The sequence below is a fragment of the Malania oleifera genome, chromosome 1, assembly GCF_029873635.1.
Source record: "Malania oleifera isolate guangnan ecotype guangnan chromosome 1, ASM2987363v1, whole genome shotgun sequence".
Lineage (NCBI taxonomy): Eukaryota > Viridiplantae > Streptophyta > Magnoliopsida > Santalales > Ximeniaceae > Malania > Malania oleifera.
In genome coordinates, this window is record NC_080417.1 from 81,498,627 (window position 1) to 81,615,484 (window position 116,858).

The following is a 116,858-nucleotide window of genomic DNA, read 5'->3' on the forward strand; positions in this document are numbered from 1 at the left end:
CTCTAATTTATTCAAAAACCATACTTGTAACTCATCTTCAAATACTATGCTTTACCGGTAAAATTCCTAAGTTAACTGGCATAACATATTTCCCTTACATGACTAATTGAGTTCGTCTACTGATTTCTAACACACGCCTACAGCGTTCATAATTCCAAACCCTAAAATTATAAATATATCTCCCTGTCAATCAACTGAATATCCAGAATAATTATCATACTCACATTTTTAAACTATAAACTATTTATCATTTACCTGCGTTCCTAAGATAACACCCGCTGGGATCCTCAACCCATGCCTGCGGTGTTTGGAAACCCAAACCCTGAAACCAAAACACCCTATTTTAATCATCCTAAACACCAGTATATCAATATCTAATACAAAATCTGAGTTCAGAAAAGCCTGATAACTATGAAAACCCTAAAATATCCTACTTACCCTAATTTTGGGATGATGCCTGAACTCCTAAAACCAAAATTCTGCTTCGACTAATTTGTAGAGAATCTCCCCAGGATCATCATGGTAGCTATGATCATCGAACTAGGGAGAAACGGGGCCAAAATCTTAAAGAGAAGGTGAGAGGGCCAGATTTTTAAAGAGAGAAATGATAAGAAAACAATTCTCTCGCTCAAAATGCAATTTCCGACTATATATAAGCAGTTGTCCACGTGGCTTCATCGATGAGCCACGTGTACTCGTTGACGAACCAAAGAAAAGAGTTTGTTGATGAAGGTGATGAGCTCATCGACGAACCAAAGGGTCTGAAATCACCCTTCTCGATATCTTTTCGTCGACGAAACACTGAAGTTCGTCCACGAACCTTATATGGGAGTTCGTCGACGAAGCCAGGGCATTCGTCGATGAACCTTGCTTTGTCCCTTTTTAATTTTCCTTTCTCTCTAATATTTATTTGCTATTATTTTTCGGGTCTTTACATTCTCCCCTCCTTATAAAATTTCATCCTCGAAATTTGCTGACTGTACTATACACCATTCTCTGAAGAAAATTTGCTACTTATTTTATTAATTACCCTCACTTATGGTGGAGGAATACCGTGGTTACAATTAAGGTTTTGGAAGGTTACAAATATATACATAAAAGAAAATTCTCCCATTACCAAAACACTACCTATCCTAAAACTCAACTTATACATCAACTACTTTGTATTATATAAACGATATCAAAACAAAACTTACTTTATCTGAACTATTGTTGTTTCTTCTTTGTCTAATACTGATCCCCACTGAACAGATGTGGGTATTTCTATCGTATCTCCTCCTCTAACTCCCATGAGGCTTCCTCTTCTGTGTGATTCCTCCACAAGACTTTTACTAATGGAATCTTCTTGGTGCGTAACTCCTGTTCTTTCCTACCCAGAATCTGGACTGGTGTTTCCTCACATACCAAAGTATCTCTAAGCTCTATCTCCTCATAGCTGATCACATGGGAGGGATTTGGGATGTATTTCCTCAGCATAGAAACATGAAATACATCATGAATCCTAGATAGAGTTGGTGGTAAAGCTAGCCTATAGGCGTCTGATCCCACTCTCTCAAGTATCCCCAATGGGCTAATAAACTTAGGGCTCAACTTACCCTTCTTCCCAAACCTCATAGCTCCTATCAGCGGCACTACTTTCAGGAACACATGGTCTTTTATCTCAATTTCCAATTCCTAGCGGCAAGTATCTGCGTAGCTTTTCTACCGACTCTAAACTACACTGATTTTGTCTTTAATAAGTCGGACTTTATCGTATGCTTGCTGCACTAACTTTGGTCCCAAAACTTTTCACTCATTTCATCCCAGTATAGTGGAGAATGGCACCTCCTACCATATAATGCCTCATAAGGTGCCATCCCGATGCTGGCCTGAAAGCTGTTATTATATGCGAATTCTACCAGGGGCATATACTGGGTCCAACTACCCCTGAAATCTTGCACACATGCTCGTAGCATATCCTCAAGTATCTGAATCATCCTCTTTGTCTGCCCATCAATCTAAGGATGAAAATTTGTGCTGAATGATAACTAAGACCCCAAAACTTCCTACAAACTTCTCCAAAATTGTGACATGAAATGTGGGTCTTGGTCTGAAACTATGGATACTGGCACACCATGGAATCGAACTATCTCCTGTATATATAGCTCTACCAACCTGTTCATAAAGTAGTTGACTTTAATAGAGAGAAAATGAGGGTTTTTGTCAACCGATTGATGATCACTCAAATAGCATTCTGTCCATGCAGCGTCGGTGGTAGACTTGTGACGAAATCCATGGATATATGATCCCATTTCCATTCAGGGATGTGGAGTGGCTGCAACTATCCTGCCGGTCTCTGGTGCTCAACCTTCACCTGTTGGCACGTCAAACACTACTTCACGAATTCAGCTATCTCCCTCCGTTGGCCTTACAAGGCTTAACATCCTTTTTTTATGCTAACAAACAAGTAGAACTTAACATGTTTTGTTTGTGTTGTCTTTTCAGGACTCAATGATGAATGTAGGGTTAAAGACTTCATACAATCTTGTACTTCAAAGTAAGATGATTATATCAGGCTTAAGGCATGGATTAAAACTTGAAGATCTTGAGAGCATTGATATTAAAGAAAAAGCTTCAAGAATGAAAGTTCAAGTGATCAACATGGAAAGTTCAAAGATCAATGAAGCTCAAAATCCAAAGTAATATTGAAAGATCAAGAGAGATAAATCTTGAAAGCTCACATCAAATTCAAGATCATTAAAGCTCAGTAATAAAAGAGAACTCAAAGCAAAGAAGAGGCAAATGAGTCTTTAGAACAAGCTTTGTAAGTACTTCAAGTATGAATTTTCATTTTGAAGCTCATTAGGCAAACGAGACTTAGAGACCTTAGTTTTAAGTTTTGGAACATATTTTTCAAGGAAAAACAAATTGATATTCCAAAGCTTAAATTAGCAAAGAAGAAAGAGAACAAAAATATTTTAAAACAAGAAACAATTGGTTGATAGGCAACTAACTGCACATGGACAGTCAACTGCCATGTTAAAGGGTATTAAATAAGCAGACAGAGACATGACAGTCAACTGTCTAGAACTGGACAGGTGACTATCAGTGCAACTTGAGATGACTGACTGTGTTTTGACAGTCATCTGTCACCCTTCTGGTCATATTTAAAAACCCAGTTGTTCAGTGACAGGCGCTTGCCTCTCCTGTTGACATGCGACTGCCACCCTACTACCCCTTTAAAAAAACTAGACAGACGACTATCCAAAAAGGGACAATCAACTATCACGCGATAGATTTTAAATTTCTATAACAGACAAATTTTTTAAATGAGATTGCTTTGGGCTCAAACTTTGAGAAAACTTGGGGAATACTCCAAGTCACTCGGGGATCAAGTTACATACTTTTTTAATTCTATAAATAAGCCTTAGAGAATTGAATTAATGAACCAAGAATTCAATTCAACATTCAAAAATTTTCTCAATTGTTCTTAAATTCTCAAAGCTCTTTCTTGCTCTCAAATTGCACGAAGCTTACTGAGTTCTTACTAATTATACTCACTGATATTATGCTACAACTACTAATTCTTTCATCCATTGAAAGAATCATACGGTGAAATACTTCTAGAGGTTCAATCTGAACTTCATATTGTGAATTACATTGAAGTATATAGTTTTGAACTATACTAATCAGCTCTTTTAGGAGCAATTCTTTGTACATCTATTTGATTTGTATCTTGTAGATATTTAAGGTTCAAGGTTATTTGGATCATTGGCTAAGCATGGAGATATCGCTTAGAGAGGTGGACTCTAGCCTAATTAAAGGAGTGACCGAATAAGGGTACATCGTTTGGAGAGGCGGGCTCTAGCCTACTGAAGGAGTGTGTAATCGGTGTTGCTCTGCCCAGTAAAGGAATTGATTTTAGTAATCCTTTGGTGGTTTTCCAAAGGCAAAGACGTAGGCTGGGTATAAGTCGAACCTCGTAAAAATCCCGGTCTCACTCTCTCTTTCCCTTACTCTTTAATTTCAACACATATAAATTGCGTGGATGATTTAATTTCTTAATCATATATACTACGTATATTCGGAAATCAAGTAAACTTAAAGTCTAATTTTGATTTGGGTTGCGGAAACCGAAAGGGAGTACGTTGGTTAAACCATACTTTGCGGAACATTACTTGACATCCCAAAAATAAATTAACTAAGAGTTTATTTGAATTCTAAATTTTGGGAAGAGCGTGAATGTTTTGTTTAATATTAAATTGAGAGACAAATTACATTCTCTACAGGGCTTGAATCAAACTTTCATACTTTCAAGGCTGCAAATAAACAAGAGCTGAAATCTTGTATCTTATATATCTTGGTTTGAATATCGTGTTTTGGATAATTGGTTTGGTTGATTGATTAGTTACTTGGTTGTTTAAATAGTTGTGTTGTTGATTGTATAAAAGAAGTTGAGTTCTTGTGTGATTGACAAATTAAGAATTGGTTAAAAGAAATAAAAGAAGTTAAGAAGTCTTACAAGGAATTAAGAGAAATTTTGAAAAATCCAATTCACCCCTCCCCCTCTTGGGACTACATCTTAGTTTTCACCCTCTTCATACCACTCCACCAGAATGACTCTCGAAGGTCCCGATACATCTTAGTGCCATCAGAATGAACTATGTAAAGGGATCTATAAGCCTCCTCTAGAATAGCCTTCTTAATCTCAGCATCTGCAGGTACACACAGCCTAGTAGAAGCCTCAGAGCTCAATTATCTGAAATATTGAACTCCTCCCCTATCCATCCTGCACTTTATCTATCAATTCTACCAATTCTGTGTCATTCCTCTAAGCAACTTTAATCCTCTCCTACAAGGTAGGTCGTAACACTAAGTTAGCAATAAATGCTTGGTGACCATCCTTTCAAAATCCATCTGAATCGGATGCTGAGTCTCCACTACTAACAATGCTGCTCCCACTAATTTTTAGCTCAATGCATTAGCCACCATGTTTGCTTTCCCTGGGTGGTAGTTGATAGTACAATCATAATCTTTAATGAGCTCTAGCCATCTTCTCTGCCTCATATTCAATTCTTTCTGGGTAAAGAAATACTTCAAACTCTTGTGGTCAATGAAGATCTCAAATCTCCCACCATAAAGATAGTGCCTCCATATATTTAAAGCATACACCACTGCAGCTAATTCTAAGTCATGCATCGGGTAATTCTTTTCATGTAATTCTTTTCATACTCCTTAAGCTGCCGGGAAGCATAATCAATAACCCTCCTATGCTGCATCAACACGCATCCGAGTCCTCTCAATGATGTGTCACTATACATAACAAATTCATCCTCTTCTGACAGAATAGATAACACCGGTGCAGAGACAAGCCACTGCTTCAACTCCTACAATCTCTATTCACACTCGTTGGTCCATTCAAATTTCACTTTTCTCCTCTTGAGTCATGCCAGTGGACCTGATAATTTGGAAAAGTCATCCACAAAATGCCTGTAGTACCCTTCTAGACTTAGAAAACTTCTAACCTCCTGAACATTCCCTTGTCTCACTCAATTCACCACTGCTTCTATCTTACTAGGGTCTATTGATATGCCATCCCTAGAGATCACATGCCCTAGGAAAGTGACATGCCTTAGCCAAAATTCGTATTTCTTGAATTTAGCAAATAGTTTCTTTTCCCTCAATACCTACAATACCAACCTCAGATGTTCTTCGTGCTCCTCAAAACTCTTTGAGTAGACTAGTATATCATCAATAAATACCACAACAAACTATTCTGAGTACTGATGGAACACCTGATTCATTAGATCCATGAACACTGTGGGTGCATTAGTCAGACCAAACGACATTACCAAGAACTCACAGTGCTCATACCTGGTTTGGAAAGCTGTCTTCAAGATGTCCTTTGCTCTAACTTTTACTTGGTGATATCTCGATTGCAAGTCAATCTTCAAGTAGACCTGGGTCCCCTGGAGTTGATCAAATAAATCATCGATTTTGGGAAGAGGATATTTATTTCTAACTGTCACTTTGTTTATTTCTCTATAATTAATACACATCCTCATAGTCTCATCTTTCTTATATATATATATATATATATATATCTCCTTGTCAATCAACTAAATATCCAGAATAATTATCATACTCACATTTCTAAACTATAAACTATTTATCATTTACCTGGTTCCTGAGATAACACCTGCTAGGATCCTCAACCCATGCCTGCGGTGATTGGAAACCCAAACTCTAAAACCACAATACCCTAGTTTAATCATCCCAAACACCAGTATATCAACATCTAATACAAAATTTGAGTTCAGAAAAGCCTGATAACTATGAAAACCCTAAAATATCCTACTTACCCTGATTTTGGGATGGTGCCTAAACTCCTAAAACCAAAATTTTGCTCTGGCTAATTTGTAGAGAATCTCTCTAGGATCATCATGGTAGCTTCTGATCGTCGAACTAGGGAGAAATGAGGCCGGAATCTTACAAAGAGGATGAGAGGGCCGGATTTTTAGAGAGAGAAACAATAAGAAAACAATTCTTTCGCTGAAAATGCAATTTTCGACTATATATAGGTAATTGTCCAAATGGCTTCATCGACGAGCCACGTGTACTCGTTGACGAACCAAAGAAGGGAGTTCATTGACGAAGGTGATGAACTCGTCGATGAACCAAAGGGTCTAAAATCACTCTTCTCGGTATCTTTTCATCAACGAAACACTGAAGTTTGTCCATGATATGGGAGTTCATCGACAAAGCCAGGGCATTCGTTGACGAACCCTACTTTCTCCCTTTTTAATTTTCTTTTCTCTCTATTATTTATTTGCTATTATTTTTTGGGTCTCTACAAGGAAACCCATTTTCTCTAGCAAAAATCTGATTTTTGGCTATATATAGACTGCTGGCCAGGTGTTTTCGTTGATGAGACACATGTACTCGTCAATGAACCACAGAAGGGCGTTCATCGACGAAGATAATGGGTTCATTGATGAACCCTTAATGGCCTAAAATTCTCTACTCTTGGTATCTCCTCATCGACGAAACACGTGTACTCATCAACGAAACCAGGAAGGACGTTTGTTGACAAAGATAATGGGTTCGTCGACGAGTCCGTACTGCTGCCCCTTTTAAATTTCTTTCTCTTTCCTTTCCCTTTTCCCTTTTTTCCCTTATCATTTTCATTTATTAAATTTTCGGGTCTCTATAGGTGAGCAAAGGTGTTCTGACTGTGATGAAGGGGAAAAGAGTACCAAGGAATATCTATACACTGTTGGGTACTACGGTTGTAGGTGGAGCTACAGTCACAGAGTATGAGTCTGATAGTACCGTTTTGTGGCATATGCAGTTAAGGAATATGGGTGAGTGTGGAATGAAGGAACCTCACAAGAGAAATCTTTTGAAGGGAGTCAAATCATGTAAGTTGGATTTTTGCAAGTACTGTGTGCTTGAGAAGTAGAATAGGGTTCAGTTCATGGCAGTCATGCGCAAGATGGAGGGAATACTTGACTACATTCACTCAGATGTTTAGGGGTCAGTGAGAGTGGCATCACGAGAGGGATATGTGTATTTCGTGAGTTTCATCGATGATTACTCACTGAAGGTATGGGTGTTCATACGGCACAATTCAAAGACGTTTGCCAAGTTTAAATTTTGGTGAGTTGAGGTGGAAAACCAATTTGGAGAAAGATTAAATGCCTTAGGTCAGACAACGACATTGAGTACACAAACTCGAGTTTCAAAGAGTTTTACAAGCATAATGGCATAAGGAGATATTTTACAATATGTCAGACACCACAACAAAATGATATGGCAGAAAGGATGAATCGAACCCTAACTGAAAGGGCTCAGTATCTAAGGTTGAATGTAAGTCTCACTATGAATTTATGGGTCGATACGGTTAGTATGACTTGTTTCTTGGTAAACAAATCACCAAGGGCATCACAAGATGGGAAAGTTACTGAGGAGGTGTGGACAGGTAATAAGGTAGACTACTTCGAATTGAGAGTATTTAAGTGTCCAACCTATGTGCACATTCTTGGTGAGGAGAGATTAGAGCTTGAGACAAAGTCTAGATGGTGCATCTTTTTGGGATATTAGAAAGGTGTGAAAGGGTTCAAGTTGTGGGATCCGGTGGCAAACAAGGTGGTGATCAGTAAGGACATGATTTTCGATGAGAAATCCATATTACGACGTACTCAAGAAGAAAATATATGCTAGAAAATTGTAGCAACAATGAGCGTGTTGTGCAAGTGGAGTTGGAGACTCAAGGTAGAAATATAGGGAGTTCTAGATTAAAAGATCAGCAGGTGGAGTCAGAAACTTAAGGTAGAGATGACGATGTTCCAAACACAGGGAGTTCTAACTTGGATGACTAGCAACCGCATCGTAGTATAGTTGTAAACAAACCCAAACGCATCGTAAGGCCACCCCCCAGGTACAGATTTGACGATCTGGTGTTTTATGCACTTATCACCGACAATAAGGATCCTACTTCCTTTAAGGAGGCCGTGCACAACCAGTAGAAAGGTGGTTGGATGGGCGCTATAGTGGAGGAGATGGAATCATTTCATAAGAACCAGACACGGGACTTGGTGGAGCTTCTAACTGGGAAGAGGGCAATTGGATGCAAGTGGGTGTACAGGAAGAAAGAAGCAGTTTTAAAAAGGGAAAAAGAGAAGTTCAAGGATCGATTGGTAGCAAAGGGATACTCGTAAAGAAAGGGAGTTGATTATGATGAGATATTCTCCCTTGTGGTTAGGCACACTTCCATGAGGGTAGTGTTGGCATTGGTGGTGCAATACTACATGCACCTGAATCAGATCGACGTAAAGACGACATTCCTTCATGGTGACTTGGAGGAGTTGATTTACATGACACATCCAAAAGGTTTTGTCCAACTTGGACAAGAGCACTTGGTTTGTAAACTAAAAAAGTCATTTTACGAGCTGAAGCAGTCTCCAAGGCAGTGGTACAAACGGTTTGATGCCTATATGATCAGTATCGGCTACAAGAGGTGTGAGTACGATTGCTATGTTTATGTAAGGAGTCTTGAAGACGGTTCTCTCATATTTTTGTTACTTTATGTCGATGACATGTTGATTGCTGCGAAAGACATAACTAAAGTGAATTAGTTGAATACTTTGTTGGGTCAAGAGTTCGACATAAAATACGTGGGTGCAACCAAGAGGATTCTTGGCATGGAGATTCGCTATGATAGAGCTGTAGAGAGATTATGGTTATCTTAGAGTAGCTATATGGAGAAGGAGTTGGAGAGATTTAACATGGCTAGTGCTAAATCGGTGAGTACACCATTACCGAGTCATTTTAGGTTGTCTACCACCGAGTGCCCAAAGATGAACGATGAGGTTCATGACATGTCGAAGGTTACCTATGCCAGTGCAGTGGGGTGTCTGATGTATGCCATGGTATATACAAGGCTAGACCTGGAACATGCTATCAGCGTGATGAGCATTCGGGTCGACAACATTAGGGTGTAGTCAAGTGGATTCTTAGGTACTTGAGGGGTACAACCGGGTATGATATTTTGTTCAGTACACAATAGAGTGATCCATCAGTGGTAGGGAATGTGAATGCTGATTATGCAGGAGACTTAGATGACAGAAGGTCTACAACAGGGTACGTAGTCACCCTTGTGGGAGGACCTATTTGTTGTAGGTCTATGGTGCAGTCACTCGTTACTTTATCTACTACTGAATTGAAGTACATAGCAGTGATTAAAGTTGCCAAGGAAGAGTTGTGGCTTACGGGATTAGTCAAGGAGCTGGGTGTCCAACAAGGTAGAGTTTGGTTGTAGTATGATAGTTAGAGCATCATCTATTTGGCGTAAAATCAAATGTATCATGTGAGAACAAAGCACATTGGTGTACGATTTCATAAGATCAGGGAACTAATTGCTTTAGGTGAACTTATACTTGAGAAGGTTCACACATCTGACAATGCGACTGATATGTTGACAAAGTCTGTCACAACAGACAAGTTCAAGCATTCTTGGACTTGATCAACGTCTCCAGGTGCTAGATGGGAGGCGGTCCCAATCTATTGTCCCAGTTAGAGCAACGGGTTATGCTTTCATATTTCTCCTAAGTGGTGAATATTCACCAAAGTGGAGATTGTTGGAAATGTGGCTCATATTGAGCCGAACACATGCGCTGGGAAAGAATGGTGATGCAAAAAACAAGGAAGCTGGTTGTAGGAAGAAACCTTTGATTGTTTGACAAGGAAACACTTGATATAAGTATGAAAAATAGAAGTTTGGCACCAATCCTCTTGTTCTTGAGTTGTCATCATGATACATCGCATACATTCACTGTTTCATTTTCTTTTTCTTCTATGGATAATTCATCCTCACTAGCTACTTCTTTAGGAATGTAGGGTGTTCTTCCCCTGATTCTTCTCCTTCTTCCTTTCTTTCAATGGCTAGGTTCCTAGTGGGGCATTGCTTGGCAAAATGGCCCCTTTTGTGACACTTATAACACACATCACTTCCAGACATTTGTTTGGAAGACCCATTCGTAGGAGCTTTCCCTTTATCTAAAGGCTACTAGATTGTGGGATTGCTACCTCTTGAGGTAACTTGACCAGCGTTGGTAGGTCCAATCCTCACATAAAATGTGGCCTTTCTTTGGTTGGTGACATTGGAGGGGGTTCCAAATTTTTAACCCAATTGAGCTTTAATCATCTGCTCATAATCATGTGCCAAATTAAAAGCATGCTCAAGGGATTCAATGTGGTAGGGAAACAACTCTTTTCTAAGTTTAGGTTGCAGGCCAATCCGAAACCTAGAAATTTGTTGGCTAATGCTCTCTTCTACCCCACATATAATGGATAGCTTATCAAATTTACTCATGTACTCAGTCACCTTATCTAAGGCTATAGAGTTGATCCATGAGACGTTCCCTATAAGAAATTTGGACATATTTTTCTGTTAGTCTATCCTTCATCAAGTCCCAATGTTCTATGGGTCTATGATCTAGGCAAGCTTCTTGTCTTTTAACATTTACCCAATGAAACTTAGCTTGCCTGGTTAGTCTCATTTTTGAAAACCTCACTCAGTGTGGATCATGCATCTTATACCAGTCAAAATATGAGTCCATTTTAGCTAACCAATCCTGAAAAATCTTTGGATCCATTTGATCGTCAAAGGTAGGGGCTTCAATTTTTACTCTCTTCATGACATCCATTTATGGGTCATGATTGTCCCTATGAAAAGGTCTCCTTTGCTAGAATTCCTAGTCATCATAATCCTCTTCATTCTAATGTGGAATATAAGGGTTATGACGTTGAAATCTTCTTGGAGCATGAGGTCTTGGTGGAGGAGGAATGGGAGGCCTCTCTAGGGGTGGTGTCCTTTCTCTTGGAGTATTGTTTGTTTCCCTAGAGTGGTAGGAAGCAAGTTCATTTTCAATCTCACGGGGCTGTCCGGAATTTTCAAGAGGTTGGTCAGGAACTAAATTAGTTTCCAACCTTTCTATCCTAACAAGGGCATGAGTTAAGTCTTGAGTTAAGACTTGAACTTGGGCTTGGAGTTCATCTAGAAGGGTACACGGTCCATGTCAATCCTACAACCTTGATAACGGTTCCTAGCTCTAGTTGCCATTAAATCATAACCACAAAGGCAGCTACTCACAACAAAAATTTGGGAAGGTCAATTCAATCAAAGGAGAATGGGAGGTTTAAGGCTTCTACCTAACTAAACCTAGGCTCTACCCTAGGCTCTAACCTAGGCTCTTATACCAAGATGATTAAGGATGGGGTAGGGTGACCTAGTCCTATGGGTTTTCAACCCTCAACCAACACATACATAAGAAACACTTTAAATTAAGAATTCAATCAATCCAAACTTACACAAAATAAATCATGCTTCATCACACACGTCTAAGGATTTTAAAAAGATACGTAGTTTGATTCGAAATTCAATCTCAAAGGTTCTTTCACAAAGGAATCAAGTAATATACTATGAAGAGGTTATTCAATCATTCAAGAACATAAGTCAATGTTTTCACAATAATATTCCCACAATTGACAAGCAAATATGTGTAAAAATGTTGAAAATTTAAGGTTCTGGGTGTCTATAGTAGATTGGGGCTCAAGGTCAATCACTTGTGGATTTTAATTTCAGTTTTCTAGGCTGGCATGACAAGGTCATTTGACTAATCTAGTAGGGTCAGTCGACTAACTAAGATTTATGGGAAATACCGAGAGTTGAAATAGGGTAGTCGACTAATCTCTTTAAGGTCAGTCGCCTGACCTGCGACGAGGTTGAGATATCAAGCTAATTTTGAGGGATTTTGTTTAGCTGGGGCTTAAGGAACTTTAAACAAAGGTTGTTAAGTAATTCAAGGGTGGTTTAGGAACAATATTACCATTGGAAAACGCCAGATAACTTACCAATGCTCGTCACGAATCCGAATCATAACCAAGAAATCCTTGAAATCGTATTTGAGCAAGTGAAAGTGTTGCTGTGTATGAACTTGCGTGGGAGGATAAGAGATGGTGAAGAAGTGTTGGATAAGTATTGGTATCACACCAACTGATCTCCGACGAGAATGATGTAGCCTCACGCCACTCAATCACTCAGATCGGACAAAGCTTAGAGCTTCAACAAGACAAAGTCTTTCAATATTTTATTTCTCAAAACTCTGCTGTGTTTCAGCCGTTGCAATGGAAATATATAACTTAGAACAAAGAGACAAGATATTGACTCACTTGCACTCCCCATACAAGCATGGGAGACAACTCACTTAACTCCCACAACTTACAAAATAAATACACAGCAAATTACTAGACACAATAAATATGCTCACAACTTACAAAATGGCACATGCAAGCAAGCTATCTTCCAAGGCTGCTAAATAAATATAACAAAGTGAAAAGGGAGGCCTAGCCTAAGTGGGGCCTAGAGGAGCTGTGTGGGGCCCAACGAGTCCGTGTGGGGCCCATAAGGGTCTTGAGCTCGGAATATCAAAATTACTGGGTCTTCTTCATGCTGAAAAAAATCTTCAAGTACTTCCATAAGTTTTTGCAATAGTTAACAAACATTGTGGACATCCGGGGGCCATCCACGTGTCACCATGTCAGCGAAAGAAAGGGGCAATGGCCGCTGATCCCCATTAATGACGTCTAGATTGATGTTTCTATAACATTTCGTGACACTGAATGTATTATTAATAACATTTAGTTGATGCCACCAAAAAGCCATTTTCTTGTAGTGAGCCTTCCTATCTAGGATCAATGCCATTAGTCTTCATTTCCCTTTTAGAGTTTGCATTGAAAATTGAAGGGTGGGTGTTATTGGATTGAAGTGGTAGACTTGATCTAAAGCATACCATCTTCTTGATCTTGATTGAACATGGAACTCTTTCAACAACCTTGTTGTAGGTTCTTAGGACATTTTGAGTTAGTTTTGCTGATATATTATCTTGGCTACCTCCTTAGCTATCTCTTATCTAATAGCACCTTATTCTTATATAACAACTTAAAGGAAACTTGGATTAAGAATCTTTATAGAAAATTAACTTATAAGCCATTTAGGGAACTACATCAATATATAAAATACATAAAAAAAATATTTGAGTACTTTGAACATCCAACATGAAGTGTGTGGCTATGTTTTGGCATTAGTGATGGTGGCAGAGAAGGATTTCGAATGTGCCTCATATAGTTTTCATCATATTTCATTATCTTTGTTAGAAAAGGAATGGGGCTGATGTAGTGGGCCTAAACATCATCTCACTAGTCATCCATTCCATGACCTTTGGTCTCAAGATGAAAAAGAATATGGTTTTCTACCACTTAATTTAGTCCATGGTCTTTTGAAGAATGCTCCTACTTTTCCAAGTGCAAAAATAACCAACCTCTTTCCTTGGGTTGTTTCTTGAGGATAAATAGTTCTTGAAAATTGTTGGTGCTAAACCCAAATTGATTCTCTATGCAGAGCAACAAGTAAAACTCAAAAAGGTCTACTAGTCATTTGGTAGAGCTAGGGTCAATTTATAGTATTAAAGAACGCTTCCTATGAATGATGGGGGAAAGAGAAGTTCAAGGACTAGTACAAAAGCATCATTGTACAAATAGATTTTTGCCATGGAGATACAATATGTAATCTAGTGGAATGTAAAGAAAAATTGAAATAGTAAGAGCAATGATATTTTATTCAATAGCTGAGCCGTGAACGCTACGTACTTTAAAGAGGACTCAAACATGGGTATTTATACACGATTACATGACATAGGAGACAATAAATGATAAATTATAAATCTCATGATTTGAGATAAAATTTGAATTGTTGTCATGTATCATCTTTTTTGAATTAATAGGCTCTGATTTGTTGACATATATGATCCCTCAGAAAATTGACTTTGAATTTTTGACGCTCCTTAATCATTATTGTGATAATTTGCCTTAGATCTTCGTCATTTAAATTTGTAGTGAACAAATGTAACAATTGACGGTTTAATGAAACCATTGACAATTTGATGTAATCGTCAACGATTTGGTGTAATCGTCGACGATTTTATTTCGGAATTGCTTTCTGAGTGTGTCGAACTATGACGCATTGTTAATACCCTCCCGCAAACTTTGCCGGGGTTGGGGGCAAAGTTTATTGTGAAAAAAAAATAATGAAGAGTCACCTTTGAGGGTACATATATGTTTGGCTGTTGTTTTGCGATCTTCTTTCCGAAGGTAGTTGATTTGTTGATGACTGTTGCATCTATAATAGAGAAATGATGCTGATGAATCTGATCCATCCTCGAAGAAGACAGTCAGACTTCCGCCATGTTAAGATTTAGCATTGATATTTATGGATAATAAAATGGTGAAAAAAAAATATGGATAATACCAAAGCAGAGTTTTTTTTTTTTTTGATATAGTGTTCACAATGGCTATGTTATCATAAAGAAAAAAATTGAAAGACGAAGAACAATGATATTTTTATTCAAATAACTGAGTCGTGAACACTACATACTTTAGAGAGGACACAAACATGGGTATTTATATACGATTACATGACATAGAAGACAATAAATGATAAATTATGAATCCCATGATTTGAGATAAAATATGAATTGTTGCCATATATCTTTTTTTTTTTAATTAATAGGCTCTGATTTGTTGACATATATGATCCTCGGACAATTGACTTTGGATCTTTAATGCTCCTTAGTTTTTATTGTGATAATTTGCCTCGGATCTTCGTCATTTAAATTTGCAGCGAACAAATGTGATCGTCCACGGTTTGATGTAATCGTTGACAGTTTGGTGTAACCATCGACGGTTTTGTTTCAGAATTGTTTTCTGAGTGTGCCGAGTTGTGATGCTTTGTTAATAGAACGAATATAAGAGGTGGATAGTAAAGACAAAAGGAATACAATACGCCTAACGAGCTTAAGGTCATTTGGAATTAGGGAAGAAGTGTAAGTTTGGGTAGTTGGAATGTTAAACGAACAATTTAATTATAGAGAAGATCCTAGGCTTGCAAATGGGTGTTTTATATTGTGTTAGCAAAATGAGAAATGAGAGACAATTCAACCTTATAACCAAACACCTAATAGACCCTCCCTTCAAGGTATTGGTACACTGCCAATGTGTGAGGAAGACAGTTGGGCAGCAACAGGCTCAACGTCCCTATGCATATCAAAGGAAACTACGATAGAGAAAGAATTGAATTGCTCTTTAATTTGGAGTCATTGGGTAGGATCAACTTTATCTGATGTACGAGCAAAAAAAAAGTCAAAAGAAAGAAGTGAGAAATGAACAAAGTAGAAGAAGAAATAAGCAAAGAACTTGAAAATTGTTTACACGGCAAAAGCAATTAATCAATTAAGGTGAACACTGGATCGAAAAGGAAGGAGGAAAGTTGTAGAGGAGCTTCAATAGCCTCGGAGAAATATTGGAAGAAGAAAGTGAAAAATCAATCATTAATCTGTGCCACTTAAACATGATACCGTTTAACAATTGAGATTAAATGAATATGAATGAATGAATGATTGATGCTCTCTCAATCACAACAACTTATTGAGGGACAATATCAAAGGACAACACATGGGGCATGCTCGTTGAAGACATTTGAGATGCAAAAAGGTGTAATAAATGCAAATGACAATTGTGCTCTTCAATCATCAACTTTTTAATAGGAGAATTGGAGAACCTAAGGTCAATCAAGGTTGCGATGGTCAACTTGTCAAAGAAGAAACACGAGTTGGACATTACTAGTATACCCCCGCAACTAAAGCTAATAGCCGCAATTATTACAAGAGCTAAGATTTGCAATATCAATATGCTAATCATGCTAAAATATAATTTACATAATAAGCTTAACAAATTGTTACATTTAAAAGAAAATATTATGCAACATGTCATTGAGTTTTAAAAAATTAGCTTTGAAGGTTTTATCCTCAATAGGGACTTGGTAAGTGAATCACTTGGGCCTAAGCTCTGAGTTTACTAAAATAGTAAGAACAAGCATTCGAAACTTTTAATTTAAATCGCGTCAATATGAGTAAAATTTAATAATTTTTTTGTTAAGATTTTATACAAATTCACACAAATTTAATTTGTGAGTAGAAATATTTAAAAACATGAAATTTAAAATTAAAATTAAAGTTTATATAAATTTTTTAAAAATTAATATTATTATATTTTGTAATTAACTTTGCAAAAATTCAAGAATTCAAACTCTCACACAACTCCCAATCCCAAATATCGGTAACCTCACCTCATTTGTTTTATTTACATTTGGGCTTCATCATTCGAGGGCCCGCAGTGCCACCGTGAAAACCGAAAACGGCGGCGTTTTCGAGATGGAAAAATTGCGCTTCCTTGTATGGAACGACAACGTTTTAACTGGATCGAACAAAATGGAAACCTTCGAACCTTCTATATCATCACACTACAGCCTTCAGGGCGGTCTCTTCCCCCCAACTCGATTCAGAGCGTCGCCGTCCGCTGCAAGAGCTCTCTCTCTCTCTCACCCCAACCTATCCGTTCCATTTTTCCTACAGGTAATAATGATTGCGAAATGGTAAACATGACAATTCATTTTTCAGGGTTGCCGCTTTTATATGTAGCATAGATAATGATGTTTTTGCATTGATATTTATTGCGGTTTGGCGAACGAATGTGCGGTGTTGAGTAGAAGATGTCGCTGCGAGTGCTTAACCCTAATGCTGAAGTGCTCAACAAATCAGCGGCCCTGCACATGAACATCAATGCTGCTAAGGGCTTGCAGGATGTGCTCAAGACTAACCTCGGTCCCAAAGGCACTATTAAAATGTAAGGTTTTTATAATTTTTTATGTTTTAAATTTTATTTGTGATTTTTTCTCGGTTGAATTTAGTTGTTTTCCTCCATTTTCTCTGATTTTCTCTCATTTTCTAGGCTTGTTGGTGGAGCTGGTGACATTAAGCTTACTAAGGATGGGAATACGCTCTTGAAGGAAATGGTTGGAGCACTTTCCTTCTATTTTAAAACCCTAATTGTTTTTGGTAACTTGTTTTTGTTCCGTAATTCACTCAAGTTTATTAGGAGGAATGCTGGTGCTAAGGCTTTGTTTGGTGTTTGGGAATTTTTAAACTTTTTGATGAAACACTAAAATATGGATTATCATTCTCAAACTTCAAAAAATTATGAAAGTTGGCAATGGTACTTTTCTTGGGTCTATTTGACTTGGTGGAAAATTGTTCAATGTTTTTGTCAACTGAACCTACCCTATCCCGACCACAAACAACAAAAAAGCCTTGGCCAAATGAATCCTGTTATACCAAAAGAAAATCCTTGTTTCTTACTGGAAATCCTATTCCTTTTCATGTTTCTTTAAGCTGAAAATAGTTCTTGGAATTTTTTTGTCTCATTTTAGGCAGTAATAAAGTACAATTACAGTGAGATACATCCTTCTTGTTGTGGTTTTATGAGTGCTTCCTGGGTTTAGTGTTTAGGGTTTTAAGATTTTTTGTTTCTAACCCAAGAAAAAAAAAGTTTAATCATTTTTCAGTTTGATGCATAACCACCAAATTACTGTGGCTTATGTGGAAAGAGCATATGGATAGTTGCTGTGGGATGTAGCTGGGTATTAGGTAGACTGGAAGCACATGCATTGGGTGAATTTAGGGCAACCAGTTTATGTTTGATTTGATTACCTGGTTTTAGTATTGCTTGTGTAATTTAATAATTGTAAGCTTTAAAGAAATTTACACAATGGAGATAAGAATGCCATATAACAAAACCATTTCAACTCAACATTATTGTGCATATCTTATTCCTTATAAACGTTTTGAGTGTTTCATTAGTCAATATTTCTATGATGGTTGCAGCAAATCCAAAACCCTACCGCGATTATGATTGCAAGGACCGCTGTTGCCCAAGATGATATAAGTGGTGATGGTACAACATCCACTGTCCTCTTTATTGGTGAGCTTATGAAACAGTCAGAGCGCTACATTGATGAAGGTTTGTAAATTCTTTCTCACTGTAATTTTTCCGTGCATTTTTTGTATGTTTTTACCTCCAAAGACCTTTTTAATTAAAGAATGACTATGGTTATCCTTACTATGTTTGTTTGTGTATTTTGTCATTTTTATGTAATTTTGTTTCAATATAAACACAGAACAACAATTTTTGAAAAGGTATGGTTGCTGATTGCAGAGTTGAAGATGCGAAACAGTTTATGTTAAAGACGCTTTTGTCATGTGTTATGCAAGGGTCCCAGAGGACTCAATGATAGTCACTGAGGCATAGACTATTAGCGCCATGTGCTTGTATACATGCATGTAAAATATCTCAAGAGGGCAAAGTGAACATTGTAGAGACGTAGACTTCTAGCACCATGTTTTGGTATGCATGATGTGAAAAGCTTTGGTCTTTGCTCATGGGATCCCTATATGACACCACAATAAAAGATTCTTTAACATATCCTGCTTTATCTTTGCAATTGGCAACCTTACCTTCCAAAATTGCCTATTCCTGCTCCAGAAGATGGTGAAAAGTGGATCACCATTCTGGCTCAAACACATCATTTGGTAGCATGGCCCTGTCTAATTGAGATTTTAACAAATGATAGCATACCTGCATATGTTGTGGTTTAGCACATGCCTACGTAAAATAACCATTGCTTAAATATCCATGGTAGCCATTCATTGATGCTATGTGAGAACAATAAATGTGTGACTTGATGGCTATGAAACATGAGAACATTACATGTTTCAGGGATGCATCCACGTGTTCTGGTTGATGGTTTTGAGATTGCAAAAAGAGCTACTCTCCAATTTCTTGAAAAATTTAAGACTCCTGTAGTGATGGGTGACACGCCTGATAAAGAGATTTTGAAAATGGTGGCAAGAACTACATTAAGAACTAAGGTACTGTTAATAAATTTTGCTCCTTTTTAATATATTGTACATGTTTTTATGTGTTATTTAATTCTTTTTTGTCTGTTTCTACAGTTATATGAAGCATTGGCAGATCAATTGACTGACATAGTTGTTGATGCAGTGAGTTTGTTTAGTGTCAAACTTTTTTCTTTGCTTTTTTTTTTTCTCTTTTTTAAGTTTTGTCTACAACAGTTTTGTTTCATTTGGCTAACTTGCATGTGGTTTACTATTTCTGGTAGGCCTATTTGCATTTTGTATGTTTTAATTCTGGGTGGGATGTGACAGGTGCTCTGCATTCGCAAGCCTGAGGAAGCCATTGATTTATTTATGGTGGAAATTATGCACATGCGCCATAAGTTTGATGTGGATACACGATTGGTTTGTTGATCTGCAAGCCGAATGATCTTTTAATTCATTGATATAATCTATAATTAATTGAAGTCTTCCTGATTTATAAGGTTTATCGTAGCTTAGAATGTTCCCTGTTGGTGAAGTTTATTGTAGTTTAGCAACAAAGATCATATTTTGACAAGAAGGATATTTTTTATTGCTTGGTAATATTTTCTTGTGCTGATATTGTTATGATCATTAGTGCATTATAGTTTAGTTGATCTGAGGAATTTGAAGCTTGGTTCATCCAAGTACCACTTCTGTTGCTTCTATATTTCTGAAGTCTTCCTCTCTCTGGATTAAACATGTTTAACTAGACTTCATCATCCATAACTTACAGCATACATCCCTCCTTACCCCGAAACAAAATCAACCTGTTGTCAACCCTGTTAGATATATATTTGCTATATATATATTTTGCGGCCCTAGCTTTTTTGGGGGAGGGGGGAGGGTTTTAGAACAATCATTTTCCTTTTAAAGGAATCATAGGATGAAACTTGCAATTTTTTGGATATTGTATTATCTTTCCCCAAGCTGGGGGTTAGTGATGGATGCTAATTGTGATCTTTATTATTTTAAAATGTGGGTTAAGGTGGTGCAATTACTGTTTTCCTGCACTAAAAATTGTGGTTTATAGATTGGGAGCTTTTAAAGAGGTGTTTTTCTTCTGAAGGCAGGTCCGCGGGTGTATGGATGATGTGCAAAAAATGCTAAGTATGGAGATTAGTTAAGGTTGTTGAATAGTCAAATTTTGATAACTTATTCTATGTTTGGTTTGTGCAATGTCTATTCCTAGGAATAGATTAGTTATAATAGGTTAGTTAAAATTAATTATACAAAAAATTATATTGATACCATAAAACAATTAACAATTTGAAGCTTTTTATGAGTGCATAACAAGGAATAGGCAAGGAATAACTATTCCCAAATTTCAGCATAGGAATGTCTATTCCTTTCTCATTACACGTTGGATGGAATAATATGGAAAACATATATGGAATAGTTATTACCTACATTCTCTAAACTTTCACTAAATTCCATCTTATTCCAAGGAATAGCTATTCTGCGAACCAAATAGGCCGAATGTATTACCAAAGATAGAGTATCATCAGAATGAGCACCTGCCAAAGTGAAAGAAAAAGAAGATATAAAAATAAAATTGATGCTATATTAACATTTTACTGGGCCAGGATTAAGTCGATAATACCGAGCCGAGAAAATTTTGATGAAAATAATGGCTTAAAAGAGGAATTTGATGTGGTCTACTTTGTTTAGATTTTGCACTTTTATGTCTTGGATGCTGGGTATTATTTGGTGGTATATGTCTGCCATGGGCAGGTTACTGTGGCATTGTGGCGCTTATTAGTGTGTTACCCAAGAAAGTTCTATATTTTCCTTCTTAATATTTTCTCTTATTTATAGCAGTTAAAAGAGTAGAATCTTAAAACAAAGGCCAACAAAAAAATTACGAACAGTTTGTGAATGGCTGTCTGTTGATTAACCTTATGATTTCCTAAAAGTGGGAGCAACAACAAATATTGACCATATTTAGATTTGTTACTGCAGTTGGCTTATGCATGCATGCACGCACATGCACATGCACATGCACATTAAGGTTACTCTCACTCTTGGAAAAATCTAATCCTCCTAACAACTTTCTTCCATCTGACCAAATATTCTCTCATGCTGTTGAAACTAAAAACAGTTGTCATAAAAAGCATAAACTTGGAAAAAATGCCAAAAAATTCGAACAGCTTTGCAATTGGCAGATCCTAAACCATTTGATTCCTTTTAAATATTTGAAAGGGACAATGCTTATCAGCTACATTTAAATATGCTACCATAGTCATCTTAAACAGTCTTTTGTCCCAACTATTTGGGGTTAGCTACCTGATATGCTCCAATCTCCATTCATTATTTCATTGCTTTGTTTGCATAAAGATTCAAAATTTCGGAATAAAACATATGACGATGTCTCTGATGCCCTCATGCATATTGTCAGTTTTTAGCAATGATTAGTGATATTTGTAAACTGAAAATTATTTTTGCTTTTATTCACCTGAGGTAAATTTAGAGTTTTACCATGAGTTGGCTCATTGTAGTTTTATGTTGTGGAAAGCACATCCAAATGTGGGTTCAGGGTACATCTTGTTTTGAGTAATGATCATTTTGTATTATTTCTTTTCTGGTGTTTTAATTTTGTTACTGGCATTCTTAGTCGCATATAGTAACAGCTATAGCAGCTGCATGTTTGTGGACTGTTATTTCTGGTTTTTCAAATGCTATATTAGTATTATTTTCTTTTTTTTTTATTGATTAAATATTAAAATCTTATCTTCTTATTCAATTTCATGGTTAGAATTGAAAAAATTGTTAGCATTCTGCGGTAGCATGAGCCCAAAGTAGCGTATGATTTGCATATAGTTTCTTTTCTCTTTGTTCCTAATGTTATGCTCTTCTTGTTTTTAAGATTGAGGGTCTTGTCCTTGATCATGGCTCTAGACATCCTGATATGAAGCGACGAGCTGAGAATTGTTACATCTTGACGTGCAATGCGTCATTGGAGTATGAGAAAAGGTAAATATTGAATAACATGTATCTGCTAGGAAAAAAAAAAAAAAAAAAGGAAAAAAGTGAAGTGTATATTGTGCATCATGGCTGTATATTCTAAAAAATTTCTTGTTGAAATTCTAGAATTTTTACTTAACAATATTTAAGTTTTCGAATTTTCCTTTTTCTTGTATAGAGATTTAAATTTTGATATATTTTAGAAATATCTTGTCACATTGTTATTATTACTAACAACATAAGCTATTTATCTTTTGAGAAGATTAATGGAGAAGTTCGGGGAAAAGAAGAGAAACTTGCATATGATTTTTATTGACCTATGCTAGAGCACCTAGGGAAGTTTTTGGTGGGTTTGAGAAAAGAAGGGTGTCTATAGGTGATATATTGAGGTTATTAAGAATAGGTATGATAGAGTAGCAACTAGTATAAGGACATAGGAGGGGAATCTAGAGAATTTTCAATCACAACAGATGTAAATCAAAGTTCTACTTTAAGACTGTATCTTTTTGCTTTAGTGATTGGTAACTCCCTAGGAATATCTAAAACAAGATCCCCTCGTGTATGTTGTTTGCAGGTGATATTGTCTTGATTAATGAAAATAGGAGTGGAGTGGAATCTAAGCTAGAACTTTGGATAACTGCTTTAGAGTCTAAAGATTTTAGGATAAGTAGGAATAAGACAAAATATATGAAATGTAATTTTAGTAACATAAGGAGGAGTATTGGAGAGAAGATTAAACTTGATAATCAAGAAATTAATAGCACTATTAGATTTCAATATCTTAGATCTATTATGCAAGTGGAAGGGGAAATTGAAGAGGATGTGATACATAGAGTTAAAGCAAGTTGGGTAAAATGGAGGAGTGCATCAGGCATGTTGTGTGATCATAGGATACTCTTAAAATTAAAAGGAAAGTTCTATCGGATGGCTATAAGGCCAGCTATGCTTTACGGATTCTAATGTTGGCAACTAAGATACAACATGTAAAAAAAGGTAAAAAACTTCTGAAATGCAAATTTAAAGGTGGATGTGTGGTATAACATAAAAGATAAATTAAGGAACGAACATATATGTAATAAACTAAGCATTGCACCAGTCGAAAGCAAGATAAGAAAGGGGCAGTTTAGATGGTTTGGGCATATGAATGCAGACCTAGTAGCACACCTGTGAGGAGTGGGTTAGTTATTGTTTTTGGTATTAAAAAGGGTAGGGGTAGAGCTAAAATAATTTGGAATCAGGTAGTGAGGAAAGATTCAATAGCTCTTAAGGTAGAGGAGAAAAATGCTCTTGATTGGGCAAGTTGGTGGGAAGAGATTCATATAGTCGGCCCCACCTACTTGTTCTACTTGTTTGCAGCTTCTGACTTCCCAAAATTTCTGTGCAGGGAACTTTAGATTTTGTTTACTTTTTGTTTTGTAAATGATTTCCTTTTTGTACATGGTTTTGGAACCCCTAGTTGCAGGTTAATACAGTTTCTACTTACAAAAAAATAAAAATAAAAAAGGATCCGTTTTTTAACTTTGTACTATTTGGATACATATTTTTATGAACATTTCAATGCACTTTTCAAAGGCAATAAGTTGAAATGATGTCTTTTTATTTAATATATCAAATTTGATGAAAATTGAAACTGATGTTGAATCTATCGTGCTACATTTTATTGGACTATTTGTTTATGGACCTCATGAAACTAACGTTTTATCTCTCAGTGAAATAAATGCAGGATTTTTCTACTCAAATGCTGAGCAAAGAGAGGCAATGGTTGCTGCTGAAAGGCGTCAGGTTGATGAAAGAGTGAAAAAGATCATTGAGCTGAAGAACAAGGTAGGATTTAAAACATACTATTTGTGTCTCATTCATGGTAGGAGTGTAATTTATATGTGATATCTTACAAGATCACTTACTCTTGGCAATATGCAGGTTTGTTCAGGTAACGATAAGAACTTTGTTGTCATAAATCAGAAGGGAATAGATCCGCCATCTTTAGACCTGCTTGCAAGGGCAGGGGTGAGTCATTGACCTTTCATGATTGCTTCCTTATTACTTTGTATAAATTTGTTTGATGAGTATAGTTTAATGTCGAGTAGCAGATAAATAGATTTTGTCTGTAATGAGTGCATTTAAACCACCTGTTATCTTCTTAAATAAAAAGGGTGAATACAGAAGAAGACGGGATAAATACTTTGAATTTTGATACCAAGTTACCAACTTTCTGTGAGATGCCGAATGTTTGATTAGTAAATCATAGTTTGACTTGAGTAATCATGATTGCTTTAGTGATGATTGTTGTTAAAAGTACGATTCCGCTATTGACAATTCTTATAACATTCAGGATTCACTGTTTGAGTGCTGGTTCTAATTTTTTTTGGATAAGAGAAAATATAAATAGAGAAAGGTGTAAAAGAGGAGAACATGATGTTCTCCAAAGAAACAAAAGAAAATATGTAAACTGAAATTAAATGGACCCCTTTGCAGTCAGGCAGCAATATCCCCAAGTAAAACCCAAGAGAATGAGCTCAAAAAGAGGCCAGAAACACAACTTTATCCCAAAACAAACTAGAGAAGTTTTGCGGTTCTCATATTCCTCTTGATTGAAAGTGTCCACATAGCAGCCAAAACTGCACATCTCCAAAAAACCCTACCCTTTCCGGATTTTCCAAAAGCCTTAAAACTCAAATGTAGGAAGTCCCTGTATCTGCAGAGCCACCCAGGCTTCGTTGAAACCCGATAAGATATTGCACCAAAGATAGTTAGCCACCGAGCTATGAAGGAAGAGGTGTGCATTACTGCATTTGCTTTGCTGGACTCATTACACTTGGCGAACATATCAGGATTCAGTGCCTTATAGGGTCTTCTGCACTGTAGTAGGCTGTGCATGTTAAGCCTATTGAGGCACAATTCAGATGAATGTACTGATCTAAAAAAGAGACTTTAGCCTTCCAAACTTCTAGAGGCTAATTCCACTTGTTTCCATGGTATCATGTACTCCTGGTCTTTCCCCAATAAAATTACATGATTAGCAACCATATTAATTTCTTAAAATTTATGTTCTGCACTTAAGTGGGATTTGTAAACCCGTGATCATTTATAGATGCACACATTGTTATGCCAAAAAGAAAATGATAATTTGACAAATTTTATTCTGCTTTGTCAAAATTGTATGATTCTCTATTGGAATTGTACAATTCAATTCACCAGCCTACAGATTTGACTCTCTAGTAGATGAATTAAAGTAAGCAAGAATTGGCTGATCATGGAGGGAATGGAGTTCGATTGGATGGAGCTAAAAGTAAATCAACTAAAGTTCAATAGGAATTAGCAATGCTTCAAAGTTCTATTGATTATGAAGGGTTTCAAAAGGGGTTTTCCTAATTAGGGTTTCTATTGGTTTTTAATTTGCTTTTATTTATGTTTTCTAGTTTTTTTTCCTTTTTGGTTTTGAGGATCTCTTGTCCTTCTCTAGCTTTTAAATTTCTCTATTTCTTAATTTATTTCGTTTGCATTAACAAATTTAAAGAATTTACCACAAATCCTATGATTTTCAATCAGGATCTTAGGATTCACAATTCTGCAAACTGCCAGTTGGCACATATCCAACACATCCAATTAGTTCTCAGTTAAAGCCAACTATATAAAAACTGAAAAGTTCAACATTCTATATATAGAAGTCCTCAAAACCACAGCCTATAGAAATAAAGTGAAAATTTCTTAAATATTTATCTGTCTTTTGAATTGTTTTAAGAATTTAGTAGAAGTGCTTGGACATGAGGATTTTAATATTACAGATTATAACTGTCCATGCATACAGGGATATTTATATATGCATATTTAGCTACATGGTCACTCTCATTAATATATGTAATTTTTTAATGAACATCTGTTGTATTTTTACATATATATATACGTGTAACTTTCTGCTGATTATTATGACTTTTGCTAAGTCTTGCAATATGATTTGGTTCTTGATTCACAATTTGATTCTTGATTTGATGATTATGTTCTGCTGCGCAATAAGATAAGGGAAAGGATATGACTATTCCAGATTATAAGCTCATCTGAGGACTTGAAGTAAATTTCGTTTATGCTATTTCCTCTTAAATTGGAAGCAAAATTTTGTGGCAGAACAATAAGAGCAAAGGGGAAGTTGGTCCCTCCCTATTGGGATAAAAAAATAAACTTATACATTAGGAGATTGGAATTTAATTTCAGTTTTATATAATGGGATGAGAAAAAAGGGGGAAAGGAGTTGTTTTTATGTCTGCAACTGTAACCTATATTTCCCTGTTGGTTTTGTTCAATCCGCCGACTGCTAAATGCAATGCCATTCATATCTATAGTGATGCATTGACCTCATCTCATGAAAGAATGGTCTAACAATGAAAGGGCACAAAAGAATCTGTTTCACTAATGTGCTACTACTGCAGCTCTAACCATTCTTGTTTGTTTTCAGATAATTAGTCATATATGTGGGTTTATGTTGCTTGCAAATTAATGATTTAAATGGTTTTTGTAGATTATTGCCCTTCGAAGAGCAAAGAGGAGAAACATGGAGCGATTGGTTTTGGCTTGTGGGGGGGAGGCTGTTAATTCAGTGGATGATTTAATGCCTGAGTGCCTTGGTTGGGCGGGTTTGGTCTATGAGCATATTCTTGGGGAGGAGAAGTACACCTTTGTGGAAAATGTGAAGAATCCTCTTTCTTGTACAATTTTAATAAAAGGTGCTCAAATAAAAAATTGTGGCTTTTTAGGCCCACTAAGTGGCTGGAGCAATTTTCATTGCGATTACTGCTTGTATTATATGTGTCATTCTATTGCTTTTGGGAAAAATCCAGTTATTATCCAATACTTTGTGCAATGTTTTTGTGTTGCAGGACCAAATGACCATACCATTGCACAGATAAAGGATGCTGTTCGTGATGGCCTAAGAGCAGTCAAAAATACAATCGAAGATGAAGCTGTTGTTTTAGTGAGTTCTACTACATGCAGTTTGTTTGTTTTTTTTTTTTTTTGTTTTCTTTTGCAATTTTTTTTTTTTTTCTGTTTGCCTATGCTTCAAGATTATGATTGTCTTCCAAGTTGACTAAAACCTTTGGTTGGTCTCTAAACTTTTTAAAATATCCTACCTTGGTCACTGACAAGTCACTGCCAAAGAAAGCTTTCCAATAGAGTGATTTTACCTAATTCATTATTCTAATTGTAATTAAAGCCAACTACCTCAATATACTTTAAGTAGGCATCACATGCTACAAGCCTAAGATGTGATGCTTATGTGGCCTATTTTTGATGAGTTGACATCTTATTATGATGATTTGGCAGCTGTATGTTATTCTTTTTCTTTTTCTCAAAATTGACACACGTGGAAGGGAGCTAGACATATCCTGTAACCTTAGCAACTAGCTCTACTATGGTTGCTGATGGCAGAAGCTCTCTCTTCTTCTCAGATCATGAACTTTGTTGTGTTCTCTTGCCTTGCTCATTTTGTGTAATAAGCTAGAAAATTAAGAAATGAGAAATTAGAAAAATAATGATGAAACATCGATGTGAAAAAAATAGTGATTAGTCATCAGGAACTCTGTCAATTGTGAATCAACCAGCTATGAATCTAACTAATTTGTGATTCTAAGTGAAATTAGTGCTACAATTATAAAAATTAAGAGCAAATTGAATATTCCTTCTGACATTTGTCTTGCTTTCAAAAATTATTGTATTGGTTGCAATGTGAATGTCACCCAATCATTGAATTAAAATTAATCATGTTTTATATACAATTAAATATTTTAATAAATTCAGCGATCAATTGAGGGTTTTAACTATTCAAATTGATTTATGATTGGCACTGTTTATGTGCAGTCTTTGGGGCAGCTTTGTGAATTATTTTAGCAAACGGATGTGAATCATGCATGCATAGTTTATAGGTGTAGTTTTATAAATATTCATGCCAATTTTCCTGATAACCCATTGTGCTTTTTAGAAGCGTATAGAGAGAGAATCTAAACACCCAAGATGCTGCTCTTGGCATTTATGACAAATAGTGAACAAACTATTATTTGTTTGTGTAAAACTGACCTAGGGTGGAATCAAGTTACTTGATAGTTGAAGAATATGTAAGACTGGTAAAGCAATTGAGATAGGTTGGAACGGCAACGTAACATTTGAAGTCTTAAAAATTATAATCTGATGAAGTAATGTTTGGATAATGAAATTGGTTCTAATGAAACATACCGGGGTAAATTTCATGAATAGTCACTGAACTTTAGTAGTAGTTTCAAATTAGTCACTCAACTTTAGATGTTGCTTCAATGTCATCCAATGTGCAATGATAGTCTCTGTTACTGACATTATGCTATCCTGGCATCCTGTCAGCACCTCTATCACAATGATTTTGATGAATTTTCCTGCCTTTTTATGGCTGCAAGGATGGACAGGTATGACTGATTTGGGATGCTAGGAAAGAATTCAGTTACAAGAGACAACTTGCGCAGTGGATGAAATTGAAACCATGTGCACAGTTCAGTGTCTAATATGTTGCAAATTTAATTTAAATGACCCATTTGAAACTACTACCGATGCTTAGTGGTCATTCATGAAATTTACCCAAACTTGCATGGTACAACATTTGCATTGTATGGCATAATTGTGGATTTATATACATGCTAATTCTACTTTTTAAGTTGGCTACTTAACATGGCTAACCATACTTTGATCCCCTTACCAAGATTTATTCAATAAGGTTACTAGGAAGCTGATTGGGGATTTATCCATATTGCCATGGGACAATGGATTGTGTATGATCTGACAAGAGATGTTATGAGTGGAATTTGAGGATTTTTTGACTGCCAAATTCTTAACTTATTGCTTTGTAAGTTTCATGCATGCACTAGGTTATGTTGATAATTCAAGATTGAGGGGTTTCTAGAATGAGTAGTACATGTAGTGATTGTGATGGATGTACCTTATTTTCTCCTTGTTTATCAATGGTCATTGAAGACATGTTGCTTCATTCTTTGACCAGCAGATCCCCAACCACTATCCTTCCCAAACAGATTGTTTTGAGGAATGGAGCATGGAAGGCAACACAAAACTCACTACTAATTGTTGAAGTTCTGTACTTCAGTTGTTTTTAGTATTTTTTTTTTTTTTTGTATGGCCGATGATTTAATAGTTGAGCCTTAAGCGATACTGTTAAGAGTATTACACGAAACTCCCTATTTTACTCGGAATGGGATGCTTCTTCTGTGTTTTAGCTTTTTTTTTTATATTATTTTTTGGTGATAAATGTTATGATATACTTGGTTTTTGTTCAGGGAGCGGGGGCTTTTGAGATAGCAGCAAGACAGTACTTAATTAATGAAGTGAAGAAAACTGTTCAAGGGGTAAAAAGAAAATTGCATCCACATCTCTCCTCCTAAGAAAACTTAAATCCTTGCTTATTTTTCCAATTATTGAGTTTTTAAAAAACTTGGGACAGCGTGCGCAACTTGGCATTGAAGCTTTTGGTGATGCCCTTCTCATGGTGCCAAAGACACTTGCTGAGAACTCTGGGCTTGACACTCAAGATGTCATCATTGCTCTTAAGGTATCTTTTTTTGACATTTTTTTATCCATTTTTAATTTAAAGGTAAAAAATTCTATCTAATATCAATCATGCCATGGGGATTATTCAGGGAGAGCATGACAGGGGGAATGTTGTTGGATTAAACCAGCACACAGGCGAGCCCATTGACCCCCAAATGGAGGGTATCTTTGATAACTACTCTGTCAAGTGCCAAATCATTAACTCCGGGTATGTATTTTAGTGTTTGCTTGAATCTTGGTTTTCCTTTTATTGAGGCTGGCCTATATTACTGTCGGAAACTTTATCAAGGGAAGATATCAAATAATGCAGCTTGACAATGTTTTTCTCCCCTATGTTTTAGGGAAATTGAATTGGCTTACTCATTTTTCGTTCATCTTTTGTATGTTAGTCACTTAAAATAATGCGTAATGGTACTATATCATGATGGGCACGCGTATCTCATCAAGCATTGTAGGTTGGGGTTTGGGCGAGGTGGGATCGGAATTTTTGTTTTGCTAAATTGTCATCGGAATTATGCATTGCAGGCCTGTTATAGCATCTCAGTTACTGCTGGTAGATGAAGTGATTCGTGCTGGGCATAACATGCAGAAGCCAAGTTAGCGATGTGTGGTTTTCCTGTTAATTGGAAGCTTTCTTGTTTTGGTGTGGTGTGGACAATTAGGAAGCTTTCTAAGCTGGTGAGCATGAAGAGAGGTTGTTGTGGTAAGAAAATATGAGATTTGTTAAATGGGGCGGGCATCTCAGTATTTTTGTTAGCTATGATTTGTTGGCAGTGTCGTATAATTGTAATTTGACCGGAGTTTTAACATTTATCATCAGGTTTAGTTCAATGACCTAATATTGTTATATGCATAGTGCTGGATTTTTGGGACAAGATTTGCAAGGCCGGCCTGCCATTATTATTATTAAAAATAAAATCTGCTTTGGTAGTTTTGTTTGGTAGCAGGAAAAATCCTAGTCTGTCACTAGGTTGTATTTGATTCCTTTGTCACGCTTTACGTATTCAACTAGAGCCCCACGCGCAAGGCAGCCATTGATTTCTCAATAGTAAAGATGAATCCGCCGCTGACTTTGATATTATTTTTCCCTTTTTTCTTTTTTGGTCTATTGAAAGTCTTGTTGGTTTGGAAGATGGCCTCTTTCCCTCTCTGCACCCACTCAGTGAATCTATACTTGGAATGGAATGTGAAGGATTAAATTTATTTTTATTTTATTTTATCTGTTTGTCAAATAAATCATTAATGTTTAATTTTTATAACTTTGATGGAAAGTGCATAGGTTTTTTACTTCTTAAAATTTTGGTGTCATTAAAGCCTCATTTAGAATTTAGAAAAACATTAGATACAAAAATATACAAGATTTTTAAATTTTCATGTTTGATTATCAAGGAAGGTGAGAAAATAAAAGAAAATGTTAAATTGTTAAATAAATATTTAATTCTACACATTATTAGTATTTAATTTCTTTTAACTTTTAAATAAATTAATTTTTATTATTTTTAATAGCATTTGATAGAAAAAATTATAGTGAAATTCAAAAAACAAAAATTCCATAAACATGATTCTTAATCTAAACGGGCCCTAAAAGGAAAGCAAGGAGCCCAGCACAAATCAACTTGCAAAACAACAAAAATCAATATAGATCTTGAGCCCGTAAAAAGATATTCACCCTTCCAAAAGCTCTGGGAATTAGTTGTGCTGCTCGAGAGGTTTGACAGTAGAATTAGGTCTCACCCATCCCTAAATAGCTACTTAGTTGAAGAGCAGTTACAGTCTGAGAGGTTCGACAAATTTTTCTTGCTATTTCCAGGGAAAAAACTGCTTTGACAATCTCCATTATATTGTGTTCGCATAAAAGAAGTAACACTAATGAAATCACCCTACTCCATGTCGTTAATACATCCCTATCAATGTCAAATTTCGCCTCAAACTTCTCTCTTCTAATTTTTCTTTTTTAAAAAAAAAAAAAAATTTAAGACGGGTAAGTGTTCTAATTCCAGTATGGTGGTCGTCTAAAAATCCAATGTTTCAAAAACTATTGCCCTTCCCCTAAAAAATCTAAGAGAGACATGGTAATTGGACTCTTAAGTTGATTCCCAAACAAGGTATTGGGCTGGAAAAGGATTGAATTTCCATTCCCGACTATGAGGGCCGCGTGATGCCCTATCCATATCCAAGCCCCTGCTGCTCCATACGCATTCTTCATGATCCACCCACTCTCCAGTAGCCCATACCTAATGCTGATCTTCCATAACCTTCAACTGTGATTGCTGAATCATTTTCCAATGGCCTTGCTGAAGTCAAGGAGATTTAATGCTCAAAGCCCCCAAATCTAGAGGATAACATTTCAAACCACCTTTTTTTGGATCACCCATCTCTAGAGTATACTTTTTGGATCTCTTCAACAAGCTTCTTCGCCTTTTATTCACAAATTAGCCAAAGTTCATCTTCATTAGAAAATGCATAATGACCTGCCAAACTTATATTAATCTCATTTAATGCATATGCCCTTTTCTCACAAAGCAATTGCTGAGCAAATCTAATGCAATGTAGTTTGTTGCATGAAAAATAAAAGGAGATGGCACCATGGTTCTCGTAAAATGTAATTTCAAAATGAGGCCTGTTTAGGGAAACAATTGTCCCTAGAAGATACACGGCTCGTCTTTCCATGGGAACACTACTCGTCTCCTCGTGGAATGTATGACAATTGGAGGTGGGTTCAGAAGAGAACCCACAGAGGGCTTGAACTAGCATTGGATATGACCCCTCAAAACTTGTGGCTTTCGAGAAGCAGCATTTCCTGCTCTCAATTCAATCTAATGTCTTTCAGCATAATTTGTACTAAAACTGGAGATTTCCAAATGGCTGCAAACAGGTTAATCAGGTGAGTAATCAAATTTCAATGAATTTTAAAGCCTATCTAACACTCAGAACTTGCCCATCTACTCGCACCTCTAGTTCACTGTGGTGGGTTAAAAAGAATTTAACTGGCAACCCCATGCAACAGGCTGGGATATGGTATAGAATCACCACTAAAACAAGCTCAAACAAACCATTTTGTACTTCAGATACACCATTTTTAACTGATCAACCAAGTATGAGCTTACACTCCAGCTGAAGCCTTCACATCCTGTTCAAGCATGTATTCTCTCTTCATTTCCTCCAAGACTCCATCATTGGTGCTGCAAAGAACAAAAAATGTGTAAAATATGCAATCATTTGACTGCAGAATTCTTCACATTAATAAAAAGGCTTAGTGAAGATGGTAAACATTATATGTAATACAAAGAGTCAAGGGGTAAGAAAGCACTAAAATTTTCTGTCCTAAATTCTACTATAATTAAGGTTATTGGAGAAACTAGCTGACCAGCCAATATGGTGGACCATCAATTTGTCAGGACCTTCTACTTCTTCATGCTTGCATTGCCACTTCCAAATTTTTAAAAACCCCAACCCACTTAGGATATTTTAATCATTTATTTGGTTTTTCTAATTCATCAAAAAATATTCTTATTATTTATCTCTTTTTTTGATAAAAAAAATTATAATTATAGAACAAAAAGGATATGTATAAGGACTCTGAGCAAACCCAGGAAGGGAGCCCAAAGCTCACACACAACCAAAGAACAGCAAAAACAACTCAACCTGGGGACCACAGGGGCACACAGGACTCATGACAAAAGCACCAACTAACTACTACTCAAAATACATCAAAACCTGGGCATGCCCAGGGGTGCAAGCACCAAAAATTACAACTAAAATACAAAGAGAGGGAAATTTATCATATACTATTCTAAAAGTGTGTCTGAACCACTTTTATAATAGCCTTCGGATGAATAACAATGCCTTCGAATCTCCTCTTGTTTCGAAAGAGCCACAAACAATAAACTATGATGGCCAAACAAGCTCTCTTGGCCACGGCTTGAGCCCCAGTGCCTTTGCCTTCCTTGTGGAGCCATTTAAGACTAGCCTTAATGGTAGTCATAGCTCTATTCACACCCAGCCAACCCCTAATGGAATTCCAGACTATAGAAGAAAATCTGCATTTAAAAAACAGATGGTCCAGTGTTTCTATTTCAGAACCACAGAACACACAGGTTTTTTCAATACCCTGCCCCCAGATTTTGTCACTAGCCAACAACTTCCCTCTTGCAGCCGACGAAAGAACAAAGGAGTGTTTAGGTGCACAAACATTCTTCCATATCACCTTCTGCCACGGGGCATTCCTCCCCTTCATATCCATAAATTATAGGCATTAGAGCACTGAAAATTTCCATCAACAACCCACTGCATTAGCTGAGCTTCTGCCGAGCTTCTACCACTGCAATGCATTATCAGCATATCTTTAATATGAACCAGTTTCTTAAACAAGGGAGAGTCTTCATGCTTTGCTGAAGCCTCCCACAAATTACCTCCTCTAAAGCACACATGGCTCACCCATCTTGACCAGAGGGAATCCTTTTTGCTTTGAAGATTCCAAAGGGTTTTTGAAAGGAGAGCAGTGTTCCAACTTTTGAGGTCCAAGACCCCCAACCCACCCTCCTTTGGCAAGCTTACATCTTTCCAAGCAACAAGAGGCCTTTTCCTACCTCCCCACAGGAAACCCCAACACGGCTCAACCACATGAGCCAACACAGAACTGGGAATGGGGAAAATAGATAGCCAGAAACACTTCATCCCTTGCACCACTGAATTTATAAGCTCCAGTTTTCCAGCATAGGATAAAGAGTGACCTGGCCAAGAGCCCAATTCTGTTTACTATAAGGGAAAAATGCATTGTGTTCAATCTTGTGGAAGCCAATGGAATACCCCGATATCTAAAAGGGAACTCCCCAATAGAAAACCCAGTTAGACTTTCAATATCTTCCAGAGCACTGCCAAAAACACCTGCACAGTAAAGGTCAAACCTGAGCATTCAGAGAACATCTCCAGGCACTCCATCACCTTCTTAACTGAAGAGACATCACCCCTTGCAAATAGAATTAAGTCATCTGCAAAGGCCAAGTGGGTAATCTTGAGGTCTCAACACTTTGGGTGAAATCTGAACTTAGGGCACCACTCCAGGGATTTCAGCAACCGAGGCAGATGCTCCATAGAATAGGTTTAGTTCCATAGAATAGGTTTAGTGGGTTTTTGTTGGCACTACATGCTCTCTAAACAGAAAATCCTATTCATCTCTGGATGCCCTTTGAACAGCTCTTATTCGGTCAAGTTAGAGAAGGAGGATAGAAGAGGCAAAGAAAAGAGAAGAGAAGATGAGAAGCAAAGAAGAAACCAAAAGAAAGGAGGCAGCAGAGCATTACATTCAGCTCCAGGTCTGCCCTCTTATATTATTAATAATAAAAAAATTTGAAAGATAAAATATCCCTACCTACACCACATAATGACTAAAATAGCCTTATCTCTCTCTAACACTCCACCTCAAGTTGGACAAGTATAAATATTACCTGATCCTAAGCTAGTTACAAGCATTACACAAGATAGGCTTAAATAAAGCCTTGGTGAAAACATTGCCTACCTGATCCACAGATTTCACAAATGGAGCCCTCACAACCTAACACAGTGCATCCCTCACAAAATGACAGTCAACTTCAATGTGCTTTGTCCTCTCATGAAATAGTAGTTTGCTAGCAATATAAATGGCAGCTTGATTATCACAAAACATATCTCTGTGCTTCTTAACCAAGAATCCTCTCTGACATAAGAGACTTCAACCACATAAGCTCACTCACAGTATGAGCCAGCCCGGTATTCTGCTTCAGCACTAGATTTGGCTACAGTAGTTTGTTTCTTGCTACGCTAAATAACATGATTGCATCTCACAAATGTACACCATCTAGATCTTCAACCATCAACTAGGCCAGCCCAATCTGCACCAGAGCATCCCATGATATCACAGTTTCTATTACATTTATATATCAAACCTCTACTAGGAGTATCATTGAGATACCATGGAATATTACAAACAACATGCCAGTGTGGTTGGTTGGATTTTTCATAAACTAATTCACCACCCCTACCACGGCTTTAAATAACAGCCGTTACATAACGAAAATTGAGGTCCTCGAAACCGATACGGGCCAATATTGCAAAGCGGAAAAAATTCACGACCGTAATAGCCGTTACGTCGCCACAACAGTCCGTAATGGTCGTTACCCAATGTTACAATTCGCAACGGTCCATTACACTAGCTGACAGCTTGCCAGTCGAAGGACGATTCCTGAATCCCTAAATCCATGCTTTCCACTGCTTTCCCCCTCTCCCAACCACCCTTCCTTGGCAGATCTGCCATTCAATCTAACATTCAAAAGATTGAAAGAGGAAAATAAAAATTGTACCTTGAACTTTGATTTGTCTTTGGACGAAGCTAAATAAGAAGGCTTCACTTCGAAACCTGAGATCAAATCTACTCATCTACCCCCTCAAGCAGTCGCATTCGCAGCCTTGTAGGAGTTGCAGACCTGTGGTAGCCTCGCGAGTCACCGGCGACAGCCCTGCAACAGCTCCACCGCCTCCGCAAGTTACCGATAGCCCTTCAACAGCTCCCTCTACCAATCGTCGCCACTCACCAATGGTCAGCCCTTCGATTTTGGCTTCGGAGTTTGGAGTCAACGGCCATTCATGCTACGACTCCTTCGAGACTCCTCTCTCAGCTCAACACTCTCAACTTCTCCACTCTCCAGCGCACGTATGAGATTAAGTTTAAAGAGTCAAGACCCAATGGCCACTTAAACTTTTCATTATATATATATTTTTTTTTAAAATTATATTTTGTTGTAATTGTAACTTGTATCATGTATGTTAAATTGAATAAAAAAAGGTAATTTAATATAGTAAAAAATTAGAAATCAATAATAATCATATGTAAAATAAACTTTTCTTAATTTATGAATATTCTAATAGCCTTATTTTTTTGGAAAGTAATTATGAAAGTCTAGTTCCATCACATATTTCTTTTTTCTTAATATCTTTAAGTTTTAAAACATCATTTTGACCTTAAATTTGAAATTAGGTAAAAAAAAATATTTATATGATCTATTTTTTGTTTTTAGTTATCAAATAAAGTAAAAATTGATAACTTAATAAACAAAATTTGAACTTAATACATAAATAATTCTGATTTTAACTATTAGAATTTCTAGAAAAAATTTATTTTAATCCATACACTGAGAAAATGCTTAAAAAGTTAAATAGTCAATTTGTATTGGTTGGATCTCTATTAGTGATGTATATGAAAGTAGAGCAAAAGTCTTTTTCACCTTTAAAATTGCAATGTTAATTTCTTATAATTATAAATGAAAATAAAATCAAGTTATAAAAAATAATGAAAATATCTTTTTAACAATAAAGGTTGTATTTTCTCTGTATTTTGTGTAGAGATCATCAAATCAAGTCTATCAAGATGCCACGTGAGAAAGGAAATGAGAACTTACCTAGTGAGGACATTGGATGGCATTTTGGTACTGCGGTGGACGGTAACAAACATGTTATTATGTGTAAGTTGTGTGGGAAAATAATTAAAGGAGGCATTACACACTTGAAACAACACTTGGCACATAAAAAGGGTCAAGTAGCTAGATGCTCAAATGTCACAACACAAGTAAGAGAACAAATGATGAAACATCTACAATAGTACGCTAAGAAGAAAAAAGACAAACAAAAAAGGCAAGATGAAGCAGAAGCCCAAATTAGAGGAGATTTTGAGAATTTGAGCAATGAAGAAGACTCGAAAGAAGAAAGTATGAGATTTGCTCGACAAGAAAGCATACAATCACAGCAACAATGGGAAGAGAGACAAAGATTTCGAGTAAGAACAACTGGAAGGCGTAATATTTATAAAAAGGGAAGTGGCTCTGGCAGTGGTGCTACCAGTGGTTTCAGTAGAGCAAGAGCTCGATCTTATATTGGTCGAGAAGCTGGAGATAGTGGACGACAATGGATCAATCTCGATGCCCCTAAAGCTAGACTAAAGGCAACGGATCCTATTTTAGAAAAAAGCAAGAGTACCAAACAACCAAAAACCAACACTAAGTTACTGAAAGGTTTAAGAAGTAAATTAGGAAAAGCAGTTCAAAAATTCCTAATTTATAATCGAATTTCAGTGAATGTAACTGACTCTCCATTTATGCAACCTATGCTTGATATTGCTACAGAGATTGGAAAGGGGGTGAAGGATCCATCACCCTATGAGGTATCTGAAACTTATTTGGAGCAAGAGTATCGAGAAATGAAAAATTATATATCTTCTTTTGCTGGAATTTGGAAGGAGAGAAGTGTAACCCTTATGTGTGATGGTTGGTCAGGACCAACTAGAAAATACATTATAAACATTTTTTATTATTGCGATAGAGGCACCGTGTTTCATAAGTCAGTTGATGCCTCTGATGTGCCAAGCAGAATAGTTGAATATTATTTTAGGTAATTTTTTAATTTTAATTGTATATGCAAATAGTATTATGAAATTATATGTTTTCAATTAAGTAGTAGTAATTATTGAATCTATAATTTCATTTCAGATTAATGGACGAGGTGGTTGAAGAAATGGGAGAAGAGAATGTTGTTCAAGTAATGACTGATAATGAAGCTGCAATGAAGGCAGGAGGAAAATTATTAATGCAAAAGAGGCTCAATCTCTATTAGATAGCATGTGCAGCTCATTGCATAGACTTTATTCTTGAAGATATTAATAAGAAAAGTAACGTGAAGAAGGTCTTAGAAGATGCAAAAACAATAACCTCTTTTATTTACAACCACACATGGACAGTGAATTTCATGAAGAAATTCACAAATAATAGAGAGTTACTTTGCCCTGTCATCATTTGATTTGCCACCAACTTCATTGCTTTGGAAACTATTGTTAGGCATAAACAAGCATTAAGGGAAATGTTTACATCTGATGCTTGGAAAAACTCAAGGTTTGGGATGGTAAAATCAAGCTCAACATATGATTCAAAGAAGATTATCTTAGGCAAAAAGTTTTGGCAAAAGGCCCCCGATATAATTAAAGTGCAGGAACCCTTAGTGAAAGTTCTTAAATTGATTGATGGTGATAAAAAACCATGGGTTTCATAAACGAGGCAATTGATAGGGCGAAGTTAGTCATTCAAAAAGATTGTCGGATCTACAAAGACTATTGGAAAATTATTGACAACCGGTGGAGTTTTCAATTGCTCCAAGATTTGCACATTGCTGGTAAGTGTAAATCAATTACAATTTCTTATTATTTTAACTTTTAAATTATGCATAGTTGCATTAAAAAATTATTGATTAATATGTTTCTAAATTTCATTTTAGGATATTTTTTGAACCCATAATTTTTTTATAGTGCTCCACCCTCTCCTGAAGTTGCTAGGGAAGTCATGGATGGGGTTAAAAAAGTGATAACCAAAGGATAGTGGAACAAACAAATCCTGGTAAATATAGTTAAATAATGGATGAATGACTCTATTTTTTCTCTTTATGTTCGAATTTGACTTTTGAAAAATACGCTATACTGACATAAAACTCTCTTTAATTATTCATGCAACCGAATGGTGGAGTCATTATGGCTTATGTACTCCTGAGCTAAAAAGAATAGCAATCAGAGTTCTTAGCCAGACCACATCAACTTCGAACTGTGAGCGTAATCGGAGCACCTTTAACCTCATCTATATGAAAACTAGAAATAGATTAAAGTACATGAGACTACAAAAATTATTTTCGTACATTACAACATGAAGTTAAAATTAAGACATACAATGAGAAGAAGGCAACAGGAAATTGAAGATGGTTTCAATCCTATCAATTTGGATTACAATTTCGAAGATGATAATCCTTTGAGTCAATGGGTAGAGGAGAGAAACCACTACTCGACGGTCAAGGCAATTCAAATTGGTTAAATGAAGAAGTTAACAGTGAGTTTTCCTGAGGTGTCATCTTGGGATGCAAAACCAGTATGTACTACAGAAGGAGGTGATCAACAACCAATAAACGTACATGATGATTCAAGTTAAAGCCCCGAACGTATACAAAGTGATGACAATCTTGTTTTGACCCCACCAAGTGATGATGATGGTGGTAGTGGTGTTGGAGCTGGGGTTAGGGGGTGGTAATGGTGGTGGTGGCGGCGGCAGTATAGAATATGATTATGGATATGACACAGGGACATTATTTGTAAGGGATATATATCCTTCTAATCATTATGGACTACATGATATACCTGAAAATTATGACTTAGATATTCCTCCAAAGAACCAATCTTCACAACCTAGGAGAAGGAGTGCTATGGTGACCCTAGTGATTCTGTTGAAGATTCATATAGTGTGGTTTGTAATTTTGGCGACTTTGGTTTAGATGTTTCATCATCACAATCATATGGATCTCATCTAGCATATCCACATTATGTATCTCATGACTCACGTTTTTATCCTAGTGGATCAGAAATCTCAGTATCTAGTGAGTCTTCTTCTACACACTACCTAGAGCCACCTCCAGCCCCAACTTATGGATATTATTCAAGATATGGTCAAGGAGGAGATTATGCACCTCCTATATCAATTGGATCTTCTTCACCACTAGTACATTTTCAGGAGCAACAACAAAATGACGTAAACATGCGTTTCTTCAACTATGTATTTCCACAAGGGTGGAGAGATAATTCTCAATCCCAATCTCAAGATAGAGATGCAAATTATGAACTCTCCACGTCATTCATTTTGGTGGTGACATGTGCTATGTTATAAATTTGTAAAATTGTATTCATGTATTCAACTATTGATATTTGATACTAATCATTTTTCAAATTCACGTATGTGTATATTAAGTATTGACTCATTTTTAGTAACTTTATGTCTTTAATTAATTGATTATTCATTTTAATTACATTTCTACATCTTTTTACCCATTAAAGTAATGCAAACTATAAAAAAATATGCTTTTTTTTTTTTAAACAGCACACTAAAATTAATATAAAAATTATATTACCTATTAAAAAGCATTTGTAGGTTGAATAAAAGCCATCAAAATTCATTAAGAATCATGCATTAATGGATTTCATGCTTATTTTTCAATTTTGGCATGGTTGCGCATGCATGAAAAAAATTCACGACTGTTACGCCCGCTTCCCGTTACGTAACACCTGCGTCTCCCACATCCCAAAACACTCGTAACCGTTAAGCGACATTACCCGCGACCGCAATTTCGAACCATGACCCCTACAGCAAAGGATGTATATGATGTGTGTGTGTGTAGGATAAAAAAAAAAAAAGAAAGAAAAGTTTCATTAACAAGAGAAAGAAGAATTTACAAGGGGTGGAGGATAAAAGATCCACCTAAAAAACCAAAGAAATAAAATAAATTGCAGTAATGCTCCCCTCCAATTCCTATGAAGGTCTAACAGAATAACCAAAAGAATGAGCCCAAAAAGACTTGTTAGGTGTAGTAACAATCAAATAGATCAACTCGCCAACTGCCTATATTGACCTTTGTCTTCAAAGTCTGGCCCAACATCCCTAGACAACTTCACGTTGGGATACATGAGAGTATCAACCGATTTAGCTCCCAATCTACCAGTCTCCCTTAGCAATACCAACGTATATTTTTGCTGAGATAAATTCAACCCTTTCTAAGACCGTACAATCTCAATATCAAGAAAGTGATGCAGAGTACCAAGTCCTAGATTTAAAATTTGGCTTGAAGCCACTGCTTGGCATCTACAATCCCGCTTTGGTCACTACCAGTGATGATGCTGTCATCAACATAAACTACTAGAAGCACCACATCTATCTTGTTTTAGCAAACAAACACCAAATGACCAAAATAGCACTAAATGAAACCAAATGCAGAGACCAAGCTCAAAGAGACTGCTTAAGACCATAAATGGCCCTATACAACCTATCCACGAGGTTGCTCCATGCAAACCTCTTCCAATAAATCACCATACAAGAAGTCATTCTTCACATACAACTGGTACAAGGGTAAATCAAAATTAATTGCCAACAAGATTAATAGACGAACAACATTTAATCTAGCAACAAGAGAGAAATTCTCAAAAAAATTAATACCAAATGTTTGAGTGTATCCTTTGGAAACTAATCGAGTCTTAAGCCATTTAGCAGAGCCATTAGGAGGATATTTGACAATGTAGACGCAACAACACATAACCAATTCCTTAACAGGAGGAAGATCCACCGAATCCCATGTCCCTCGAGTGGTCAAGACATCCATTTCTATGTCCATACCATGCTTCCACCAAGGGTTCGCAAGAGCTTCAGCATGTGAGGAAGGGATAGAGATGCAGGACATTGACAAGGAAAAAGAACACATAAGACTAGGAAGGTGTTGAATTGAAACAAAATGAGGAATAGGGTAAGCAATTAATAACTGCTGAATAAATGTTCAGGTACTCTCTTATGTGCAATTGGAAAATCCAACAAGCATTGGGATGAATCTCTGGAACTAGAAATTGATCCAGTGGAGGCAGAAGAGGTGGCTGCATGATGGTATCGTGGTTTGTGCCTACTTTTTGTTGTTTAAAAACCCTCAGTTGTTTCTTTGAATAAACAAAGATTGGATTTGGAGTATAAGTTTTCTCTAGAGGGATAAGGGTAGGGAGAGAAGGACCAAGGCACAAGTGGCAGCCAAAAATCATTGATGGACTCGGAATATATTCATCCAATGAAGATCCGCCACTAGAGAAATCAGGTGTCCCCTAAAATTGGTCATATCTACACTAACATATTTCCTGCAAGTGCGGAGATCATAACATCTATATCCTTTCTAAGTTCTTGAGTTGCCAACAAAGACACATTTAACAACATGAGGAGAGAACTTGTCCTGACTCATATGTGGAATAAAAAATAAATTATGTGCACCCAAAGACACAAGGCACAACAGAGAACATGGATGTTTAGGGGTACAAGATAGAGAAGGGAATTTGTACCCCTAGAACACTGGAGGGCATCCTATTAAGTAGAAAACAGAATATAAGAAGAGCATCAGTCTAAAAAGTTTTAGGAACGTTCCTATGAATGAATAGAAACTGTGCTATGTCAAGTAAAAGTCTACTTTTCCATTCAGTTGCTCCATTCTCCTGAGGGGTATGTACACATGATGTTTGGTACATAATTTCTTTAGCCAAGAAAAAAGCTAAAGCTCATTTTGAACAAATTGAAGTGCATTATCACAACAAAAAATTTGAATACTTATGCTAAACTGGGCTTTTATTTCCTTGTAGAAATGAGTAAATACAACAAATCAAGCCTTAAATCCCACTAGGTGAGGTTGGCTACATGAATCCTTTTCTGCCAATTTACACTCTTGTGGACAATTTCTTTTGACAAAACAACACCAAATAGAACTGGGTAAATACATAAAGAAATTCAAACCTATTTCAAGAGATAGATTCAGGTAATATGCAAAAAATTATCCACAAATGACATAAAATATTGTCAAAATATTGTTGACCAGTCAAATTCTTGATTCTACACAGACCCCAAATATCTGAATAAGAGAAAAGAATGATTTACTATGAGACTCAACTCTAGAATGAAAAGATGTCCTAGTATGCCTAAACACTCAAAACAAGAAATAGACTTGAGCATAGGAAAAACTTGTCAGTGCCCACAACACACTGCCAACCTCTGTGCTGGCCCCCATTAATCTCGGCAAGCCTTTAGCCACTACAGAATCCTAAGCTCCCCCATGAGCCTGAATAACAAAAGAGGAGGAATGACAACACCAACCCTGCCGAGAACCCCCCCCCCCCCTCTTTGCATATCTTTGGCGAAAATAGAAGAATAAAAACAAGGCTCCGACATAAATTTCTTTACACATTTATGTTTGCACAAAATCTAGTTAATTGGTGGTCATTTTTGTGCATAAATTTTTTTAATGTGCCGTCTAATTTTGATGTGAGCCTTTACTCATGTAAATTTTGAATAGATTGCACGGAGTAGATATGAAAGTGTAGGTGGGTGCATGTGGTGAAGTGAATGCATGCAGACAATAGCATAAGCCGAACATGCATGCATGCAATAGTGTCTGAATATTGAGTGGCGTGGCGTGCATTGGTGTGTATATACTTGAGCTAGTTAGCATGAGTGTGTATGTTGCCTAGGCCATGTGTTGCATGTGAAAGTGAGTTGACTGCACGGTTGAGTATGTGTGGCTAGTCAAATGGCATGAGGATATGGATGCATTGGCTAGGTGGCAATGAGAGGGTGGATCCATGTGTGCATGTCCAAGTGAGTGAGGTTGTGTGCATGAATATGTGGAATTCATAGATGATTGTGTGTGGAAAAATTAGTGTATGCATGCATGAGTCTGATTATTGTGTTGAGCGCATGCATTAGTATGTGGGCTAGTCTTAACTAGTGCGTATGATTTGTTGTTTGTGTATGCATGTGTGTATTGATGTTGTGTGGGTGTGTTTCTAGGGAAGGGTTTGAGTGAGTACTGATTTTTTCTAGTTTTAATTTTTTTGTCCTAAAAATTAAAAACACAAAAAAAAAAAAAAAAAAAACCTTATTATTATTATTAAAAAGTGAAAACAGTTCTCTTTCACTATTATTAAATATCATCCTTCTATTTTACAAGTTATTAAAAAAAAAAAAACTTGCCCGTATTATTACTTTTGTATTAGAGAACCTACCAAAAAAATGTGAAAAGGGAGAAAACAAAAAATATAAAATTATTATTATTTTTTCAATGAAGGGTCCAAAAAGAATAAAAAATAAAAAAATTGAAGGAAAAATTTTTAAAAATAAGAATTTCTAAGAAGGAAAAAATGTGGGAAAAAGTTGTAAGTCATAAATATTCTAAAAATGATTTAAAATTCATAACGTATTCTCCAAAATGCTATAAAGCCTGAAAAAAATTTTAGAAAATCCCAAAAAAAAAAAGAAGAAAATCAAGAAAAATTCATAACAAATTCAAAAAATAAAACAAGCCCCCTAGGATTTGTTTCTAGACAATTTTGTGCTGCATGTTGTATGACTTTATCTTAGTTCTTGCATGTACAACATGCATGTGTGAATACCCCTATGACTAGAGAATTGGAGATGTTAAAATGTCATCTCTTCTTAAAATCTAAGCAGGCAATTTGTCTAGTTCAATCGCTTTAAGCACCCTCAGTGATTGTAATAGACATTCTAATGCAACACGAGTTAGTTTGTTGGCATTTTTTCTCTTGAATTTATCAAAACTACTAATCAGCACAATGACAGAACCCGAAAGTGGGGCAACAGTGTCCTTCTTAGTCTCCTGATGTGAGAATGTCCTCCACAATGACAGGGCTATATAATATTAAAAGGCTAGTAATAAAATAAACGTGGTCATCAACGATTGAATCTAGAGGTAATGAACAGTTAATCAAATACCTTCATGCATAATCACTTGCATAATCATACTCCCGAAGCCTACTCTAGCTTCCCCGACCAAGACTGCAAATCCTTTGAACCTAGGCTAATCTTATAGATTAGCAGTAATTAGGTGGCCTAACCACAACTAGGTAAATAAAATGTTAATAGCAACTCCATTGAAATTAAAAGACTTAACTATCTCATCCACCCTCTCTTGATCGCCTTCTAAGGTAGTCAAGTAAATCCTTGTTCGGACATGTCAACAACTTGGCAAACTCCAATGGGGACAATAGAGAGTTAAGCTAGTGATTAGTCATTATTTTGAATTAAATTAATTAGGACTCATTGATTCTTCCACTATTGTTTGCTAATTGTTACTCAATAAAGCCATTGTTAAATAATTCCTCTTCTTGCAGACCACTTCACTAGCTCTATACCCAAGCTATACCTTTAGGTTATACTGTTAGCTTTGAGGAGCATGAGTCTCCATAGGAGCGCAAACCATTCCACTCGAGTTGTACTCTTCTGTTAATTTGAAATAGGGGGGATCGAGAACTTTGCTAACACCCAAGCTTGGGGATGACAAATAATTTGGGAGCCTTTACAAATTAGGGATCAAAGCGGGAACCATACACATAGTCCTCTCTCTCTTTAGGCTGTGGGATTTCTTCATGAATTATGTTGCTTTGTTCTTTGTGTAGTATGTGTTGCATTCATGAGTTAGCTTCATTCTTATAAACATTTCTTGTGCATGTGTATCATTGTACAAATCATCTTTCATCTACATTATAAGACTTAGGCATTCGTCCATCATTTCATTAGCAACACTGTAGAAGGACGATAGCATCGATTGTATTCACTTTCACGTATCATCTCGGAGGCTTCCCCTTTCCAATTTCATCAAGTCAAAGGAATCCTTGGGCTACCTAATCAATTTTGGTTCATTAAACGTTCCACTTTTGAAATATTTAAGAATGGAAAGCGCATAACATACCAACCTCTCAAAATGTAGCCCTAGCTCATCAAAAGTTGGGAGCTTCCCTTATTTCTTTGTCTTCATACATGATATACAACGTTCTTTCAATTTTTCAAAAAAATAAAATTCTTTTGCCAAAGATTTTATAACAAAGTGCACCTTCTTTTTTTTTTCAAAATAATAATAATAATAATAATAATAATAAATGTTTTTTTCAAGATTGCACTTCATCTATGTAAAGCATCCTCTACTAGGTTTGGTGTAAGCTCCCATGCATTCCTCATTTTTATAAGTACATAAAATTCTGTTAAAAGTACATAAAATTATGTACCTGATTCTAAGTCTACAATTCTTGAGCTCGACTATCAATATTTCACATCAAAGCTATCTTAAAGCTCTTATTCGTAATTTTTTACACCATTTTTCACCATTGAATGTCTCATTCCCATCGAAGTTTCATTTCTACCACACCTATTAGTGCATTCAACCCCACTGCTTCTAACATCTCAATTTGAAGCTCCTAGAAATGGTAAAAATTATGTAGGATGGTCACATTTATACCCCGTCATTGTTATTCCATCTTCATATATCCCGTCTTCCATCTCACCTCATTATCCTCATCACATTCCTTATTTTTATGCTATCCATTGCACTAATGAAATAATTAAACAAAAATGATCCTTGTGGCCTAGGGATGCACCAATGAAATAATGATTTTGCAAAATGAGCGGTTGCCTTTAGGATGAAGAACTTCCTTCATTTTGCTATCCACGCATAATTTTTAAATATCCCCTAAAGTCCCAATTTGAGCTTACATATTTCTATTCAAACCTTGTCCAAGGATCACCCACACAGTGGGGTAAGCATGTTGATTAATGAGAAGAATACGAGTTTCGCTGAACAAAAGAAAATTTATGAAAAAAGCTACAATGAAGAACAAGCGTTGATTGTACCATCTCTCTAAGTTATGACCAACAACATGTGGTCAGCAATTGATTGACCAATTTTTTTAGAATGTACCCAATACATTGAGTCATCTCTTGCTAGCCTTTAGAACTTCACATTAAGCCTATTTCGTTTTAATAACCACTGATCTCAGTATTAGTTGGGTATGGGGACCCCCAGCAATGTTATTCAAGGAAGAAAAATATGAAATAAAAAGAGAAAAAACAAGAAAACAAAGAAAAAAGCAAAGTGTGAAAAGAAACTTGCATAGGTATCAATGACAAAAGAAAATGAAAAAACTATGAAATGAATCTCCAATTTGGAGAAGGCAAATCAAAAAAAGTTGTTCCAACAAGATGTCAAGCCTAAACTACGAAAGGCCTAATTATGTACATGGTACATAGGCAACTTGTTTCAAAACGAGTTTGATCCAAATCTCATTACACTAATTAGTTCATAAAGACATAACTATGCTAGGGTAAAGGGGTAATCATTGGGATTTCGAGCCTAGTTTGCATTCACTTTACTTACCCTAACCCATAGTAACTAGAACACGCTAACACCCTAACGAACCATGTACTAGAATGAACATTCCAAAACATTGTACCATTTTGTTCTGAAACAATAAATCTAATGACCCGAAGTTTTAATTCAATATTTTTCACATAACATAAACTTTTTATTAGTTAAAGTGGGGAATCATCACATTTTAATTCGATTTTTGTCATTATTAATCCATTTCTCAACAAAAACTGCATGCATGAACATTTAGTTATTTGGGAATGCCGGCCCATGGATGACATGAGAAACCAACAAGGATATCCACATGGCATCCTGGCTCAAAGGGAGATCCTTTGAGCCAACCCCGCCTTGACCACTACACTGATGGGTCCCATGTGGCCCCTAAGTCTAATGCTTTTCCCGAAGTCCTCCTCCAAAGTCCACTCACAGCTCAAGCCTGATGCTTTTCTCCCTTCTCTTCCTGTGCAGGCCCAACTTCTTGTGTGTCCCCTTTGTTCCACTTTCGTTCTCCACCTCCTCGGACAGTCCATCCCCTCTCTATGCCATTGTCTTTGATAGGCGATCACCTTAGGGAGAAGGCCGCTAATTGTGGGGCTCCAACTGATTCTCTGGCTATCATCCCAGTCAATAAAGCAATTACCTCAATTGTAGCAAACCTTCCTCCGCCTCTCCATCTGAATGATTTTGGAAAAATGAATCTTAGCAGCCCCAACTTCAAACTGCAGGTCTCAGACTAGGTTCTCAATAAGATGCATTCAGTGAGAAAGACAATTGACATTTCTTTTGAAGGATTCGATAGAGCCTTGTGTCTCTTCAAGGACATTGAAAGAAAAAAAAGAAGAAGAAGAAGATGTTGAAATCCCGAGTATCCTTGACAATATTGAGTAAATTATTAGTGAGTAAATGTAGAAAATTGTGTATTATTCTGTAGGGAAATTGTTTCCTTATTTAGAGTCTTTCTTTGTATTATATATTGTAAGATTGGGATGTACATTTTTTAAGAATTCAAGAACTATTGAAATTGAATTCCGCTCACATGGTATCAGAGCGAGGGTTTCTCAACCTTAGCTAACGATGGCCAACAGCGCCAACAAAGGGTTTACCTCTTCTGGAAAACCCGACGGGGATTCGGAGGCTACATCCGCCGAGGGTTTGAATGGCCTGGACAATACAGCCTTTACACTCTCAGTGGAGAAATTGAACGGAAAAAACTTCCGTGAATGGGCTCAATCTATAAAATTGGTGATTGAAAGAAAAGGGCAACTAGGTTACCTTACCGGCGAACAGAGGAGACCAGACCCTACCGATGTTGTCGCGTTGCAAAAATGGAGGTCCAAAAATTCCATGATCACGGCTTGGCTCATCAACTTGATGAAGCCGACAATCAGAAAAATCTACCTGTTCTTGCCCACGGCGAAGGAAGTCTAAGACGCCATTCATGAAACCTACTCTGATGTCGAGAGTTATTCGCAAATATTCAAAATCAAAACCCGGTTGTGGCAGATGAGGCAAGGCGATAGAGATGTCATGGAGTATTTCATGGAGATGACCCATTTCTGGCAGGAGCTCGATCTGAGCATCGAAGAGGAATGGGAGTGCTTCGGCGACAGCACGCGATACAGGAGGAGGCTCGAAAACAAACGGGTCCTCGAGTTTTTGGCCGGCCTCAACCGAGATCTGGACAACGTGAGGGGAAGAATCCTCGATCGGTGACATCTGCCTTCAACCCGAGAAGTATTTGCCGAGGTAAGGAGGGAGGAGAGTAGGAGACTAGTGATGCCGAGGCCCCAAGGAGATGATATCGGGCCGGACCAGTCAATCCAAAATTTGAGTACAATTGGGAATGGGCCGAATCCCAATAGGCCTGACGTCTCAACCCTTATATCAAAAGGCCCTGCAGGAACCGGGCAAAGATCACAAAAAGGTAAAATATGGTTCAAGCACTATCGAAAGTCAGGTCATTCAAAAGATACCTGCTGGGAGATTCATGGAAAGCCTACAGATTGGAAGTCGAGACAATATAAAAAAAAATCGTGGGTATCAGGCTACTACTAACAATTCAACTGAAAAATCACAAGGTGGAAAACCCAATAATACCATGCCCAAGTGGTGTATTCAGTCCTGAGTAGTTGGATCAGCTATATAAAATGTTTTCCTCAATTCAAACATCGGGTCAGTCTTCCACTGGTTCTCTAGCTCACCGAGGTAATTTTTTGTCAGCCCTAAATACAATATCCCATTACAAATCACCATGGATAATTGACTCGAGTGCATTTGATCATATGATTGACTCTTATCAATTGTTCTCATCCTATTCACCATATACTGGAAATCTGAAAGTAAAAATTGCAAATGGATCTCTATCACCTGTTGCTAGCAAAGGAAATATTCGCAAATCTAATTCTATAATTTTAAAATCTGTCCTACATGTTCCTAAGCTATCTTGCAACTTGTTATCCATTAGCTAGTTGACAAAAGATTCCAATTGCTCTGCTAAATTTGTTTCATCTCATTGTGTTTTCCAGGACCTATCATCGGAGAAGACGATTAGCAGTGCTAAGGCGTGTAAGGGACTCTACTACTTTGAACAGGCAAATATAAGTGAACAATGTTATACTGCAATTTGTGATTCTGCATCTATTTCTAGAGATAGGGAACTTTAGTTATGGCATTCTAGGATGGGTCACCCAAATTTTCAATATTTTAGACATTTATTTCCTTCTATTTATTTAAATAAAACATCTTTTGATTTTCAATGTGAAAGTTTGTGAGCTTGCAAAACACCAGCGTCTTTCTTTCCCAAAATCCACATACAAACCATCCCGCCCATTCACTATGATTCATAGTGATTTGTGGGGACCCTCACGCTCCCCAAATCGCACTCATAAAAAATGGTCCGTTACCTTTATTGATGATCATACTCGTATTTCTTGGGTCTACTTGTTGAAAGATAAAACTGAAGTCCGGTCTATTTTTGTCAGTTTTCACTCCATGATTCAAACACAATTTCAAACTCGCATTCAAATTCTACGTACTGATAATGTTACATAATATTTTAATGATATTCTATGAAATTATCTTCAAGAAAGTGGAATTGTACATCAAAGTTCTTGTGTGGATACCCCTCAACAAAATAGGGTCGCTAAACGAAAAAACAGACATATACTTGAAGTAGCTCAGGCATTGATGTTCACTACAAATATAAAGAACTATTTTTGGGGTGATGCTATCTTAACAGCAACACATCTCATTAATCGAATGCTGAGTCGAGTTCTTTCCTTTACAACTCCTCTCTAGAAATTCCACGAATATTTTCCTACCTCTCGACTCCACTCCAGTCTTCCTTTGAAAATCTTTGGATGTACTGCATTTATTCATGTTCATGCTCACAACTGAGATAAATTGGAACCTCATGCCGTTAAATGCGTCTTTATTGGTAACTTTCCTACCCAGAAAGGCTATAAATGTTATGACCTTGTCTCCAAAAAAATGTTTGTTAGCCTGGATGTCACTTTTTTTGAAACCACTCCTTATTTCCAGAAGCCCTCTCTTTCAGGGGGAGAAGTGGAGTGAAGATTGGTTCTTTGATTTCTTTAGTACTGAATCTGTGCCATCTAATGAGTCTCCCATTGCTTCATTCCCTGACCCATCTATTGAGTCTCCCATTGCATGTCCTGACCTACCATATACAATTGATCACTTAAACTCAGGGGCAGATGTAGAAAAACAAAAGGAAATACTTGCTTACTCTAGAAAGTTAAAAACAAAGCACAGGGAGAATCTCATACCCGAGGCACCAAAAGAGTTGGAACCGGTGATAGCTCCGAACAACCATGAGTCGACGCCCAGTCCTGATCAGGTAATCAATGATCATGAGCTTTCTTCTGATACGTCTACACCTGATGACATAAATTTACCCATTGCAGTCAGAAAACAAACTAGGTCATGTACTCTATATCCCTGGTCAAAATAAATGTCCTATAAAACTCTATCTAGAGGGTATCGTACTTTTACCTCTAACCTTGACAGGATAAAAATTCCAAAAGATATTCAGGAAGCTCTCGAACGTACTGAATGGAGGGAAGCCATTATGGAAGAAATGTGGGCTCTAGAAAAAAATGAAACTTGGAATGTTATGAACCTACCGAGTGGAAAGAAATCAGTTGGCTGCAAATGGGTTTTCACAGTGAAATATAGAGCTTATGGGACAGTTGAACGATATAAAGCCAGACTCGTTGCAAAAGGATTTACACAGACTTACAGCATTGACTACACAGAGACATTTGCACCAGTGGCAAAACTAAACACAATTCGGGTACTCCTGTAATTAGCAGCTAACTTAGATTGGCCACTATAGCAACTAGACATTAAGAATGCATTTCTAAATGGTGAGCTAGAAGAAGAAGTCTACATGACTATACCACCAGGATTCGGTAAGAAAGGTGAAGAAAATAGAGTATGCAAACTCAAGAAGTCCTTGTATGGACTCAAGCAATCCCCCAGAGCATGGTTTGACAGATTTGCAAAGGTAATTAAAAATCAGGGATATCGACAAGGGCAATTAGATCACACTATGTTCTTCAAACAATCTGAAAATGGTAAGAAAACAATTCTGATAGTATATGTTGATGACATAATTATAACTGGAGATAACACAATGGAGATGGAAAGATTAAAAAAAGTCCTAGCTGCTAAATTTGAAGTTAAAGACTTGGGACAAATGCGATACTTCTTGGGAATGGAAATTGCTAGATCAAAGAAAGGTATCAGTGTCTCTCAGTGAAAGTATATCCTTGATCTCCTAACCGAAACTGGCATGCTTGGATGCAAACCTAGTGAAACCCCGATTGAAGCAGTAAAGAGGGTCGAAGAATGTGGAATACCAGTTGAAAGAGAAAGGTATCAGAGATTGGCTGGTAAACTAATTTACTTATCGCACACCAGACCCGACATTGCATTTGCGGTAAGTGTTGTAAGTCAACACATGCATTCACCAAAAAAGACTCATCTAGATATTGTGTATAAGATCCTCAGGTACTTCAAGGGTTCTCCAGGCAAGGGACTCTTCTTTAAAAAATGTGAAAGCAAGGAAGTCGAAATCTTCACAAATGCGGATTGGGCAGGATCGGAAGAAGACAGAAGGTCAACCACTAGATATTGCACCTTTGTATGGGGAAATTAGGTAACTTGGAGGAGTAAAAAACAAAATGTGGTGGCTCGAAGTAGCGCTGAAGCTAAATTCAGAGCAGTTGCACAGGGGATATATGAAGGACTATGGTTACGAAAACTCTTGGAAGAGCTACAGGTTCCAGTGAAATTTCCTATCAAACCCTATTGTGACAACAAAGCAACCATCAGTATCTCTCTCAATCCAATTCAACATGATAGGACTAAACATGTGGAAGTGGACCGACATTTTATCAAAGAGAAGGTTGAAGAAGGAATCATCTATATGACTTATATACCTACCAAGGAACAAACTGCAAATATTTTTACTAAAGGGTTAGCACGACAAAACTTTGACGATTTCATTGGCAAGTTGGATATGATTAATATCTATGATCCAACTTGAGGGGGAGTGTTGAAATCCCGAGTATCCTTGACAATATTGAGTAAATTAGGAAAGTGAGTAAATGTAGAAAATTGTGTATTATTTTGTAGGGAGATTGTTTCCTTGTTTAGAGTCTTTGTTTGTATTATATATTGTAAGATTGGGATGTACATTTTTTAAGAATTCAAGAAATAATGAAATTGAATTCCGCTCACAGAAGAAAAGCAACAAAGTAGTAACCGCAAAAAGGGCATAAGCAGAGAGCTAAAGAGGCTGGAATTTTTGTGAAGTATGACAAAGCGGAAAGAGTCTCATATATGGGAGTTCCTAGCAGCACAGGTCTGTCAATAATCTCTTGGAATGTGAGGGGATTAAATGACAAAACTAAAAGAACAGTAATAAGGTCATTTGTCTTCAAGAAACCAAGTTGAGATCCCTGAACAATTGGTTGGTGAATAGTTTATGGGGTTTAAAAAGCTACAGACGGATTGCATTTAAAGATGTTGGTTCTGCAAGACAAGTCCTAAACATTTGGAGTGATTTGGTTGTGGAATTATTAGACCATTCCATCAATACTTTCTCAGTATCCTGCTGTTCAAGACTTTGGATAACAATTTTTGTTGCATTTTCTCTGTGGTTCGGATGATGGTCCTTCAAGGGACTCTTTTGGAATGAGATTGTAGATATTGGAGATAAATGGGAGAACCCATCAGGAAGATTTTGATTTAGTTTTGTATCACCATGAAAGAAGTGGGAGATCCTCTGAATCTTCCAGCATAAAGGAGTTTCAAGACTTTGTGAATGTTTTCGCCCTCATTGATCTTCCCCTTATTGGAAGCTTGCTCACGTGGTCTAACTCAAGAGAGTTCCCCTCTCACTCAAGGAATGATAGATTCCTTATTTCATTTGATTGGGAAGAGCATTTTCCAAAAACCACTCACTCTTTGCCCTCCCCCCCCCCCCCCTTGGGCCCATCTTTGACCACTTTCTCATCTAACTTGACACGAGAGGAAATGAGAGGGGTCCAACCCCTTCCATTTTGAGAACATGTCGCTTAGTCATGAAGATTTTTGGCAATCTGATCAAGAATTGGTGGCATTCCATGTAGATTGAAGGGAAGGCTAGATATGTGACTGCCTCTACATTAAAATTTTAGAAAGTGAAATCAAAGTGGTGGAACAAAAATATCTTTGGCAATGTCACCCTAAAGAAGAATGAGATCTTGAATGATATAAAAGGAGTTGGATGGCCAAGAGATTAGAGGGAGCCTGAATTCTGAGAATAGATCCAAAGGAGTTGCTCTTAAAAGAGCCCTTACTAATGTCATCACTACAAAGGAAATATCTTGGCGGCAAAAATCTAGGGCCCTTTGGTTAAAGGTTGGGTGCAAGAACACCAAGTTTTTCCACCAAGCTGATAATGCACATTGAAGATTCAACTTGATAACAAAAATTGACGTGGATGGTGAACTCTTGGTGGAGAAGGGGGCTATTAAAAGGGGAGTCTGCAACTATTAAAGAAATTTCTTTACTGAGTGGGAACCTTGGAGGCCAACTGTGAAGGTATTTCCTTCAAACAACTGAGGGCACATTTAGTTGTGGAAAACATAGTCCATTTTCCAATTTTTATTTTTCCAAAGGATTACCAAAAAAAAAAAAAATGCTTATTTTTTTTTAATTTTTCAAGATTCATTAATAGAAAGGGAGAAAATAAAGAATTTGTTTAAATGTACAAAATATTTTTTTTTTTTTCATTTTTGATTTCTAAATTTCAAAATAAACACAAAAAGACAACTTGTTTTCCTATTTTTCCAAAATTTATACAGAATAATATTTGGAATCACAGATTTTGTGGCTTGAATTTGGATTTGTGTGGATTTAGAAGAAACTATATACATAACCCATACAAATTAAAAGATGATTTCCAACTTTTCCATACAAATTTGGAAAGTCGAAAAACAAGGTGATATTTTTGTAATTATTTGAAAAATTAGAAATGAAAAATAAAACTATTTGCACGAGCAAATAGTGCCAAAATTGTTTAATGTTGACCATTTATTTCATACAAGTGTTGTAAAGTAGAAAAATTAACTAACTTCTTTGTAGCTTTTTTGGGAAAATGAAAATTGTTTTCAACAATTGAACTGGCCTTGAGCTTCTCCATGGCTCAATGGCTCGAGAGACCCTTCGAGGAAGAGGAAATCGTTTCAACTCTCATAGTTGCAATGGGGACAAAGCCCTAGGTCCCGATGGTTTCAACATGGCTTTCTTTCAAAGGAACTGGGACTCCCTTAGGCAAGATATCATTGGAGTGTTCAATGATTTCCACAGCTTAGGCACATTTGCGGCTAGCATCAAATCAACCTTTGTCTCGTGGATTCCACAGAGAGCGAGGGCTATAAACATCAAAGATTTTCATCCCATTAGTCTTTATGGTAGCTTGTATAAACTCCTATCTAAAGTTCTTGCAGCCAGGCTCAAACTAGTAATTTCAAAAGTTGTTGGAAAACACTAGCATGCATTTTTTTTAGGCAAAGAAATCATGGATGCAGCCCTTATTGCAAATGAGGATGTAGATACCCATTTGAAGGGAGGAAATAACGTCATAGTCTGCAAAATGGATATGGAAAAGGCTTTTGATCAGCCTGTTTTATATTCTCAGAAGGATGGATTTCATGAAAATTTGGGGCAGTTGGATCAATAAGTGCATATCCACACCCTCATTTTCAATGCTCATTAATGGCAGCCCCAAGGAGTTCTTTAGATCTTTGCACAGGTTGCATCAAGGGGACCCCCTCTCTCCCCTTTTGTTTTTCTTGGTTATGGAAGTTTGATCCATATGTTAGTCAAAGCCAATGAAGGTGGGTCTGCTTAAGGGGCTTAGCATTGGAAGGAACAATGAGATCTTGGTAGTCTCCCACATGCTTTTGGCAAATGATATTGTTATTTTTTTCCAATGATGACCCTATTCAAATCCTTAACGTCATATGCATTCTTCTTGGTTTGAGGCAGTAACAGGTCTAAAGGTGAATTTGAGTACGAGCAAAATCATCCCAATGGGACCTAGTGATAGTAGACCTTTTCTGGTAGGCATCTTAGGCTGTAATCTTGGGACCTTTCCCATTTCTTACCTACGCCTCCTCCTTGGTGCCAAGTTCAAAGACAAGGGTGTTTGGTATCCCTTAATTGGAAGATTTGAAAGGACACTAGCTGGATGGAAAAGGAATGATCTCTTAGGCAGATTCATGCTCATCAAGTGCACCTTAGCCAATCTCCCAGTCCCAGCCTACTTTATGTCTCTATTCCTCATCCCTAGTGTTGCTGCCAAAAGATTGGAAGGGATTCAAAGAAGATTCCTCTGGGTGGGAAACACAAGAGAGGAGTTCAAGTATCATCTTGTAAAAGAGGAGGGGGGGGGGGGTGTCAAACAACCTATGCAAAAGGGAGGGCTCAGCCACAGATTCCTCATCACCTTCAACAAGGCTCTCGTAGGAAAATGGTTGTGGAGGTTCACATCCAAGAGAGATTATTTCTGTAGGGATGTTATTGCAACTAATATGACCTTCATCATAACGGTTGGATTTCCAAAGAGGTTACCAAAGGCTATGGCACAACATCTGGAAATTCATACGGAAAGAGTGGGAGAATTTCTTCTCTCACATACACTTCAGCAAGGGAAATAGGAAGGATATATTTTTTTTGGCATTACATTTGGTGTGGCGAATCCTAGTTGAGCTCTTCTTTTCCTACCATTTACAGGCTTATCTTTGATAAAAATGCCCTGGTTTGTCACCATCAGGATAGCACCAGTAATGGGACCTTATGGATTATACCCCTGATCAGGAATGTATATAACTGGGAGATCGACACTCTTATTAATTTCTACAGAAGCCTTTATCATATTCAGAGTCAGGCCTCTTCCAATAAGCCCATTTGGATCTTAAGCAAGGAGAGTATTTTTATGGTCAACTCTTATTATAATCACCTTAACCTGCCAGCGCACGGTGTGACCAATTTTCCTTGGAAGCTTATTTAGAAAACAGCTGCCCTCTTTGAAATAAGCTTTTTTTCTACTTAGGAGGTTGCTCTAGGGAAGATCCTCACCTTAGATAATCTCCAAAGAAAGGTTTGAAGTGCCTTGAAGAAGAGGAATTGGTGAACCACATCCTTCTCCACTGCTCTTGGACTAGGAATCTCTGTAACTTATCCATTTCCATGGTCAAGCAGAAATGGGTCATGGCAGCTTCAGTTGAGGATGAAATTTGGGCTTGGAAAGGGAACCGCTCCAACAAGTTCAATAGGAAGGCCATTTCCCTTATCCCCCTTGCAATTTTTTGGGCTGCTTGGGAAGAAAGGAATATGAGGGCTTTTGAGGGGAAGGTTTCTTCTATGCAGATAGTCATGGATAGCTAGATGTTTATGATATCTAGTTGGCACAGTGGGTGCCTAGGAGAGACTTGTCTGTAATTCTTGACCCTTGATTTACTCTCTTGACTGGGGTTATTTTTTGTTCTTTTGTTGTTCTCTTTGTACTGTTCAGCATCCCCTTGATTCCCTGTTTTCTCTAATAAATTTCCTTTTCTTTGCTGATAAAAAAATATAGAATAAAATATGTTTTGTGAATGTTAGAGCTCCTTTTACATACTGAAATTGTACGAGTTATGCATATTTAAGCTTTAGAAAAAACTCACTGTGTACTGTCTTAAAATTAGGATTCAAAATACTCAATAAGGATTTAGATTAGAATGTTATTCAGTCATATTTTTGTTTGCTTAACTTTTAAATTTTTTTCTTATTAGTACTTACTTCTCAGATTCGTCTTTTGATGGTTTAGTTCCAAATTAGTTAGGGTATATATGTACATATATACATAAATACAAACGTATACATATATATATATATATATGTGTGTGTGTGTGTGTGTGTGTGTGTTTACAATATTATTTTTTTGTGACATATATTATTGGGCTTTTTTTTATTAGCAATTATTGAGATATTATATATAAAATGATCAAAAAGTGTGATTGGACACTGGGAGGTAAGGTAGATGCAAATACTGCTTGGAATAGGATGGCTAACACTATCATAAAGATAGTGAAAGAGATTTTAGGCGACTCCAAAGGAAGATACTTAGGTAGTAGAGAAAATTGGTGGTGGGATCAAGAAGTCCAAAGAGCCGTTAAGACAAAAAGAAATTGGTATAAGCACGAAAAATTTGTAAAAATATAGATAACTTTGAAAAGTATAAAGAGGCAAGAAATAATTCAAAAAAAGGTCATTAGTGAAGCAAAACATAGAGCTTATGATAATTTATATACTAGACTAGATACAAAAGAAGGAGAAAGAGACATTTATAATCTTTCTATAAGTTAGAAAAAGAAATGCAAAGATCTAGGCAATGTAAAATGCATAAAAGATGAGAATGATATTGTTTTAACTATAGAAGAAGACATTAAAAAGAGGTGGTGCAGATATCTTGATAAGCTGTTTAATGAAAACTAAAATGAAAGATCGAACATGAAATACAAATGAGGAAAAAACTAAAAATAGGAGATTCATTCGCAAAATTAGAGTCCTTGAATTTAAGAACTTAAGATGGCTTTAAAAAAATGAAAAGTCGCAAATCTATAGGACCAGATAACATACCAACTGAAGTTTGGAAATGTTTAGGGGATAAACAAAGTTTATGGTTAACTAATCTATTCAACACTATTATAAAAGCCACGAAAATGCTGGAGGAATAGAGAAAAGACATGTTAATACCTTAATACAGAAACAAAGGCAATATTCAAAATTGCAATAACTATTGCAGAATTATGGTTGAGTCATACGATGAAATTGAACAAAAAATAACAGTAGAAATGAGGGTTTCAAATAATCAAATTTGATTTTATGCCTAAAAGATCAACAACAAAAAATGTTTATCTTTTTAAGAAGATTAATAAAAAAGTTTAAGGAAGAGAGACTTGCATAAGGTTTTATTGACCTAGAGAAAGCACATAATAGACCTAGAGAAGTTCTTCGGTGGGTCTTAGAAAATAAGGAGGTATGCAGTAGATATGCAGAGGTCATAACGGACATGTATAATAGAGTAATGACTAGCGTTAGGATTGTAGGAGGGGAACCTAGAGATTTCCAATCAAAATAGATGTACATCAAGATTCTACTTTAAGTTCGTATTTTTTTACTTTAATGATTGATGAATTCACTAGGAATATCCAAAATGAGATCCCTTGGTTTATGTTGTTTGCGGATGATATTGTCTTGATTGATGAAGGTAGGAGTGGAGTGGAATCTAAATTAGAACTTTGGAGAACCATTTTAGAGTTTAAAGCTTTTAGGATAAGTAGGAATAAAACAAAATATATGAAATGTAATTTCAATAACACAAGAAGTAGTAGAGAGAAGATTAAACTTGATAATCAAGAAACTAATAGCACTTGTAGATTTCGATATCTTGGATCTGTTATGCAAGCAAAAGAAAAAATTGTAAAGATGTAATGCATAGAGTTAAAGCAGGTTGGGTAAAATGGAGGAGTGCGTTAGGCATGTTGTGTGATCGTAGAATACAGAATACACTTAAAATTAGAGGGAAAGTTCTATAAGACAGTTATAAGGCCAATTATGTTTAATGATTCAAAATGTTAGGCAACTAAAAAACATGCGCAATAAGTAAAAGTTGCAGATTGTGAATGTTAAGGTCGATGATTGGCATAAGATTAAAAGACAAATTAAGGAATAAGCATATATGCAATAAACTAGGCATAGTACCAGTCAAAGACAAGATAAGTGAGGGGCCGCTTAGATGGTTTGAGCATTTGAAACACAAGCCTAAAAATGCAAACCTATGTGGAGGAGTGATTTAGTTATTGTTTCTAGCATGAAAAGGGGTAGGAGTGAGCCTAAAATAACTTGAACTTGGAATGAAGTAATGAGAAGCTCTTAATCTAGTAAAGGAAAATGCTCTTGATACGGTAAATTGGCAGAAAAGGATTCATATAGCTGACCCCAACCTAGTGGGACTTGAGGCTTCTTCTTCTTCTTCTTCTTCTTCTTCTTCTTCATTTTAGATTGCCCCACAATGTAGCACATACTAGTCCTACAAATAAATTTTATATACAAACTACAATTATACATTCAATAGCTACATACATATAAAAAATATTGATGCAAAAAAGAAACCACAACATAAGAAAGAATTACTCTTTAATTAAAATGTAAAAATAAAAAATAAAAATAAAAAACTGAGAAAAAAAAAAAAAAGATGATCTTGCACATGTCAAAATAGAAAAAATTTAGAAATACCAAAAATTGCTTTATAGACACAAGGAGAAATTCTTTAGATGCTTGGAGATATCAGCACTATTCTGTGCATATAATATATACAACGCATACCAATAGGAATGAGGACTATTGAGCCATATCACATGGTTCACCTCTGAAGGCAGTGATATTAGATGAAAAAAGCAATAAATCCATTCCAGCTTCTCCTCCAAGTTCTTTATCATCTTTGTTCCGTACCCTCCGAACTTCCCTGCCGACGAATCATTTGTGTATCTCTCCTTCACCTCTGCCAGCAGCCTCAAAATCTCCTCCCTGACCCTTGCTGCCTTGGGAGGTCAGGGGACCAAGGCAGCAAGGGTCTAGCTTAAACTCTCATCACCTCGGTGTCTCTCAACTCTCTCACTTTTTGGGTCTTGTTCTATACAGTGATAGTCTTAACGGGAGAACAAAACACATTTCAGGTCCTATTCATGTCCTGAAGTGTCCAGCTGTGTCTCAAACCCTTTCAAAATTTAATTTAAAAAATTAAAAACTTAAAAAAAAAAATCAACAACAACAATTAAATTAATTTCCGACATGTGCCGGAGACATGTTGAGCCATGTCAGGTGTGTCTCAGTGACTCCAGGAGTGTCTGGGTTTCCTACTCGGGGGTTATGGACAAGAGGACAACAGAAAAAGGAAAAGGGAAAGCCAGCCTTACAGCAACTTCAAAGGCCTTTACGATTTACATCCTTACATCTGTTAGTAACATCTAGGCAAAGCCCCTGAACAATTGAATTAACTTCCAAGGAGGCCTTCTATAATTTAAAATTTCTTGCTCTCCCTAAATGACGGACTGCAGAAGCTGGTTTGACAAGGGAAGAAAACCATTGAAATTCTGAATCCCATCCCTAAGTTGTCCTCTGAAGCACCCATTTTCCTGAAGATTTTAAAGTAAATTCAAAAGAAAAGGACCACACAAAAAAAAAACAACTCCCATTTTTAGCATTTGCATCACACACAATGCATTTGGAATCATCAGCCTTTCACCACTTTTCAGTTTCTCCAAGGTAGGAATTCTATTTAAGACCACCAGCCAACAAATTAAGGAGCATCTAAGCTCTAGGAACATTTCCCTTGAAACGGATGAAAGGAATTGAAGCTACTGTTGGTTTTTTTTAGCCTTCATATGGTTCCAAACAGCATTGAAAGTAAAATCCCATTTTATCCCAATAAAGTCTATCCTCAGCAGCATGATCAGGAAAATAATCCAGCTGGATTTTGGATCTAATATCAATGATATTCCTTGAAGATCTTCTAGGCTAAACCCAAGCATCATTAGCTATGGTTCCAGAAACTGAAGCATCATTAGGAAGCCCAAATTCATGTAACAAACCAGTACCATAGGAGGAATACAGAAACTGGCAGGATGCCGATTATCATAATCTAGAGTAGATTTACCATTACCAATTTTATGCTTAATGTCAGAGATCTTAATGTCAGAGTAAATCTCTATCTCATCTCTAGCAGACAGTAACTTTCTCCAGGTCCAAGTGCAATTCTATGGAGCTCATGATCATCATCATTATTCATCACCAGTGGCATGGTTGAGAGACAGTCAGTTTGTGCTTTTTTTTGTAATTTAATATTTAGTGAGGGATATAATTGTCTTACTAAAAAGAGAGTCAGGAATGCCAGTAAGGGATGTAATCACCATTCTGCTGAATGGGGGAATTAGAATTCCAGGCAGAAAGCAAGTTCGTTCTCATTGATGTAAACTAAACATCAGAATGGGAGTCAAGGCCTGAATTTCGATTTCATTCCAACCCTAATGCAGGCCAAACATAGTTTAAGAGTTGACCAGATGATGGAGAACATCCCATGGATAATTCTACGTGGCGTATATCACCAGGCCTCATGTATCGGTGAGAGGAGTTTTTTAATGTACTTGGAATATGCTTCTCCTGGCAACCCTCTTTTTTTTCATTGGAAGTATCAACTAGACTGATAGCAGTGCCAAAACCGAAATTTAAACCTAGGTAAATCATGAATGTAAAGAAAGAAACTACAGCTGACCTCGTAAAAATAATGGTTGGCCTATTGCTCTCATCTATTATACGTGCAGAAGCATGTCATAAAATATTCTTGACAATTACATGGGAGGACATGCTAATTGGTTTTCGCCATCTACATTAACTGGATGGCCAACAAACAAATAAACTTCATGCTAATCAATAATATAGGTACACGTAAATTGATCCATTGTGTTGTCTTACCATGTTACTGAATGAAAAAAGATGAACAATAAATCATTTTCTAAGCAAATACATGTTTCATGGTAATGCATTGAACTTACAACAGATGAAGGCAATCATTTAATTGTTTAGCTTGTTTGCGACATCTCCAAACGACGGACAGTGTTCTTCCTGCAGCACATTCAGCATATTTTGCAGTAAACTGGTCACATTCCTTTAGTGCCTTCTGCTTCATTTTACTACGTAGTGCTGTAATTGCAGCAAGACGGCATTATAAAATTCAAGTATTTCATGCAATTAGAGGGTTAAAACAATAAAAGAAAGACATATATTAGAACTCCTTCAAAACTTGAGTCTCAATAAATGTAAGATTCGGAACATTTGAAGTACACATATAGCCAAAATGATGAGCATATATCTATGAAGAAGAGACTCTGGAAATCTCACAAATACAGGAGAACTACAGCATCGAAACATAGACTATATCATCATCATCATTTAAATAAAAAGATCACCTCATGTAACTTACTTCTCTAAATACCAAAGATTAAGCCCAGAGAAGTGAAGTCCAACAAGGCTGCACATTACCAGGCATGATGTGACTAATGGTGAAGTGAACGGGAAACTGGGAATATGATGAACATAAGAAAATGGACAAAAAAACTAATTTAATTAACTGACTCAGTGTTTTTAACAGAAAAAACTTATTCTAGAAATGGCAAAAATTGAATGACCTCTCGTGAGGACCTTGTCATACACAAAGAAAACAACCTCATGGAACAATAGTCTCACTACAGTTTATAAGTGGAAAGTCACACACATTTTCAAATCGAATATCTGAAACACAAGTTAAATAGGAAGGCCCCTAACCTACAAAGGAACTATCTTATTTTATCTGCCTATTCAATATTAAATCTCAACAAAAACTCTTTTTTGATGGAAAACTTCAATGAAGTCGTCAAAATTTCCACCAAAGTTTCTGACTTCTGCCACCTCCAAAAGAAAAAAATGGGGAGGAGGAGGTGGAAATTCTATATATACAAAAATCAATTTTCATACAAAAAATTCAACATAGCTTTGGAAGGACCTAACACTAAAGTCTTATAATCCTCCTATTTTAATGAGGAAATTGTAAAGTAGTTCAATGCCATCTCTATGGTAGATATGAGAAGCACATGAGACGTGAGTGACTAAAAGCAACCAAGAAACTTCTACAAAATTTTCAAGCTCAACTGCACCCAAAAGCCTGCCAAGCCACCACTTACCCTCCAAAAGGTCCTCCCCTGGATTGCTCATTATTGTCATTGAAGGCACTCCCCCAAATTTCCTCTCCCTTCGCCTTACTTCCCTCTCCAAACCAACTAATATTAGGCTAAGTTTCGCCATTCCCAGAAGAATACAACTGCATTTAAACTCCTCTGGTTTACTGCCAAATTGACCCCCTAAGAATACAAAGAAGAAAATGGAACGGGGGATTACTGGCAGAACACCCATCTATTCGAATGAAGAAGAAGCTAAAAGAAACAGACCAATATCCGGCACTTCCATCAGGCCACAATGCCCATCCTGCCCAAGAATGTTTCACATTAAAAAGCTTTTTCATATCCAATATCACAAATTCGTTCATGTATTCCCATGTCTGTTGATTAGCAAACATTATTTTAGAATCAATGCTTACATACCTAATAACTTCAACAAAATTGTCAAAACTCCAGCAACATGTTGAACGTTATGAGAATCTTGTTGGTGATGAAAATAATTTCTGAAAATAGTTCCAACAATGATGATGGTTATATTAATCCTTTCCATCATGTTCCACATCATGTCTCAAGTGATGACTCTTCTTTTCCATCACCATAGATGAAAGAATTGAAAGCTAGCTAGAGATTCTAATGTGAAAGTGGCTATTCCACAATTTGAAGGAAGAGTGTAACCTGATGATTTCCTTGATTAGCTTCAAACCATTGAAAGGGTCTTTGATTTCAAGGAGTACCCAGATGAATACAAAGTGAAGCTAGTCGTTGTGAGAAAATATGTCTCTTAATCATTATGCCAAGAAGCAGAGATCTCGTGAAGGACAAAGCAAGATCAAATCATGGACAAAATGAAAAGAAAGCTAGAAAGGAGATTCTTACCAAAACACTATAGGCAAGAATCTTTTCAAAAATTCAAAATTTTGAGGCAAAGGGATCTATCCATGGAGGAGTACACCATGGAATTTGAGCTGCTAATGTTGAAGTGGGGCATAGTTGAACTTGAAAAACAAACAAAAGTGTTTTATTTGGGTGGGTTGAAAGAGGAGATCAATGAAATGGTTAGTATACAACTTTGTTGGAGTTTTAATGATGGGAGGAAACTTGCACTGAAAGTAGAAAAACAACAAACTAGAGTCTGAAGGAGATGTTTCAAAACTAGAATCAAGGGGTAGCTCTTCGAACTGAGGGAGTGCATCCATATTGAAGCCTTGTACAGCAACCAAATACTCTTCTTACAAGGCAACAAAAAGGGGTAATGTTGGGGCCATCCCTAATTCAACTAGTTAATCAAATGTTAGCTCGAAAAAGCATTTTAAGCGTCAAGGGTACGGACATATTGCTTTTATTGTCCAAATCACAAAAATTTCTCCATTATAGAGGAAGAGATAGACAATGGAGATGGCTCCCTGATTTGCTCAAATAAAGAAAAAGAAGTAGCTTATGCAGAACAAACAGATTTGCTAGCCATTCAAAGGAGTTTTGAGTGCTGCCCACTAATGCTGTGTCCGCAAAAATGGTAAACAAGTTGCAGCTGGAAACAGAAACATCCTCATGCTTAATAATTGAGATGGCTGGAAAAAGTGCATGAACTAAAGATAAACAGAAGATGTCTAGTTTCATTTACAATTGATAAGAAGTACAATGATCAAATTGGTGTGATGTTCCACCTATGGATGCATGTCATTTGTTGCTTGGCCCCGTGTAGAGAGTTTATTATAATGGTTACAAAAATACTCACTCTTTTGCAAAAGATGGTGTGAAGAATGTCTTAGGTCCTTCTAAACCTAGCAGAATTAATTTGATTACTTGTTTTGAACTAGAAAAGTTTTTGGGTAGTTTAGAGATGGCATACACTCATGTTGTTTTCGAAGAAAATGCAAAAGTAAGTGAGTTGTCAAATAAAGTTTAATCTTTACTTGATGAGTCTTTACTTGATGACTTTAATGATGTTGTTCCTAAAGATAAACCTCACGGTCTTCCTCCAACATGAGACATTCGTCACTGCATTGATTTCATTCCTAGTTCTACACTTCCCAATAAGATAGCCTATAGGAGGAGTCCAAAAGAGCATAAAGAATTGTAGAGGCAAGTAGATGAGCTTATGGTAAAGGGGTTTTTTAAGAGAAAGTAAGAGTCCATATGCTGTACCAACTCTTCTTGTGCCCAAAAAGGATGGATCATAGTGAATGTGCATAGATAGCAAGCCAGTGAACAAGATTCTATTGGTTATTGCTTTCTTATTCCTCACTTTTATGATATATTGGATAAACTACATGGTGCTATCACTTTTTCAAAGATTGACCTCAAAAGTGGTAATCATCAAATCAAAATCCGGGAGAACAGAAAACTTTTAAAACAAGGGATGGTCTTTATGAATAGATGGTTATGCCATTTGGCACTCCAATGCTCCTAATACTTTCATGCAATTGATGAATGATGTATTCAAACCATTTATTGGCAGACATATTGTTTATTTTTATGACATTCTTGTGCACAGAAAAGGCAAGAAGGAGCATCTTGATCATTTGCACACATTATTTCAGACCTTAAAAGATTAGAAAATTCATGCCAACTTGAAGATGTGTCAATTCTTCACTAATTGCAGGGTTTTTTCTTAGGCCATGTTGTTTCCAGTGAAGGAGTGAAGATGGATCCCAGCAAGGCTGAAGCAATTCTGAGCTGGCCTATTCCACAATTACTATATGACATTTGGAGTTTTCATGGCCTTGTATCTTTTTGTCACCAATTTATCAAGGATTTCAATACCATTATCGCTCCAATCACTGAATGTTTGAAAGCAGGGAATTTTTTTTAAGCTGAGAAGAGTTTTGAAATCATTAAGCAGAAGGTGGGTGACAGATGCACCAGTTATTTCTCTGCCTTAACTTTAACCAAGTTTCTGAAGTTGAACGTGATTCTTCCAACATGGGAATTGGTGCTGTCCTAAGCCAAGGACATAAACCTCTTGCTCTTTATAGTGAAAAGCTTAGTGATTCTTTATGACTAAGAATTAATGCCATTATCCATGCCTTAGACCATTGGAGTCATTATTTGCGTCCTAAGCCATTGTGCTCTATTATGATCATGAAGCATTAAAGTTTCACCATACCTAGCAGAAACTTAGTAGGCATCATGCACCGTGGGCTGAATTTCTTCAAACTTTCAGCTTTTCTATTATGCATAAATCTAGAGTTCAAAATATTGTTGCTGATGCTTCAAACCATAGGCATTCTTTGCTAAAGACAGGATTACGTACTCCATTGCCAATAGCTAAAGCTACATTGGAAGATGTCAATATGGATGTCCTTAGATTGCCTAGGAGCTCGTGAAAAAGTATTCTCTCATGGTAATGGTTGATCGTCTCTCTAAAATGACATTTTGTTCCATGTAGCAGGACTCTAGATGATACTAATGTTGCTTATCTATACTTTAGACTGATTGCCAAACTTCTTAGTATTCCCAAAACAATCACCTCGAATTGGGATTCCATGTTTATGAGCCATTTTTGTCACACACTTTGGAGAAAGCTTGGAACTCATCTTCAATTTAGCACCACTTGCCATCCCCAAACTCATGGACAAACAAAGGTCGTAAAGAAGAGTTTGAGAAGTCTTTTGTTCGGTTAAGAAGAATATTAAGAATTGGAATCATATTTTGCCACAAGCTAAATTTGCTTACAATCATACAACTAGCCAACGTATTGGTTGTAGTCATTTTCTAGCTTAAATGACCAGAATCCACTAAGTTTGTTGAATTTGGTTCCTCTTCTAACTGCTAATAATTTCAGTGGAGAAGTAGAGGAGCTAAACAAATTCAAAAATTGCATGAACAGATTTGTAAGAAGATTGCAAAGTAAAATAAAAAGTATTGTGGTCAAGCCAACAAGCATAAATATTTGCTAAATTTAAAGAAGATGATCTAGTTTAGATTCACCTTGGAAAGGGGAGATTCCATCAAGGCCAATTTGGAAAAATCAAGCCAAGGGTTGATGGTCAATTCAAAGTTCTCAAGCGGTTGAGAAAATGCATACAAGATTAAACTTTTTCACACATTTCAATGTAGCTGATTTATCTTCTTATTATGGTGATGATAGCACATATGACTCAAGGACAAATCTTATTCAACCAGGGAGCAACTCCCTGACACAGGATTGTGCTCAACAGTTCTAGTGAATTTGACTGTTGGAAGATAATGATACAAACAAATTCAACTCTTGAAATTGTGGCCCAGCATGTTTTGGCCAAATTTGGAGCCTGATTTCAAAAAGGTTCTTGAAATATACATGTCATCTATGAACCTAAAGTTGAAGAATTGTTCTTTTCACTAGATTAAATTACACATTAAGCGGATGAGAATCTAGATATTCTATTACCAGCTTGGAGGATCTGATCAAACCCCCTGCGCTTAGCTACACATCCTAATATGCTTGATGAGGATTTTTCCCCTTATCTGATCGGTGGTTCTAACCTGATATCTATCATTGAGTCGGGATCTCCCCTCTTGGCTTTGTCTCATTGTCTATCTCGTAATCATTCAATTCTGCCTTATGTGCTAGAAGTTATGGTAATAAAATTTTAATGTGCAATCTCCCTATTTAAGCTTTCAATGTGTCTGTTTGTATTCCCTAAGTAGGAAAATGTGTTAAGCTCTTCTTTTGAGTCTTTGTTTTGTCAAAATCAATTATTTTAAGCAATAAAGTGTGGAATAGCATTTTTCTATGCTTGGAGGATTGTTCTAAGCCTATAGAAGCATATAGGCATGTATTGCAGAAAGAAAGTGTTTTTGAATGAAAATTGGAGACTTTGGCCTTTGCCGCCTCTTGTTTTTGTTCAATTTTGTATCTCCTTTATGAGTGATGAAGTTTATCCTTTAAACTCTATCTCCAGAGTGGTGAGCTATCTATCTTTAGAGTGGTGAGTTTCCTTGCTTCTATATCTCTTTGGTGGATTCTGTTAAGTGATGAGCATAGCTACCTATTGTGTACGTGTGATCTACTAGTTCCTCTTTTCTAGTGGCCAGATATCACTTCTTTACTGAACACGTGGACTCATTGCTCCTCAAACTAGTTAAGGTGCTCGGGTCTAACTAAAGGATTCTTCAACTCCTTTTCTTCCAAGTCTTTCTTTACTCATCTTCTAAAACCTTCAACCTCTAGTAGTTTCTTCGAGTCAAGGTGTCCAAAGGGGCAAGGTTCATTTTAAGATTCATGCTTTCATCTAAACTCTAACCCCTTGGTTGGTTCGCAAAATCAAGGCTGGAATGGAAATTTTGACTCTGATTCTCATTTCCATATTTGGATTGCATAAATGAGGGTAGAATTGCATTCTGGCCAAAAACAAAATGGTGATTTCTCCTCTTAGAGGTAGCTCCATTCCCGACTCATTTTCCTGGAAAACAATTATTACCCTTAGTAAATAATATGTTCCAAAAAAGCACAAGTTCTCTCAACTTTGCCATCACCAATAATAATAATAATAATCATCATCGTCATCGTCATCATTGATTAAAACAATAATCATAATAATAATAATAATAATCATCATCATCATCATCAATTAAAACAATAGTAAAAACAACAACAAAACTGAAAAAACAATAGTAGCTATTATTATAATAAATAATTTCACAAATAAGAATTATAAGTTATTATAATAAATATTAACAACAAAAATAATAATAATAATTATTATTATTATTATAAAAACAATAAAGAATAATAATAACAATAACTAGAATAATATACAGTAATAACAACAACTAAAATAATAATAACAATAATAATATCGCCGTTATTGTTATAAATTATTCAAATATAACAATAACAACAAAAAAATTAAAACTAATTACAATAATAATAATAAAATTATTATTAGTATAAAAATAAATTTTAAAAATAACTACAACAACAATTACAGGATTAATAAATAGTGATAATAAAATATTATTATTATAATTTTTTGTTGTGGTTATTAGTATCCATTATTCATGTGATTGCCATTGGTATTACTAGTGATTTGAAAGGCATTTTTTAGGCGCACCTCTTGAGGCATTTTAGGCCAAAAACGCACCAAGGCGTATGTGGAAAGGCACAACTCCATAAAAGCATACGCATTAGGCAAAAAGGCGTATGCATCAGACAAAAACCCTCATTTTTTTACGCCTCAACTTCAAGGCGTACGCCTTTCAGTATTCCGGGGTTAAAACACATTTTTAAAAGTCCATAACCCAAAACGCACTGAAACCCTATCCTCCCTCTCTCTTCCGCAAAACTTCTTCTCCTCTGCTCTGTCAACGAAGCCTAACAAAGCCTTTGCTCTCTCTTCGAAGCCTTGACGAAGCTCGATGAAACCTCTGCTCTCTCTCGAAGCCTCGACAAAGCCTCTGCTTTCTCTTTCGAAGCCTCGATGAAGCCTTTGCTCTCCCTCGAAGCCTCTGCTCTCTCTTTCAAAGCCTCGACGAAGCCTCTACTCTCTCACGAAGCCTATGCTCTCTCTCGAAGCCTCAGCTCTCTCTCTCGAAGCCTCGGCTCTCTCTTTCGAAGTCTCTATCCGATGGGTCTAAGGTTCTTGTCTCCTGTCTCTAAGGTTTTTGTTTCAGATTTTAATTGCTTAAATCTTGCTGCACCTGCTTAAACATGTCTGAAGCAGATTCCAAGGGGCAGAAAAAAGATTTTGTTTGGAAATACATAAAAGAAGTTTATGGAGAAAAATATTTTAGATGCAAAATTTGTGATCAACGTTGCAGTGGGACTGTCACAAGATTTAAACATCATTTGGCTAGTACAAGGAAGGGAATGAAACATTGCCCAAAAGCCCCTCAAAAAGTGAGTGATGTGTACAAGATTGCTCTTGAAAAATTTTCAAAAGAAAAGGGTAAAAGAAATGAACTTCTTGAAGAGATTGGGTAGGGTCTAGAAAGAGGGACTCAAAGTGCTATGTCTCCATTAGTTGGAGATTTTGAGTAGCAGAATAGTGGGAGTGGCCATACTCCTAGGGCTAGAGGTCCAATGGATAAGTTTTCATTTTCACAGACCAAACAATCCACACTAAACTCAAAATGGAAGAAGGAAGAAAGAAATGAAGTGTGTAGGAAAGTTGGCCGTCGTGTGTTCAACAATGCTTTACCACTTAATTTGATGGATGACGTATATAGGCATGTTATGGTGGATGGTATTGCTAATTATAAGCCAGATTTCAAGCCTCCATCTATGCATGAGATGAGGACGTGGATCCTTAAAGATGAAGTGAAAGACATCGACGGCATGTTGAAAGACCACAAAAAAGCTTGGAAGGAATATTGATGTTCTATCATGGTTGATGGATGGACTGATGGGTGTTCAAGGGTCTTGATTAATTTCCTTGTGAATAGTACATGGTTTTTAAAATCCATTGATGCTTCTAATTCTATAAAAAATGGTGATTTGATGTTTAAGTATATGGATGAGGTGGTTGAGGAAGTTGGTGAGGAGAATGTTGTGCAGGTGATAACTGATAACGTGAAGAACATGATAAATGGTGGAAAAAAGTTTATGGAAAAGAGGGAGAAGCTCTATTGGACTCCATGTGCTGCACATTGTTTGGATCTCATGTTGGAGGATATTGCAAAATTGAAGATCCATGCAAGCACAATCCTAAAGGCTACGCAAGTTGTGAAATTTATTTATAATCATTCCTATGTATTTGCAATGATGAGGAAGCATTTCACCAACAACAAAGAACTCATCTGCCCTACAGTGACATGCTTTGCTACTGCATTTTTGACACTTCAAAGCAGTTACAAACAAAAGCGAGCCCTTCAATCTATGTTCTCTTCACAGATGTGGTGCACTTCTACATATGCAAAAATGCATGAAGGTACAAGGAGTCGCTCAATAGTTTTATTTGACCAACATTTTTGGCCTCACGTGGCGCATGTTATCAAGAGTGTTGTCCCTCTTGTGTGTGTTCTAAGGGAAGTTGATTCTGAGGAAAGACAAGCCATGGGGTTTCTCTATAAGATGATGGATTCGGTGAAGGAAAAAATTTCTGCAAATTTTTCTAGAAATGAGAAGAAGTATGGACCCATTTGCAGCAAAATAGATGATAGATGGACTCCACAACATCATCGCCCTTTACATGCTGCAGGATATTATTTAAATCCCCAATTGCGTTATAAGGAGAACTTCTCTGATTATGAAGAAGTGAAGCAAGGACTATATGAATGCATGGATAGAATGTTGTCATATGAGGAAAGGCTAGCTGCAGACATCCAATTGGATTTGTTTGATAATGCATGAGGGGATTTTGGGTCTCAAGTGGCTATTGACTCCAAAATGTTGAGAAGCCTAGGTAAAAATAATATTTCAGTAAAAATTAGTTAATTAGTAGTACCCTATCCTTGTTTCTTCTCAGAACTTGGAACTTAAACATGTTTTTTTTTTTTTTATTTTGTAGCTAATTGGTGGAAGCGTTTTGGGACAAAGACCCCAAAATTGATGAAGCTTAGCCTAACATGTAGTGCTAGTGGATGTGAGAGGAATTGGAACACATTTGAGCAGGTTCTTACTTCTTACTTCTTGCAAATGCCATGTTATTATGGTTCACTCAAATATGAAAATATCTTCTAATATCTAAAATTTTAAATGGCTTAAACTCAATTGTAGATTCATACAAAAAAGAGGAATAGATTAGAGCACAAGAGATTGAATGCTCTAGTTTACGTCAAGTACAACACCAAACTAAGGGAGAGAGCTATAAGAAGAAGATAAAATTATGATCCAATATTTGTGTCGGAAGTAGCTTCAGATGATGAATGGATCACAAAGAAGGAAGAACCTATCCTCCCGAAAGATACTTCTTGGTTTGATGATGAAAATCGCCTAGATGTTGATGCTATTAGAGCTTTGCCTGTGGTACCTTTTGAAGGAGATGATGCATAAGCAACACAAGCTCTAGTAGCTCACATTGTAATCTTCCTAGCAAAAGGAAGATCAGTGATTATTGTGAGAACTTGAGTACAGACATATCGATAGTCATTTTTGAATCTACTAATTTATAGTTCTCCATTTCTCCTAACTCCTAACCTATAGCTTTATTGAATATGTAGGCACTCAAGACAAAGGCAAGCGGCCAACATTGGGCGCAATTGAGGAAGATGATGATGTTGAAGTGGGAGAGGAATTTATTAGTGGAAGAACTCCTATTATAGATGATTTTGATAAGATGAGGACTTTGATGAAGATCTTGATAGTTCCCTCTGAACTTTGTTGATTAAGATTTAGATTCTTAGAAATTAGAATCTTGGATGATGGGACATTGTGATGCTGTAATATGGCTTTTTCTCTTCTTTTTGTAAACTTATGGCTTATTTTTAACATGCATTGTTCGAGTTTGTTTGCTAAAATTGGCCTATATGATACTTAAGAATTATGTTTTTATTTGTTTCTCTATTATTCTAACATTTTTTTCTCATTTTTATACTATATATAAATTCTTTTACTCATTAATTATTTTAAAAAATACAGTCCCAAAAAGCTTACGCATTGCCTCGCGGAAGGTAAAACGCCTCGCCTTACGCCTTTGCCTTTTAAAAGACCAGTTATTACTATTATTTTTTTTTAATATTTTTGTTGTTGCTACTAATAATTTGGTACTGCTATTATTATCATCATCACTTTCCAAAAATCCAAACAAAAATATCATCTTTTTACTATTCCTACTATTATTAAAAATGAAAAAAAAAATAACGAAAAAATGTGCATCTTTTTCAAAAATAAAAATAATGTTGAATTGAAGTCACATATTTGAAAATTTGTAAAATTAAAAAATTTTGTAGAGGGGCATTTTCAAAAATAAATTTAAAATATCATTTTTATTATTCTTACTATTATTAAAAATGTAAAAAATATTTTGAACCAAAAAATGTGCAGTTTTTTCAAAAAAAATGTTGAATTGAAGCCACATATTTGAAAAATGACAAAATTAAATAATTTTGTAATGGTCCATTTTTCAAAAATAACATTTTTTAATCCAATATAGCCACTATTGAAGAATACCAAATGTTGCAAAGGAATAGAAACTACAATTCCTATGGCCATTTACCAACCAAACATAGTAATCACATTCCAACAATGATTCCTTTCTTGCCTTAATTCCATCCCTACCTTAATTTCTTTCCTACTTCAATTCCATTTCACGAACCAAACGAGGGGTACAAGATTAGCATGGATGTCTTGTTAAAAGTATGGAGGCCATATAAGGCCCTCACCCCCAAATTTGTTGCGCCTCAAGTCCAACGAGACTGATGTGCACCTTTTTCTTCATTAATGTTGGCTGGTGAGACATCTCTAGTATGAGTCTCTCATATTTTGGTGAAGCATCTCTACAAAATGTGCACGATTTCTTGCTAATGTGATTTTAGGGTTTTGAGAAAAGTAGAAGAGGGATGGATTTATGTACTTGTGTAGTGTATGCCATTTTCTAGACTCTCAAATGGAACATGAGAATTTTCAAGGCTCAGAAAACTCCATTTTTTCTTTGGCATGGAGTTAATATTCTTGCTTCTTTTTGGGCACACTCTTCTGGGATTTTTGGGGTTGAAATCCCTCCTCACTTTCAATAAAGCCCTCGTTGGGAAGTGATTATGGAGGTTCATAAAGGAGGAAGACCACTTTTGGTGAGATATTATTCTTTCTAGCACAATGATTGGACAACTCACAATAGAAGGGTCCCCGTGGAGTGGAAATATGCAAATTCATCGGGAAAGGATAATATGATTTTTTTCCCAATTTGTGACATTTCAAGTGGGGAATGGGGCTAATGTTTACTTTTGGAATGACGTGTGGCATAGGAACTGTAATATTAGAGCTGCCTTTCCTTCCATCCACAGCTTGGCTTGTGACAGAAATTCCCTTATCAGTCATCATCTCTAAATCACTGATCGGGGAATTTTTTGGGACATTCCTCTTACTAGGAGCATGGTAGATCAGGAACTTCATGCACTCGCCAACTTTTACAGATTTCTCTACAAATTCCATCACCAAAGCATCCCCAAAGAACCAAAATAGGCCTTTTTTGGACAGAAATGGTGCTTTCACTGTTAAATCTTTCTACAAGAAGCTCTCATCGTTGGGAACAAATTGCAACAAGTCACCTTGGATTCACATTTGGAGGACAGAAGCCCCTTCAAAGGTTGCCTTTTTTTCTTGGGAGTCCGTATTGGAAATATTCGAACCCTCGACAATCTGCAGAAAAGAGGGCTTACAATCACAATTAGGTGTTTTCTTTGTACGCCTGATATAGAATCAGTCGACCACGTTCTTCTCCACTGCCCCTGGACGAAGGAACTTGGGGAATTTGGTTCTTTCCTTGACTGAGCAGCACTGGGTTACAGCAAGTTCAGTTGAAGGGGAGATTTGGGCTTGGAAAGGCATCAAAGCCTCCAAGGAGAAGCAAAAGGCTTTGAACCTCATCCCTCTTGCTATCTTCTGGTGTGCTTGGAAAGAAAGAAATAAGAGCCTTCAAGGATTCAACTAGCTCGCTTCAGACTTGCAAAGAGCAATGGATTGCTGCTGTCTCCAGCTGGCTTAGGCGGAAAATTTTTAATGATCATTATCCAATCCTTGATGTTTGTGACACCCTACAGAGTGTTTGATGTTTTGTACCAAGGGTTGGCATCCCCTTGATGCGTTGCTAATATTATTCTCTTTGCTGATCAAAAAATAGAAGTTGTCTAACAGTCAAAAGGATTAAAGGGCTGCATTATTGTAGTTAGTTATTTTGTGGAGGATGCCTTATCCTCCATCCTTTGTATTTTTATTTAGATGAAATTGCAAATCCTCTTCCTTTTCTCTTGGAGAAACTAACTAGAAAAGCCATGGTTCCTTCTAAGAATACGGTTTTCACCTTGATCTTGGTTTTTGACAAAACTAAAATAGATAAGCCGCGAGTGACGAGGCCTAATAAGGCAATCAGTCCAAATATTTGTTTGATGTGTTTAGAACATAATGAAACAAGCCAGCACTTGTTTCTTCATTCTCAGTGTGATCTTTTTGCATTTGCTAGTGTTGTCTCCTCAAATTGTGGGTGTTTTTTGATGGTGAAGTTCTAGGCTCTAGCAAAAGTCAAAAAAGGGAAAGTGTTGTGATAATGCACTTGGTTTGCTATGTTTTGTATTTTGTTGGCAGACAAGCAGGAACAATCAAGCAATGCCTTCCAAACAATTATGGGATAGAGTTGTTTTTGTTGCTTCTTTTTGGACTTTGGCTTCTAGGATGTATTGGGGTATTTCTTTGCCAAGAATACAAAAGCGGCATCTCTTTTACAATTGCCTTTTTCTACTTGTTCAAGAGCATCTAGTTCTCTAGCATTTGTATTTTTCTTCCTCACTTAACATACTTTCCCCTATTGATTTTCTCAAATTCGAACAAGACCATTAGGAAATATTTTTCCTTCTTATTTTTTTATAAAAATAAAAATAAAAATAACAAAACAAAACTAGCTATGGGTACGGAGTATGTTCCACGACACTCAAATTTTCAATTTTTTAGTTTGAAAAAAATTGATAGAAAGTTTTTTTAAAAACATAATTGTATTATTATTTTTACTATTATTCCCTTTTTTTGTTTAATAGAGAAGATATAAGGGAATTTTATCAATTCAAAAATGAGCCTAAAGTAATTCCCAAATAGGGAATCTCCTTTATAGCAATGGAGAGAAGCCGCGTGCACAATGCCCATGCTCTACAAATCTTAAATTTTATATTTTTTAGTTCTGAAATATAATGATAACAGTATTTTTTTTTTTATTATATCCTTTTCATTTAGCAAATAGATGAGCATTTATAGGGGTATTAATTTGAAAAAATGAGATCAAATGTAACTATCATATGGGAAATTCATTTTATCATAAATGAGACTTGCCCATTATAGCGTTTAATCCATGGCTGCTATATATATATATATATATATATATATTTTATAGTTTTTTTAGTTTAATTATAATTATATTATTATTTTTACAATTATACATTTTTTGTTTATACAAGAAGATGAGTAGCTATAGGGGTATTTTAAATTTTTGAAAAACAAGATTAAGGTCCTAATTGGAACTTGGAAAATATAAGGGAAAGGAAAGAAAAATATGAAGGAAATTTTTCAATGGACAACTCATGAATCATCCGATTATTGATCACAGAATCTTTTACTTGATCCACTTTTCCGTGCTTGCTTTATCAAGGAAAGTAAAAAAGAAAATAAAAATGAACTCAATAAACAAAAATTTAATTTTTTCATTAAAATTTAATTATTTTGATTAAAATTTAATTTTTCTTAATTTTCAATCACATTAGAACAATTTTTCATTTTTATACGTATTTGATATAGAGAGAGAAAACGCAATGGAAAATAAATTTTCTTCTTATTCCCCTTTCCTTTCCTTTTCCCAAATAAAATTCTTGATCCAAAAGGTCCCTATAAGTAATTGTGAAACCGGCCTTTATAATAGTAGAGATACCACTAACATAGCAGGGTGATAGAACCACCAATGATTCTCTCCTTTAGACGGGGATGTAGAGGATTGCCTTCTACATTTGCCTTAGCGCAGAAGGTGTCTATCACGAGTGATGGACCAATCAGTGATAACTGCATAAGTAATAAATATTATTTTTTTTTTTTATATTAATTCAGAGAAAATGAGGTCTATCAATGATGGTTCACTTACATAGACACTTGTCGAATCCTTTGAACCCTTGTCAAGCAGAGGATCCTTAACCCAGACACCAGTCTACAATACACTATAAAAGTTACCCAAAGACGTGTTTATTATGTACGAACTGAAGTACTTAACCGTCTCGAGAGTGAATTTTTCATCCACAAAAAAGTATCTTAGCAGTCAATGAAACCACAAACTCTACTTAATAGAATAAACATCACATTCCAAGAGCAAAAGGAGAATTTACAACAATCAATCACCAAAAAAAAAAAACCTATTTCTTAACGTTTGGGAAGCGCCTTTGTTGTTCTTAAAAGCAAGAGCAATGTAGTTTCTGCATCTAACAAAAAAACATCTAAACAAAAAAAGTTTGAAAATGCTAAACAAACAATGGCTGAGCTTATTCAAAAATATGGGGGCTCCCCAAATTTGTGTCTAACAACGGTTCACGAGATACCCAGTGCCAATTTTTCCAGAACGAAGACCATGGACTGAATTAGAGAAAAAAAAAACTATTGCTTCGATGAACAAATGCCACATAAATAATCACATTTCACGAGTGGGAAATTAGAGGACTGAGGCTGGAGGTTACCTTCTTCTACTTTCTTCTTAACGTGATTTTCTCTAGCTTCTTGTACGTAACCCATTGAAGATCGTGATACTCCCCAGCAGCCGCAGCTTCGGCCCTAGGCTTCTCTGCTCTTGCAGAAGGACGTAGACTCTGGGCATGAAATGGGGGAGATTTTGGGTCGAAACCGTCTATCTTGGCATTGCAACGATGTCGTTTTTGCGTTCAAAAACGATTTATAAACTAGAGGGTTTGTTTGCATTTCTGTTTTTCATCCTTTCTTTACATTTTTTACATGGTAAAAGTACGTATGTACGAAAATATCATTGTGGCCTCGAAGCCTCTAACTACCTATTCTTAATTTTTTAATTTTAAATTTTTTTAATTATAGTATTCAATACTGATTGATTAATATATTTACTCCTTTAATATTATTGGTTCATTTATAGTTCATTATATTTTAATTAAACAAATAGTCGACTCCCTAGCTAATCATTCAACCTAATTTTTTTAATATTTTAAATTTTTTATTTATAATGTTCATCACTAATTAGCTAATATATCTATTCCCTAATGTTATTATTCATCGATAATTTATATCATTTTTATTATAAAAATAGTAGCTGACTTCCTAATTATAATGATGATTGTTATATTTTTTTAAAGTTCTGATGAAGATTTTGAATAATTTGATGAAGTTTCTTAAATATTGTGAATAATTTCTTCTGATTCAGAAGATGATTCGACTGATTCAAACTTTGTTAACGAGATCATTTTTCTTTTGAGTTCTTCACCACAATTTAATTCTTTTATTTCTTGTTTAACTCTACAGTCTTTTGCATAATGTCCTTTTTTCCCACATTTGTAACAAGTTACATCTTTTTTGTATTTATTTTTTGTTTTCCCTTTATGAGATTTAGAAGAATTTGAATATTTTCTCCTTTTCTTTTTATAATAATCCTTATCATAATTTTTATAATAATTTTAGATATTTTCTTATGAAATTTTTTATGATGCTTATGTCATTTTAAAGGAGCTTGGATCTTCTCATACCCATACTGAGTACAAAAATCTCTTAATTCTCCTTTATTTCTTTTCTATTAGATATTTATTTAATAATGAAGATAACAAGTAGGACACGTCTACATTGGCTACTTCTTTGTTCTTTGTCGAGTTGTAACCAAAATTTGGTTAGTTCCCGTGACTCCTCTATTAAACTGATATCTTCTCTTTTACTAACCAAAATACAGTTTAAATTACAAATTTTATTAGGCAATTTTAAACTTTTATAAACAATTTGAATAATGCAGCTGGTCAATACTTAGGGTGTATTTGGATCGAAAATTTTGATTATAAAAAGAAAAAGAAAATAAGAAGGAAACATATTTTTCATTATATATTTTTTTCTATACCGGTATTACTAAAAATAAATATTTGTTCTAATACAATCAAAAGTTAAGAGAAAAATAATTGTGAGTGATGTCTAAAATAAAAATTGTGTTATTTCATAAAACTATTTTTTATCATATTTTCTCCCGCACCAAATATTATTAAAAATAAAAAAATATTTGTGCACGATTAAAAGTTAAGAAAAAAACCAAATGATAGTGATGCTTAAAATCAAAATATTTTTTCATTGATATGGTATATTTTTTGGTTTCTTTCTTACTCTCCTTCACTTCACAACTAAATTTGAAAATTTGGATTATTCGGATTTTCCTTCTATTTCTCTAATGTTTTTAAGATCCAAATGAGACCTTAAAATTTTTACCAAAATTGGATTTTCAAAAATATTTTAAATAAATATAATATATTGCCAAAATTTTGAGATTTTATTTTTAGTTCTCTCATGCTTTCAAGTTTTAAAAGGAAATTTAAAATTGTTATCAAAGTTGGATTTAAGAAAAATGTTTTAAATATATATATATATATAATTTTGAGGCTTATATCTATCACATGGTTAGTATTTGTAACTAAATACATTAATTAAAAATTGAGAAAAATAACATGTTTGGTTGATATTTATAAAACTAGTACAAATTAAACACTTGATTGAACAAATTTTCTTTATTTTCATTTAATCAAATAAAAATTTAAAATATGATTTAAATAATAAAAATACAAATTTAAAAATATTACAATAAAAATAGAAATTATAATACTTTTTATTTAATTATTTTATTTCAAAAATAAATTTTCAGTGTTGAAAGAATTATCTTATTGTGCATGAAAATGTAAAAAAGTAAAATTATTTTGAAATGATTTTCTTCAAATTTTATAAATTTTATGGATATTTTATTTTAATTATATTTTAAATTTGCAGTCATTCTATTTTAATTTTAACCAAAAATTGTTTATAAAATTAAAGGTTTAATTCACAAAAGGTAATCCTATATAATAAAGTATGTTAGCGACAGATTGGCAAAACAACTTAAATTATAAAATGTTATTTTCAGTTTTTTTCTAAAACGGCTTAAAGTCGACACTAAAAACATAAAACGGGCAACGTAAATCGAATAGGTTGTTGGTTTTTGGTTTGTGTTTCTTATTATGTTTCCATTTTTGGCTTTAATTTTCGTTATTTTTATAACGATACCAAACAACTTCTACATTGATGTCATTTGAGAATTTAATGAGATGAACAATTTTTTCATGACAATCGAGCTTGTTCTGTTGCGAAAAATAGTTTTATTTACTAATAGAGAGGTGTGATGCATTAGATATTATTTTAACGTGCACATTCTTGATTATCATTCTTTTGTATACTTTTGTAAACAATTAAACATTTAAACATAATCAAATTGATTGGTAAATGATTGGGCATTTGTTTCGTAGCATCTTTCCAGATTTTCGAGAATGTGATGCCCATGACATCTCATTCATATGTCTGTTTTAATATCAAAATATAAAATGACAGGAATCTTGACATTTCTAGAAATGAAGGATTCTTACGAACACATGAGCATCCATTTCCACCCTCTCTATTGACTAAGTTTCATGGGAATCCTACTATTAGTACCAAATTGCCCTCATTATTTGTAGTTGGACACAAATGTCCCTATACTATAGTATTATCACACGCTATTGCCATATTTAAAATAAGTAATATTATTATTGTTGTGTTATAATAATTTAATGCAATGGTTAGTTTTTAGAGACTATTATCTCTAGTTTTTTGGTTAATTGGGTTATTAAGTGTAGAGTTTTGGAAATTTATGGTTGTTAAAAGTTATAAGACATTGATTTAATTATATACAATTCTTAGTAGGTTTTTGTTTTAAAAATATGATTATTCTTCATACACTATTTTTACATTTGTTGAGAGTATAATGGTCATATTATTAAAATGTTTGTTAAGATTTCTATGTTGAACATAAACACTACATGGCCTTCTAATGTACGTTAAAAAAAATCTAATAGTACGAACCAAATAAAAATATTTTCAAAAGATAGACATCATGCTTTTAATAATGAGATTCCCAAAAATATTATTTTATGAAAATATTTTTCATATTACAAATTAAATGCACCTATAAATATATAACCCACAATGGAAGGGTAACCTCTCCACAAGTCATAATTGAGGAATGACATCCTCATTGTTGCAGGGTAAAAATAGCGGAGATGCTCCTTCAACTCCCGTTGACCTGAAAGAGGAAGAAAAGGAAGGCTTTGGAGGACCCGGGGTGTACTCTGGGGGATCACTCCGATGCCTAAGTAAGAGGAATGCTTTTAGAAAGGCTGAATGCAACAGTATAATTGCGTTGAATGACTTACCTTTACCTTTTCTCCAAATCCCTTTTTATAGGGGCTCGAGTTGACCGCAGGTTGGCTTGAATTTATTGCACGGGGCGTGGATCGCTCTTTAGCAATAAGTGCGTGCACCTATTACTCGGTTATTAAGGCCGTTGGCGTCGATCTCTCCTCCTCTTTATTAGGTTGGAGCTAATCACTCATCAGAATGTCAGACCCAGAGAAGGTGCGAGACAGGCGTTAACCTGCCCTCATTAGCTAGATTGTTTTGGGCATATCAGTTGTCCCCCCCTCAGTTTCAAATTTCTGGACCGAATTTTGAATAATAGTTTTGTCTGCATTTTTCCCCTTATAAGGTTTAATGCTCCATCGTGTTTCTATTCTTCTTCTTCTTCTTTTGGATGGGATGAGTTGTTGAGCTGCTCGTGCCGAGCTGTTTTGCCGAGCTCCTCGTGCCGAGCTATTTTGCTGAGCTGCTCGCGGCAAACTGTTTTGCTAAGCTATTTTGCCGAGCTGCTTGTGCCGAGCTGTTTGCTGAGCTTCTCGTGTCGAGCTATTTACCGAGCTTCTCGTGCCGAGCTGTTTTGCCGAGCTGATCGTACCGAGCTGTTTTCTGAGTTGCTCGTGCCGAGCTGTTTTCCGAACTGCTTGTGCCGAGCTGGTTTGCCGAACTCCATGTGCCCAGCAAGTTTGCCGAACTGCTCGTGCCGAGTTGTTTTACCGAGTTGCTCATGCTGAGCTATTTTGCTGAGCTGCTCGTGCCGAGCTGTTTTACCGAGCTGTCTGACCTGCAACATGAAGGGACATTTGCCGACCTGTTCGACCTTTTTCATGGAGTGAAGTTTGGACGACCTGTCTGATCCGCTCCAGGAAAGGAAGTTAGCCGACCTATCCGACTTGCTCTATGAAGGGGATGTGGCCAACATGTCCCATGGAGGGAAATTGGCCAAGCTGTCTAACCTGCTCCATGAAGGGAAGTTAGCCGACCTGCCTGATTTGCCCTCTGAAGGAGAGTTGGTCGACCTGTTTTATGGAGGAAAATTGGCCGACCTGTCCCACGGAGGGAAATTGGCCAAGCTGTCTGACTTGCTCCATGAAGGGAATTTGTCCGACTTGTTTGACCTGCTCCATGAAGGGAAGTTGGCCGACCTGCTTTATGGAGGGAAGTTGGCCAACTTGTCCCATGGAGGGAAATTGGTCGAGCTGTCTATCCTACTTCACAAAGGGAAATTTGCTGACCTGTCTGATCTGTCCCCTGAAGGAAAGTTGGCCGACTTGCTTTATGGAGGGAAATTGGCCGACCTGTCCCATGGAGGGAAATTAGATGAGTTGTCTGAGCCGCGCTTATTTGTTTGGCCATTTTTGTCCTTACAAGTCGTGCTCGTTATTTGGGCCTCAATGCCTGATGAGTCGTGCTCATCTGCTGGGCTGTCTTTGGCCTTACGAGTCGTGCTCGTCATTTGGGCCTATAAGGCTGATGAGTCGTGCTCATCTGTTAGGCTCTCTCTGGCCTTACGAGTCATGCTCGTCGTTTGGGTCTGTAGACCTGATGAGTCATGCTCGTCATTTGGGTCTATAAGGCTGATGAGTCGTGCTCATCTGTCAGGCCGTTTCTGGCCTTACGAGTCGTGCTCGTCCTTTGGGTCTGTAGACCTGATGAGTCGTGCTCATCTGTTGGGCCGTTTTTGGGGCCACGCTTGGTAGCATCCCCTTAGCCACATATGTGTCATGCTTAGTGAGTCATGCTCCTTTATTAGGTTTTTTGTCTACTCATTTTCCCAAGGCGTCATCATATTCTTCTCTTCCTGCGAAAGAATGATAAATGCATACTTTGAATGTACCATACCTTGGGAAGTGGGTCGGATGAATCGTTCTCATTTATGGTTCCTTGTCTGACGTTGTGTCCGAAGCGACGTAGTCTTTGCAAGGCGCTGTTGGTCCTCGGGAAGCCACGGTGTGCATATGTCAGAGATCTTCTATGGGTTTACGGGATTATCTGGGCCCTTTTTCACCTCGAGACGCAATCCTTTTTTGCAGACGAGAAATTTTGAGATTCCCGCCTCAGGGATTCATGCCATCCTCTCTTTATAAAGGCCGAGAGGCTCCTTCATTCTGCACACATCTTCTGAGTAGAGGGCTCCTTCATTCTTTTCTCCTCTTCAGTCCACGGGGTCTCCCATCTGTCGTAGGTATGCTCCCCCTCTCTACTATATGTTTGTTTTGTTGTTCTTTATGTTCTTCGCTGTTCTTGCGTTAACTTTGTGTGTTTGATCTTTTTTTGTAAGACGACCTTGCTATTTTTGTGCGGAATTTTACTGTTTTGATCTGCTTGGGCATCTTTTCTTCTTTGTTTTTGTTGGTGCTTGTCCGTTTGATCCGTTGGTAAGGGTATTGTCTCATTCACGCTTTGTTTCCCCTTATGGAGTCTTCTTCACAGCCTTCGAGGGTTCTTACTACGGTGAGGAACGCCCGTTGTGGCCTCACCCCTTCCGACTTACAGAATGTTCGTTACTTCTTTGCTATTCCACAGGGTATTACTGTTAGGTTACCCTTCGTTTCCGAGTCAGCCCTTGATCCAGGTTCCAAAGAGCTTTGCCTCTATACAGATTATTTAGATTTGGGTCTCAGGCTTCCTTTTTCCCCCTTTGTCTCTAGTGTATTACGTTTCTATCGGATAGCGCCTTCCCAACTTGTTCCAAACTCCTATCTTTCGCTCACCTGTTTTGTCGTCCTTCTGCTCCGCCTCGACCACCAGCCAACAGTTCCTCTCTTTAGGAGTTGTTTCCAAATGCGAACACATTCTGTAGAGAAGGAGTTGTACTATTTCAACTCTCTACCAGGCTATAAACTTTTTTCGCCGGGCAGCTCTTCCATACACAACTAGAAGTCTCGTTACTTCTTTACTTCAGGGAGTTGAACTACAAGGGCTCTTTGGTCTGGTCTTCTCCTCTTGATGGTAACATGGTCTCTCCCTTCTCCATCTTCCTCTGCAGGGCTACCAGTAGGTTATCTGCTGACTCAACTTTTTCCTTTTGTCCCTTTTCCTTTGTAGTTCGGGTGTGCCGCCTTCTTCCAAGGCTTTCACCTAACGAGCAGGCCATTCTGAAAGAGCTTCGAGCCCTTGGTGAGCAGGGTATTATCCCTCATGAGGAGCTGCTCCAAGAGCGTGTCCTCGTTTAGTGGGGGATCAGCCCCGTTTCCTCAAGTCTCTCCTCGCCTCTGATTTCTATATGTATATGTTTGGATATTATCTCTATTGTTAGTGTTAACTCTTTTTCTCTTTATACTTGCAGATATGGACTTCACCAGATATGAATCCCTCATGGGGGAAGCCAGAAAGCAAAGGGTGAGCAGGAGTAGGAAGAAGAGAAGGGAGATTGAGGGGGAATCTTCTTAAAGGGATGCACCTGCTACAGGTGATTCAGGTGTCCATCAAGAAGAGATCAACGCTGCTCCTCCTCCGATCCCTCAGCCTCTTACTGAAGCGATTTTTCACAAGCTGACCCGTTCTGCCTCTGCTTTCCGTCAGGCGGTGCACACTGAGGATTTTGTGCAGGCCTAGTGCACTCTTCCTGACGCTCTTTCCGCGAAGATTCGCCACACCTCATACCAGGTGTATATTCTTCAACTAGCTTTATTCTTCTCCCCTTAATACATAGTTTTTGTTGACTGTTATATGTTTTTTTTTTTTTTTTTTGTGCTTCCTCAGTTGGCGACGATGGCCCTGGCCCAGGAGGAGAAGGTTGCTGAGATGTACCAGCAAACCTTGGACTCTAAGGAGAAGTACGTTGTTGCTCAGAACGAACTGCGCGAGGCCGAGGTCTGTGAGCGGGCTCTACAGGTCGAGATTGAGTGCCTTCGTAGGAAGGAGTTGTCTGCCAGGGAAGCTGTCGCTGCTGCTACTGCCTCCCGCACTGCAATAAAGGAGTACAAGGACTCCAACCAATTCGTCATTGATACTTCCAAAGCATATCGGGTGGGATTCAGGAGGTGCCGAGACCAAGTCAAAACCAAACACCCTGAGCTTCTACTGGATGGTGTGAGCTCACATGGTTATGGCAATGAGAGTTCTGAATCCACCGAAGATCTGGACGAGGACGAGGAGGGAGAGGAGGAGGAAGCTGGAGAGGGAAGTAAAGCAAACTAGTCCGTAGGAACTGAACTTGTAATTTTTCAAACTTTATTGACGTAGTACAACTATTGTAATTGATACTTTTATTACAGCACTACAAGAAGCGCTTTTTAAGAATAGTATTTTTTTAACATTTTCGAGTTCCATGTGTTCTTAATCTCTTTCCCCCCTACATCTTCCAACTTGTATGTCCCTAGCTTTATCTCAGTTGTGACTTTGTATAGGCCCTCCCAGTTGGGTTTTAACTTGTGTGACCCTGACTTGGAAGGGTTGTTCCGCGTCTTCCTTAGGACTAAGTCTCCCGGCTGGAAATTTCATAGTTTGACGCATTTGTTGTAGTACTTAGCTACTTTCTGTTGGTATGCTGCAACTTTTAGACTCGCCTGGTCCTGTCTCTTTTCCAGTAATTCTATTTTTGATCTGATCTCTTCGTTGTTGGTTTGCTCACTGAAGTACTGCCTTCGCCAGGAGGGTATCCCTACCTTTGCTGGGATGACCGCTTTTGTGCCAAAGGCGAGCATAAAAGAGGTTTCCCCTGTTGCCGCCCTCTTGGTGGTGTGGTATGCCCATATGAGTGAGGGGAGTTCCTCTACCCATCTACCTTGCATAGATTCGAGTCGCGTCCTCAACCCGTGCAATATCGTCCGGTTTATGTTCTCTACTTGTCCATTGCTCCGGGGGTGCGCCACTGATGCGAAGACGAGCTTAATAGATAGGTCCGAACAGAACTTTTTGAAGCGTTTGTTGTCGAACTGCCTCCCGCGGTTCGTAACTATTGCCCAAGGAATTTCGAAACGGAAAACCACTACCGTCCACACAAAGCGCGTAATGTTCTGCTCTGTTATGGTGGCTAGAGGTTTGACCTCTACCCACTTAGTGAAATAATCTATTGCTACCAACAAAAAATTTTTCTGGCCAGTTGTCTGTGGTAGAGATCCGAGGATGTCTATCCCCCACTGCACGAAAGGGCAGGGACTGGTTAAAGGGGAGAGTAGATTAGAGGGTACGTGTGGTACTACTGCGCATCTTTGACATCTGTCGCATCTTTTGACAAGCTCGACCGCGTCCTTCTTCATTGTGGGCCAGTAAAATCCCTGTCGCATAGCCTTGTGGACCAAAGCCCTATTGGCAAGGTGGTTTCGGCAAACTCCTTCATGGATTTCCCGTAGTATGTACTCCCCTTCCTCGTTGCTTAGACACCGAAGGTAGGGCAGTGTTAGGGATCGCCTATAGAGCTCCCAGCCCATCAACGTATATCTTGCAGCTTTCCTCCTCACCTTCAGAGCTTCCTTATTGTCCTCTGGTAGGGATCCGTCCTGAAGGTATAGGAATAGAGACGCTCTCCAATCGTCATTGTTGATTTCGGACTCTACTGAGTTAATTCTGTCCTCCTCGTATGAGGGTTTCCCTATTCGTTTAAGATAAATAGCGTCTTTCCATTCCGAATTGGTTGCTGAGGCCAATTTCGCGAGTGCGTCCGCCTTTTTGTTCTTTGCCCTTGGTACACGTTCTATATCGAACTGAATGAATGCTTTTGTGTAGTATCGGGCCTTAATGAGATATTTCTTCAGTCTTAGATCCCTAGCCTCAAATTCTCTTTTTAGCTGCTCTACCACCAGCTAGGAATCACTCAATACTTTGATCTGTGCCACCCCTAACGCTTCTGCCAGGCCTAGGCCTGCTAACAAAGCTTCATACTCCGCCTCGTTGTTGGTTGCTATGAACTCCAGCTTTAGTGCGAAAAGAGTTTCACTACCGTCCGGGGCTGAAAGGATGAATCCAGCTCCCCCTCCAGCAGCATTAGAGGACCCATCAACATGCAGTGTCCACATGTCTGACTTAGTGGATGAATCAGGGAGCCTTTCTGCTATAAAATCAGCGAGTACCTGGGCCTTGACAGCAGGCCTTGGTTGATACTGTATGTCGAACTCACTTAATTCGATTGACCACTTCGTCATCCTTCTCGAACTCTTTGACCGCGGTAGAATTTGTCTCATTGGTAGGTTTGCTAACACAACTACCTTGTGGGCTTGAAAATAGGGCCTTAATTTTCGTGTCGCATAGATGATGGAGAAGGAGGCTTTTTCCGCCATGCAATAGTTCTTTTCGGCTCCACTCAACACCTTGCTAGTGTAATGTATGGGCTGATGCTTCTTGCCTTCTTCCCGGACCAGGACCGAGCTAACAGCATTTTCCGTGGATGCTATATATAGATAGAGGTCTTCCCCATTCTTTGCCTTTGTCAAGAGAGGAGGGGATCCGAGGTATTGCTTAAGCTGTTCGAAGGCTTTGGCCTGCTCCTCCTCCCATTCGAATCCTCCCTTCTTCCGTAGTGCTCTGAAGAAAGGTAAGCCTTTGTCCCCTAAGACAAACCTGCTAAGGGAGGCTATCCTCCCAGTCAAAACTTGGATCTCTTTTTTAGTCCTCGGAGCTTCCATTTCCAGCAGCGCTCGTATTTTATCCAGGTTTGCTTCTATACCTCTATGAGTCACCATAAAGCCCAGGAACTTTCCTGCAAAAACACCGAATACACACTTTGATGGGTTCAGTTTCATGTGGTACCGGCGAAGAAGCTCGAACGTTTCCCTCAAATCTTTACAATGTTGCCCTGCTTCCATGTTTTTTACCAACATATTGTCTACGTACGCCTCTATTGTTTTTCCGAGTTGATCTTTAAAGATTTTGTTCACCAACCTTTGATATGTGGCCCCTGCATTTTTTAAGCCGAAGGGCATCACCCGGTAACAATATAAGCCCCTTTCGGTGATGAAAGAAGTTTTTCCCTCATCAGCTCGACTCATAGGGATTTGGTTGTACCCTAAGTAGGCATCCATGAAACTGAGGAGCTCGTGCCCCGAGGTCGAGTCCACTAGCTGATCGATTCGAGGAAGAGGGAAGCTGTCCTTCGGGTATGCCTTATTCAGGTTCGTGAAGTCTATGCAAGTGCGCCATTTTCCGTTCGGCTTCCTTACTAGAACCACGTTGCTCAGCCACTCTGGGTAGTCTACCTCCTGGATGAAGTGGGCCTGTACCAGCTTCGTCACTTCCTCATCGATTATTTTGATCCGCTCAATCGCGAAGCTCCTTTTTTTTTGTTTCACAGGTCGGTGATTGGGGTCGACCTACAGCCTGTGCTCTATGACTGTAGGATCAATGCCGGGCATATCTGCGGCCGACCAAGCGAACAAATCAGCAAATTCGTCCAACAGTTCGCTCAGCTCCGCTCTGAAGGTGTCGGGCAGGTGACTTCCGATCTGTACACTTCTCTCCTGGTGGTCCTTCAGGGGTATATGCCTGATGTCTTCATCTACTGTACTAATTTGGGGATATTCTCCCCTTACTTCTAGATCTTCCACCGTTAGAGTTTCTCTAGCCTCCATCTTCCCTTTCAAGGCCATTACGTAGCAGCTCCGAGCAGCGGCCTAATCTCCCTTGACAAATCCTATCCCTTGTGGTGTAGGGAATTTGATTTTGAGGTGGTATGTTGACGTTATAGCGCGAATTGCATTGAGGAAAGGGCAACCCAAGATGACATTGTACACCGAAAGTCGGTCGACAACAAGGAATTTCATCAGTGTCGTGACTTGCTGCGGGTTCGTCCCTATTGTCACCGGTAACGTGATTGCTCCCAAGGGGTGAACAATGTCTCCTCCGAATCCTACCAGGGGGGTCGAGATCGGTTTGAGTCGTTGCTTGTCGATCTTCATCCCGACTAGGACAGACCAGAACATGATGTTAGCTGAGCTCCTATTGTCTATCAATATGCGTCTAACCATGTAATTGGCCACAAGTAGGGAGAGCACCAGGGCGTCATCATGTGGCTGCTGCACCCCTTCTTCATCTCCGCTATCAAAAGTTATGATGTCATCTTTTTTTATTTCGTTTGCTACTATTCCCCCTTCTCTATTGATAACACCTGTTTAGCATATCTTTTGTGGGCACTCCCGTTATCTCCTCCACTAGCGGATCCTCCGAAGATCACCGCGATCTTGCCTATGACCTGCTCTTCTTTTTCTTTTACGCCATGCCTCCTCTGTTCGTAAGGTTCCCGCACGGGATCTTCTCTCTTCACAAACTTTGATAGGTGTCCTCTTCTTATTAGGACTTCGATTTCTTTCTTTAATTGAAAGCATTCTTCTATGTCGTGCCGTGATCCCTATGGAATGCGCAGAACTTGTACATGTCCCGCTTATGAAGAGGTGTTCGCATGGGATCAGGCCACGAGATGTAATCCTTTTTTCTGATTTGTATCAGTAATTCCGAGCGCGGTATGTTCAGGGGTGTGTAGGTGGAGAACTTGTTGTGCTGTCCTCTCATCTTTTGACCCGCGTGCAGCGCACTAGTCTCGTGTCTTTTTGCGGATCTATAGGGATCTCCTATTTCCCTGCTAATGTTTTTCCTTTTCCGCTCTATGAGACCTCCTCTCGTATCCATCATCTCCTCCAGATTGATATACTTCTGCGCTCGGACCATCAGCTCCCCCATGTCTACTGGAGACTTTTTCCCCAGCGAGTATAAGAAGCTTCCAGGCTGGAGAGCCGTTGTCAGGGCTACTAAGGCCACCCCCATGTCTAAGTTGCAGATTTCTAGGGTTGCCGTGTTGAAGCGATGCATGAAAACTTTTAGAGTCTCCTGCTCTCCTTGCGCCATACTCATGAGATGGCTAGTTGTTTTAGCAACTCTCCTGCTACTAAGGAAGTGGCCGGTGAAGAGTTGTTCCATGTCTGAGAAGGAACTGATGGATCAGGGTCGCAGTGTTCGGTACCAATCTCTGGCAGTACCCTTAAGGGTGGTTGCAAAAGCTCGACACATGATTGCGTTTGGAGCCCTTTGCAACTGCATCAACATTTTAAAATTATCCAAGTGATCAATTGGGTCAGATAAACCTTCGTACCTGTCAAAGGTGGGCATCTTGAATCTACTTGGCAATGGAGCCTCCATGATTTCTTTATTAAATGGCGGCTCCGAAGACCTCAGGGATGCTTCCCCGTAGTAGGGTTTGGTTCTGCCCTCTTTCATCATCTTCTCTATATGATCTATCTTTTTGATTCTTTCTTCGAGTTCCGTAGATCTTTGTTGGTTGACGTCCACACTGTTTGCATCTTCTACCTTCTTGTTAAGGTAGGTTTTCTCCTCGTTCTTCACTGGTTTGTTAGCCTATTTGTCTGCGCTGGGGTTCTCTTACGGTTGGTGGAGGACGTGTCCTTCTTGACTCTTTTGTTGTAAGAGTCAGTTGAGCATGTCCTTCATTTCCTTTTGGAAAGTGAGGAACTCCTCCCTACTAACACCAGGTGACTCAGCAGGCACAAAATGAATGGATTGGGACGATTCTTTTGCAGCAGGGATGGAGGTAGAACTGTGTGAGGTCGGCATTGTTGGAAGGTCGAAAGTCGAGAGCAAGATATGATTGCCTCTTAAAAGCCAGTTCCCACAAACAGCGCCAACTGTTGCAGGGTAAAAATAGCGGGGATGCTCCTTCGACTCCCGTTGACCTGAAAGAGGAAGAAAAGGAAGGCTTTGGAGGACCCGGGGTGTACTCCGAGGGATCACTCTGATGCCTAAGTAAGAGGAATGCTTTTAGAGAGGCTGAATGCAACAGTATAATTGTGTTGAATGACTTACCTTTGCCTTTTCTCCAAATCCCTTTTTATAGGGGCTCGAGTTGACCGCAGGTTGGCTCAAATTTATTGCACGGGGGCATGGATCGCTCTTTAGCAATAAGTACGTGCACCTATTACTCGGTTATTAAGGCTGTTGGCGTGCATCTCTCCTCCTCTTTATTAGGTTGGAGCTAATCACTCATAAGAATGTCAGACCCAGAGAAGGTGCGAAACAGGCGTTGACCTGCCCTCATTAGCTAGATTGTTTTGGGCATATCACTCATAAATTATGGAAGTGCAGCAATGCATGATAACTCTATATAAATGTAGGGCAATTAACCTTTAAAGAGACTGGAAGATGGAAAGAAAAAAAAAAGTAATTTATACTAAAGCAATAAGTTATACTAAACACTACATGGCCTTCGAATGTATGTTAAAAAAAATCTAATAGTACGAACCAAATAAAAATATTTTTAGAAGATGGACATCATGCTTTTAATAATGAGATTCCCAAAAATATTATTTTATGAAAATATTTTTCATATTACAAATTAAATGCACCTATAAATATATAACCCACAATGGAAGGGTAACCTCTCCACAAGTCATAATGGAGGAATGACATCCTCATAAATTATGGAAGTGCAGCAATGCATGATAACTCTATATAAATGTAGGGCAATTAACCTTTAAAGAGACTGGAAGATGGAAAGAAAAAAAAATAAGTAATTTATACTACAGCAATAAGTGATATCCCTATTCCCTCAATTCCTAAGGTTTTGATAGCAAATGGATATTAATTGACTATTGGTGCAAGGATAGAGTCTAGCCCAAGCCCATTTTTACATTAACAATTTTAGCACATTTATGAGAATGATTCACTTTCAAAAAATGTAACAACATCCACTATAATCCACCTCCCAAAAATAACTTAAAACTAATATGTGTATTAACAGAGACTTTTTCTTGGAGTGTGATGTGGCGACAACTAGATGCATATACTTTTAAGAGATCGATCTCCTTGTTGAAGTGGGATGTGACGATAATCAAATTTGCTTATCCTCCACGAACAAGATCTCTTTATTAAAGTGATATGAATAATGATTAGATCCACCTACCCTTCGTAAGCAAGGTTTCCTTGCCAAAGGTTGGCAGCATTCGGGGATACCGGAGTATCGGCTGGCTTCGTGGATCGCTTCTCTATAGTAGGTGGCGCAGCAGATCGCATCGAAGGCAACTAAATATCCACAAGGGTCATCCTTGGTGCTCTCTTCTCCCTAAAAGTTCGTGCCCGCTCTCTCTGGGCCACTCGAACCCTCGATGTCGCCGGTGCTGGTGGAGTGTGATCGGACCTCGATGAAGGCTTGTCCCTCCGTAGGTCCTAGATCCTTAGCCAAACCACTAAAGCCTCAACTCATCAAAGGAAATAAGACATGGTTTGACCTTGGGGTGCGACTAGCAACACAGGGGGCGACCAGGTCATAAGCTGTATACTCCAAGGTTCAAGACTGAAAGTAAATTACTACAAGGTTCGACCAAGTGTTCTACCAAGTGACCCTCAGGGGCGACCAGATCGAGAACCTGAAGATAATTGAGCCAGAAATACTAAGAGTCTTGACCAATTGCTCGACCAGGGAGACCTTGAGGGGTGACCAAGTCGAGATCCTTAACTTTACTGAAGGTGCGACTAAGTCGAGAATGCTAAAGTTTGAATCCCTAATTTCCCACGAGCCTCGACCAGGGCGCGACTAGGGGAAGACAAGGTGCTACCTGGTTGACAAACACAAGCGACAGCGAACTGCTTTGCGAGATTTTCTACATAACTTTCATATTTTGAATTTTAAACCTTGTAAACCCTTTTGGGTATAAATAATAGCTTTGTCTATGTTCTTAGGGTTCATCTTTGGTCTCTCTTAGGTTAGCGGCAAACCTAGGAAGCCATTGAGAGCCACTTAGAGTAGGATTTATTGCTTTTTATTACAATTCATGTACGAGTTCGTGCATGGAATTGAAGCCAAGTTTACTTGCTTTCTTTACATGCTTTCTTTACTGATTTCATTTAAATACATGCACTTTACTTTCCATGCAAGTTTACATCTTTGATTGTGTTGAAACCATAGGGTAAAGGATAGCTTAGTTAGGGATTCATTCACTTGTGCAGAGTAGGCTACGGTTCATGTACGGGGTGATCTCGAGATCGTTGTGATATACCCTGGTTCTCGATCGTACTCGAGACGATTGGTGCACCTTCGTTACTCAATGCCATCGAATGGTTCACTTAACTGTTAGCCTAGGACGAATAGCTGATTGGACATAGTTAGCGCGCACAACAGTACAGGCTTGATTCATAAGCCGATATATGTTTTGTAGGAGTAGTGGTAACGTAAATTTGCATGCTTTCAGTAGTTGTTAGAAAAACCTTTCAAAATCTCATATTTTTTATCTTTTACACAAAGTTTAGTAAATTAGGCTAGAAGTGGTTAACAACTGCATACTAATCCTTGAGGATCGACACTTGTAGTTACCCGAACAAAAAATAAAATAAAATAAAATAAAATAATAAATAAATAAATATAATAATAAATATCTTGGAGGAGATACTTTTAGATATTTTTTAGATATTTATATATAAATATCTTGGAGGAGATATTTTAATTACTTAAAAGCTAAGTTATGTATTTGTTTATATAACTCTCTCTTTCTCTATCTAGAATCCACGCCCACTCTCTCTCTCACACTTCGATCTTTCACTGATCGTTGCCGGTTTCAATGATCGAAAGTTACCACGATTATAAGGGAGTGAATATCTACAAGTCTAGCAAAGTGAATTCTTGAACTCGGGAAAAATCAAGGGTTCGGTTTTCTAGCGTCTCGGGTTATTTTTTAGGAAATAGGTAAGGGGATCTAGTTAAGTTAGCCTTTTAATGATTTTGAACCGTACTAAATTTTATGGGGTAAGTGTATTTATGTTTTTAGTTGAGGTTTCAAAAACCGACCTTTCAAAAGGTCATTTTTCAAACCTAGGATATATGGTATCCTACTTTAAGTACAAATGAACAGTGCGAAGACCGATTTTATGTTTTTAAACCATAAATACTATGTTTTCATGGTTACCTATAGGTTATGTTTAAAGTACAGGAGATTGTGTGGTAGGTGAATAGTATGTATGTATTATGTTATAACCAAAATGATGAATGTTTGTGAAATACTGAACTATTTGCGAAATATACTAGAACTACTTGTGAAAATATAGGATGATGTTTACGGCCATGAGGGCCAGGTATATGTTTAACGGCCGTGAACCGGGTATAATATGATGGCCGAGGGTCGAAAGTTACATGTCAGGTTTTATATGAAATGATTATGAAATATGGTTTTATTACTTAAATTACACGATATGCTTTAGGAACCCTGACGGACCATTATGTCAGGAGCACGGTTCCATACCTGGAAGGTCGGACTTTCAGGACACGGTAGGGTAATCGGGGCACGTAAGTACGTTACGGATGCCTGCGTAGTCAGAGTAATGGCGTGGATGAATGTTGACTTTGTCTGGGTTGATCATTCCAGGCTTAGTCCAGCCTTCGGGTAGCACAACCCTGACCACAAGGGTTTATACATGGCGTTAGTCCTAGGAGGTGTCTTTTATGCATATATGTACATTTATGTCAATGATGATGCTATGAAATGAATGAAGTGTTTATGTCAGGAAAACTAAACGAGTATTTCCAACTGTATATGTATGTATGATGTTAAGATGGCTATTTTCGATTATATAAAGAATGAATGTTTATTGTAAGCACTAAAAGCGTGCTGCCCACACATTGATATTAACTTAATCACCTTTACTGAGAAGTGTCTCACCCCAATATACAAATCATCTTTTCAAGAAACTACAGGTATCGTGCTTAGCAGAATCAGGGGGTGAAAGTTAGATTAGCTCCTTTTTGAGAGAGTCTGTAAGAATTCTGGCGTATGTAAGTTATGTTGTCAGGCTCAGGGCTTGAATTATGGTCGTATGGACAGAACTAGTTATCCAGCTTTGGTCGGATTGTAATATGGATGCATGGAAACCTTTATGTATGAACGAACTTAGAACTCTGGTAATGTATGTATGGAGAATGTTTCATTACTTATGTTGCATTAATGTTAAATGATTATGGTATCTGGTACGCAAGGGTCACTTTAGCAGCACCCCGGGCCCACATGGCGGGTCGGGGCATTACAACACCTGACTTACTCACTGTTTTACTGAACTTGAGTTAGTTAGGTTTATAAATTTTATCTTTGGTAGTTAAGGACCCAAGCCTTGGTGAGACTACCATTCCCCAACCTCTAGTAGGTTGCTCATGCATTCTTTAATCCGAAGGGTGTCACTCAGTAGTAATCCCTTTTAGTGATGAGTGAAGTCTTCTCCTCATAATTAATATGCATACCGATTTGGTTTTAACTTGAGTATGCATCCATGAAGCTTGGGAGCTCATGTCCAGACATGGAATCCACCAATGGTCGATATGTGGAAGGGGGAAACTATCCTTGGGGCATGCTTTGTTCAAGTATGTGAAATTGACGCAGGTTTGTCATTTTTCCTTTGGCTTTTTCACTAGAACAATGTTGCTAAGCCATTCTCGATAATTGACTTCCCTCACAAAGTTAGCTTTCAAAAGTTTGCTTACCTCTTCATCAATTACCTTGACTCACTCCAGGGCAAAACTCCTATTTTTATGCTTCACATGCTAATGGTTCAGATCCATCTGTAATTTATGCTCAATGATTGCGGGGTCAATCCCCGGAATATCCTCGACTGACCAAGAGAACATGTTTGCATATTCACCAAATAATCGGATCAGCTCTTCTTTAAGGGACTCTAGTAAATGGCTCCTAATTTGGATGCACCACACCCAATCACCCTTTATTGGAATACTCATGAGATCCTCATATAGCGTGTTGATCTGTAGGTATTCCCCTCTTACCTCCAGATCCTTAATGGCTAGGGTCTCTCGTGCCTCCATTTTCCCCTTCAGTGCCATTACGTAGCAGTTGCAAACTCATATGTTATGTTATTTAGTCATGCCATATTTACATTGACCATGATAAATGTTGAATTTTTAAGTCGGGTTATATCCTATCTTCAGGATGAATCCCATGGGAAAGGAAGTTATGACAAGAGGGGACAATCATGTAGATACCTCCAGTGATGATGATGTTTATGCCTTGGTCGTGGTGCGTAGTAAAGCACGACAGGCTAGGAAAGAATCTTGGAGGGATTCTCAGGAATAGAGTTAGCCAGCGGCTGATAGAGGCTGCACGTTCCAACAATTTTCTTAGACGAATCCACCTGCATTCCCTAGGGGACCAAACCTGATTGCGATGGAATATTGGATTCAGGAGATGGAGGAACTGTTGGATGTGCTCGAATGCACAGAGGAGCAGCAAGTCTGATTTGCCACCTTCAAACTGTTGGGGGAGGCAAAGAGGTGGCGGAGATCGGCTAGGCTGGTGGAGGAGCAGCGTCCAGGGTATGTGTAGTAACCCAAGAAATTCCCATAGGACTCGTTGACGAACACAGGGGTTTTGTTGACGAGGGATCATTAGGATCTCGTCAACGAGGTCCCGTCTCATTGATGAGAAGATACCAAGAGAGGGTTTAAAGCATACTGAAACTCGTCAACGAGGGTGCGGGTTCGTCGACGAACTTTCTACAGGACTCGTCGATGAGGTGATGTGTCTCATCGATGAATCCCACCCGATAAATAGCTAAAATTCGGATTTTTAATCAAAACTTTAGTGTAGAAACCCACCTCTCTCTCTCTCTCTTACGACCCCTCCCCTTTTCTCTTCGATCTTGGCCCCATTTCTAGCCGGATTGAAGATCTGAGGCCACCACGACGCTTCTGGCGAAGTTCTTTGCAAGTCTGCCGGAGCAGATCGTGGGGAAAGTTGGTTTGAAATTCATCCCAAATCCAAGGTAAGGTATTTTATTCAAATTATGTTTTCCTTGTAGTTATAAGAAATGTTGTAGGTAAGAAAATATTGATATTTTGTTCTAAGGGATATTGTTTTCAGGATGTTGAATTGGGAACCTTGCGAGTATAGGGCCAGAATTTAGTAGGGGTTTTTTAGATTTAAGGTAAGGGAAATATGCTATGCTAGCAGTTTTAATATGTATACAAAATATTATGGATGTGTATTTACAAGCATGTAGATTAGATTATTATTCTAGAGAATTATAAATTTTATTTTTATAGCAGAATTACAAAAAATTGAGCATGAGATTGTGTTTATTCAAATGTGTCGCATAAGTTTATTAAAAGTACAATATATATAGATTTTACAGTATTAAAGATATAAAGATATTAAGATATTTCAGATTATTAGCAATGAATGAGACTTACAGTATTTCCAAGAGAAAAACATGATTTCTAAACCATAACACTCAGACAGTTTATTCAGATGCTCCAGCAGATTATTCAAAAATTACAGATATTATATATAGAAATTATAGATATTATATACATAGTATACATATATTATATACAGAGTATACATATATTATGTACAGATATTACACAAAGTACAGACAGAAAACATAGATGTTACAGACAGATAATATATATATATTTCAGCCAAATATCTCAATAATACAGCTCAGAATTACAGTGTTATGGTTGTTTTTAAAATCATGTTAAAAGCAGCAAGATGATTATATATTTATATATGTATATAATATTACACGATATCAAATCCCTGTGAAAATTACAGACAGATATATTTACAGCAGAGCACGGTACCGTTGCTAGTTTCAGACATGTGCAACCACATGACTTAAATAGCATGTGGATTCCGTCTAACCGTGCTAGGAGAGATTTTTAGTCTCCCCAGCATGTTGGGTTGAGGTAGCTGGTTAGACGATGACAAAGGTTTGAGATAGCCCAGAGTGATCGCAGTGGGCTAGGATCTACATAGATCATTACAGATTGGCGGATGATAGAGATTGACTTACCTGGAGGGCCGACTAGAGTAAGTCCAGCCTACGGGCCGCACAACCCTATCATGAGGGGATATATCATGATATACAAATCCCAGGGTATAGCAGAAGTTCCTATGTACAAATATATCACACAACAGCAAATTATACTATTATATTAGCAGTACCTTTAGATAGCAAACTCAGATACACAGTTATATTTTAAAAGATTACATGGTAGATATATATTCTATACAGTTTACCAGTTTTCTCATATTACAGTATTATTTCAATATTTTAAATGATTAACTCAGCCGCCACACACTAGTAATAGCATATTTCCACTTACTGAGCGTTGTCTCATCCTAGTGACTTATCATTTTTCAGGAGATCCAGTTAGGCGAGCAGATTAGGCTCGCGGGTAGAGGTTGACTTGTGCGCCCTTACAGAAAAGGGTAGGTTTTTGAGATATCAAAGTTTTGTGCTAGTTTCAAGATTGTAGTGATGTCACTGGGTATTTTGTGTTGTAAATATATTTCAGAGCTCTATAGTTTTCTGGTATTGTATTGTATATAGCAGTTCCCAGTTTTGTGTACCGCTGCTTAGTTATGTATGACAAACAGAGTTTCCTCAGTACTCTTTGGGCCTGAGATGTTATTATCAGTATTCAAACAGATGACGTTTATTATATTCAGAAAGAAAGAAAAAAAAATGTTGAATAAATAGCAGGTCGTTACAGTTTGGTATCAGAGCTTAGGTTGCTAAGTTCTGTAGACTCTAGAATGCAGCGGATACAATACCATAATATAGGAAAAGAATTTGAGGATTTGTTTTGTGGTCTAAATATAGGATTTTCGTGGTGGTTTATATGTTTTTCCTAGGGTGACGATTTCAGGAAAGCTATAGTACACTATCGACGAGTCGTGTGTTTAGGTTGCAAGATTGGATTTTGGGCCAGGAACAAAGGAAATAGTTGACAGTGAATTTGAGGTTTTAGTTGGATAGAGTAAAGTAGATCTGTATGGGATTTTAAAATAACGTTTTGTGTATTTTCAGGATGGATCCGAATAGCATTGGTACAGATGCTGGAGGTGACAAACCAGGACCCTCCAGTATGGGAGGTGGAGATACAGATGTCGTACTATGCAGCGTCACCCAGCAGGTGATGGCTGAGATGGCTAGGAGTGGAGGAGAGTGTAGCTGCACGATCAAGCAATTTACGCGAATGAGGCCTCCTTCTTTTGCTGGAGGACCTGACCCGATTGTGGCTGAGAATTGGGTTCAAGATGTAGAGGAGATTTTAGCAGTACTGGCATGTACAGATGAGCAAAAAGTGGCGTTTGCGACGTTTAAACTTAGAGGAGAGGCAAAGCACTGGTGGAGATCAGTGCGTATGATTGAGGAGCATAGGTCGGATCCAGTGCCAGTGTCATGGAGTCGGTTCAAGGAACTATTCTTTAAGCGATACTTCCTTGCTATCGTTCGGAGAGCAAAGGCAGCAGAGTTTCTGCATCTAACTCAAGGGTTGATGACGGTGACACAGTATGCTGCATGATTTCTTGAGTTATACCGTTTTGCCCCACATTTAGCACCAAACGAAGAGAAAAAGGCTAGGAAGTTTGAAGAGGGATTGAAGCAGAGTTTATTTGAGCAAGTTATCGGCTTTTGAGCTCAGACGTTTGCCGAGGTGGTGGATAGAGTTGTTGCTATTGAGAGTGGTATGCAGAGGAGCGCTGCAACTCAGGGTCAGAGAAAGAGGTCTGCGCCTTAGGATTTACAGGCGGGCTCTAGCCGAGGGCCATGGAGAGGAGATCGCTATGGAGGTGGTCAGGGACGGATGATGGGCCGTGGTGGTTTTCAGGGTGGACGAGCTGTTCCTACCTGTCCTAGATGTGGCCGCAGACATCTAGGTGAATGCAGGATGGGTGAGGACGTCTGCTACCATTGTGGGAGACCGGGGCACAAATCTTGGTCGTGTCAAGGATTGACAGCTCAGACACCAGCTCCCAGATCATACCGGGGTGGTTATCAGGCGCCCCATGGAGGACAAAAGAGAAATACAGCACCGACGAGAGTGTACGCATTGACACTAGGTGACGTCAATGCAGCTAGAGACGTAGTTATAGGTACCCTTACTGCTTTCTCATTTATAACTATTGTTTTATTTGATACAGGTGCCACCTACTCTTTTATTTCTGTGGTATGTGCTAAGTTAACGGGGTATGAGGCACAGTTATTGGATATTGGGTTGGTTGTAGCTACGCCGACTGGGTTAATGGTGAGATGTAGAAGGGTACTCAGGGGTCTTCCAGTAATTATTCAGGGAAAAATATTGCCAGCTGATTTGGTGATATTAGATATGCAAGGATTTGCTATAATTCTAGGTATGGACTGGTTAGCAGATAATCGTGTTGGTATTGACTGTCATTTGAAAGAAGTGATTTTCAGACCTCCAGGTAAGCTAGAATATAGATTTCTTGGTTCGTGTGTACGTCCTTCGCCATAACTTGCGTCAGCTGTTCAGGTGAGAAAATTGATCTAAGAAGGCTGCCAGGGATTTGTTACTTACATTAAGGAATCACCGAAAGAAGAACTGCAAGCTGATGTTCTTGTAGTTAGAGAATTTTTAGATGTATTTCTAGAAGAATTATTGAATTTACCCCCAGACCGTGAAGTAGAGTTTACAGTGGATCTTCTCCCGGGGTCAACACCAGTATCTAAAACTCCTTATCGAACGGCCCCAGCCGAGTTAAAGGAGTTAAAAGATCAGTTGCAAGAATTACTGGATAAAGGATTCATCAGGCCCAGCGTGTCGCCTTGGGGAGCACCAGTCTCATTTCTGAAAAAGAAAGATGGGACCATGAGGATGTGTATAGATTACAGGGAAATAAATAAATTGACAATTAAGAATAAATATCCTTTTCCTAGGATCGAAAATTTGTTTGATTAGCTCCAGAAGACCCATGTTTATTCTAAAATCGACCTCCGGTCAGGTTACCATCGGGTGAAAGTGAGGGCAGAGGACGTCTTGAAAACGACATTCCGTACAAGATATGGGCATTACGAGTTCTTAGTGATGCCATTTGGGTTGACTAACGCACCAACGGTATTTATGGATTTAATGAACCGAGTGTTCCATCAGTACTTAGACCAGTTCATAGTTGTATTTATTGATGATATACTGGTCTACTCGAGGAGTCTTGAGGAGCACGAGCATCATTTGAGGCTGGTATTGCAGACATTAAGAAAGAGAAAGTTATATGCGAAGTTCAAGAAATGTGAATTCTGGCTGAAACAGGTTTCTTTTCTTGGCCATGTGATCTCTGAGGCAGGTGTATCTGTTGATTCGAGTAAGATAGAGGTAATGGTAAATTGGATAAGGCCAGGAAATGTTCAAGAAGTTAGGAGTTTTCTGGGTTTAGCAGGCTATTATCGGCGTTTCGTGGATGGTTACTCTAGTTTGTCAAGTCCGTTGACGCGACTTACGAGGAAAAATGTAAGATTTGAATGGACTGATGACTGTGAGCGAAGCGTCCAAGAGTTGAAGAAGAGGTTGGTTACAGCTCTAGTATTGGCTATTCCATCAGGAGAGGATGGGTTTGTGATATACAGTGATGCGTCCCTAAAGGGACTTGGGTGCATATTGATGCAGCATGGAAAGGTCATTGCATATGCTTCTAGAGAACTTAAAGAATATGAGAAGAATTACCTTGTGCATGATTTGGAGTTAGCTGCAGTGGTGTACGCTTTTAAAATCTAGAGGCATTATTTGTATGGTGGGAAATGCGAAATCTTCATGGATCACAAGAGTTTGAAATATTTTTTCACCTAGAGAGAATTGAACATGAGGCAAAGAAGGTGGTTAGAACTTATTAAAGATTATGACTGTACTATTAGTTACCACCCAGGGAAAGTGAATGTAGTGGCAGATGCTCTGAGCAAGAAGTCAGTAGAACTAATACTAGCAGCCATAGAGAGTCAGCACATGATCATGATGGATTTGGAGAGGCTCAACATAGAGTTGGTAGAAGATAGTCCACAAGCTTTTGTTGCCAGCCTAGTTATACAGCCTACCCTATATGAGAAAATTAAAGCAGCTCAGGGTGATGATGCAGAGTTGGTAGAGGTTATGGCTAGAGTGAGGGATGGTCAAGGAGAGGAGTTCAGAATATCAAATGACGGAGCCCTGCGGTTCCGTAATAGGCTTTGTGTTCCTGTAGATACCAAAATCAGGAGAACTATATTGGAGGAGGTTCACAGATCACTATACACAGTCCATCTTGGCAATACTAAAATGTACAGGAATCTGCGAGAGTACTTTTGGTGGATTGGGATGAAAAAAGAAATTGTCAAATTTGTACAGCAGTACTTGATGTGCCAGAAAGTTAAGGCTGAGCACCAAAGACCAGCAAGACAGTTGCAGCCGTTGTTTATTCCAAAATAGAAGTGGGACCACGTTTCCATGGATTTTGTTACGGGGTTACCACTAGTGCGGCAGGGATTGAATGCAATTTGGGTAGCTGTTGATCGTTTGACCAAGGCTACCCATTTTATCCCTATTAATGTCAGCTATTCCATGGATAGACTGGCAGAGATATATGTTCAAGATATAGTTCGCGTCCATGGTGTACCAGTATCCATAGTCTCAGACCGGGATCCTCGGTTTACTTCACGATTCTAGAAAAGCTTTTAGGAGGCTATGGGTACACAATTAGCATTTAGTACAACTTTCCATCCCCAAACAGATGGTTAGACTAAGAGGACAATTCAGACCTTAGAAGAAATGCTTCATGCATGTGTACTAGATTTTGGGGGTAGCTGGACTCAGTTTCTACCACTAGTTGAATTTACCTACAATAATAGCTACCAGTCTAGTATCGGCATGGCTCCTTACGAGGCATTGTATGGTAGGAGATATCGTTCTCCTCTTTTCTGGGATGAGGTAGGCGAAAGGCGAGTTCTGGGACCAGAGATAGTACAACAGGCTTGTGACAAGGTCTGACTAATTAAAGAAAGAATCAGTATCTCACAGAGTCGGCAGAAAAGTTATGTAGACACTCGCCGCCGGGAGTTAGAGTTTGAAGTGGGAGATCGGGTATTTTTGAAAGTAGTTCCTATGAGAGGGATTATGAGATTTGGAAAGAAGGGCAAGTTGAGCCCTAGGTATATTGGCCCTTTTAAGATACTAGAGAGAATATGGTCAGTTGCCTATAGGCTAGCTTTGCTGCCAGTTTTATCCAGAATACACGATGTGTTTCATGTTGCTATGTTAAGGAAATACGTCCCAGACCTGTTGTAATGCCCCGAACCCTTAAACTCGGGTCCGGTGCGTTATACCTGATAATCCGTAAATCAATATATACGCAGCGGAAAACATAAATATAATTTTCATATAACATAATACCAGAGTTTACTAATTCTAAATATAATTCATAATAAATCATCCATCACCTGAATTTCCATAAATTTACATAACTCCCAAAACATTTCAGTATTTTCACAATCATTCCTTACTTACTATCCTTAAAACATAAGACATAAAATATAAAATATTTACATTCCCTAAAGTTAGCATAGAAATATATCCTTTTATTTTTCTATTTCCCAATAATGCTATGAAAATCTCAAGCTCTCAAAGCTCGATCTCGAGGAAATACTAAAAAAGATAAATTCATATTCGGGTGAGACACATCTCTGTAAGGGAAGAAACCATATATTAAAACAGTGTGTGGACAACATGAGTCTATATAACAATAAAATATTTAACATTTGAAAATCATTAACATAATTTCTGAAATCATTCTTTAAACCTACTCAATCACATGCAAAAGATTTAACCCATGAGATTACCTGAGGATAGGGGTGATTACCCGCCCATGCAAGTAGCACCCCTCTGCTCTGATATTTGGGCAACCCTAAGGTCACTAATAAAGCATACCAGGGCACTCACCTTACTCAGTAAGCCCTCAAGTGTTAGATTGATCTCGTACTCACACCGTTCAACAATAGCTTACCGGCAAAGGCTCCCAAGAATAGGGAAATCTACCTGCTTATTCAAGTAGTTTCCCTCTGCCCTAACACGTTATACAGCCTACTGCTACACCTGATACAACTAGAGCACTCGCCTTTCTCAGCAAGCTCTCGGACGAAGAGTTTGCCTCGCCTAAACGTAACATGTTCTACTAGCATAAATACTGATAATACCATTATACATTATTTTGTCGATTATTATTATGTAATTCTCATCTATTCATGTTCTTAGCTTGACATTTCGAAGCGTTTCACTTTACGTGGTTCTTTCTCATTTTACATCATTCACATTTCATATTTCATTTCCATTTCATTCATTTCCATTTTCATTTCATGCTTATTTTTATTTTTATTCATAAATACTCGGCATCTTTTCAGCCGTGGTTGGTTAGCTTCGGCATCCTTTCAGCCATGGTCGGCATCTTTTCAGCCATGGTTGATTAGCTTTGGCATCCTTTCAGCCGTGGTTGGCATCTTTTCAGCCATAATTGGTTAGCTTCGGGATCCTTTTAGCCGTGGTCGGCATCCTTTCAGTCGTGGTTGGTTAGCTTCGGCATCCTTCCAGTCGTGGTCAGCATTCTTTCAGTCGTGGTTGGTTAGCTTCGGCATCCTTTCAGCCATGGTCAGCATCTTTTTAGCTGTGGTTGGTTAGCTTCGGCATCCTTTCAGTCGTGATCGGCATCTTTTCAACCGTGGTTGGTTAGCTTCAGCATCCTTTCAGCTGTGGTCGGCATCTTTTCAGCCGTGGTTGGTTAGTTTCGGCATCCTTTCAGCCATGGTCGGCATCTTTTCAGCTGTGGTTGGTTCCATGATTGCATTAACACTCACATGCGGCATATTTCATACATTATTTCATACTCAGTTCATTTTCTGTATATCTTGCATCTCGTATATATAACATAATTTCACACAAAATTCTATTTACTCATGCCACACAATTTAACAGTAAAAATCATACATTCCCTGAAAATAAGTCAACCTACATTTAACATTCATATACTAGAAAAATATCTTTAATTTCTTACATAATTATCCTGAAAATATTTTTCTACTTTCATCAGTTCATTTTGGCATATACGTATCTAATAAACAACCCTAAACTCGGAAAAATATAATTTAAATGGTTGGCATTTTAAATTCATACCGAAACATATACATGTATATATAACACAATTTATTTTCCATTAAATTCATAAAAATTCTAGTTTAATATATATTTTTTCCCTTACCTGATTTCTTGAACTACGCCAGCAGGGACCCTGAAAAGATGCCTGCGGTGCTCACTTGGACCCTAAAATTAAAAATTCTAATTCCATGTAATTAATCCTGAATAAAATATTATTTTAATATTTCCTAAACCCATAAATTCTAAATAAATAAATATATCCTTAAATTTAGCCAAATTACCAAATTTCCCAAATCCTACTCTCGCTTTGGAGTAGGGCCTAAAAAACCCCAATTGGAACTTTAGTTATGTCAAAGTGACGACGATCATGACTAGGACCCCGTGGTGGTACCCAATTGTCGATTCAATAGTAGATTTAACCAGAAATTGAGAAATTAGGGAAAATATACCTTTCCCTAGGAATGGTGCCTATGCCGCTCCCACGATAAATCCGCTGCAGTAGAAATGTCGGTGGCGGAGTTAGGAATCCAACGACACCTTTTGTTTTTTGATCGGTCGAATATTCATCGAGAAATGAGGGGAGAGAGAGAGGCGAAGATGGAGAGTGAGAGAGAGCACAGAGAGAGGCGCAGGACGCCTCTGGAAGAAAGCTTCATCTTTCTTAACTTTTTTTTTCTTTTTTTTTTTTTACTTACTTAACTTAACTTAACTTATGTATATATATATATATATAATCACCATTTTACTTAATTAATTCAAGTTAATAATATTTAATTAATTAATAATTACTCTTAACTTTTTTTTTCCTACTATTTCTTTTTATTTGTTTATTTAATACATTAATTTAATAGTGCTTAACTAATTAATTGATTAATAATTTTAATTATTTAATTTTTTTTCCTGGTTATTACACCTGTCTCACATAATCAGCTATGCAGAGATAGAGCTTAAGGATTCATTAGCTTATGAAGAAGCACCAATACATATATTATATAGAAAGACACAATAATTAAGCACAAAAGAAATTCAGTTAGTAAAAGTTTTGTGGAAAAATCATGCTATAGAGGAAGCTTCTTGGGAGCTCGAGGAGTAGATCAGACAGAGATACCCATAGTTGTTCTAAGAGGTATAGAGGTACTCAAGTAAAGTATAATAGTTAGATAAGTTTCTTTTGCAGGTACATGTATGGATTTAGTTAGTAGATAGTTTTAGTTTTATATATGTAATCTCCCAAAACATAGTATGTAACCACGGTATTCCTCCGTCATAAGTGAGGGTATGTAATAAAATAAGTAGACCATTTGCTTTCATGGGATGATAAAAGACAATACAGATAGTATTTTAGGACGAAATTTTATCAGGAGGGGAGAATGTAATAACCCAAGAAATCCCCACAAGACTCGTCGATGAACACAGGGGTTTCATCGACGAGGGATCATCGAGATCTTGTCGATGAGGTCCCGTCTCGTCGACGAGAAGATACCGAGAGAGGGTTTAAAGCATTCTGAAACTTGTCGACAAGGGTGCAGGTTCATCGACGAACTTTCTACAAGACTCATCGACGAGATGACATGTCTCGTCGATGAATCCTACCCTATAAATATCTGAAACTCGGATTTTTAATGAAAACTTTAGCACAGAAACCCTCCTCTCTCTCTCTCTCTCTCTCTCTCTCTCTCTCTCTCTCTCATGACCCCCTCCCATTCTCTCTTTAATCCTGGCCCCATTTCTCGCCGGATTGAAGATCTGAGGCCACCAAGACGCTCCTCGTGAAGTTCTCTGCAAGTCTGCCGGAGCAGATCATGGGGAAAGTTGGTTTGAAATTCATCCCAAATCCAGGGTAAGGTATTTTATTCAGATTATACCTTCCTTTTAGTTATAAGAAATGTTGTAGGTAATAAAATACTGATTTTTTTTTATGAGGGATATTGTTTTCAGGATATTGAGTCACGAACCCTACGGGTATAAGGCCAGAATTTAGTAGGCAAATTTAAGGTAAGGGAAATATGCTATGCTAGCAGTTTTAATATGTATACAGAATATTATGAATGTGTATTTACAAGCATGTAGATCAGATTATTATTCCAGAGAATTATGAATTTTATTTTTATAGAAAAATTACAAAAATTGAGCATGAGATTGTGTTTATTCAAATGTGTGGCATGAATTTATTAAAGTACAATATATATAGATTTTACAGTGTTACAGATATACAGATATTCAGATATTTTAGATTATTAGTAATGAATGAGGCTTACAGTATTTCCTAGAGAAAAACATGATTTCTAAACCATAACACTCAGACAGTTTATTCATACAGATTATACGTGATAACATCAAGATGCTACAGCAGATTATTCAAAGATTACAGATATTATATACATAGATTACAGATATTATATACAGAGTATACAAATATTATATATAGAGATTACAGATATTATATACAGAGTATACATATATTATATACAGATATTACAGATAGTAAAGACAGAAAACACCAAAGTTACTGACATATAATATATATATATATATATATATTTCAGTTAGATATCTCAGATAATACAACTCAGAATTACAGTGTTATGGTTGTTTTTGAAATCATTTTAAAAGCAGCAAGATGATTATATATTTATATATGTATAAGTATTACACGATATCAGATCCCTGTGGAAATTACAGATAGATATATTTATAGTAGAGCACGGTAACGTTGCTAGTTTAAAACACGTGCAACCACATGACTCAGATACATGTGGATTCTATCTAACCATGCTAGGAGAGATTTGCAGTCTCCCCAGCATGCTGGGTTGAGGTAGTCAGTTAGACGATGACAAAGGTTTGAGACAGCCTGGAGTGATCGTAGTGGGCTAGGATTTACATAGATCATTACAGATTGGTAGATGATAGAGATTGACTTACCTGGAGGGCCGACCAGAGTAACTCCAGCCTACGAGCTGCACAACCCTATCATGAGGGGATATATCATGATATACAGTTCTCAGGGTATAGCAAAAGTTCCTATGTACAGATACATCACACAGTAGCAAATTATACTATTATATTAGCAATACCTTTAGATAGCAAACTCAGATACACAGTTATATTTTAAAAGATTACATGTTAGATATATATTCTATACAGTTTACTAGTTTTCTCAGATTACAGTATTATTTCAGTATTTAAATGATTAACTCAGCCGCCACACACTAGTACTAGCATATTTCCACTTACTGAGCGTTGTCTCATCCCAATGATTTATCATTTTTCAGGAGATCCAGTTAGGCGAGCAGATTAGGCTCGTGGGTAGAGGTTGACTTGTGCTGCCTTTACAAAAAAGGGTAGGTTTTTGAGATATCAGAGTTTTGGGCTAGTTTCCATATTGTAGAGACGTCATTGGGTATTTGGTGTTGTAAATATACTTCAGAGCTCTATAGTTTTCTGGTATTGTATTGTATATAGCAGTTCCCAGTTTTGTGTACCGTTGCTTAGTTATGTATGACAAACAGAGTTTCCTTAGTACTTTTTAGGCCTGAGATGTTATTATCAGTATTCAAATAGATGACATTTATTATATTCAGAAAGAAAGAAAGAAAAAATGTTAAATAAATAGCAGGTCGTTACAGTATGTATCTGTTACCTGAAGCTATTTCAAGGAGATCTTCTTCATCAGATATTTCCCTATTGCCACTTGGGAGATAAAGGTAAAGGAGTTATTACACCTAACCCAGGGATCCATGACCGTTCAGCAGTATACGACTCGATTTATGGAGCTATCTCGATTCGATCCACATATGTTCTCGGATGAGCTGAAGAAGGCTCAGATGTTTGAGAGAGGGCTGAGATAGATGATACGCGCACAGGTGGCAAAGTTATTGGTCTAGAGCTTTACCGAGCTGGTGGACAGGGCTATGGTGGCAGAGGCCAATATTCAGGAAGGGGAGAGAGAGGCGAACTAGAAGAAGAGGCCTTTATCTTATGGCTCTCAGTTTAGCTTAAGTAAGAGTACGTGGAAGTGGCCCAGTAATTTTACGGGTTAGCGGTAGGAGTTAGGATCTCGAACCTCTCACAGGAGCTCTTCGTGTGCCACTTGTCTCAGATTCCATAAGAATCATCTGGGCGAGTGTAGGACTGGAACAACTGCCTGCTACTGGTGTGGAGCAACAGGGCATTAGGTGTGGGACTGTCGCGCGACGCTGAAGTACCCACCTCCGTTACAGCAATATGGGAAAGGGAACCAGGGACCTCGAAGGGGTCACCAGGGGAATATAGCTTAAGCATGGGTGTATTCTATGACGCCGGGTGACGCCGAGCACGCAGGAGATGGTTTTATTAGTATTATTTATGTGTTTTCCCATAAAGCTGTTATGCTTGTTGATTCAGGTGCAGCTCACTCATTTGTATCTAGGAGTTTAGTTAAAGTATGTGAAATAGATACTCAACCATTAGAAGTTGAGTTAAGTGTGGCCACACTAACAGGGTCAGTTGTTGTATGCAGTAAAGTTATTAGGGACTATCTAGTGGAGATTCAGGGGAGAAAGTTGCTTGCTAGTCTAATCATATTCAATATGCATGAATTTGACGTTATTCTAGGGATGGATTGGCTAGCATCCGGCTACGCAAGCATAGATTGTTACAGGATGGAGGTAGTATTCAGACCTCTAGGAGAGCAAAAGTTTAGATTTATAGGGTTGTGTGTGCGCTCTGCACCATAGATCCTTTCGGCGATCAGGCAAGGAGATTTCTCTAGGAGGGTTGCCAGGGGTATCTTACATATGTGAAAGAAGTACTAAAGGAAGGACAGAAACCAGAGGATATCCTAGTGATAAGGGAGTTCTCGGATGTGTTTCCAGAGGACTTACCGGGATTACCTCATGACCATGAAGTAGAGTTCGCCATTGAGTTGACTCCGGGGACGACACCAATTTCCAAGGCTCCATACCGAATGGCTCCGAATGAACTGAAATAGCTAAAGGAGCAACTACAGGAACTTCTGGATAATGGTTTTATCAGACTGAGTGTATCACCCTGGAGAGCACCGGTATTGTTCGTGAAGAAGAAATATGGGTTGATGAGGATGTGCATCGAATACAAGGAGATTAACAAGGAAACCGTAAAGAATAAATTTCCATTACCACGTATTGACGACCTGTTTGACCAGCTGAAGAGAACTCATATTTTCTCTAAGATTAATTTGCGATCTAGGTATCATAAATTGAAAGTGAAGTTAGAGGACATGTCGAAGACAGCCTTTCGAACCCGGTATGACCATTATGAATGTTTGGTTATGTCGTTTGGTTTGACAAATGCACATGCAGCATTCGTGGACCTGATGAATAGGGTGTTCCACACATACTTAGACTAGTTCATGGTGGTATTCATTGATGACATCCTGATTTATTCGAGGATTTCTGCAAAACATAAGATTTGTTTGAGACTAGTACTTTAGGTACTTAGAGAGAAGAGGTTATTTGCTAAATTTAAGAAATGCAAATTCTGGTTAGAACAGATTGCATTTTTAGGACATGTGGTGTCCAAGGAAAGAATATTAGTAAACCCGAGCAAAGTAAAGGCAGTAGTAAACTGGGTGAGACTAACAAACATACAAAAGATTAGAAGTTTTTTGGGTCTAGCAGGGTACTATCGCCGATTTATGGAGGGTTTTTCTAGGCTGTCAGGTCCTTTGACACAGCTTACGAAAAAAACAGTAGGTTTGACTGCACTAGTGAGTGTGAGCAGAGTTTTCAAGAGTTTAAGCAACATCTAGTCACAGCCCCAATGTTGACCATTCCATCAGGGGATGGTGATTAAATAATTTATAGTGACGCGTCCCATAAAGGGCTCAGGCGTGTTTTGATGCAACAGGATAAAGTTATCGCTTATGCTTCTCGCCAGCTCAAGGAGTACGAGAAGAATAACCCTACGCATGGCTCAGAGTTAGTAGTTGTGGTTTTTGCATTAAAGATCTGGTGGCACTACCTATACGGTGAAAGGTGCGAGATCTTTACGGATCATAAGAGCCTAAAATACTTCTTCTCCTAGAAGGAGTTAAATATGAGGAAACACAGATGACTTGAGTTGATTAAAGACTATAACTGCACCACTGGTTACCATCCAGGAAAAGCTAATGTTATAACTGATGCATTGATTCGGAAGTCAGTGAGTATGTCGATTTTAGAAGTTGTGGTACAACATCAGATCATGATGGATCTAGAGAGGCTGGGAGTGGAGTTAGTGGACAAGGATCCACAGGCGTTCATTGCAAGTTTAGTTATTCAACCAACTTTGTAGGAGAGAAGCAAAGTTTCTTAGAAGGAAGTCATAGAACTAGTAAAGATTATGGAAGGGGTTCAAGATGGTTTAAAGACGGATTTCAATATCTCAGATGATGGGGTATTGAGATTCCACACCAGGATTTGCGTACCGAATGACGCCAATATTAAGAGGGTCATTCTAGATGAGGCACATCATTTGCTTTACATAGTGCATCCGTGGAGTACGAAGATGTGCAGGGATCTTCGAGAATCTTTCTGGTGGTCTAACATGAAAAGAGAGATTGCACGTTTCATAAAGCAGTGCCTGACATGTTAGCAGGTTAAGACAGAACACCAAAGGCCAGCGGGACCGTTGCAACCACTCCTTATTCCTAAATGGAAGTGGGATCACATCTCCAAGGATTTTGTCATGGGGTTGCCATCAGCACTCCATAGACAAAATGCAATTTGGGTTGTGGTTGATAGATTGATGAAGATAGCCCATTTCGTCCAAGTGAAAGTCAGTTATTCCATGAATAGGCTGGCAGAGCTATATGTACAAGAGATTGTACGATTCCACAACATTCTAGTTTCTATCGTTTCAGATCGAGACCCATGATTTACCTCTCGTTTCTGGAAGAGTTTGCAGGATTTGGGATCGCAGCTTATATTCAATGCTGCATTCCACCCACAGACAGATGGTCAGTCAGAGAGGACTATCCAAATATTCGAAGATTTGTTACGGGTGTGCATACCAGATTTTGGTAGAAGTTGGATTAGATATCTGCCATTGGTTGAGTTCTCCTACAACAACAGTTATCAGGCCAGTGTAGAGATGGCACCATATGAAGCTTTATATGGTCACCAATGTCGATCTCCGTCATACTGGGATGAGGTGGGCAAGCGGCAGATTTTGGGACCGGAACTGACTCAGCAGACCTCTGCAAAGGTCAAGCTTATCAGGGAGAGGATCAGAGCAGCTCAGAATTGGCAAAAGAGCTATGTAGATACATGCCGACGAGAGCTAGAGTTCGAGGTTGGTGATGCTATATTCTTTAGAATTGCTCTAATGAAAGGAGTAAGGAGGTTTGTTAGGAAGGGCAAGCTGAGTCCTAGGTACGTCAGGCCATTCAAGATTTTGGAAAGAGTTGGTTCGATGGCGTACAGGATATCATTATCTCCCGTATTGTCTAGGATTCACAATGTGTTCCACGTGTCCATGCTTAGGAGGTATATACCAGATCCTTTGCATGTGATCAGTTACGAGTCATTGGAACTTGGGGACACGTTAGTATATGAGGAGATACCAGTTCAGACCCAATATCATAGAGAGCATGAGTTATGTACGAAAAATATTCCTCTAGTAAAATTACTGTGGTGTAATCACGTAGTGGAGGATGCCTTATGGGAGTTAGAGTCAGAGATACGTTATGTAATGACTCAGAAATTAAAATAATTAGAAAATATAATGAATGGAATGGATTAAAGGATAATAAGGGAAAAAGGAAGGATTTTAGAAGGAAAAGCAGGCCTCGTCGACGAATGTCCTGTCTTCGTCGACGAGAGTCCTTCTAGAGCTCGTCGACAAACTCAATCCCTCGTTGACGAAGGAATCCTGAGAGAGAATTTTGGAAACTCTAAAATTCATTGACAAAGGTATATTCTCGTCGATGAAGTCTCTACAGTGCCTCGTCGACGAACCCACATGTCTCGTCGATGAAACCCTACTTATAAATAGAGTTCTCTTTCATTTTCAGTGAGAAATTCATGAACCATCTCCTCTCTTTCTCTCTCTCTCTCTCTAAAAATGGTTTTCCTACCTTCCTTCTTCGATTTCGGGCCGGATTTGATCTGGTTTAACGATTCGGAACCGCCACGAGGTTCGTAGGATTGTTCTCTGCAAGACTGTAGGAGCTGATCGTTGGGTTAAAGGGTTTGGGAAACATCCCAAAATCATGGTAAGTGAATTATTTTGGGATTTTCTTAAGGAATAATGTTATTTGGAGCTTAGGAAGTTGTAAATAAGTGTTTTTCTTAAGATTTAAGTTAGTTGGAATTTATTTTAATTAAAATAAGATTTTTGGATTCAAGGTCCAACTAAACGCTGTGGGCATCGGTTCGGGGATCCTACCAGCGTAGTTCAAAAGTCAGGTAAGGGGAAATTACATATTAAATCAGGTTTTTCATGAATTAAAATGGATTATGTTTTATTTAAGTATATATGTTTCCATGTGGCTATAAAACGGCAACCATGTAAAATTATGTTTTTTGAGCTTATGACTGCTTATATAGCTATGTATATGTGAATGTAAGCAAATGAAAGTGAAAAGGAATTTTCTGAGGAAATATGTAAGAAATGAGATATATTTTCAGCATATAAATGTTAAATGTGGATTGGCCTATTTTACAAGAACATGTATGAATTTTATTGTTAAATTATGTGGCATGAGATTCTGTGCAAGTATATGTTAAATGTACGAGATGCAGGTTAAGTAAATAAAGTATTGAGAATAAAATATGTTATGGACTATGTTGGCTGTGTATGCTAAATGCAACCATGTAAATGTAAGACAGCTAAAAGACAGTCATGTTAACAGATCTAGCACACTTCTGTGTAAACTAACTAATGACAGCTAAAAGGAGCTGTAGACTAACTGATGATGACTAAAGACTAGCTGTAGTACGAAGGAAAGAAAGGAAAATGCTATGAAATGGCAATGAAATGACATGGTATGAAATGACTATGTGAATGAAGTAATGTTGAAGAATTACATAAAATGAAATGCAATCCAATGTTTAAGCTATGAACATGAACAGATGTGTATGATTGAATAATGACAGAAAAAATAATGTATTATGGTATTAGAAGTATCTATGTATGTAGAACATGTTACGATTAGGCGGAGCATACTCTTCGCCTGAGGGCTTGCTGTGTAAGGCGAGTGCACTAGTAACTTCAGTTGTGGCAGTAGTTGCATAACGTATTAGGGCAGAGGGAACCTACTTGTATGAGCGGGTAGATTTCCCTATCCTTAAGACCTTTGTTGGCAAACCATTGTTGAACTGTGTGAGTACGAGATCAATCTAACACTTGAGGGCTTACTGAGTAAGGTAAGTGCCCTAGTATGCTTTAGTAGTAACCTTCATATTTGCCTATGTATCAGAGCAGAGGGGTGCTACTTGTATGAACGGGTAATCACCCTTATCCTTAGGTAATCTCGTGGGTTAAATCTTTGTTTGTGATTGATTAGGTTCAGAGAATGTTTTCAGTGTTACGTTAATGATTTGCAAATGTATTCTAAATGATATTTATATCCTCATGTTAGCCACACGCTGTTTTAATATGTTGTTTCTTCCCTTAGTGAGATGTGTCTCAACTGAATATGAATGTTTCTTTTTCAGAACATCCTCAAGGTCGGGCTTAGGAGCTCGAGGGTATTTTAACATTTTTGAGGACTATATAAGAAAGGGTATATGTTGAGCATATTTTGGGGATGTATATGTTTTTGTTTTATGTCTTTATGTTTTATGGCTGTTGAGTAAGGATGGTTGTGAAAATAATGAAATGTTCTAGAGATGTATGTATTTATGGAAATGCAGGTGATGGTTGGTTTTTATGGATTTATAGATAGAAAATAGAAAACTCTAGTATTACGGTATTATGGTATAAGGTTATATGGAGATTATGTTATGTTTTTCGCTGCGTATGTAAGTAAGGATTATGATTTATCAAGATATTATCAGGTATAATGCACCGGACCCGGGTTTAAGGGTTCGGGGCATTACACGTTAGAAGTATCCTCATCGTTTTAGAGACGCTCAAAGCTAGTCAGATAAGTAGAGTAGTAGGTATGTGGTTTTATGTATGTATGTTTTGTTCATATTTAGAGTATGTATAGTCTTCCGGAGAGTTTTGCATGAATATTATAATCTCCCGAGACATTATATGTAACCACGGTATTCCTCCGCCATAAGTGAGGGTAGGTAATAAACTTGGGACGGGGTTACTATGTGGGTGGCCACTGGCTCTTACTAAAGTCGGCTCAACTAATCAATAGTAATCCAGTGGATGTAATGGGAGTCAATCAGAAAATTCTGAGGACGAAATTTTTATAAGGAGGGGAGAATGTAGTAACCCGAATAAAAAAATAAAATAAAATAAAATAATAAATAAATAAATAAATATAATAAATATCTTGGAGGAGATATTTTTAGATATTTATATATAAATATTTTGGAGGAGATATTTTAATTACTTAAGAGCTAAGTTATGTATTTTTTTAATACAACTCTCTCTCTCTCTCTCTCTCTCTCTCTCTCTCACACACACACACACACACACACACACACACACACTTCGATCTTTCATCAATCGTTGCCCGTTTCAACGATCGAAAGTTACCACGAAGATCAAGGAGTGAATATCTACAAGTCTAGCGGAGCGGATTCTCGAACTCGGGAAAAATTTAGGGTTCGGTTTTTTAGCATCTTGAGTTATTTTTTAGGAAACAGGTAAGAGGATCTAGTTAAGTCAGCTTTTTAATGATTTTCAACCATACGAAATGTTTATGGAGTAAGTGTATTTATGTTTTCAATTGAGGTTTCAAAAACCGACCGTTTAAAAGGTCATTTTTCAAACCTAGGATATATGGTATCATACTTCAAATACAAATGAACGGTGGGAAGGCCAGTTTTATGTTTTTAAATCATAAATACTATGTTTTCATGGTT

At 37.5% G+C, this 116,858-nt stretch overlaps 3 protein-coding genes across 9 annotated transcripts; 1 reads left to right on the forward strand and 2 right to left on the reverse strand.

The window, feature by feature from the left end:
- The first annotated feature begins 16,865 nt into the window (after positions 1-16,865).
- On the forward strand, positions 16,866-30,837 carry LOC131153833 (T-complex protein 1 subunit zeta 1). 2 transcript variants are annotated; one of them, XM_058106285.1, is made up of 16 exons: positions 16,866-17,006; positions 17,141-17,277; positions 17,383-17,446; positions 18,315-18,450; positions 19,207-19,358; positions 19,443-19,490; positions 19,656-19,748; positions 22,231-22,337; positions 24,038-24,152; positions 24,249-24,335; positions 26,842-27,046; positions 27,200-27,294; positions 29,633-29,701; positions 29,797-29,904; positions 29,993-30,111; positions 30,429-30,837. In XM_058106285.1, the coding sequence occupies exons 2-16, from the start codon at positions 17,144-17,146 to the stop codon at positions 30,502-30,504; spliced, it is 1,608 nt and encodes a 535-aa protein (XP_057962268.1). In that variant the 5' UTR covers positions 16,866-17,006; positions 17,141-17,143; the 3' UTR covers positions 30,505-30,837. The 2 variants fall into 2 exon arrangements, with proteins under 2 accessions (XP_057962268.1, XP_057962272.1); XM_058106289.1 differs by having other exon boundaries at positions 17,144-17,277.
- Positions 30,838-32,757: 1,920 nt separating this feature from the next.
- On the reverse strand, positions 32,758-78,477 carry LOC131153842 (uncharacterized). Of its 6 annotated transcripts, none has more exons than XM_058106300.1 (4): positions 78,290-78,477; positions 62,855-63,002; positions 60,248-60,333; positions 32,758-33,085 (listed from the first exon to the last, which is right to left on the reverse strand). In XM_058106300.1, exons 1-4 carry the CDS (start codon positions 78,342-78,344, stop codon positions 33,057-33,059), a joined length of 318 nt encoding a protein of 105 aa, XP_057962283.1. In that variant the 5' UTR covers positions 78,345-78,477; the 3' UTR covers positions 32,758-33,056. The 6 variants fall into 6 exon arrangements, with proteins under 6 accessions (XP_057962283.1, XP_057962276.1, XP_057962293.1 ...); XM_058106293.1 differs by lacking the exon at positions 60,248-60,333 and adding an exon at positions 51,473-51,583 and having other exon boundaries at positions 78,290-78,474; XM_058106310.1 differs by lacking the exon at positions 60,248-60,333 and adding an exon at positions 51,473-51,583 and having other exon boundaries at positions 62,855-62,924; positions 78,290-78,459.
- Positions 78,478-86,464: 7,987 nt separating this feature from the next.
- On the reverse strand, positions 86,465-88,108 carry LOC131145624 (uncharacterized). The gene is made up of 3 exons (XM_058094840.1): positions 87,788-88,108; positions 87,184-87,670; positions 86,465-87,000 (listed from the first exon to the last, which is right to left on the reverse strand). Exons 1-3 carry the CDS (start codon positions 88,106-88,108, stop codon positions 86,465-86,467), a joined length of 1,344 nt encoding a protein of 447 aa, XP_057950823.1.
- Between the last annotated feature and the right edge of the window lie 28,750 nt (positions 88,109-116,858).

Excerpts from the sequence above, each read along its gene's own strand:
- LOC131153842 (XM_058106293.1), bottom strand. The coding sequence starts at position 78,344 with ATGGGTTACGTACAAGAAGCTAGAGAAAATCACGTTAAGAAGAAAGTA. Across the intron at positions 63,003-78,289 it reads TAAGAAGAAAGTAGAAGAAG|CACTACGTAGTAAAATGAAG; the intron begins GTAACCTCCAGC and ends CTGCAATTACAG. Across the intron at positions 33,086-51,472 it reads CAACTCTTTTGGTGCCTCGG|CACCAATGATGGAGTCTTGG; the intron begins GTATGAGATTCT and ends TGTTCTTTGCAG.
- LOC131145624 (XM_058094840.1), bottom strand. The coding sequence starts at position 88,108 with ATGACGAAGTGGTCAATCGAATTAAGTGAGTTCGACATACAGTATCAA. Across the intron at positions 87,671-87,787 it reads TAGGGGTGGCACAGATCAAA|TTCGATATAGAACGTGTACC; the intron begins GTATTGAGTGAT and ends GCATTCATTCAG. Across the intron at positions 87,001-87,183 it reads TGTCAAAAGATGCGACAGAT|CCACCATAACAGAGCAGAAC; the intron begins GTCAAAGATGCG and ends TCAAACCTCTAG.
- LOC131153833 (XM_058106285.1), top strand. The coding sequence starts at position 17,144 with ATGTCGCTGCGAGTGCTTAACCCTAATGCTGAAGTGCTCAACAAATCA. Across the intron at positions 22,338-24,037 it reads TCATTGGAGTATGAGAAAAG|TGAAATAAATGCAGGATTTT; the intron begins GTAAATATTGAA and ends TTTATCTCTCAG. Across the intron at positions 30,112-30,428 it reads TGCCAAATCATTAACTCCGG|GCCTGTTATAGCATCTCAGT; the intron begins GTATGTATTTTA and ends TATGCATTGCAG.